A 144179-nucleotide genomic window follows, 5' to 3' on the forward strand; every position below is an offset into this window, starting at 1 on the left:
ATGACACTTATAAATCTATATTTACAGATGGATCCAAGGATGGTGCCACTGTCATTGGATCCAGAACAATATCATCACGATTACCTGATATTCACTACAGAAGCAAACGCCATTTTTGCAGCACTAAGATATATCAGTAAACAATCTAAACATAAACAATTCATACTTTTTTTCAGATTCTCTTTCGTGCCTTCAGGCGATTAACAATATGTCACCAAAACATCCACTTTTAATCCAAATTCTCTTGCTACTGGCCAATATGACATCGTCTTTTGTTGGTTACCAACCCATGTTGGTATCATTGGTAACAAAATGGCTGATGTTGCTGAAAAAGCAGCGCTCAAGACACCTGTGACACCACTTCTAATCCCCTAGACTGATTATAAACCTGTAATTAGATCTCACAGCCGTGATCTGATGCAAAAGAAGTGGGACACCCAAGTAGGTATCAATAAATTACATGAAATTAAACCAAATATTGGTTACACCTACTTGGGCCGTCAGTCCAGATTTGAAGAGGTCATTTTACGACGATGTCGTATTGGCCATTCGAGATATACGCATGAGTTTTTATTAAAAGGTGAGGATCCTCCGTTTTGTATCCCTTGTGATGAAAGAATCACCGTCAAGCTACCCTGCCTGACTGTATTGATTTTTCCAACACAAGGGATAAATAATGTCAGTGTTAAAACAATTAAGGACCTTTTTGATTATGTTAATTCTCGTTTCATATTAGGTGTCTTAAACGAAATCGAACTTGTTCACAAATTTTGATGTGCTTAATGTATTATTTTATAAATTGGTAGAGCGAATTCATAACTTAGATGGTTATGGCTGTTGAAGTAGCGTAAAATTGTTATCCCCCTAATAGGGTATGTAAGTCCCACATCATTCAAAGTATTTTGCCAGAATTTTATAATGCAGTATTTTTGTCATTTCAATATAAGGCTTAACTGGTAAACTATCGCCAGTGACTGAAGGGTTTATATAAATCCTGCCAGGGGCCATGCAGGAAGCAAAGGCACTGTAGGTCCCCATGGTCCCTGGTATGGTGATCTCCCTTTAGTTACTGACGATCTCTAGCCCAATTTTATATTGTGTTGTTAACTTATTTTTTCTGCTTTTAGATGTTCCCAACTAGTTTTAAATCTTATCTGTGTTATCCTAGTTATCACACTGTCTAAATATATGTATATTTAATGTATAACTTTTCTTCACGATATGGCTGAAATATTGCCGATGTGACGTTAAATATTAACTCACACGCTCACTCACCTTGGGAGGGCTGAGTTGAGGCTGTGTTTGTTTAGGCATGCCTTGATTAAAGAGGGCACTATAAATCGATGTTTCATATCTGGCGTTACTACCGGAGGATGTGACTCCGTCCTGAAAATGGTCAGGGACATTCATGATGGCTTGACTAGAACTCACGGTGGCTTTCCTTTTGACTGATTTACTGGCTACCATTTAGAACAGATTCCTTTCAGTTGGGTTGGGCTGACCCTTTCGAGAAATGGGCTGGATTTCCATCTCTGATATATTTATTTGTCAGTCCAATGGGCCAGGGTGATCGACGATCCTGAATTTGAGCTGGTGAACTGTGTACAATACTGAGACCTGTGACACAACTGGATAGACTGGACCCCTTCAGCAAGCCGACATGGTGAGGATGTCATCTATGGGATGACTCCACGACCTGCTAGATATGCATAGCAGATGGGTGTTCCATCTGTCGTCACGCCTGGCTGTGTGAGCCATCATGTTGACTCGGAGCACCCATTCTGCCTCGTTGTTTACCACTTCGTTGAAACCCACGCCAACCCTAGAAACATAATCGGGGCGAACTGGGAATCGAACCCACTGTCATAGGTTTCTGGCGTGCCCAAGGGACGCAACTCTGCACAGCGAATCGCAACGCCTTAGACGACTTGGCAACCCGTGCATTCTAATATTTGGGATAAATGTACCTGGGACAGTGATGAGTGAAGCACGTTGGATACAGTTAGTCAGTGTGGAAACCATTACGTGTGCTTCGGAAATGCAACATGTCCTGCTAATAGAAGTAAACTGATACTAAAACGTAGAAGTGGTTGGCGATATGTCAAATTACATGTGTGAAAACTTATACGTATCTCTTCTATATATGATCTTATAAAGGATTGGTATGTGTGTGTTTGTATAGCAACGGGCAACTATGAAAATCCTTTTGTTATTATGGGGAGTCCAATGGATTGTAACAGGAAAAAATTGTTTGCAGATCTGCGTGTGCCATTGACAGTTTGATGCGCCCCCTACTCACAAATCTAAAGACATATAATGTTTATCTTCTAAGTGACAACTTTGGACACGATATTCCTTCAAATGTGCTTTCCAATCATTCTTTTCATTCTGCTGGTCAAGTGCCAGTGTTCTTACATCAAAGATTTACGTGTTAATGATGTGTGTCTAATGAAACTTAAGTGCTGCGTACGTGTTTCCGATAACAACATCTATCGACGTACATTAAAATTTTAATCAGCTATACACAATCCATTACTCCTTTTCTTAAACTGATAGTGGTGTGGAACGTACTGATTGCCAGTTGTGCAAATACCGTTCAGAAAACATTCACTAAGTTGTTGTTGCTCTCACGGGACTTGTAGCACACTCCGGCTTAATGGTGACTAAGCGAAACATCACTGCCACAGGCTAATTTGCATATCACGTGGCCGGACAAATGCACATGTTCTGAATTCAGAACAGATTGGCCTAATGCAAGCATTTTGGGACGCTTCACATATTGTTTTGCATAATCATATAGATATGCTGCTACAACTGCGGCATTGAGATGCATGACATTTTATCTTTATACATCAAAGTGGCCGTCTCGCTAGCTCTCTCTGACAGCACGTGGAGCCGTACAACCAATGTACACATAGGATAACTACGCAAATTGAAATATACTGAACCGCAAAGGAAACGTCACCATGGATAGATATATGAGAAACTTTATTTGTCCAAACACTGTAAACATACTTTGAGACATATTATAAAGATAATACTTGGCAAAACTGATCATCAAGGTTGAAATAAAAGTGTCAAATATTCTTAAAGTGAAACACAACACTAGTCTTTGAGAAAATGGCATCAGAAGTCAGTATCTCGTGTGTCGCCATGTCCATTGATGACTGCCCTGCAACGTCGATACATAGAATGGATTAGGGGGTTGATGAAGCCCACACTCTTAGGAACGCCTGACGCAGTTCAGCTGCAGTTGTCGTCCCACAGGTGCTCAATGGGATTTAAATCAGTACTGAGGGCAGGCAACTGCATGGTTCTGACGCCATTCAGCTGGAGGAAATCTCTTGTTGCTCTCGTAGTGTGGGCACGGGCGTTATCACCATGCTGTGACACCATTCCCCCTCCCTGGACTGATGTTCTGGAAGACCACAGGGCCGACCCTCTGTGCAAGACCAATACCACGCCGCACCATGATCCTCGGACCACCCCACGCGTCTCTCTCAACAACACAAGTATCCGAATAACGGCCAGAGTCTGGAAGTTAAAACGAAACAAAACCAATTACAAAATCAAATGGGACATAATCAAGAAATCAAACACCAACAACAGAGACTCAGGAATTTGCAATCTATGCACGGAAGAGAAGCTCGAGATTCTCATGCTAACATCTAACAAGCTAAACAAAAGAAGCGAGCTCATTTCCACCTGTCGCCATGGTAAACCCCCAAGCCGAGCAAAACAGAAAGGGTCAAACTAAAAACCATTATGCCTGATGATCGTACGCAATACCATGGGTGCGTGAAACTCTGATATGCGTGGGTTATGTGTTGCGTCATGCGTTGCCCAAACGCGTCAGGGGAATGGAGTTCGAGGCAGAAGTGTAGGCCAAACATCCAAATGAGTTTCACTAAAATATAAAGAGAAGATGTATATTTTCCATTAAACTTTTGAGGTTGTGTTTTTTTCTGCTTCTTCATGCATTCATGGAGAAACTTTCGGGACATGACGTAGAAAACGTTAGTGCATCACAGCTCATATCAGAAAAAGTCCATGCAGGCCCTTCAAACGGATCTACCACTGGTTTTCTCAGCTCGCACATGGTTATATCATCTAACGTGGTCAGTGGATTTCTTATGTAAACAAAAACATAATTAGTGGTGGGTTCTTTATCCCCCTCAGAAGCGCCAATGAAGAGACAGTAAAATGATCCCCTTTTCTTCCTTAGTTATTTTTTGCCTGGAGAGTACAAATATTGTCAATAGTTGAGTAACTTTACTGATAACCAGCGAGCGATTATGATATTACAGTATTAGCATTACATCACTGTTAGATCTTTGATTTACAACACGTTTTAACAATTACCACAATGAATCAATCTGGGAACTGCCTCTATCATTGTTTGGGTCATGCACCCTGCCATGTAATACATGTAATACTCTGTACCTAGGCATCTGAGAATGAGTTGCAGAGAAGCATTGTATTACACAGTTTAGTGAGCATGTAGTTAGTTATGTAGCATCTTGTTGATTTTAAAAATAAATTTTCCATTCCATCTGGACCAGGTTGCGTATTTAGTTTAAGGCTCTTTATGTCATAGAGTTATTCTCCATGGAAAGGTCGGACTATGTCAGAGTTGTTTTGTACATTATCACTGGTATTCAAAAAAGAGGGATACATAATCTATGGATCAGTAGATTATTAAATAGATTATTAAGGCGATCAAGCCACTGACTCCTCCGCCTTCCCCTGCATCTCCAACACCTCCGTCTACCCCTCCATTCCCAATGTCTTCGTCTTCACCTCTACCCCCAACTATTCTGTCTTCTACGTTTCTGGCTCCTCCATCCGGAATCCTCTGTCGTCATCTGTGTCCCCGATTTCTCACAGTATGCACTAAGTTGAAAGGTACGAAGCAAGGGCCATAACTCTGTAAAAAGTGAATTTATCACACCAATGTTCGAACTCATTTGAGATCATCACCAGTTACATCAGTGTGTAAAATTTCATATCTCTGACTTAAAAGTTTTTTTGAGAAAATGTGTCCAATATCATCCTCCCCACTTCATGGTAGGTGATAATAGTGATGGCATAATAATTTAGCAGGAGTGTACATTTAATTATTAACTGATTTTTATCAATTTTAATGGTATATGATATGAATCTTTTCTTAGCTGAGAGAGCAAGGAAGGTTTGGTAATTATTGAAAGTCATTTGGGATCTATTGCTGTAGATATTTTGAGGGATGATGTCCCTGATGTCCCTCCATGTAGCTGTCTGTATGGTCAACTACTACAGACTAGCCTTACATTTAGACATTCAGGTATAATACGGAAGTATGTTATACACACCTAGACATTTAATAAGCACCCTTGGTTTTTGCAACTAAATCTGTACAACAACAATGTATCAATCGTGTCAAGCCTGAGCTATGGTGGAGATTTAAAAGTCTTGTGTAAGATGAGCCTCTTGATGAAAACACAGAAAATTATCCGAATGTTCAATATCTTAATTGCAGTAATAACACAGCTGCGACAGTGCTGTAATTGAGCAAAACCCTCGAAAACTATGAGAAGTTCCATGATCAGGTACGAACAACCATTACTGTCCAAAAATGTTCATCGTCATCTTACAAAGATAATCACAATCCTGAAAATCAGTAGCGGGTGTAACCTCCCTGCACTTGGATGACAGATTTCAGTGAGTCTTCTGGTAGAATCAAGAGGAAAGTGCTGCTGCTCCCGATGCAATGCAGGCTATTAAGCTGCAACATTCTGTGGTGGTGGATTCATTGCCTGCAGCCGTCGTCCAAGAATGCCCCAAATATGTTCCAATTAATCCAAATCAGGACTCATAGCAGACGAAGGAAAAATGTGAAAAAAGTGTCCTTGCAGAAATGCAGTCAAAGCACGAGAACGATGGGGTCTAGCTTTGTTGTCCCTAAACACACATCGAGTGCAAGTGCATGATTGTAAAAATCTGTCACAACAACAGGATTGAGGATGTCCTGGATGCAATGATCGCCACTGAGATCAACAGGTTCAGTGTACAGTCATCAGATATTGCTCCCAACACCATAACAGAGCTTCCACAGGACTGTTGGTACAATGTTCCTTGGGAATTATGCAGTGTTTTGGTGTCTCCAAACCCACATTCGCCGATCTGTGACGTGCAGCAAGAACCTGCTTTCATCAGACCAATGGATATGTCGCCACGTCCTCAGATTCTAATGACGTCGAGCCATACAGCAAGCCAGTCGAAATCTCTTATGATGAGCTGTTGACAAAGGACGTCAGTTGGCCTTTCGTGACTTCAACCCATTTGATGTTAGCTGGTTTCGGACAGTCCGTGTGGACAGATGCCTGTTGTGAAACCATTGTTCTTTCAGAGCTTTACTCGTAGCAAAGGATTGTCGAGTCACACGATGTGCTGGAGCCCTGTTTTCTTGTACAGTCGTCTTTTGGGGTGGCCCTGGTCACGTACGGTCCTTTACTTCACGTGTCTGTTGGTGTTTTCTTACGAGTCTGCTGATGACAGTATGGTCATGGCTATGTTGTCAACGCACATGGTGGCCATACACGCTACTGAACTTGTGTGCAATCAGATTCTCATGCATGGGACTTATGATTTAAACTGTTGATGTTATTACCAAATACCGTAGGTGCTTGGAACAAATTATGGTTACCACCGTTAATTAAATTCCTTCTTTTTAATCCTTCTTTGGACATTAATAATTAAAAACTACCTTCTCTGATACATTTGTCCGTTGTATATCATATATGGGATTACTTTTAAAAATGTGAAGTTTTTAATTTGACTCAGTATAGTTTGAAAGTGGTCACTTCCACAGAGGTCATCGTGGACCGACAACTCAAATTTATTCAGCAGGTTGAAATCGGTAACAGACAAATCCAGGAAAGAGTATGTGCCTGCACCAGGATATAAATATGTTTTTGAAATGTCGTTAAAAAAGCATAGAGTATTGTTGGAATTAAAATCTTAAGGGACCTTGCCTTTACTGCTTGTATGATCACTAAAATACAAAATATACAAAATACCATTATTGACAACATACATAAATAAAACATGATTAATATATGCGGAACTACTATCTACCAAAGTATTGTTGGAAATAAGATCTTCTAGGAGCTTGCCTTTACCGCCAAAGTGGATTATGACTGTTCATATCGCCCATTATAATACAGGGCTTAGGGAGCTGGTCATAGAGAACTTGAAGATCGGTTTGCTGAAGATATGTAGATGGAGGAATGTAAAGAGAGCACAGAGTAAAAACAATGTGCATGGTGATACGAAGAGGGGAGATTCATCTGAAACCTGAATGTTTGTAAGCATATACAAGTGTACATCAATGTACATACTTACCTATCAAAGTATCGTTTACATGTCCATCTTCCTCCGCTGTCTTGTGGTAGAAATATGGTACTTGTTGTTACCCCGCCTGCCGCTCGGCATCAGTCTGAGTGGGGTATTCATGTTAAACTGCGACATGGCATCTCAGTGCACTATAAAACTGGTCCGGACTGGTATAAGCACACATACACGCACACGCACACGCACACGCACACGCACACACGTCCGTCTTAAAAATACATAATAAATAGAAGCGCTAGTAAAATATTATAAATTATATATAGAAAGAGTTTAATCATCACGTTTTGTTTGTTTTTTGTTTAACGCCGCACTCAGCATTATTTCAAGCTATATGACGGCAGTCTGTAAATAATCGAGTCTGGACCAGACAATCCAGTGATTGATATCATGAGCATCAATCAACGCAATTGGGATCGATGACATGCATCAACCAAGTCAGCAAGGCTGACCACCCGATCCCCTTAGTCTCCTTTTACGACAAGCATAGTTGCCTTCTACAGCAAGCATGGGTTGTTGACGACCTATTCTACCCCGGATCTTCACGGTTCAGCAGATACGGCAATTGGGGAGGAGGATGGGAAAGTGTTTGGAACATCTTCCAAGACAAAATGTGACTACCACAATTATATCCGGGTGATTTGTGTTGTTGATTTGGAAAATCAAGACAGCTGTCATAGGCGAGCCTAACTGTACCGTGGAAGTTGATGAGACCAAGCTTGCCCGAAGAAAGTACAACGTAGGCGATTAGTTGAAGGGACCTGTGTGTTTGGAGGGAATTGCCGTGAAAGCAGACAATTCTTTTTGGTTGCTGTCGAAAGTCGAACTCCTCGACCCTCTAACCCTTTATACAATCCCAAAACTCGATAAGAAGGTCATGTACAAATGTTCACATTATTTGTTAGAAAAGACACAAAGAAGCTTTGAAGGAGTTTTAGAGTTGTATATTTGACTTCCCCATTGTCGAAAACATAGGATTCAGTAGCAAAATCATCGAAATCGGTCCAGTGGGTGAAGTTAGGTGTCGTAAAATATGTGTTTTTGGCAGAAATATCGACCACTTTGAAAATTCAGATGGCTAATGGAATGTTTCAAATAAATGGTTCCAGGATGATAAAGCTACAAGTTTTGGCGCTTGTATCCACATTTGAAAGATGGTTACAGTTATCTGCAGGCCTACATCATCTTCTCTTCAGCAGTCTGATCTTCATGATTTGTTTGACCAGCCCCGAAGACCCTGTATCATCAAATGGGCATAACGGTGAAGCGAAAATGGTTGAAGACGTCATTTAAAAAATAATTTGTGCATCTTTTATGATGGATCAGAGGCATATTTATATCCCGCTACTGGAACATATTCTTCGCTTGACCTGTCCAGTTCCAATTATATATAATGACTTCGAATGGTCGCTCCGAGGTGACCTATGTGGAAGTGACCAGTTCCCAACACTACTCTCTGCTATTAACCAGACTGTTGATCCACCTGCGACAAGGATGAAATTTAATAAGGCCATTATTTGGTATTGACAAATTGAAATCTGACATTGTTATATATATATGTCCCTAACCCTAAATAATATTGTTGATGTAACTATTCATAAACCCTCACCTAACACACACATTCGTAAGCCACTGATCTTTCAACTGGCCAATACAAATTCGTCGTCTTTTGTTGGTTGTCTATATTATGTTGGGCATAGGCGGTAACACAATGGCCGATGATGCAGCAAAAGCAGCACTCAACAAATCTGTGACAGCACTTCTCATAAATAAAGTGACAAAACCCTTTCCATATCCAATAGAAATCTGTGCATACAGCAGAGTCGATTGTACGATTCCGACAATATCATGAGCATGTGTTTATGAATCACCATCAAATAGTAACGATACCAGGTGTTCACTAAATAGTAACGATACCAGGTGTTCACAAAAAAAGTGAACGTGACCTGCCCCACCGGTGGCACCCGTCACAAACACAAGGGAAGTAAAATGTTCACCTGAAAAAACATGGGAACATTTGGTACAGTCAGCATTTTTTTCAATCATGCGTCAAATTTGGAAATGTCCCCCGCATGTCTACCATAAAACGTTGAATGTTGTAACCTTGATCAAACAACTTCAGAACAAGAGTCGTATGACGCTCTTTAAAATCTTGGGAGAAAGAGTCATAGTAAGTTTAAACCTGTAATTTTAAATCTGTAACTAAATCCTACATCCGTGATCTGATGCCCAAGAAGTGGGACACCCGAGTAGACAATAACAAATTACATGAAATTAAACCCACTATTGGTTACACCTACTTGGGTTGTCAGTCAATGATGTTATAATGCGATGATGTCGTATTGGCGACATCAGATATACGCACGATTATTTATTGAAAGGTGAGGATCCTCCGTTTTGAATCCCTTGTGATGACAGAATCATGATCAAGCACGTCCTGTTTGTAATGATTTTTTTCCATTACAAGGGAAAGATATCTCAGTGTAAAAATAGTCAAGGTTCTTTTCAGCAATCAGAAGTCAGAAAAAGCAGCACTCAACAAAACTGTGACACTACTTTTGATCCCATTTTTTAACCTGAAATTAGATGTTACATCAAAGATCTAATGCAAAAGAAGTGGGACACCTAAGGAGATATAAATAAATTACATGAAATAAAACCAACTATCGGTTACACCTACTTGGGTTGTCAGTCCAGATTTGAAGAGGTCATTCTAAGACGATGTCGTTTTGGCCTCTCTGCAGCTGCACAAAGAAACTTGGAAAATAGTTGTCCTGTGTGCTATATGGGCTGACCAATGAGATTTGACACCTATGTGAAACACCTGAAACAAACTTACGTGATCAGTTGAAAAATAAACACGAGTTACAAAATCCCGAAACGCTTATATTTTAAAATGTTGGATTGTTACAAAGACACCTGACATCGAACAAGTTTCTTTTTACAGCTGCATATGTATGGAATATTTTGGATATTGACAGATACATTTCTTGAACTTCAGAACGGTACATATAAAAAATAATACGTACTTATTTCACTGTGCAAACACATTTACTTCAATGTTTTGTTTTTATTATGAAACTCCCCTAACGACGTCACCTTTGAAGATCCGGGGTAGAATAGGTCTTCAGCAACCCATGCTTGCTGTTGCTGTGAAAGGCGACTCTGCTTGTCGTAAGACTAACAATAACGACATTTGCAGGACATGTAGAAACGTGGTCCGTCTATCACGTGTCGTTTCCGGAGCAAAACTCGTCAACCATTCAATATTTCTTCATGCAATTTTATTTACACATCAGGCATACACTGAACTGGTGCTCTATTCGGGTTTTTTCCATATTTCCTTCGTTTCCAGGGCAAAAAGTTCAAACTTGAGACGAGGGTAGGGATCGTTTTCAGAGCATAACTCATAAAACGTTTCTCAATTCCTTTATCAGGCAAGTACTGAACTGATGGATCCCACTATTGGGGTGTTGTTGTCTTTGTTGTGCCTCAAAAGGTTGGACAGAGGTTTAAATGAGGGTTTCATTTTGCAGTTTAGACATTCGTCATAATGCCAGTTATTACTGTTTAGTAATATGAGATATATGACATATACATTGTTCTATTTATGCACATATTTAAAAGGGCAGGGGATATTGATGACTTTAGTTTCTTGTTCAGTTTACATCCGATACTCTGTTACTTTAACGTGAATTATTTCTCAACATGTTTAGATTATGGGGACATTGTGTTTAGGCTGTGAGATAGCTCATTTCCTTTTTTTTACCTAAATGTGTTTAGATAGAATACACTAATATGCATTCCGTTTAGGATTTGAATACATTCATATTCATGTTTAGATCTACATATTTCTTTATAGTATTTGTAAAAGATGGATGGACGGTACAACGCATATGTTGACAGTATGTGTAGAAGGTGGACGGTACATCGGATATGTTGACAGTATGTGTAGAAGCTGGACGGTACATCGGATATGTTGGCAGTATGTGTAGAAGGTGGACGGTACATCGGATATGTTGACAGTATGTGTAGAAGGTGGACGGTACATCGGATATGTTGACAGTATGTGTAGAAGCTGGACGGTACATCGGATATGTTGACAGTATGTGTAGAAGGTGGACGGTACATCGGATATGTTGACAGTATGTGTAGAAGGTGGACGGTACATCGGATATGTTGACAGTATGTGTAGAAGGTGGACCATACATCGTATATGCTGACAGTATGTGTAGAAGGTGGACATCGTTTATGTTGACTGGATGTGTAGAAGGTGGACGAAATACTGTGTGTATATATATATAGGTGGGTGGGAGGATCTACGGCCGAGAATATAGTGTACTAGGATCAATAAGGTGTCAACCAGTCGCAGCATGTATCACAAGACGCGAGAGACTATCGACCATTTATCACCGGTGCTGGTGAAAGGGAGACGGGCACACGAGGCATCTCTTGCAGGTTCCGTGTGTAGCGTGGACACCAGACTGTCCTTGTGGAACAAAGGTAAGATCTAATGATACATTATGATATCTTTGTGTATATCTTTTATTCGACAGCCTCATGGTGCCACTTCGGAGGCATTATTTTTTTAATCGAAATTTCGAGTTCTGTCCAGTTACTTCCATTATTTTATCGTTAATTCAGTTTGGGTTTTTTGTAAAATCTCGAAATTTCGATTTTCTTCTCTTTATTTCCATTGTTTTCTCGTTATTTCATTTTTTTTTGTTATTTCAAATTTATTTTTAAAAACTCGAAAATTCGATGTATTTATTTCTCGTTATTTCTATCATATTTTCGAATTTTTTGTGGCTTTTGCAGGGATTACAGGACATGGGTATCACATTGACATTATTTTTATTACGTTTTATTCTATAGTCATTGTCTAAACTACAGGGCATCGTTACAATTGTTTTTACATTTTATTCTTCAGTCATGGTGTAGTCGGAACAATATTCTGTATCCCAGACATTGGAGAAAAAAATAAGACATGAATTCAACTCAAGTCTAGAATAATTTGGCAAGTCTAGGTTAGCTTAGCTCTAACAGTAAGCATTGTTCTGGGCTTGTCGTAAGATGCGGCTAACGGGATCGGGTGGTCAGGCTCGCTCGAAGCATGTCATCGATCCCAATTGCGTGGATCGATGCTCATGAAGTCAATCACTTGATTGTCATATAGCTGGAATATTGCTGAGTGCGGCGTTAAACTTCAAACAAACTAACAGAAATGATTGTGGGTTCGAAACCCGGTTCGCCAAGATCATGTTTCTAGATTTGTCAGCACCATACCCGTGCTCGTTTGTAATAATATTTATATATGTTCGACGTCATGTATTGACCCCAAGTCATCTGGCGGACCGTCTGTTTTGGTGCCAACAGAGGGTTAGATGGGCACGTGCAGGGTGGGGAAATGTACTGTTTACTGACGAGACCCGTTTCCTACTCACACGTGCTAATGGGCGCGAACGTGTCTACAGACGTCGGGGTGAACGTTACGCCCCAAACTGTGTGCGGCAGGTTGTCCCATTTGGCGGCGGGAGTGTCATGGTATGGGCCGGAATTCATCACGGTGGTAGGACGCCAATCGTGCATGTTGCAGGTGCATTGACAGGTGTGCGTTTTAGAGACTTGATCCTACAGCCTTACGTTCTTCCTCACGTCAACGTTCATGGCGGACAGTTCCAGCAGGACAACGCTCGACCGCATATTGCACGTGTTTGTCAGGACTTCTTACAGCACAACAACATCCAGACATTACCTTGACCAGCCCGGTCACCGGATTTGTCCCCGATTGAGCATATGTGGGACGAGCTGGATCGACGCGTTCGCAAAAGGAATCCACCGCCCCAAACACTTCCGGCGCTTCTTGATGCACTTCAGCATGAATGGCAGCACATCCAACAGCGTGTTATTGACAACTTGATTGCATCTATGGGTCGTCGGTGTCAGGCGGTGATTGATGCACGTGGTGGGCACAACCGATACTGACATTTTCTGTACCCCTGTTACATTAACTGTATCGTGTACGTGTGTCTGTATAGGTGACACGATTAATGTTTTGAACATTGTGTACATTGATCTTCAAACAGTGTTTCAATTATGGTTTCTGTGTCCTATTGTGAAACAATCGCATTATATTACATTTTGAAAGTCAGTGTCAAGTTTCTTTTTTTGAAGAGTATATAATGCAGCTTTTAATACATATTCATAAAGAAACCTCCTGAACTTTAAGGTCGTGATTCACAATTGGCACGTGCATATTAAAGCACTGCGAACAGTTTGGAGGTTTGCATGTTTATTGAGAGCATGATACTCACACGCAGTATTTCTTAATACAGCGTGAACAGCACGCTGTGATTGTAGCTACCATTTGCTCATAAAATAAGGCTTACTCAATGCTACAGTTTGCTGAAACGCAACGTCTTCGTGCAGAGGGTATGCTGCAAACAGGAATGGTGCAAACCGAAGTAGCCAGGCATTTTCATGTTCATCGAAACACGATATTATGTCTTTCGAGTTATCTACAGCAGGGCAACACTCATGACTTGCCACAGGCCGGTCGTCCACACCTGACGTCACGCCATCATGACAACCATGTCAAGTTGGTGCCTCTACGGAATTGATACCAAACTGCTTCATTAACAGCTTGGACAATTCCTTGGTTGAGACCAATTGGAGGCATATCCGTACGCAACCAGTTGAGGGAGGACAACATTCGAACCAGACGTCCAGCAACAAACCAAGTTGTGCTTTCACGTCATCGTCCCCGTGGGGACCCGGGGAAGATAAACAAGATTGTGTCCTCAGCACCCCATTGCTGGTCATAAAAGGCGACCAAAATGGGCAACCAGTTTACCGTGGGTTCCGGCCCTGTGTCGGTGGAGGAAGGGAGTCTGGTAGTTGAGGGCACTGGTTCCTGGACCTGTGTTCCTTTGCCCAACACACTGCTTTGACCCTAACGTCACCTAGCCAGGTGGTAGAATGGGCCCGGTTCTTTCAATCGGCTGGTCACGCTAAGCCCTGTGCGTAACAATTCTAATTTTTACATTTGCACATACAAGTATTTTGCTTTTCACAAATGTATTGCTTGGTATGTATTACACAATTGTTGAACCATATATTGCCTACAGTCCTAATTAGTTTGCTTAGAATCATTTGTTAAAAATGCAATAATAAATAAGCAACATGCAGTGTCTATCTTTTTCGATCTAGAACACGCATACGACACTACATAGAAATACGGTTTTTTAAGGTTTACAAGATTTTGGATTACGAGGCCGTTTGCCTCAATTTATATCCGAATTTAAAACTGACAGGCAATTTCAAGTCCGCGTGGGTTCTACGCTGTCTGATCATTTTAATCAGGATCAAGGTGTCCCCACAAGGCAGTATCTTGTCTGTCACATTGTTTAGTATAAAGATAAATAGTTTATCTAACGTTTTAATGATTCGATTGATGGATCGCTCTTTGTGGATGATTTTAATATTTCTTGTTGTGGCAAAAACATGCATACTATTGAAAGGCAACTGCAGCTATGTTAAAATGAAATCCATAAATGGTCTTAAGGAAATGGTTTTAAATTTTCGAAATCTAAAACAAACTGTATATATTTTTCCAGAAAATAAAACCCCACAAAGATAATTTTAGATAACACTCCCATTAAAGTTGTAAAGGAAGCCAAATTCTTAGGTCTAATTTTCGGTCATCATTTGACCTTTCTGCCCCACATTAAATACCAAAAGAATAAATACTTGAAGGCCCAAAATTTATTTAAAAGTTGTCCCCAATTCAAAGTGGGGAGGGGATTAAAAAAAACATCCAACTATATCGAACGCTTATCCGCACTAAACTTGATTATCGCTCCATCATCTATGGTGGGACTCGTAAGAGCAATTTAAAATTACTTGATACCATTCATCATCAAGGTCTGAGACTTTGCCATGGAGCCTTCAGAACTTCTGTTCATAGTTTGAATGTGGAAGCTGACGAGCCTTCCCGTTACACCGTCGCATTAAATTATCTCTACCTTATATCTCTAAATTACGTTCTAAAGACTCCAATCCAGCGTATGACTGTGTTTTAATCCCCTTTATGGTAATCTCTACGAAAATCTCTATAATAAAACATCTTCTTTTATTACACTACTTGGAATAAGACTACAAACAGATATTTCTGCTGCTAAAATAAATCCTTTTAATATAGTCCCCATTCAGCTTTCTTCTTCTCCATCACTGCAGTTAGTACATACAGAATTGGGCCTAACATTAACTACACAAAAGAAATCTGACACAAATCAACTAATTTATCAAGAACAATATAATGAATTACGAAGCACATATGACACTTACAAATCTATATTTACCCATGTATCCAAGGATGGTGACGTTCTTGCCAGCGCCATTGAAATTGTGTAATTGTCTTGCTACTGGCCAATATGACATCGTTTTCTGTTGGTTACCCAGCCATGTAGGTAACACAATGGCCGATGCTGCCGCAAAAGCACCACTCAACAAATCTGTGACACCACTTCAGTGATTACAAGTCCGTTATTGGATAATATATCAGAGGTGGGACACCCAAGTAGGTATCAATAAATTACATGACATTCAACCAAATATTGGTTACACCCTCTTGGGTTGTCAGTCCAGATTTGAAGAAGTCATTTTACGACGATGTTGTATGGGGTATTCTCGTTACACCCATGGGTATTTGTTGAAAGGTGAGGATCCTCCATTTTGTACCCCGTGTGATGAAAGAATCACGGTCAAGCATGTCCTGCTTGACTATGTTGATTTATCCATCACAAGTCATCAACTATTAAGGATCTTTTTAATAGAATAAGTTCTCATTTGTTTTTTATTTTTCAAATATTGAAATAATCGATAAATTTTGAAATGTGCAGATGGTTATATTTTATAATATTGGTAGTGTATAATTTGTAACTTAGATGGTTTGGTAAGTGGTTGTATCCTCAAAGGGGGTTAAAGTAGCGTAAAATTATTTTCCCCCTGAGGGGATATGTAAGACCACATCCTTCGAAGTTCATTTATTCACGCCACAGTTTTAAACATAATATCTGTGTTATTTTATTTGATGGCTAAATTCCGCATCATCGCCAGCGCTGAAGGGATGGTGTAAATCCTGCTGGGGAATCTTGCAGGTAGCAGAAGTATCGTAAGTCCCCATGGTCCCTAGTATGGTGGCCTAACTTTGGTTGCTGCTTATCTTTGGCCCAGTTTTATATTGTATTGTTGAATGATAACGTATTTTTTAAAATATTCTAAACTAGTTTTAAAATAAAAAAATCGATACTCTAGATATTATTTTGTCCATCGTTGACAGCTTTTTATTCAATCTAAATATAATTATTATAACTGTTTCTTCACGATATGGCTGAAATATTGCCGATGTGACGTTACATTTCACTCACTCACTCCACGTCATCGTTGGACACGCCTTGCTTGGTGAAGGCAGCATCTGATGTTCAAAAGATAAGACTGAGACAGATTTCATCTCGACAACTCCGATGGTCATGAGGAGTCTACAGTCGTCCATGAGAAAGTTTTAGTGACGCTTGTGTTACTCAACGTTGTCAATGTGTCGTGGGCGTGTAATGGTATGGGGTGGCATCACAACTGATGGGAGAACACAACTCATCATTGCTAATAGCAATTGGAATGGCGTACGCTACAGGGGCGACATCGTTCGAGATAATGTTTGACTCTTTGTGCAAATGACGTAACGTCACGTTACAGCAAGATAACGTCACGCCGAAGACACGGGTTCGATTCCCAACATGGGTACAATGTGTGAAGCCCATTTCTGGTGTCCCCCGCCGTGATATTGCTGGAATATTTCTAAAGCGGCGTAAAACCTCACTCACTCACTCACTACAGCAAGATAATGCCCGCCCATACGTTGCACGAGTTGTAACAGACCTTTTGAGGCAGCACATCATTGCTGTACCACCATGGCCGGATGTTTCTCCAGACCTCTCCCCCTAAGAACATGTCTGGGATAAGATGGACCGACGCAATACGACAGAACCTTCTTTGAGCCAATCTTTGGTTGAAATTTGGAACATTCCCCAGGCTGTTTTCGATCATCTGCTGTCTCCAATACTACGCTCCTGTCTCACGTGAATCTACGCAAATGTTGGTCACACCCGGTATTGACATTGTTAATGTTTTTGGGGTTTTTTTTACACCACGCTTCTTTTAGGGCGTGTCGCACTGTTTCCTGTAACCTGGTATTGATTTGTCAATTAATTTGTTATGATAAAACACGTCAGGTGTAAGACAATGACATTTACACCACATGACATTTACACCACTTTATACATTGAGTATATCAGGCCACATGTGAATTACTAAGCATGTGATGTTTACATATCTTAGGATCCTTGCCGTAAACATGGATCTCACTAAAGCGTGTGTGTAGGGGTGTGTGTGTGAGGGGGGTGGGGGTGGGGGTGGGGGGGAGTCTGTTTGGGTTTTTTTTAGAACTGGTCCACTGTGATACCTTCCCACAGCTTTTACCATGGAAACCCCACACATCGCTGTATCAGTAAAGTAGCCTTGTCAGTAGCCAGTACAGTTCTAATTGCCCCCAAACACATTCCCTTCCGGTTAATGTTTATGTGCCCACATATATGTTACAGTTTTATTTATTGTACTATTTGCTACATTTTACCATTTGTCATTGCAGAGGAAATTACACAGAATAATATCACCAGAAAAAAGGAAATGGACGAAATTATACTTGCTGTTCTGCCAAGCACACGAGTATGAAACCTCGTGCGACAGGATATCAGTTTGTCAACACAAACTTCTGCTATTGATCACAACTTCCCATTTGCCCAGGAAATCAGTTTGGATGCTGACAACATAAAGCATAAAACATATCACCTTGCTGTAAGCTTTAGTTAACCAAGTTAGTTAGTTACACTGACTTCAGACACACAGTCTTTATAATGTCCATTGGGAACTCATCTGCATTGTCTACAGACACGGCAATAATATCGCAGGGCATACTTGCAGTAGTCAACATATGGGGATTGTTTGGAAACATCCTCATCATCGTCATCATTACCAGGACGGCTGCTCTGAAAGGGTTCTCTGCTATGCTGATGACAAACCAAGCTGCAGCTGATATCCTACAGGAATGTGTGACCTTGGCTTTGATATTAGTTAGTCATTATCAAATGGTTCAGTTGTCAAAGTATCTTAGACTTGCTCTATTTGGTGTCAATGGTGTGGTCTCTCACAGTTTAAGTGCCCTTTCAGCAAACATCTACTTGGCAATATGCAAGAGGCAGTGTAAGAACATGGTCACAAGGAAACGGGTCTATATTTTCCTGGCATGTTCCTGGGCATTAAACATCGCGATCATCAGTCTGTACCAGGCTGCTCCATCATTATATGATATTGACCTTACATCACTTGATAATATGAACATAAATTTAACGTCCTCTAACTTTTGGTTTCTGCTTATCGTAGTTCTCAATATTGTTGTCCTCCCCTTCTGCACAGCGTCTACTTGTTACCTGAGAATTCGCTCTTTCCTGAAATGTCCTACCGTGTCCATCGGTCCTCACAACATGAAGATGATAAAGCTCTCTCAGATGATCCACATCATGACCACCATGTACCTTCTCACCTACGTCGCCACCATCATCGTTATCTCCGTCAACTTTCAGGTGCATGGTTTCAAGGCCGTTTTCTGGACGGTCAGCTCTTGCTATCACATCTTGAAGCTGTTTCTGTACCTCAAGCTATACAAACCGCTCCGGGAGACCGCGAAGAAGATGTGGTGCAAATTCCGTCAGAGCCGAGTAGGTCATACACAGGGGGAACACGGGGTCAATGCCCAAACTGTTGCTGCCGCAATTGCTGACCGTCAAAACGCAATGGGAAGGCCTTGGATGACGACCTTCATGTGAGTTGCTGCCTCTGATTGCTGGTCGGATTACACAGTGGGCGATGAGAGACACTGTTGGTGTGAGAAAAGCACAATGTTCAGCTGGACACATTGACAATCTTAGAATACGTTCTTCGGAAGAATTGTTTCCCATGGTATTAATGATGAACTATGATGATATTTAAATTAAGGCTATGCATAAAGGACACACAATAAGATGAAACATGGGGGGATAAAATACAAAACTGGAAATGGAATAACTGATATCTTTGTATAGAATGGTGGCATATGATGACTCTATCAAGTGTCCACTGGCTTAACAATAAAAACGTATATAAAAAAGAAGAAGAAAAAAAGTGTCCACTGGTATCTTTTATCAACTAAAGCCTGGGTTCTACTGATGTCTGGCATCCATAGGTGTGGTAGGTCTAGTATATACTGGTGCCTCGTATCCACTGGCATTTAGCATCTACTGGCATCTAGTATCGACTTACAGATAGTATTTACTTTTGCTAACCAGATATTGTGCTCGAGAACATGATTATATCATCAGCGAAAAGAAGCAGAAATAATTTAATAGTTTCGGAATGTAGTTGTATTCCATCAGTGAGATTATTGGATTTGATATGCTGATTCATTTATGAAAAAGGAAAATAGAAAGGGACCTAATATACACCCTTGTCGGACACCCATGCTACTTATAAAATTATCCTATATAGCGCTATTGTTCCGAACACATACCGGATAAAACCAAGGTTGTATTTTTTTTTAAACTGGTCGTAACGTATCAAAAAAGAAAATGGCATTATAGAGGGAAACCTGTAGAAGTTGTTCCATTTTGTAAATACTTAGGCGTGTGTTTTACAAGTAGATTAACTTGGTCAAGGAATGCACATAACATTTCATTGCAAGCCAATAAAATATATGTAGGCATATTTAAAAAGGTTTTGGACAATATATCATATGATGTTTACTTTAAAATACATGATGTAAAAATAAGCCCGATTCTATTGTAAGGATGAGATATTTGGGGCCTGGAACATTTGTATGTTATTGAAAAGATACATTTATATGCATGTTAAACGTTTTTGGGTGTAAAATCTAGCACAGAAAACGCAAGGGTATATGGTGAAGGTTTTCAATGTATATCTATAGTTATTTAAAGGTTATTAAATATTTGTTCAATTTATTAAATATGCCATCTTCAAGATACCCTAGAAAATATGATAATATTATGCTTCTCTACGACAGCCATTGGAAACAAAATTGGGCATCAAAAGTCAAAAGCATGTTATACGAATGTGGAAATGGGTATTTTTGGTTACAGCAACATGTAGATAAGCCACAACATTTCTTCATCCGTTTGACACAGACGGTTACAGATTACTATTTGAAAGTGATTTATAAACACATGCTCGCGATACAGTCGGAATCGTTTTAGCACAGATTTGAATATGAGGTGAGGTGAGGTGAAATTGGGTTTAACGTCGCGTGGGTAGTTTATAGCGACGTGCATGCAAGTGTGTGTGCGGCTGCTTGTACTAGTCCGGACTGATGCCGATTTATAGTGCTAGCACACTGAGATACCATGCCGCGGTTTAACATGAATACCCCACTCAGACACAGTATACTGACTTCGAGCCGACCAGTCTTTGTTTTAGCCCCTTAATGTCGAGCGCCAGACAGGGTAACAACAAGTACCATCTTTCAACGTCTTTTGGTATGACGCGACCGGGGATCGAACCCCGGACCTTCTGCTCACCGGGCGGACGCTCTACCACTAGATTTGAATATGCATATGGAAAGAAGTTTGTCGCTTTTATTATGAAAACTGCAGCATATTAAATATTTCATCGTTCGGTCGGTAATGACGCTTGTCTTTCGAAATATACCAACTCAAGTTCGAATCCACTGTCGGCGAAATATTTATAGCTTATGGTGTTTGCTATGATATAACAAGCCAATTGGACTTATACGATAACACACTCATAAGTAATCAGAACCTCACTTACTTTCGGATGTAGTGACCTAAACGGACATAGATTCGATAGATTCATAAATGAAATCCCATGTTGGTTTTTGTTGTTGTTGGTACGTTGTTTAACGCCGCACTCAGCAATATTCCAGCTATATGACGGCGGTCTGTAAATAGCATTCAAGTAAAATGTTAAAGGCACGGGAGTTTGTCTGGGTCAGATGAAGCATTCAAGTAAAATGTTAAAGACACGGGAGTTTGTCTGGGTCAGATGAAGCATTCAAGTAAAATGTTAAAGACACGGGAGTTTGTTTGGGTCAGATGAAGCATTCAAGTAAAATGTTAAAGACACGGGAGTTTGTCTGGGTCAGATGAAGCATTTAAGTAAAATGTTAAAGACACGGGAGTTTGTCTGGGGTTATCCGACTGGTCGTGTCTTCGTGGTTGGAACACCTACATCAATTTACATCTCTTGGAAGGAACCTTATCAACGTTTCGTCAGTCGTGGGGCTGATTAAGTTCACCGTCTTCGTGGTGTACTGGATAGAGAGGGGAAGGTCCGGGGTTCGATCCCCAGCCGCGTCACGCCAAAGTTAAAAGATAGTTCTTATTTTACCCTACCAGGCGCTCGGTATTAAGGGGCTAAAACAAAGACTGGTCGGCTCGAAGTCAGTATATTGTGTCTGAGTAGGGTATTCATGTTAAACTGATGCATGGTATCTCAGTGAACTAGCACTATAAAACCGGCATTAGTCCGGGCTAGTACAAGCAGCAACACACACATGCCCATCTCTATATAAATGCAGTAATCTTGAATGCGACGTTAAAGATACTTTTCTTTCTTTCTTTGTTGTTTAACGCCGCACTCAGCAATATTCCAGCTATATGACGGCGGTCTGTAAATAATCGAGCATGGACCAGACAATCCAGTGATTGATATCATGATCATCGATCCACGCAATTGGGATCGATGACATGCATCAACCAAGTCAGCGAGCCTGACCACACGATCCCGTTAGTCGCCTTTTACGAAAAGCATAGTCGCCTTTTATGTCAAGCATGGGTTGCTGAAGACCTATTCTACCCCGGAATCTTCATAAACCCCATGTCACCTCACCTCACCTCACCTCACCTCACCTCCAATATAATACTGTATGCAATAAGCTTATTGTTGGTGTAAGTGGATATTTATAAGCCAACATCAAATTTAGACTTTAGAATATTACTTTTTGTAAGAATAAGAAAGAAGAAAAAAAGAAGAAAAATTGTTTATTTTTGTCTCACCCATGGTCACAAAATACATAACACCACAAGATAAAACATGGCCACCCATTCAGGGTTATGAGAGACATTTAACATATCAACAATTTATAAATTAAATCACATATTTAAAACATATAAGTATTGGGTCACACGAGCAACCTGCACTACAATATCAGATATTACCCACGATATAATATCTAAATATAACCTGCAATATAATGCTTTAAGACGACCCGCAGTGTAATATTCGGATACCGACCGCTGGAAACAGTGCTTTGTACAAGTAATAAATTGATATTATATTATTATGATATATTTACATCCATACGTCGTCGAAACATCAGGGACACTGTTGCAGCTAGGCAACGTTGTAGTGGACGTTTGGAGGCGTCTGATAATATCTTTCAGAATGTGTTTTCTAACATTGTTTGCCACTAATTATAAGAGCATAATGGAAACAGATAGACTGCCATGTTGTTTGACTGTAGATATTATTTGCGATGTCAACAATTAGCGGACGGACCATGTATACACGATCTCATTACGGCATACCAAGGATATCAGTTTAGTGTTAGAGGAAGTTGGTAGTGAATACATAATAGCATGTAGAGTTCTAATCATTTTCTTCACTGTGGGTAATCCTTTCACGCTGATGAGAGATCACTCAACCAGTTCATACATTCTTTGGTTAGAATCTGTGTTTATCTGAGACTATATTCCTAGCAGCCGGATGAGGTAAAAAGACAACTCAAAATTTGAAAAAAAAACATTTTTGAAATATTCTTTCCGGGTTTGAAATTATGATTATTTTACACAACACGGATCGTTTCCTCAATGTTCCTAATTTTTGTCTTTTATGAAGTAAATTAATTTTAAACACTTTACATGTTGTTACGTTTAATGTGAGAATATTCATGAGTTGTTCCCTCTCTGTTATAAATTAAGAACAGATAAACAAAACATGTACATGTTAGAACAGTTAACTGCTACACACAAAAATTACCCGATAGAGAGCGAATGTGAAATGAATTATCGGATAATATTTAGTCAAAAGATTATTGTCTATGACTTCACTAAAATTATCACCATAACAGAAAATCCTAAAATATTTGGCTTTAACTTAGATTATGGTACCGTTTCTGTCAAAACTATCCATTCCCGTCTCAGGTAAGGATGCAGTGATTTAGATGCACACAAATATCACAGACATGGTCATGGTTCTACTACCTGCTCCCGTGGATACCATTGGGAGGATGATATACACATTACTTCTTTTCATGTAGCAACGGGGGCACAGGTGGCGCAGTCGTCTAAGGCGCCACGATTCGCTGTGCAGAGTTGCGTCCCTTGGACCCGCCAGAAACCTATGATTGTGGGTTCGAATCCCGGTTCGCCCCGATTATGTTTCTAGGTTTGTCAGCACCATATCCGTGCTCGTGGGTTTCACCAAAGAGGTAAACGTCTGAGACCTGCATCACCTCGGGATTTTCTCCCACATTAAGCTGACACTCCGCGATATAACTGGAATACTGTTAAAAGCGGCATTAAACCCAACTCACTCACTCACTCTGCCACCCTCGGAACAATATGTACTCCCACATAAAAGGATATGACTTTGATTATATGGAAGACATATGCTAAGACATCTACAGACACTAACTTTGCTATTGTAAAATCTTTTCATTTGTTCATTGCAAAATCTCTTATTTGTTAAATGTCCTTTGATGGGAATTGGGTTGAAATAAGCTTGGCCTGTTTACAAATCCCATTCTTTTTGGGGGAAATAAATATTGTTTAAATTGCAATGTGAAATTCAAAGTGTCCCTTCCAGCAGGGGACATAGTGAACTTGACAAGTGATGGTGAATATTAATGTGCATATTATAATAGTTTTTCAAACTGTAAATAAAACTGTAATACAAATTATGATCATATTTAATGTGGGTAAATGTCAGTGCGGGCTAATGTCCGCGTAGGGTATGGTCAGCGGTGTGGGGGTGGGTGGATGGGGAAATGTCCTACACTCAATGATGTAGGATACACCAGGAACCAGTCACTGTGTAATGCAAACACGTAACCATGTAATATCGTAAGGAAACTTTAATAACAAAACGATTTAGTCCAGACTAGTTCGCGTTATATCCAGAATGAAACTTCTCATGAAACCTTATGGAATACCTGACAAGCACTAAACATTAATTTGTCATGAGCTTTCCTGAAGTTCCTGAAGGTCATATTGGCCTACACAAGATAGTGTGTGTGTGTGTGTGTGTGCGTGCGTGCGTGCGTGCGTGCGTGCGTGCGTGCGTGCGTGCGTGCGTGCGTGCGTGTGTGTGTGTGTGTATTTGAGTTCACCCTATTTAACAAACTACGTCAAACAAAAATATTACCTTATACGTTAAGTCCTTTAGGTCTTTTGAGGTTTGTAATTTGAACATTGAATATATTCCGGGTTTCTTTTGGAAGCCATTTGAAGCAACGTAAGCGAGTGGGTAGGTGTTGATAGGCACTATTAAACACTTTTGCGGCACTATCGCGGCACTATTGCGGCACTATAAAACACTTTTGCGGCACTATCGCGGCACTATTGCGGCATTATAACACACTTTTGCGGCACTATTGCGGCACTATTAAACACTTTTGCGGCACTATCGCGGCACTATTACACACTTTTGCGGCACTATAAAACACTTTTGCGGCACTATTGCGGCACTATTAAACACTTTTGCGGCACTATCGCGGCACTATCGCGGCACTATTACACACTTTTGCGGCACTATCGCGCCCAAACGCGCCACATTCACGGCACTATCGTGCTACCATCGCACAAATTATTTTGCGCAACTATCGTGAAACTTCGCGCAATATACGTGCCATTCTCGCGGTATTATGGCGCCAATGTTCGAGTCACATTCGCGGTACTTTCACGACACTATCGCCAACGAATCGCGAAACCATTCCGCAATACAGGGGAAGGAAGTTTTGCAATATAGTGTTGTTAAAGTTTGATCACATATCACTGATAATGAATTTTATTGATAATTGATAATTAGTTTTTAATATTCCACATCACATATACACCATTCACAAACATACGTGTGAAGATGCGGGTTGGAATAGGTCTTCAGTAACCCATGCTTGTCACCCGTGAAGATCAGGGTTAGAATAGGTCTTCGGTAACCCATGCTTGTCACCCGTGAAGATGCGGGTTAGAATAGGTCTTCAGTGACCCATGCTTGTCACCCGTGAAGATCAGGGGTAGAACAGGTCTTCGGTAACCCATGCTTGTCACCCGTGAAGATGCGGGTTAGAATAGGTCTTCAGCAACCCATGCTTGTCACCCTGGAAGATCCGATTTAGAATAGGTCTTCAGTACCCATGCTTGTCACCCGTGAAGATGCGGGTTAGAATATGTCTTCAGCAACCCATGCTTGTCACCCGTGAAGATCAGGGTTAGAATAGGTCTTCAGTTACCCATGCTTGTCCCCCGTGAAGATCAGGGTATAAACAGGTCTTCGGTAACCCATGCTTGTGACCCGTGAAGATCAGGGTTAGAATAGGTCTTCAGTAACCCATGCTTATCACCCGTGAAGATCAGGGTATAAACAGGTCTTCGGTAACCCATGCTTGTCACCCGTGAAGATCAGGGTTAGAATAGGTCTTCAGTAACCCATGCTTATCACCCGTGAAGATCAGGGTATAAACAGGTCTTCGGTAACCCATGCTTGTCACCCGTGAAGATCAGGGTTAGAATAGGTCTTCAGTAACCCATGCTTATCACCCGTGAAGATTAGGGTTAGAACAGGTCTTCAGCAACCCATGCTTGCCGTAAAAGGCGACTATGCTTGAAGCGACTAACGGGATCGGAAAAACAGGTTCGCTGAATTGCTTGATGACTATCATCGTATCCCAATTGCCTGGATCGATGCTCATGATAACAATCACATAATTGTCTGAACCAGACTCGACTTTTGACAGACCGCTGTCACATAGCTGGAATATTGCTAAACAAAAAACAAACAAACAACACTATTTGATACCCTTTATTTTTAAAACATTATTTTATTTTTAACCATGATAGTTCAATGTATGTTGCTTTGCTTCTCGAATATTCTTCAACAGTTGTATGGGTTATGCAAAGGACAGGAGGCGTGTGTGTTTATTGATTTATCATAATGTTTACATTTGTTTACGTTGATGGGCTATTATTTGTAACCTTTCTTCTAAAAGACTGCGTGAGTAACCTATTAACTAGACCCCAGGTACCAGTAGAAACATGTGCGTATGTAGATGAGGTAGTGAGATAGCATTGTCATGTGTGTGGACCGCTGTTGAGTCTCACAGACTGAATTACATGAAGCTTTACAATGACATCCGACACTCCAAGGCGGTCATTCACCAGCTATTGAGAGCGACCTAGGAAAGCATCTGCAGTCGGTAATGACACGTCCTGGCTCTCATATACGATGAGCGCGATGCCAACGATGATGAAGACGACGAGACAAATGCCGACTGCATCGCTTGTAAATAATCGACTAGACATACAAGTGATGGACATTGTGGGCAACGACGTTGGGGTACGAGGGCACACTATCAACCAAAACGTCGTCGTCGTCGTCGTCATCATCATCATCATCATCATCATCATCATCATCATCACCTCCATCATCATCACCACTACCATCCCCGTGTTTTCCCGTTCCCAGTACTAGTTATAAACCACAACTGTCAGACATAACGTTGTAAGACTCATATCAGAGTCTACATAACATTTTGTACTCGAAATAAGTATTTCTAAATATAATTTCACAAATTTAAAAAAATAGTACAGACATCAAAAACTGCTAAGGGATAAATGGTATTCCATCATAGTGAGCGAGTTGGGTTTTACGCCGCTTTTAACACTATTCCAAAGCCCGAAGTGATGCAGGTCTCAGACGTTTAACACTTCGGTGAAACCCACGAGCACGGGTATGGTGCTGACAAACCTAGAAACATAATCGGGGCGAACCGGGATTCGAACCCACAATCACAGGTTTCTGGCGTGCCCAAGGGACGCAACTCTGCACAGGGAATCGCGGCGCCTTAGACGACTGGGCCCCCCTTGCCACCCTATATTCCATCATAAATTAAAATCCAAGCCATCATTAGTCACGTATGATGCTCACATTATTATCACATTATTATCGCATTATCATTGAATTGTTTAATAGGCATTACTTAGAAGTTGACGATGTTGGCACAATTTATGGATAACAACTTCTTTAATATTGTAGAGGCGATGTTTCGGTATAGATCCTTATACCGTTGTCAAACTGGAGTCTTTCTTGACAACGGTATAAGGATCTATACGTCGCCTTTACAGTATGAAAGAAGTTGCTATCCATAATTCCTGCCTACTTTCACATTATCAGTAATGCGGGAATTTGTCTGGGTCAGATGAAGCATTCAAGTAAAATGTTAAAGACGGGAGTTTGTCTGGGTCAGATGAAGCATTCAAGTAAAATGTTAAAGACACGGGAGTTTGTCTGGGTCAGATGAAGCATTCAAGTAAAATGTTAAAGACGGGAGTTTGTCTGGGACAGATGAAGCATTCAAGTAAAATGTTAAAGACACGGGAGTTTGTCTGGGTCAGATGAAGCATTCAAGTAAAATGTTAACGGCACGGGAGTTTGTCTGGGTCAGATGAAGCATTCAAGTAAAATGTTAAAGGCACGGGAGTTTGTCTGGGTCAGATGAAGCATTCAAGTAAAATGTTAAAGGCACGGGAGTTTGTGTGGGTCAGATGAAGCATTCAAGTAAAATGTTAAAGACACGGGAGTTTGTGTGGGTCAGATGAAGCATTCAAGTAAAATGTTAAAGACGGGAGTTTGTCTGGGACAGATGAAGCATTCAAGTAAAATGTTAAAGGCACGGGAGTTTGTCTGGGTCAGATGAAGCATTCAAGTAAAATGTTAAAGACACGGGAGTTTGTCTGGGTCAGATGAAGCATTCAAGTAAAATGTAAAAGGCACGGGAGTTTGTCTGGGTCAGATGAAGCATTCAAGTAAAATGTTAAAGACGGGAGTTTGTCTGGGACAGATGAAGCATTCAAGTAAAATGTTAAAGACACGGGAGTTTGTCTGGGACAGATGAAGCATTCAAGTAAAATGTTAAAGACACGGGAGTTTGTCAGGGTCAGATGAAGCATTCAAGTAAAATGTAAAAGGCACGGGAGTTTGTCTGGGGTTATCCGACTGGTCGTGTCTTCGTGGTTGGAACACCTACATCAATTTACATCTCTTGGAAGGAACCTTATCAACGTTTCGTCAGTCGTGGGGCTGATTAAGTTCACCGTCTTCGTGGTGTACTGGATAGAGTCTCTTCTCGGAGAGAGGAAGGTCCGGGGTTCGATCCCAAGCCGCGTCACGCCAAAGTTAAAAGATAGTTCTTATTTTACCCTACCAGGCGCTCGGTATTAAGGGGCTAAAACAAAGACTGGTCGGCTCGAAGTCAGTATATTGTGTCTGAGTAGGGTATTCATGTTAAACTGATGCATGGTATCTCAGTGAACTAGCACTATAAAACCGGCATTAGTCCGGGCTAGTACAAGCAGCAACACACACATGCCCGTCCTATATAAATGCAGTAATCTTGAATGCGACGTTAAAGATACTTTTCTTTCTTTCTTTGTTGTTTAACGCCGCACTCAGCAATATTCCAGCTATATGACGGCGGTCTGTAAATAATCGAGTCTGGACCAGACAATCCAGTGATTGATATCATGATCATCGATCCACGCAATTGGGATCGATGACATGCATCAACCAAGTCAGCGAGCCTGACCACACGATCCCGTTAGTCGCCTTTTACGAAAAGCATAGTCGCCTTTTATGTCAAGCATGGGTTGCTGAAGACCTATTCTACCCCGGAATCTTCATAAACCCCATGTCACCTCACCTCACCTCACCTCCAATATAATACTGTATGCAATAAGCTTATTGTTGGTGTAAGTGGATATTTATAAGCCAACATCAAATTTAGACTTAAGAATATTACTTTTTGTAAGAATAAGAAAGAAGAAAAAAAGAAGAAAAATTGTTTATTTTTGTCTCACCCATGGTCACAAAATACATAACACCACAAGATAAAACATGGCCACCCATTCAGGGTTATGAGAGACATTTAACATATAAACAAATTATAAATTAAATCACATATTTAAAACATATAAGTATTGGGTCACACGAGCAACCTTCACTACAATATCAGATATTACCCACGATATAATATCTAAATATAACCTGCAATATAATGCTTTAAGACGACCCGCAGTGTAATATTCGGATACCGACCGCTGGAAACAGTGCTTTGTACAAGTAATAAATTGATATTATATTATTATGATATATTTACATCCATACGTCGTCGAAACATCAGGGACACTGTTGCAGCTAGGCAACGTTGTAGTGGACGTTTGGAGGCGTCTGATAATATCTTTCAGAATGTGTTTTCTAACATTGTTTGCCACTAATTATAAGAGCATAATGGAAACAGATAGACTGCCATGTTGTTTGACTGTAGATATTATTTGCGATGTCAACAATTAGCGGACGGACCATGTATACACGATCTCATTACGGGATACTAAGGATATCAGTTTAGTGTTAGAGGAAGTTGGTAGTGAATACATAATAGCATGTAGAGTTCTAATCATTTTCTTCACTGTGGGTAATCCTTTCACGCTGATGAGAGATCACTCAACCAGTTCATGCATTCTTTGGTTAGAATCTGTGTTTATCTGAGACTATATTCCTAGCAGCCGGATGAGGTAAAAAGACAACTCAAAATTTGAAAAAAAAACATTTTTGAAATATTCTTTCCGGGTTTGAAATTATGATTATTTTACACAACACGGATCGTTTCCTCAATGTTCCTAATTTTTGGCTATTATGAAGTAAATTAATTTTAAACACTTTACATGTTGTTACGTTTAATGTGAGAATATTCATGAGTTGTTCCCTCTCTGTTATGAATTAAGAACAGATAAACAAAACATGTACATGTTAGAACAGTTAACTGCTACACACAAAAATTACCCGATAGAGAGCGAATGTGAAATGAATTACCGGATAATATTTAGTCAAAAGATTATTGTCTATGACTTCACTAAAATTATCACCATAACAGAAAATCCTAAAATATTTGGCTTTAACTTAGATTATGGTACCGTTTCTGTCAAAACTATCCATTCCCGTCTCAGGTAAGGATGCAGTGATTTAGATGCACACAAATATCACAGACATGGTCATGGTTCTACTACCTGCTCCCGTGGATACCATTGGGAGGATGATATACACATTACTTCTTTTCATGTAGCAACGGGGGCACAGGTGGCGCAGTCGTCTAAGGCGCCACGATTCGCTGTGCAGAGTTGCGTCCCTTGGACCCGCCAGAAACCTATGATTGTGGGTTCGAATCCCGGTTCGCCCCGATTATGTTTCTAGGTTTGTCAGCACCATATCCGTGCTCGTGGGTTTCACCAAAGAGGTAAACGTCTGAGACCTGCATCACCTCGGGATTTTCTCCCACATTAAGCTGACACTCCGCGATATAACTGGAATACTGTTAAAAGCGGCATTAAACCCAACTCACTCACTCACTCTGCAACCTTCGGAACAATATGTACTCCCACATAAAAGGATATGACTTTGATTATATGGAAGACATATGCTAAGACATCTACAGACACTAACTTTGCTATTGTAAAATCTTTTCATTTGTTCATTGCAAAATCTCTTATTTGTTAAATGTCCTTTGATGGGAATTGGGTTGAAATAAGCTTGGCCTGTTTACAAATCCCATTCTTTTTGGGGGAAATAAATATTGTTTAAATTGCAATGTGAAATTCAAAGTGTCCCTTCCAGCAGGGGACATAGTGAACTTGACAAGTGATGGTGAATATTAATGTGCATATTATAATAGTTTTTCAAACTGTAAATAAAACTGTAATACAAATTATGATCATATTTAATGTGGGTAAATGTCAGTGCGGGCTAATGTCCGCGTAGGGTATGGTCAGCGGTGTGGGGGTGGGTGGATGGGGAAATGTCCTACACTCAATGATGTAGGATACACCAGGAACCAGTCACTGTGTAATGCAAACACGTAACCATGTAATATCGTAAGGAAACTTTAATAACAAAACGATTTAGTCCAGACTAGTTCGCGTTATATCCAGAATGAAACTTCTCATGAAACCTTATGGAATACCTGACAAGCACTAAACATTAATTTGTCATGAGCTTTCCTGAAGTTCCTGAAGGTCATATTGGCCTACACAAGATAGTGTGTGTGTGTGTGTGCGTGCGTGCGTGCGTGCGTGCGTGCGTGCGTGCGTGCGTGCGTGCGTGCGTGTGTGTGTGTGTATTTGAGTTCACCCTATTTAACAAACTACGTCAAACAAAAATATTACCTTATACGTTAAGTCCTTTAGGTCTTTTGAGGTTTGTAATTTGAACATTGAATATATTCCGGGTTTCTTTTGGAAGCCATTTGAAGCAACGTAAGCGAGTGGGTAGGTGTTGATAGGCACTATTAAACACTTTTGCGGCACTATCGCGGCACTATTGCGGCACTATAAAACACTTTTGCGGCACTATCGCGGCACTATTGCGGCATTATAACACACTTTTGCGGCACTATTGCGGCACTATTAAACACTTTTGCGGCACTATCGCGGCACTATTACACACTTTTGCGGCACTATAAAACACTTTTGCGGCACTATTGCGGCACTATTAAACACTTTTGCGGCACTATCGCGGCACTATCGCGGCACTATCGCGGCACTATTACACACTTTTGCGGCACTATCGCGCCCAAACGCGCCACATTCACGGCACTATCGTGCTACCATCGCACAAATTATTTTGCGCAACTATCGTGAAACTTCGCGCAATGTACGTGCCATTCTCGCGGTATTATGGCGCCAATGTTCGAGTCACATTCGCGGTACTTTCACGACACTATCGCCAACGAATCGCGAAACCATTCCGCAATACAGGGGAAGGAAGTTTTGCAATATAGTGTTGTTAAAGTTTGATCACATATCACTGATAATGAATTTTATTGATAATTGATAATAAGTTTTTAATATTCCACATCACATATACACCATTCACAAACATACGTGTGAAGATGCGGGTTGGAATAGGTCTTCAGTAACCCATGCTTGTCACCCGTGAAGATCAGGGTTAGAATAGGTCTTCAGTAACCCATGCTTGTCACCCGTGAAGATCAGGGGTAGAACAGGTCTTCGGTAACTCATGCTTGTCACCCGTGAAGATCAGGGTTAGAATAGGTCTTCGGTAACCAATGCTTGTCACCCGTGAAGATGCGGGTTAGAATAGGTCTTCAGTGACCCATGCTTGTCACCCGTGAAGATCAGGGGTAGAACAGGTCTTCGATAACCCATGCTTGTCACCCGTGAAGATGCGGGTTAGAATAGGTCTTCAGCAACCCATGCTTGTCACCCTGGAAGATCCGATTTAGAATAGGTCTTCAGTACCCATGCTTGTCACCCGTGAAGATGCGGGTTAGAATATGTCTTCAGCAACCCATGCTTGTCACCCGTGAAGATCAGGGTTAGAATAGGTCTTCAGTTACCCATGCTTGTCCCCCGTGAAGATCAGGGTATAAACAGGTCTTCGGTAACCCATGCTTGTCACCCGTGAAGATCAGGGTTAGAATAGGTCTTCAGTAACCCATGCTTATCACCCGTGAAGATCAGGGTATAAACAGGTCTTCGGTAACCCATGCTTGTCACCCGTGAAGATCAGGGTTAGAATAGGTCTTCAGTAACCCATGCTTATCACCCGTGAAGATTTGGGTTAGAACAGGTCTTCAGCAACCCATGCTTGCCGTAAAAGGCGACTATGCTTGAAGCGACTAACGGGATCGGAAAAACAGGTTCGCTGAATTGCTTGATGACTATCATCGTATCCCAATTGCCTGGATCGATGCTCATGATAACAATCACATAATTGTCTGAACCAGACTCGACTTTTGACAGACCGCTGTCACATAGCTGGAATATTGCTAAACAAAAAACAAACAAACAACACTATTTGATACCCTTTATTTTTAAAACATTATTTTATTTTTAACCATGATAGTTCAATGTATGTTGCTTTGCTTCTCGAATATTCTTCAACAGTTGTATGGGTTATGCAAAGGACAGGAGGCGTGTGTGTTTATTGATTTATCATAATGTTTACATTTGTTTACGTTGATGGGCTATTATTTGTTACCTTTCTTCTAAAAGACTGCGTGAGTAACCTATTAACTAGACCCCAGGTACCAGTAGAAACATGTGCGTATGTAGATGAGGTAGTGAGATAGCATTGTCATGTGTGTGGACCGCTGTTGAGTCTCACAGACTGAATTACATGAAGCTTTACAATGACATCCGACACTCCAAGGCGGTCATTCACCAGCTATTGAGAGCGACCTAGGAAAGCATCTGCAGTCGGTAATGACACGTCCTGGCTCTCATATACGATGAGCGCGATGCCAACGATGATGAAGACGACGAGACAAATGCCGACTGCATCGCTTGTAAATAATCGACTAGACATACAAGTGATGGACATTGTGGGCAACGACGTTGGGGTACGAGGGCACACTATCAACCAAAACGTCGTCGTCGTCGTCGTCGTCATCATCATCATCATCATCATCATCATCATCATCATCATCACCTCCATCATCATCACCACTACCATCCCCGTGTTTTCCCGTTCCCAGTACTAGTTATAAACCACAACTGTCAGACATAACGTTGTAACACTCATATCAGAGTCTACATAACATTTTGTACTCGAAATAAGTATTTCTAAATATAATTTCACAAATTTAAAAAAATAGTACAGACATCAAAAACTGCTAAGGGATAAATGGTATTCCATCATAGTGAGCGAGTTGGGTTTTACGCCGCTTTTAACACTATTCCAAAGCCCGAAGTGATGCAGGTCTCAGACGTTTACCACTTCGGTGAAACCCACGAGCACGGGTATGGTGCTGACAAACCTAGAAACATAATCGGGGCGAACCGGGATTCGAACCCACAATCACAGGTTTCTGGCGTGCCCAAGGGACGCAACTCTGCACAGGGAATCGCGGCGCCTTAGACGACTGGGCCCCCCTTGCCACCCTATATTCCATCATAAATTAAAATCCAAGCCATCATTAGTCACGTATGATGCTCACATTATTATCACATTATTATCGCATTATCATTGAATTGTTTAATAGGCATTACTTAGAAGTTGACGATGTTGGCACAATTTATGGATAACAACTTCTTTAATATTGTAGAGGCGATGTTTCGGTATAGATCCTTATACCGTTGTCAAACTGGAGTCTTTCTTGACAACGGTATAAGGATCTATACGTCGCCTTTACAGTATGAAAGAAGTTGCTATCCATAATTCCTGCCTACTTTCACATTATCAGTAATGCGGGAATTTGTCTGGGTCAGATGAAGCATTCAAGTAAAATGTTAAAGACGGGAGTTTGTCTGGGTCAGATGAAGCATTCAAGTAAAATGTTAAAGACACGGGAGTTTGTCTGGGTCAGATGAAGCATTCAAGTAAAATGTTAAAGACGGGAGTTTGTCTGGGACAGATGAAGCATTCAAGTAAAATGTTAAAGACACGGGAGTTTGTCTGGGTCAGATGAAGCATTCAAGTAAAATGTTAACGGCACGGGAGTTTGTCTGGGTCAGATGAAGCATTCAAGTAAAATGTTAAAGGCACGGGAGTTTGTGTGGGTCAGATGAAGCATTCAAGTAAAATGTTAAAGACACGGGAGTTTGTGTGGGTCAGATGAAGCATTCAAGTAAAATGTTAAAGACGGGAGTTTGTCTGGGACAGATGAAGCATTCAAGTAAAATGTTAAAGGCGCGGGAGTTTGTCTGGGCCAGATGAAGCGTTCAAGTAAAATGTTAAAGACACGGGAGTTTGTCTGGGTCAGATGAAGCATTCAAGTAAAATGTAAAAGGCACGGGAGTTTGTCTGGGTCAGATGAAGCATTCAAGTAAAATGTTAAAGACGGGAGTTTGTCTGGGACAGATGAAGCATTCAAGTAAAATGTTAAAGACGGGAGTTTGTCTGGGACAGATGAAGCATTCAAGTAAAATGTTGAAGACACGGGAGTTTGTCAGGGTCAGATGAAGCATTCAAGTAAAATGTAAAAGGCACGGGAGTTTGTCTGGGGTTATCCGACTGGTCGTGGCTTCGTGGTTGGAACACCTACATCAATTTACGTCTCTTGGGAGGAACCTTATCAACGTTTCGTCAGTCGTGGGGCTGATTAAGTTCACCGTCTTCGTGGTGTACTGGATAGAGTCTCTTCCCGGAGAGAGGAAGGTCCGGGGTTCGATCCCCAGCCGCGTCACGCCAAAGTTAAAAGATAGTTCTTATTTTACCCTGCCAGGCGCTCGGTATTAAAGGGCTAAAACAAAGACTGGTCGGCTCGAAGTCAGTATATTGTGTCTGAGTAGGGTATTCATGTTAAACTGATGCATGGTATCTCAGTGAACTAGCACTATAAAACCGGCATTAGTCCGGGCTAGTACAAGCAGCAACACACACATGCCCGTCTCTATATAAATGCAGTAATCTTGAATGCGACGTTAAAGATACTTTTCTTTCTTTCTTTGTTGTTTAACGCCGCACTCAGCAATATTCCAGCTTTATGACGGCGGTCTGTAAATAATCGAGTCTGGACCAGACAACCCAGTGATTGACATCATGATCATCGATCCACGCAATTGGGATCGATGACATGCATCAACCAAGTTAGCAAGCCTGACCACCCGATCCCGTTGGTCGCCTCTTACGACAAGCATAGTCGCCTTTTCCGGCAAGCATGGGTTGCTGAAGACCTGTTCTACCCCGGATCTTCACGGGTCCGTGAAATATAACACACATTTCACCTAACTTATCTGCTCCACTCTTTACAGCAGTTAATAGCAATTTAAATCCGACATAATACTCTATTTTAGACCCTGCAAGAAAGACAACATTACGAATTTACAAACTGTAAAATTTGGTTAAAATGTGTATATAAATGAGAACGTCTTTAGGACACTGTACGCAAGTTTTGAGCCGTGGCGTCAGAGATACTGTGCAATGCATACCGCATTTCCCCTTTTAGATGCTTGATTTCCAATAGAAGCTGGCCTCCATCTGAGGTTCTATCCAAACGCTCTAAGGCGGGCTTCTATTAGACGTCGGGTTCATCATTTGATGAAACTGATGATGCCCAAGATGACAGCTTCCTGCCCTTTGTATGATTAGAATTTGGGATTCAGAAGTTGCCACTGTGTCGGCATTAAACAGAATGGACGTCACCTCTAAAAGGCCCCGGGACAACGGCTTATGCGAAATTAATAGAGCTGGGTTTTTTTTCAATTTCTATTTATTGAAATGTTATGCTAAATTATTTCTGGTGCTATTTTTTTTTTATTGAATTGAGTTCTTGAGTACTGAAGTGAGCTTTCATGACACAAATTAAACTAAAACTACAAAAAATATGATTTAATAAAAGTTCTTGAAAGGAGGCTCGATAAATATAATGATTATTCCTAAAACAGGATATTTACCATCCACAAGAGTATATCACTCGATATATTCTTCCAGAACAGTCTGAAATAAGGTGCTTTCAAATGTAAGAGTCTTTTTGCATGGTCATGAATAGTGATACTGATGTATATTGGATGTAAAATCTTCAATAATTTGCAGGTAGCGCATTCTAGCAATCTCCAGTGTACTCACTTACTTAAATTGTGAATTTAACCTGTGCTTTCCGACCAATGCGTATTTCGCGCACGGGCCCGCCAGGCCAATTTGTGATTGGTCGAAAAGGGTTTACGAAAAGGTTATGCAACCTCAGGGTGTGTGTGTGTGTGGGGGGGGGGGGGGGACTTTGGGGGCTGCTTATTTAATTTTTAAGAACAAATTTGGAATTTTGAAATATGCCATGGAGAAGGTGGGGGGTACTAAATGGAGTTTTTGTGAGGTTGTGTGGCTGTGTTTGTATAGGTTTAGAATTTTAGAGTTATTGACAGCTTGTTTTTAGATATGGCCGAGTCGGCCTGTATTGTTTCGATAGATGCTTCACAGGTTTGTAAGTCATTTAGGGGGTTTAGTAGCGTTGCTTGTGTCATTTGATTGTTGCAGTTTAGTGTGGATTGGAGTGTTGTTCTGTGTCGCTGGTACTGTGTGCAATCTAGTATTAAGTGTTCAGGAGTGCCTTTTAAGTTGCAGTGGGGGTATTTACCGGTTTGGTGTTTTGTTAATTTGGTGTACATGGGAGTTCAACTTAGTGTGGCCTGTTTGTAGTTTGATTATTACTCAATTTTTGTCTATTGTTTTGGTTTTATGGTGGATTTCTTTTATTTTTTAGTGGCTTTTGCAGCAAGTCAGGCTGCACGTGGATTTCTGAAAGGCAGAACAGATCCCTTATACCCCGCTTCGAAGCAAAAGCCGCACGTGACATAGCGCAAATTAACCTCAGCTCAATCGAACAGCTGTTTTTGTATCAATTTGAAATTTATTTGAATCAATGTACAGAGTCATATTAAAACATGTCGGTTAGATAAATTCGATGTAGCAGGATCACTCGGGGTACATGGGGTTTTATGCGTCCCTCGTACTCCGAGTGATCCTGCTCCAAGGAATTTGTCTTACCGACACGTTTAATATGACATTGTAAAATATTTCAAATAAATTCCAAATTGATAGAAAACAGCTGCTCTATGTCACGTGACAGGTCCGTTGTGGTGAATGTATAACTTTTCATATGTTATAATGTCAGGATGTTGCCTTGTTCGAAGAATTATGTCAATATCGATATTAATGAATAATATCCCATACATCAGAAGGTTAATATACCTCCATGTCAGAATGATTGGTTCACGTGATCTTGACGAAATACTGTGTACCCTGCCTTTGGGGTAATAAAAAAATCTCAGCTTGGGAATAAATCTCTTATACCCCGCCAGGAGCAAGTAGGCTGTACGTGCATTTCTGAGAGAGAGAATAAATCATTTATACCTCGCTTCAAAGCAAAACGCCGTACGCTTTTCCCGAGCCAATGGATGACTTAATAAGCCAATATTAGCTTGAATAATTACCCCAGACACAAGGAATGGGAACCTTTGTCAGTTTTATCTGCGTGGGGCTACCGCTATTTATACCTGTAATACATTCATTAGCTGAGTATCAAGCAAATGGAGAAAATACACACAGGTGTAGGGTTGACAAGAAGGGAGTAGTAATTGTTGTATTATATGCAATTTATTTGCCTGAAAAATAGCGGTCGCTGCTGTTTTCATTGTTGCCAAAATAATGCATACACATATTTGCTGTATACTAAAGTACATAGTTATTACACATATGACAGATACATTGTTTGATTTGTGCACATAATTATAAGGGCGATGGATATTGATGACTCTATCTTCTTTTTCAGTTTACATCCGATTGTGGATACTCTGCAAAATGTGTTTTAATACAAAACACAAATTTAAACACGTTCCTATTCCGATAATGTTGAATGTTTAGGTTTGAACATTTAAAGGGTTGTGTTCAACAGCTGAAGGTGTTCAGGGTCTAAATGTGTATACCGCCCTCAACATTCAGTGTAGGTAGATTAAGAAAATGGGTGCTTTCTATGTTTTTATTAGCGTTTAATGGGGATACAGAAGTGAGTGAGTGTGTCATTCGTGACCAACTCGTGTTATTCTGGGACAAGCCGAAAAGCGACTCGTGCCCCTCTCATGGCCATTTTTGCGACCGGGTTCCGTCTAAGCGCTAACGGGCATACCTTAAACAATTGTCAACTCGTTGCGTAATGGTTCACATATATTTCCCCATATATTATATATATTTCAGATGCAATTTAAAGCACATCGGGACATGCGGAATTATAAAGTATGATTAACCACATTTAACTGTGTCTTGGGTATATTTTTAGTTGTAAGACATATGTTAAATAAATAAAAAAATTCTGAGGGATTCTTTGACGAAGAACTTGAAATCATACGCGCATTCTGATTGGTTTGTCGTATTTTCGCACATAACATTCATCGATAGGGGGACGAGTCTTCTTGCAGGTTACGGAAAGGGGCGAGTGGTGACGAATGTGAGTGTGTGTGAGGGAGTTATGAACACATAAATTTTAAACCTCAGGGGCTACGAACTTCAATCTCTTCATTTGTAGTCCTTCACGCTACCACCTGTTCTGCGGAGTACCTGTGCCGATGTGCCTGTGAATTCTGATTTGCACACCTAATTTTCAATACATATTATACATCTTATCCATATTTTACTTATTTCCTGAGACCCGTGAAGATCTGGGGTAGAATAAGTCTTCAGCTACCCATGCTTGCCATAAAAGGCGACTGTGCTTGTCGTAAGAGGCGACAAACGGAATCGGGTGGTCAGGCTCGCTGATTGGTTGAAGCATGTCATTGCGTAGATCGATTCACGAGTATTCAGTGCAGGTGTTCGACGACCGTGTCACGTGATGCCAGTTCGGGCCAATGAAAACGATCTTCCGCTGCACGAACTCTACTCGCGCGTACGTTTCAGACGACAATTGAGCTGAACATGATTCAAAGTGATGACACTGAAAACGGAAATAGAAAATAGGTGAAGGAGAATGTCAGAAAACTCGCCATTAGTTTCGCACGTGAGGCAGGTTGGAGGCCGTTAGGCCGACAACCTGCTTCACGTGCGAAACTAATGACGAGTTTGAGGACATTCTCCTACTTAAAACAAAACTCTCTCCAAAACTGTCCACCAAACTAATGTACTCACATAATTATCGTGCGATACTAATGGAGGTCACGTGTATCATCACTTCCTCGATAAAATGATTATGATCGACTCGATGAAACGGAGCAATGCACGTGCTAAACTATTGGAGGACCACATGCATACGAGTCGTGGAAATTTGGTCCGTATGGGAGACAACATGTCGGATTGTGGTGATGAATTGTTCGTGACTCAGAACACATTTTGCAATCAGTCTGATGTGGTTGTGAACTCTCATTTTGAAACATTGCTTTATATGGATAACTTTCAAGAAGATTATTGTCAGAATTTTGAATTAGGCCGGTTATTTTCTGATGAGAACACTGACACTGAACCGTATAATACAAGTCAGGATAACTTTGATGATAATTGCGACACCGAACTATACTTGGCAAGTCAGATGATAGAAGAATCAGGAATTATTGGCACACGGGTGTCTAAGAGACAGTTACATTCCGAAATACTAGATTCGTTAAAAGGTGACAATGAACGTTTTGAGAAAGCCGTACAGGTTACACAGTTGGGAACCAATCTAGACAATGAAAAGCTTCGGTTCGGTACTCCCCTTACTGAAACGGATATGGTGCATTTGTGCGATTCGGCATACTCTGTGAACACTGAACATAAGAGTAGATGGGCTTTGAATATTTTCAAGAATTGGGTTGTTGAGAGGCAAAAACGCAGTAATAATGAAATTCCAATAGCAAATCAAAACATAGTATCGTTAGCTGAAGACGAAAATGATCTGAACAGAACATTGATGTTATATCTGTCGGAGGTTCGAAACCAAAAGCGTGAAGAGTACCGCGGCAACACTCTGTACGAAATTGTGTCTTCTCTTCAGTGTAACTTAAGAAGGAATGGGGTTGTCGTCAATTTCTTTGAGTCATCTTGTTACACCGGTATGCGATCCGTTCTTGATTCAAAGATGAAATTACTAGCTCGAAAAGGGATAGGGGTTGAAAAACGACAAGCGGATGTCATCACTGAACAGCAGGAAGATGTACTTTGGGAAACAGGTATACTTGGAGAAGATACACCACAGAAGCTCTTGGACACCCTCGTCTATTTAATCGGGTTGAACTTTGCTCTTAGGGCAGGAGATGAACACAGATACCTACGCAGTGGTTCAAATTCACAGTTACAGTTGTTGATGTCAAGCAATGGCGTCAAACAATTGAAATATACTGAGGACTTTTCCAAAACGAACAGAGGGGGGCTGAAGCACAGGAAGGTTGAAAGGAAACACGTGACCATCTCTAGTAATGAGGAAAACCCTGGAAGATGCCTCGAAAAGTATATGTCATTAAGGTAAATATAATTCTCTCACAAGTTCACAACTAATATTGTGAAAAGGAAGAGGTAGTTCCTATGCGACGTTTGTGTCTGCGAGTTCTATATGTCTGTCAGTCAGCGAGTTCTACCTGTCTGTGTAACGTAATGTGCACCTGATTAACATATTTTGGATTTACGTTCTAATGTTCTTATGCACTATGTACTTTGTACGGCCAGCTGCATGAATTGATGACAGTTCACTTTGTTTTCAGACCAGTACATGGAAAGTGTGACGCCTTCTATTTGCGCCCGTTACGATACACTGCAGGCAAGGTTTGGTTTGCTGATGCGGCCGTTGGGATTCATCCACTCCGGTCAACTGTCAGCCGTCTCTGTAAGGCCGCTGGGTTCAGCGGATTTTACACAAATCACTCCCTCAGAGCTACAACAGCAACTCGGCTTTACGAGTAGAGCGGAGTAGACGAACAGCTAATTGCCGAGAAGACGGGACATAAATCGATTGCAATTCGAAGTTACAAGGTCTAAACTTTACCTATACGTTTGTGTATTTCCCACAATTTTTAAATGTGGTATATGGCGTTTTCTAATCTGCTTGTAGTTGCAACATTACCGTGGATGTTAGATGACGCGATAATGCATTTTAGCAATCGCCAGACTTCGGATCAACATCCCCGGGGTTCGAATCCCAAATAATATTTCTATATATTCAGTGGTCACACCCACTGTCAGTATACTATATATATCTTGGAGCTGCTATTTTTTGCGTGACAAGCCCCCGTTGTACTACTAAAACTAAGATGACGAGGAAATAAAAGTTGCATTTTGATATAATGCAAAATTAAATGTTTATGTGATATAATCAAGCGAAATAAGCTTTTCTTTTATCAGAGGACGTCCAAGGAAATAGCGGATACAGTAGACTCAATCGTGCAGAGAAAATCAAGACGTCCCAGTGCTTCTGTAACTGGTCCCCCTGTTATTGACGCCGCAATCTTTGATCCGCCAGGCAATCAACCATCGACAAGACCGACGCTTGGCCCATCAAAAGGCGAACAGGCTCCCTACACAAGTGACAGACGCGATTTCACAATGAAACTTGGTGACGGCGCAACATTTTCTGTGAAATTTTGAATTTATGTTCAGCATAAATATTTCTGAAATCATTTGTTTTGTTGTCTTTGTCTTATAATATACGTAGACTGTCATTTTGTCTCTCCCGAAACAAACCTACCACCTGCATGACTGAAAACGCAGGGCTTGTGCGTTACTAATGTACTGTAAATTATTCAACTAATGGAGGTTATCTGTAAATTATCTCAGTAACGGAGGATGTCGTCCACTATTGGAGACCTCCTAAAATGACTAATGTTCATGTAGTTTTGTTTTAAAAGTGGTTACATTAAGACGTTAAGCTTTAATCAATATTTGTATGTCTGTCAAAAATTGGCGAAATCCTTACAATGACCTATTCGTGTCTGTAAACGGGTCGCTTATGTTTCTCTATCACTCGCCATGATGTGTCAGAAAGTGTTTCAACAGTATTCTATTGTCGTAACTGCTTTCGGGCGTCCAGTGCGACCCTGCTACAGTTACTAAATGTATTGCCGTTCCTGGTCCTTGTGGTCAATTAAGCCAGGACATTGCCCTCGCCTTGTCCACCACGGCTCGGCTCCGTCAAGGAGTGATTGGCCTAATGACCCTTACTCCATGTTGTCTCTATCAGCATTCACACACGCATAATAAAGAAACGCAACACCAGTTTATACTCACATAGTTTTACTTACTCTCAGCCCATCTATCACTACAGAACAGGATCAGACTGGCCAGGCTCGTCACTAGCTGGTGGAAACTTAGAACGATCGGGATTCGACTCGATCGACTGCAAACCGCGCTCCCCTCTCCTAATGTTGAGGGTATCATTTTACAGTGTTCGAGCCTGACCTGTCCTTGTCACATGTCTCAATACCTCCATTTGATTCGTTACAAGTTAAGATCTGACCATGAACTCATGTGTGTCGCCATCGGAAAAATACCAAAAGCCTACGTGCCAGATTGCTCATCTCTCTATTGATTTTGTGACTCGCTCCGAAGCTCCAAATGGATTATGCCTTGTAACTCCCCATTTGTTTCATTAACTCATGGATGATAGCCAGAACCCAATCCAATGATAAATGTGAAATGTCCAGAATACACTTGTGATAAATGTGAAATGTCTTTTCTCTATTGATTCCTTTCCAACTACAAGTTCTGTCACGAACTATATCTAATGCAACTCCTCATTGCAGCTATACTGGTTCTATTTATTATCATTAGTTTCTGAGATGCATTTTTAACCTTATAACACTATCCAGCTGATATAGCGAAGCAGTGATTTACCGGGGAACTATCATGGGGTCATTGCCCAAAGCGGCGTAAGACCATACTGACTTACTCACTTGAACATGGGAACGGTGAAGATCCGGGGTAGAATATACCTTCAGCAAACCACAACTGGGATACGATGACATGCATCAACCAAGTCAGCGAGCCTAACCACCCGATCTCGTTGGACGCCTCTTGCGACAAGCACAGTCGCCTATTCAGCAAGCATGGGTTGCTGAAGACCTATGGTACACTCACTCAGACACAGCTTCGAATTAATCATGTTAACGATACACCGATTTACTGTTTAATCCATTTGTTGAGATAAAAGTATCAATATTTCATTTTTAAACATAATAAAATGAACTATTGACATTTTTTTAATTTTAATAATGTTTAATAGCATCACCAATTGCTCAGCGAAGCCCCCTCCGTGCCGAAGCCTGATGACGTGAATACACGTTACCCTTCTAGCAACTTCCCTATTTAAACAGACTGCTAAAGTCAGCATTAAATTATACATGATGTTGATCCTGGGTAGTACCGCGAAGGTTACATAAACATATAATAGTGCCATAATACAGATCGGGTAAATGGGAAACGAAATCAACGCTTACATATAAAGCATACATAAAATCTCAAGATCTGGTTCGCCTAAATGAATTTCGTGCTCTATTTATATCAAAGGTTTATTATTTCGTTTTAACATATCTCTTGTCGTGATTTTCCTCTTCAACTTAATGACGTCTCTCCCCCGGGGCTTACTGAGGGTGCCAACCCTTTTCCCTGCTGAATCCTAAGTCTGAGTCTCGTTGCTCACCGAACCGCCTCCGTGGTCTAGTGGTAGAGCGTCCGCCCGGAGAGCGGAAGGTACGGGGTTCGATCCCCGGCCGCGTCATACCAAAAGACGTTAAAAGATGGTACTTCTTGTTACCCTGTCTGGCGCTCGGCATTAAGTGACTGGTAGGCTCGGAGTCAGTATACTGTGTCTGAGTGGGGTATTCATGTTCAACTGCGGCATGATATCTCAGTGAGCTAGCACTATAGATCGGCATCAGTCCGGACTAGTACAAGCAGCCACACACACGTACATGCACGTCGCTATATAAGTGCAATAATCTTGGAGGCGACGTTAAACCCCATTTCACCTCATTGCTCACCCTGAACAGCGAATACTATTTAACATAAATCTCATAAGCAGTGAGAAAAGGGCGCGGTTTGAAGTTAAATTACTGAACAAAATATGGACAAAATATAATATTATAACGGAAACTTATAAGTAATGTAGAATCTGCGTAACAAGTACGATATTATTTTCGTCCCGCGTACCCTACTACAGAGTCCCGAATACCGTCTTACCAACTTCCGAATCCTGCGTACCAAATGGAGGTTGGCAGCCTCTTTACTGCTTGCGCACAGGCAGCCCCGACGATAAAGCCTCGATACTTGTGCCCGAATTTCACACGTTTTTATACAAATGAGACGTTCAAACCACGCGTCCAGGAGACCCTATCTCACACAGTTACGTGTACATGAGACACTGTCTTAGACAGTCACGTGTACAGGAGACTTTATCTCAGGCAGTCACGTGTAGAGGAGACCCTATATCAGGCAGTGTATAGGAGACCCAATCTCAGGCGGTCAGGCGTACAAGAGACCCTGTCTCAGGCGGTCTTTTTTTTTATTACATACAATTATGGTGTCTGCGTTTTATGTCCGCTGTAAAGATGGGGGCCCAGTCGTCTAAGGCGCCGCGATTTGCTGTGCAGTTTTGCGTCCCTTGGGCATGGCCGAAACCTATGATTGTGGGTTCGAATCCCGGTTCGCCCTGATTACGTTTCTAGGTTTGTCAGCACCATACCCGTGCTCGTGGCTTTCAGCGAAGTGGTAAACGTCTGAGACCTAACTCACTCACTCATAATTTAATGACATTAAATATGAATACATATTTTGAAATGGTGAGGGTTATACTATCTACGGAACAAGTCATATAGTTGAATAAATATTTTGAATTTGTGAGTACTTATCTACTGAAGAAAGACTCACAAACGCCCATCCGGAGATTGCAACATTTATCAATGTTCCATTTTACAGAGAATTTCAGTAATCTTTGCATGCGGACGTAAAATCTCACACACAACCCGTAATTTCCAGTTTACCTGTGCAAAACATCCCAGGATCAGGAAAGTGGATTAGTGGATCTGTAAACAGATCCCTGTAGGAGAGGATTAGTTGATCTGTACAACAGATCCCTGTAGGAGTGGATTAGTTGATCTGTACAACAGATCCCTGCAGGAGAGGATTAGTTGATCTGTACAACAGATCCCTGTAGGAGAGGATTAGTTGATCTGTACAACAGATCCCTGTAGGAGAGGATAAGTTGATCTGTACAACAGATCCCCGTAGGAGAGGATTAGTTGATCTGTACAACAGATCCCTGTAGGAGAGGATTAGTTGATCTGTACAACAGATCCCTGTAGGAGAGGATAAGTTGATCTGTACAACAGATCCCTGTAGGAGAGGATAAGTTGATCTGTACAACAGATCCCTGTAGGAGAGGATTAGTTGATATGTACAACAGATCCCTGTAGGAGAGGATAAGTTGATCTGTACAACAGATCCCTGTAGGAGAGGATAAGTTGATCTGTACAACAGATCCCTGTAGGAGAGGATAAGTTGATCTGTACAACAGATCCCTGTAAGAGAGGATTAGTTGATATGTACAAAAAATCCCTGTAGGAGAGGATTAGTTGATCTGTACAACAGATCCCTGTAGGAGAGGATAAGTTGATCTGTACAACAGATCCCTGTAGGAGTGGATTAGTAGATCTGTACAACAGATCCCTGTAGGAGAGGATTAGTTGATATGTACAACAGATCCCCGTAGGAGAGGATTAGATGATCTGTACAACAGATCCCTGTAGGAGAGGATAGGTTGATCTGTACAACAGATCCCTGTAGTAGAGGATTAGTTGATCTGTACAACAGATCCCTGTAGGAGAGGATTAGTTGATCTGTACAACAGATCCCCGTAGGAGAGGATAAGTTGATCTGTACAACAGATCCCTGTAGGAGAGGATTGGTGGATCTGTACAACAGATCCCTGTAGTAGTGGATTGGTGGATCTGTACAACAGATCCCTGTAGGAGTGGATTAGTTTATCTGTACAACAGATCCCTGTAGGAGAGGATTAGTTGATCTGTACAACAGATCACTGTATAAGAGGATTAGTAGATCTGTACAACAGATCCCTGTAGGAGAGGATATGTTGATCTGCCCAACAGACAAACCTGTGTTATTTATACAATAAACCCCCTGTTGTGTTTCTCCCATGTGTCCTCTTTTGTACTCTGAAAGGTGAGGGGACCTTGAAGAATAAATGTTAATACAAACTATTACAAGATACAAGGTGTTGACGTTTTTATTTGTAAAACACCAAAAAACAAGCCCTATAGTTTGCACGTACCTCACGCAGTTGTTCAACACGCGTGCGTAGTGTCCTTCCTGAGTTTGACACTTTCAAAGAAGGTTGATTAATCACTGTGGACCAAATTATGCTTGTCATACAGTTGTGATTTACATGGTTTCACTAACTGTTTGTGTATGAACTAGCGATGCGGCTTCTGCAACGCCCGGAACGTCTACCGGCTATTGGCATGCTGGAAACTAGCAGAAGTCGGCGTGAAGGGGCCAATACGTTCGTTGTTTCACTGTCTGTGATTAGCAACAACGAACCCAAAATCTAGACGAACGCCGTACAGGGAGTCCAAAGATCAGAGACAAGAGCACAGGATCGATAGACCCGAAACCAGGCTCTACGAAATAGAATAGAGTTTGAGTCAAACGGCGATTCAAATTGGTAACAAGGTTCATCAGGCTACTGGAGTACGAGTTGCGGCTCATACGATTAGAAATTGTCTGCATGCCGCTCATCTCCATCCTCTACGGCCACGTGTTGTGCTACCCCTTAAAAAATTGTAATGGTGCCAACAGACGTTAATGGTGTACAGAGCGTCGAAACTGGGTTAAACGTTGATGGTCTGATGTCATGTTTACAGATGAGTCCCGATTCACTTTACACTAACTTGAGAGACGTGGTCATGTCTGGGGACGTTGAAATGAACGTCAAGCTTATGTCAATCGAAGACGACATGACAGATCTGGAAGTGGATCGGTTATGCCTTGGCGTGGCATCACTATGACAGCGAATCCCACTCCATATCGTGCAAGGAATAATCTCTTGACAGTACTAGCGGGACAATATACTAAGGCGTGTGGGTCAATGTTTTGTCTTTCAGGACGGAAGGCACCTGAGCTAACTGTGCACCAATCGTCTATACTCTTCCAGCAGCACAACATCCATGTAATGCCATGGCCAGCAATGAGCCCAGACATTTTCCCTATTGAAAAGTATGGGACATGGTGGGGAGACGTGTATGTCAACGTCATAGGACCGGACCACGTTGGCTGAGCTTAGCCAGGCGCTGCAAGTGTGGGTAAAAACTTCCTCAAAGCGACATTGGGAAACTCATTCGCAATATGCCTCGTCGTGTTGGACAGATCATGATTGTATTACTCACTACTAATCCGAAAACATCAACTCTGAAATTTCCCATCTCATCCCCATCGTCCTTCAAGAAATCCGGGTAGAATAAATCTTCACCAATCTGTTTGCAGTAAAAGACGACTATGCTTGTTGTAAGAGGCGACTAATGGAATCAGGTGGTCAGGCTCACTGACTTGGTTGATGCATGTCATTGTATCCCAATTGCATGGATAGATGCTCATGATATCAATCACTGAATTGTCTGGTCCAGACTTGATTATTTACTGACTGCCGTCATATAGCTGGAATATTGCTGAGTGCTGCGTTAAACAACAAACAATCAGTCTAGATCGTTTGCAGTCAAAACATCCACTGTCATACTTCACTACCATTTGTAATGTGTTCCCAATTTGTTCATTATTATACACCTATTTCTAGAAACCGCCGTCATATAGCTGGAATATTGTTGAGTGTGGCATTAAACAACAAAAAACAACAACAAAAACTAGAAACCAATATCTCTTGCAATTTTGGAAATTTAAAGTTATTTCTGAGTATCCTCAACTTTGTTGAGGATTATATAAGGCTCCTTGCTTCTCAGAGTACTGTTTAGTTGGACACCTTGTTTCTTGTACTGCATAACCACTTGTTTGCTGAAAATTATCACATTTCACACAAACATAAACATGATAAAAAAAGCACAAACCATGTAAAACAAGAGTTATTATAAATTTGTTTTATTTGTTATGTTTATAATGATTGATCATGCTAGCATTACAATAAAATATGCTCTGAGATAATAATCTAATTTGACCTATGTACAATCTAATCATGATGTAATTACAAATGAATCTGAAATAAGCAATTATGACCAGGATGCATCCTAAAACCCCAGGGATATGTACATCAACACTTAGAACCTTCAGGACACACACCTTACCAGATGAATCACGTGACTCCAGCAAGAAAATGACAATAATTTAAACATGTTCATATTTGCCCATCCAACATCTTTTCATTTGCCACCTCAAAGTTGACATGTACACAAAATTTATATAATTAAAAAACTGTAGTTCTTTAAAATTACAATTGATAATAAAATAATATAGTTCCTGGCCACAAATAATCTGATAAAAAGAGTACAAAACTATCTCTGTTAAAGTTTAAAATGGGCTGCTTAGGTTAATGTTGAGCAAGATTTTTCACCCAACCAAGCAAACTTGTCACCCATAAAATGGTCTGGCCCTAAACATAGAGATGGCACAATAAAAATGCTTGATGGCAACATTCAGAGTATTGCTTGCTCCACCTGTTCATTCAAGCGATTTCTGGCAGCTTGATGAAAACACACCTGGGATTAGAGGATGTTTAATGAAAATGAAATAACAATAGATGACAATGATGACAATGACGACAATGGGGACAATGTGATGACAATATAGGATGACATGCAATTAAAACGCCACTACAGAAGAGTGGACAAACAACAAAACCAACATTCATGCATACAGGCAAGACACTTATACGCTCATCAGAAACCACCGCTATCACCATATGGTCTTATGGACACATTTCTAAATAACGTGCAAGTAGCTTATGTAGTGCACAGCTTAAAAGTGTGGAAGTAAAAGTATGCATAATATACTCAATACAATTCTTTTAAAATCACACAACACAATTAAGGAGATGTCACCAAGGAGTTCAAAAAGTCTGATTTTCAGAATGGTAAAAAAGATTTGAGAAATGAAAAACTAAATTATAAAAATCAGGAATTTCACCACTGTGTTAACATGAAAATGATGGATTCAAATTGAGCTCCTATAAGGCAAACTAACTTAAATTAACTCGGAGCAGAATTACAAATAGTAAGAAAGGAAAATACAAATTCCGTATTTTAAATACGACATTTCAGCTAGGTGTGGTCCAAGCCAAGGCAGACAGAACTATGTCAAACTCTATTGTACATTGTACACAGCAATGAGATCATACAACTTAATCTGGTAATATGCAAGATCCTAAACCGACTGATTGTGTAAAGATAACACTTTCCCGTAATATTAAGACCACGTCAAGTTTTTGATGCAGCAAACTCTATTTTCACAAACCGAAAACATGTGAGAATTTCGGTCAATATGTATGATCACAGAATGAGACCCAAATCCATCTAGGCCTGACACCAAGGCCAAAATGTCCTGATTTCATATAAAAAATAGTACCAGTATAAAAACTTCTCTTTAACTAACGGGATCAGTTCCCCTGATCACGGTCTCGCATGGGGATCTTTTAAAAAATGTAAAACACATGTTCACTATCGGCACAATGTGCTAATGAACTATCAAAATGAGAAGATATGGATGTTGAATCATCGGAGAAATATATACAGTAGGAAAAATAACATTACTTGTAATATACATGATACGTAAGATGAAAACAATATGCATGCAACTCAATGAAAACAGTCGTTTCTGTCATATTGTGTCATATTAATATTGAAATAGATCTGACAAGCAAATTGACTGATGCAATAGAATTTGGGGCATAGCTTTGGATATTGTGTTTCTTCTAATTTTACAATACAATTAAGGAGAGAAAAATGAAAGATTAGATTTGCATCTAATTACTTACAAAACTTGCCTAATTCAGATAATTGCACTCAAATAACAAATTTCCTTTTATGACTTATATTTTATATATACATCTGTCTCGTTTTCTTCAAGCTTGAAATTTATGCATTCAGCCAGGACAATTCAAACTCTAATTTCAAGAACTCTAATGTAAGATATTAACCTCAATTAAATGCTTTCAGGATCTTGGCATAAAAGTGGCATTGCCTTGTAATAAACAGACTCTGAAGCATATTAATGATTGTATTAGAATCAAATACATTAGTGTTACTTCAGATTATCAGTTTACAACCTCAGCCACAAACTGTAAGCTGCCGATCAGCTGACAGCATTTTAATGACAACATTCTCTCTATCAAGCTAAACAAAAATACATGTTTTGGTTGGTTTCACAGCCCATGTGAGAAGAAAATAATATCAATGACAGAGATAATATCTCATCTATTGTAATCTGAACTAAAATAATGCAGTTTCAAGTTCCTTCTATTCATGAAAAAATATGATAATTTTCATAATAAGTTTAGAGAAATTATCACAATAGGCATAAAGAATAGGTATTATTCTCACAACAAAACGAATAACTCTACCAAAGCAGTATAAAACATTGCTCAAGTTCCATTCAAACACTGAATAAAATGAACAGATTGCCATGAAAACCAAACACTATGAGATCCAGTTTTAAGGTAAGCTATCAACACACATTCAAGGACAGTCAAAACTGAAACTGGCCAACAAAGCTAATTAAGTATCTAAAAGTTTGATCCCCATGGCAACAGAATCCAAGTTACCATGACAACTGTGATGTTCTGAATACAATATCCAACTGACCCTTAGCAGACTTGGGTAAAGAGCACAACAATATTTTATTCTATTTACAAATACAAATACAAAAAAACAACATATTCTATGTGGTGAAATATGTGTAGAATATTGGTTGAGATTAAATGGAAGTGAAATGACTTAATTCTTGATGAATCAATCATGAGTCTTAAAAAGTGCAAGTCTTGAAAGAAAACTTTACAATGTCACACACACAAAAGACATTTTGATTTCAAAGGATTCTCTGACATTGAGAGAACAAAGAATGTGCAATCATAGAACCACACTATCAGATATCACACTACCCCTGTTCAATATTCAGTGAAAACAGAGCGGATTTATGGCATCCTCACCCACCTGCTGCATCACAATTACCAGAACACAGAGCATAATGGCAATATGACATCTTTGGTAAAACTGGGGACATGAGCAAAGAACATCCGAAGGGACTGACAATTTGATATTCTGGTTGGCTGGAACTGCACTGAAAAAATATATTGTCCCCCAAAAAGCATGAAAAAAATATTTATGCTTCAAACTAATGCACAAAAAATACGCTGTTGCAAGAGGCTTATTTTTAGGCTAACTGTTTTAACTGAAAGAACATCTGTTATCTAGTCTTCATACAACCCTCCTTGAAGTCATTTTATTTTACATGAAATTATAGCATGCACGCTTGATATCATAGAAAATAATGGTCCTTTTTAGTCATGTCTTGAGCTGTCACTCTGGCCTTAAATATTTTGAAGTTCCCATCCATGTTTCAATAAGTTTGAAATATTCAACAAGACTAACCCATTCTTCTGACGATTTTGATTCATGCGCAATTTAAGGGCAGGCATCAAATCTTTGGGACAGTCGGTAAAGTGTTAAAATCTGTAGTGTCTCAGTAGGTCCTTTAAATCTGAAGTGTCTCAGCAAATCTGTGGTGCCTCAGTAGGTCTGTTAAATCTGTAGTGTCACAGTAAATCTGTGAAATCTGTCGTGTCTCAGTAGGTCCTTAAAATCTTTAGTGTCTCAGTAGGTCTGTGAAATCTGTAGTGTCTCCGTAGGTCTGTTAATCTCCAGGGTCATGTCCCTTGTCTGCCAGGTCAATTTACCAATAAGAAAGACAGCTCCAAAAGGACCCAACAGATCCTTGTCCTGAACAGTTCTTTTTCCACTTGTCAACAAAAAATATATTGTGGTGCAGATTTTCTCATTTTGAACTGGCTAATATTTTGGGGTATTTATGATAATGTTAGCAAGACAGGTTAAGGGTCAGGACAAATACTTTCCTAAGACATTTAAAACTCTTGGCAAACACACCAAAGCCTAAAATCAGAACCACATAATCTTTGGTATTCCATTAACCTTGATAAATGTCTTCACAAATCCAATCTTAGCCTTTTCGACTTTATATCCTCAGAACAAATAATCAATTTGTTGTGTGAAACATGTACGTTATAGACAATAGACTGGCAATAATAGTCAATTTGTGATGAAAAACAAGCAACTGTAGCCGAGTGATTTTATCATGTTTCCCTTTTAACAAATGTTCCCTGATAACAAATTAGTTACGAGTACTTGAATACAATTCACAGAGCCAGATACAAAAACAGGTGGAATCAGTGTATGAGGATATAAGGTCACAACCTCCGTGGACAACTGAATATTGTCACAGGAGGGGAAATGCTTAAATTCCAAGAAAACATAGTTTAGTCAGGATCACGCCGTGTGTTTCTCCTCCACTGGTCAAAAAATCATTTCCCGTCTTTTGGCAAATCCCATGGGAAAGTTACAGCCGTTGTGTCTAGTTGAGGAAAGTGATGTTTCATTTTCTCGACTTCAGTAAACTTGTCACACATGTAGTTCTGTAACGTTCAAGGTGACATGTTCATTTGGGTAACCACATTCGAAGAGTCAGTCTCCAGTAACTGTAGTATTGTAGACACTCCACGAAGACACTGTCACTACTCACTAGATCCTAGATCCCGATGGACAGAATGTTCCAGTAATGGTAAACTGTATGTGTGGACATTCCCAATCCAACGAAAAACACACAAACAAAATCATTACATGCATCATTGCCGTTTCCACAAACATCGATTGAGGAAACAAACTCTTTTTCTCTCTTTTTAGCTCATTTTTTTCAATTTTTAAGTAACAGAAACCATACATAGCACTGATAGATGTCCATGCACATCATGTGTGGTAACGTATCTCAATATACATGATATCTCTTTACAAGTGATATTGTTTATATGGCAATGAACATGACATCTGATAACGCTCATATCACCATGTGGGACATCGACACATTCCTTATCAGACTTGAGGCATCGAAACATCAGCATAATCTGTCATGGTGTCCGCCAGGGCCACCGGTTTCCGACTACGAGGTTTGGTGTCGAATTGCAAGTCTGCGTAGTTCAGAGCATCCTCATTTTTCTGTTGTAAAAGGAAACAAATAAATGTGATGTTAAAACATTTTTTTAGAACTTACTTGGCGCATCATTATAAAACACATGCACAAATCGTGCCTCAGTGATCCATAGCTTAAATTTGTATGAACTTGCAAAATTAATAGAAACAAATATCCAAAGTAACAAATATGATTGAACTGACATCCCGTATTCAACGTAATAAGCGCCCAGGGCTCTCTCAAAATTAGAAATAGGGGGGCGCTTATAAGAATTTATTTTGAGTTGAAAAATAGTAAATTTTGTGGTTTATGCTAACAGCCTGAAATGTTTACATACGACAGATATATTTTTCAAGAATTTAATTGCCCATAATTAAGGGTGATATAACACACGAGTGCGTATTATACACGAATAAATAAGTCTTGTGTACATTGATCAATCGGAAGGGGTGCTGATTGGCATTGTTCACTAGCCAATATATTAGCAATTATTAGAGCGGGGCGCTTATTACGTTGAATACGGTAATGAACCTACAGGCCCGACACGAGATCCACCTACCACGGGCGTTTATTTCTAACACTGGGGGGGAGCCTTGGTCAACTGGTACCTTCAGAGGTCGTTTACAGTAACTTATTCTTTGGCAAACATAATCATATCACAAAACAGAGAATTGGTGAAGGAAATGAAACGTGAAGTATATTTATGTTTGTGAAGTAGTTTTATTCAACTTCAAAGTGAGGATCGAAGGGCAAGGTCAAACGTGTTGTACCGGCATCCTGGGGCTACAGGGGTCAACCGGCTACAGGGGTCGACAGGCATTCCAACAACATTGTGTCTTAACTCACAACGTTGATCTGGATCACTCGAGCAAACCATGGCTAACCAAGACCTACACTTTCAGGCAGTGTCCTATTCCCTCTTTGTTTAATTTCCTTCATGCCTTGTCACATTCTAAGTGAGACAGTAGGTGTATCAAGTTAACTCCATCTAATCTCGTTTACTTACATTATTGTAGTGGTTGAATTTCTTGTTGTCGTTCGTCACCAGGTCCGGTTTTGTGCTGTATATCGACATATTCTGATTGCTGTAAGGAGATATATTACACAAATGAGACACTGAAACACAAAACCTGGGTACAAGTATTACATTTCTTGATATTCAAAAAAAAAAGGATGATCATTTAATTCAAATATTTTGGCTTCATTTCCAGAATATCTAAAACTGACAATCCTTGTCCCCACTGTGCACTCAGAGTGAGTGAGTGAGTTGGGTTTAACGCTGCTTTTAACAGTATTCAAGTAATATCGCGGCGTGTCACATTAATGTGGGAGGAAAGCTCGAAGTGATGCAGGTTTCAGACGTTTACCACTTCGGTGAAACCCATGAGCACGGGTATGGTGCTGACAAACCTAGAAACATAATCGGGGCGAACTGGGATTTGAACCCACAATCATAGGTTTCTGGCGTGCCAAAGGGACGCAACTCTGCACAGCGAATCACGGCGCCTTAGACGACTGGGCCACTTGTGCCCCCCTGTGCACTCAGATAAGGAGCTGACTAAGCTAGCCAATTTTATAAATTTTATTGCTGCTTTAACGCTAGACTGTTCACACATGTACATGTTAAAAGCCGTTGAATACCTATTTTTAAAAAAAATTAATTTCACTTAATTGTGTCCGGTTTACTTGCATGATATTCCAGGAATAAAGGGAGATAACTCCTGAAAATTATCTCCCTTTCACTGTGTCTATTAAAGCTCCTTCCCAGCGCAGCACACCTTCGTTACACTCTCAGTAACTTCGCTGCCACCAGTTTGGGCGCGGCCATTACAAGAATCTTGAAATTTGGCCTCTATCCCCAAATGTGGCAACGTTTATACTTTTGTTTATGTCTTTTGGAATGCCATCATATTTCATTTTGAAAAGGTTTACGACTGACCATGTCTTCCAGATGAATGTATTTTGTTGTTTGTATAATCAGATTGGTTCGAGATTGCAGACTAACGGAAAATCAACCAACGTCTCCCTTACATTTTTATTATATCAATTACATGATAGTTTTAATGAAATAGAAATTCAAATTGACAAACAAAGAAAGTAATTTATCAGTGGTAAGTGTATTCGGCGTCATGACAGTCGTCACTTGTTTGTAAACATAACGGTCATTCGGTTGCGAGTTCAACTCCAAGCATGGTTGGGGCTACCTATCACAGTGGGAAGTTTTGACTGGTGGCAGCGGTAGTAAAGAGAGCTTCGCGAACGGGCTATCGCTGTGAGGAGCTTGGTGTCTATTTTGATACTATGGTTATTTATTATACCAAAAATAAAACTTATTAAGATAAACGCTCTTTCATTGAAATGTTATCTTCATCAAAATCTTATCTTCATCAAAATAAAGTCAGATACTTTTCATTACATATTTGTATTTTTTGAAATCATATATCTGGTTGGTTTGTTGCTTTATTGTTTAACGCTGCACTCGGCAATACTCCAGCTATATGACGGCTGTCTGTTAATAATCAAACCTGGACCAGACAATCCAGTGATTAATATCATGCGCATCGATCCACGCAATTGGGATGGATGATATGCATCAACCAAGTCAGCGAGCCTGACCACCCGATCCCGTTGGTCGCCTCTTACGACAAGCATAGTCACCTTTTACGGCAAGCATGGGTTGCTGAAGACCTATTCTACCCCAGAATCTTCACGGGTCCCATGTATCTGGAGTATAATTATACAGTTCTACTTACTTGTATGGCTTTTCAGATGGCTCTGGAAATGAGATAAAAAGAGAATTGAGGCAGGAAAAATACAATTTGGAAACAGTCATCTATTGTACATCATTTCAAACATAAGCTTGCAGGATTAGCATGACTATCTGACACTGTAAATATTGTAATACTGTTTTGTTTTTGTATGGTGTTAAATGCAGCACTCAGCAATATTCCAGCTATATGACAGCAGCTTGTAAATAATCAAGTCTGAACCAGACAATCCAGTGATTGACATCATGAGCATCCATCCACTCAATTGAGATACACTGACGAGCCATCAACCAAGTCACGAGCCTGACCATCTGATCCCTTTTACAACAAACATGACAGGCTGAAGACTACCCCAGTTCTTCACAGGATATTGTAATACTGACGCCATGTCCCCAGTGCAAGAAATAGTAATCGGGAGAAAACTGACTTAAATGTGTCACACACAGACCTTCAGGGGGACTCTTTGCCTTTCTTCGTCTGTAGAAGCAGACGCCAGCGATGATGCCCAAAATAAGCACCAGCCCGACGACGACACACACGACGATGATGATGGTAGTGTTGTCTCCGTCGTCTGAAACACAACATAGATATGTAGAATACAACTATCAATGTCTACATAGTATTAATGTTGCATAGTTTACATGCTAAGGAAGGATATGTCAAAACAAACGTCTGTGTGAAGTAATAAATAACAGGTCAATTCAACTTGCAACTTATGTACTAGATAAGGAATAAGGTCATGCACATTACTTTTTAAATGTTGTAGAAAATGACAGTTTTCAGTCGAATAAACAGGCAATCCTCATTTAGTTGAGCTTTGTGGCCCAATCACAACGATGCAGTATTTAACAGAAATATGTCCCAATGTACATTGATTTCAACATTCATGCCATGAAAGGACATACATGTAATTATCACTCCCTATGTCTGAACATGTCTACAAAGTTGGACTCGATGTTTCTACTAATTGGGTGAGTTGTGATGTACATTTGCACTTGTGTAGGGTGAAGATGTCAGAAGGGGTTAGGGGTCATACGGGGTGGAGTTGGGTTAAGTTGGATTGAGTAAGATGAGTGGGTTCGTGTTAAGCGAGGACTGGTTGTGTTAAGTGGGATAGGGCTTGGTTAAGTGGGTGGGGTTGTGTTAAGTGGGATAGGGCTTGGTTAAGTGGGTGGGGTTGGGTTAAATGGGAAAGGGTTGAGTTAAGTGGAATAGGGTTGAGTTAAGTGGGATAGGGTTTGATAAAGTGGTATGGGGTTTGATAAAGTGGGACAGGGTTGAGTTAAGTGGGACAGGGTTGAGTTAAGTGGGACAGGGTTTAGTTAAGTGGGATGGGGTTGGATAAAGTGGTCCGGGGTTGAGTTAAGTGGGACAGGGTTGAGTTAAGTGGAATGGGGTTGAGTTAAGTGGGATAGGGTTTGATAAAGTGGTATGGGGTTGGATAAAGTGGGACAGGGTTGAGTTAAGTGGGACAGGGTTGAGTAAAGTGGGACAGGGTTTAGTTAAGTGGGATGGGGTTGGATAAAGTGGTCCGGGGTTGGGTTAAGTGGGACGGGGTTGGATAAAGTGGGACAGGGTTGAGTTAAGTGGGACAGGGTTTAGTTAAGTGGGATGGGGTTGGATAAAGTGGTCCAGGGTTGAGTTAAGTGGGATAGGGTTTGATAAAGTGGGACGGGGTTGAGTTAAGTGGGACAGGGTTAAGTTAAGTGGGATGGGGTTGGATAAAGTGGTCCGGGGTTGAGTTAAGTGGGACGGGGTTGGATAAAGTGGGACAGGGTTGAGTTAAGTGGGAAAGGGTTGGATAAAGTGGGACTGGGTTGAGTTAAGTGGGTGGGGTGGGGTTAATTGCAGATGGGTAAAGAAAATCTGAGGGGGTCAAGAAAGGGGTGGGGATTGTCATAGTAAAGTGCACCTATGTGGGATTACCAGTAAAATGCTGTCAGGTGGTTGTTAAGGAAGTCAGGTGTAATTTGGTGGGGTCGGATTCAACTGTGAGGATTGCCTTTTTCTACACAAGGACAATGCTAATTATGCAAACAAATCTCCATGCCAACATGCATGACAGAACAGTCACTGTAACACAGTTAACATCACAGCAACTGACATCCAACAATATCTCAACCCATGCAACAAGTTGTCACACTTGTCAGTTCGGACATAGTGCAGGCTGCAGATGTTCCCCTAGGGGAAAGCATGGGCTCACCACACAGTGTTGACCATATTGAGGGTGATATATGGCTACCTCTAGTTGTCTAGTTGAAATTAACAGTGGATGAGTTGAAACATACCAACGGAGTCTATCACTGATAAAAAAGATATTGTTCTCTGATCTAGTCTTATTGGATGTGTGTGTAATGTCTTGAATCAAATCACTGAAGGAATATTTAATGGCTGTTTCCTCCTCATCAATCACAGAGGTACAGTCACAGCACATCACTTGACAGATGAGTGAGTGAGTGAGTTGGGTATAACGCCGCTTTTAACAGTATTCCAGTTATATCAAGGCAGGTCAGCTTAATGTGGGAGGAAAGCCTGAAGTGATGCAGGTCTCAGACGTTTACCACTTCGGTGAAACCAACGAGCACGGGTATGGTGCTGACAAACCTAGAAACATAATCGGGGCGAACCGGGATTCGAACCCACAATCATAGGTTTCTGGCGTGTCCAAGAGATGCAACTCTGCACAGCAATATGCAGCGCCTTAGAAGACTGGGCCACCCGTGCCCCCACATGACAGATGATATCACATGATAAAGGTATAGTCAAAGTAAATCACATGACATGTCATGGCAGAGGTACAGTCACTGCATATCACATGAGACATGACATAAAAAACACGACAGACACGTGACTGAAACATGACGACAGTTAACAGCTGAACATACCTGTTGGTCCGGGCTTAACAGCATCTGTCTTTCCAGAAGGAGGGCTTTGTGTACTCGTAGAGGGTGTGGTGGAAGGGGTGGTTGTTGTTGCAACTGCAGATGTTGGTAAGGAGTGAGAGAGAGACAGAGAGGAATACATGCATTAGTTCAGTCACAGTTAGATGATCATGCTCGTGCAAAGATGTAAACGTCATTCCAAAAATAACTCCTGACCTCTTTGTCTTACCAGTACCCGTACCTTAGCCATCTTGCTATTTGTACTTCAAAGCCCTGAATCTAACATAGGGTGGCTGGTTCAATCTAGCATGCGCTTGTAAATACAGAACTGGGATTATCTGCTTCAGCCAACAAGAAACTAATTTCAAAATATAAAATGTTCATGTCATGACATCAGGACATCAAGCTCTGGTAGCTCTGGGTCCAGACTATTACTATTGCCCTAAAAAAAGGAGACATCTTACACATAATCATCAAGGATGAATAGGCAGATATGAAAATCAAGACCTCTACAATTCTGTGGAAGCAATTTCTTTCACATGCTGAGATGTTCCACTTTCTCCACCAAAGACATAATTGTCTGTGGAGATTGTAGAAATATCAACTAATCTAGGATAACCAGGGCCCCGTTCCACAAAGCGATCTTAGCGCTAAGTCGGTCGTAACTCCCATTCTTTAACACTGACTTAGGACAGTCGTAGCACTAAGATCGCTTTGTGGAACGGGTCCCTGGATTATGTTCGCCTTCATATATGTCCCTTGAGTATTTGTACAAGAACTGATATGAGCAAAGATATAGAAAACAATAAGCTGTACTCACCAACATTGATGTTGAGAGATCTTGATGCATTGTACGTCACACCACCGACAACATTGGTGGCCATACATGTGTATGTTCCTGAATCTTCTATCTGAAGATTAGAAAGTGTCCATTCTTCGCCCGGCGTGGTGGAATTATCGTCTCCTTCTTTGTGCCAGGAGAAGGTTGCTGGTGGGTTGGTATCAGCATTACACTTCAGGGTGACGGTGTCGCCAACGGTGTGTGTGCCACCTGCAGGGTTGGAGCTGACATCGGGGTCACTATCGGTGAATGTATCTGCAAATATTAGCATCAGTGAGTATGGTTTTTCGCTGCTTTTATTCAGTATTCCAACCCTATTCTTGCAGGGGACACAGAAACTGTTTCCAAAATTGTACACAAGTGTGGAATCAAACCAAAACTTTAACAATGAGGCTTCCACACAATGTCAACTGCCCCTAATTTATGGGAGGAAACTTTGCTACGCTGATAAATACCACGACCCAACATTCATATCTACCACTGCCAGGCTAATAACTACCACTACCCAACATTCATATCTACCACTGCCAGGCTAATAACTACCACGACCCAACATTCATATCTACCACTGCCAGGCTAATAACTACCACGACCCAACATTCATATCTACCACTGCCAGGCTAATAACTACCATGACCCAACATTCATATCTACCACTACCAGGCTGATAAATACCATGACCCAACATTCATATCTACCACTGCCAGGCTAATAACTACCACAACCCAACATTCATATCTACCACTGCCAGGCTAATAACTACCACTACCCAACATTCATATCTACCACTGCCAGGCTAATAACTACCATGACCCAACATTCATATCTACCACTGCCAGGCTAATAACTACCACTACCCAACATTCATATCTACCACTGCCAGGCTAATAACTACCACTACCCAACTTTCATATCTACCACTGCCAGGCTAATAACTACCATGACCCAACATTCATATCTACCACTGCCAGGCTAATAACTACCACTACCCAACATTCATATCTACCACTGCCAGGCTAATAACTACCATGACCCAACATTCATATCTACCACTGCCAGGCTAATAACTACCATGACCCAACATTCATATCTACCACTGCCAGGCTAATATCTACCATGACCCAACATTCATATCTACCACTGCCAGGCTAATAACTACCACGACCCAACATTCATATCTACCACTGCCAGGCTAATAACTACCACGACCCAACATTCATATCTACCACTGCCAGGCTAATAACTACCACGACCCAACATTCATATCTACCACTGCCAGGCTAATAACTACCACGACCCAACATTCATATCTACCACTGCCAGGCTAATAACTACCACGACCCAACATTCATATCTACCACTGCCAGGCTAATAACTACCACGACCCAACATTCATATCTACCACTGCCAGGCTAATAACTACCACGACCCAACATTCATATCTACCACTGCTAGGCTAATAACTACCACAACCCAACACTTATATCTACCATTGCTAGGCTTATAACTACCACGACCCAACATTCATATCTACCATTGCCAGGCTAATAACTACCACAACCCAACATTTATATCTACCATTGCTAGGCTTATAACTACCACGACCCAACATTCATATCTACCATTGCTAGGCTAATAATTATCACGACCCAACATTCATATCAACCAATGCTAGGCTTATAACTACCACGACCCAACATTCATATCTACCACTGCCAGGCTAATAACTACCACGACCCAACATTCATATCTACCACTGCCAGGCTTATAACTACCACGACCCAACATTCATATCTACCATTGCTAGGCTAATAATTATCACGACCCAACATTCATATCAACCACTGCTAGGCTTATAACTACCACAACCCAACATTTATATCTACCATTGCTAGGCTTATAACTACCACGACCCAACATTCATATCTACCACTGCCAGGCTAATAACTACCACGACCCAACATTCATATCTACCACTGCCAGGCTTATAACTACCACGACCCAACATTCATATCTATCATTGCTAGGCTAATAATTATCACGACCCAACATTCATATCAACCACTGCTAGGCTTATAACTACCACAACCCAACATTTATATCTACCATTGCTAGGCTTATAACTACCACGACCCAACATTCATATCTACCACTGCCAGGCTAATAACTACCACGACCCAACATTCATATCTACCACTGCCAGGCTTATAACTACCACGACCCAACATTCATATCTTCCACTGCCAGGCTTATAACTACCACGACCCAACATTCATATCTACCACTGCCAGGCTAATAACTACCACGACCCAACATTCATATCTACCACTGCCAGGCTAATAACTACCACAACCCAACATTCATATCTACCACTGCCAGGCTAATAACTACCACAACCCAACATTCATATCTACCATTGCTAGGCTAATAACTACCACAACCCAACATTTATATCTACCATTGCTAGGCTAATAACTACCACGACCCAACATTTATATCTACCATTGCTAGGCTAATAACTACCACAACCCAACATTTATATCTACCATTGCTAGGCTAATCACTACCACAACCCAAAATGTATATACCTAACACTGCCAGGCTTATACCTACCACAGTCCAAGATTTATATCTACCATTCCTAGGCTAATAAATACCACAACCCAACATGTATATCTACCACTGCCCAACAATCATAACGATGTATAAGTCATACATGTATACGACTGCCAATGTTGAAAACTACCACTGCCAACCCTTTTCCCTCTTTTTAAGTGACTGCCAAATGATAGCAATGTCTGCTGAACCAATTGAATGATCATCATTGATTACCAGTTATTGGTAAAATTAACGGGCCTTCCCTCTGTCATGGTTAAAATCAAGACATGGTACATATTCCACATCACATCAAACATATTGTGTCTACTTTGTCATCCGTCAACTTCTACGTAATGCCTATCAAACAATTCATCAAACATGTTATCCACCTCTGAAATTCATGCCAGTGATTTTGCTTGAGACAAATTACATTAGGACTTTTTCATAGACATTCAACTTTTGCTTGGACATTCTTCTATATCATTCCAGAATTTGAAATTCTTTTTATTAAGGGCATACTGGATGACAACAAACCAATGTCCAGAAAATTAACTAATCTGAAACCCTGCATACTTACAGAAAACTGTGATCTTGTCAGTTTGTCTACATGTAGAGTTGCATGTTTCAAATCCTGTAGGTTTTGTGAGCAAAGTGTGGTTTGCTGCACACCGGATGGTCATTCCATTGTCTTGTCTGCTGACATTCAGTTTCAGCTGACTTATTCGATCAGAGGTGCAGGTTCCTGGACTTGAATAGGCAGGGTTTAGTATGGCTAGACTAGTTATGTCCTCTGGCGTGTTACCACGGTACCTGAACCACAAGAAGTCTCCTGCAGGTTTTCCAACAGATCCCTGACACTGGAAATGAACCTGCTCTCCGTCTGTGTAGCCATCAGCGTGGGCAGGAGTCAGTGTTATGGTTGGTGTCAAGGGTTGTGCTGCAAGGGAACATACACACACACATTACATCACTTAAGAAATATGAAATAGGCAACTCCAACATGACCAACCGCATCTTAATTTCTACATGTGGAGTTAAAAACAAATTCTTCAGACTGTGTCTTTGTCGTAGTTTGTTTGTTTCTTACAGACATAACATGTTAAAAACATAAAACGTTTTTTGAACATCCCAGTGAATTCTGTTACTTAAATGTCCTGGATCTCCCGTTATAATTTGTCCTGAACTGTATAACTCAAGTTTCAATATGTAAATGATAAAACTCACTTACCTTGCAATAGAAGATTCATATCAGCTGTCTGTGTAGCAGCCGTGGTCCCTGCGGTTTGATAACTAACAGTACAGCGGTAGGCTGCCTCATCCTCACATTCTACACTATCAAAACGCACACTTGTGGAACCATCAGACATGATGAGTGTTGTTCGAAGTTTAAAATCCTCTGCAACACTTGCACCATAGAGTGCTGAGTTGACATCTGGTCTAAAAACAGCGATGTCCGTATAAGATGGATCTGTTGTTCTTTTTCTACTCATTGTTATTGAAAAAAGTACTTCTCCCGGTGCCAGTACATATTCACACTTGACAGCGACTGGGTTGGGTCCTTTAATTCCTGTCTCATCTCTTGCTGTCACCGTTATTCCATAAACACGAGAAACACCTGCGATGAAAACATATGCCAATTCATCATACATGTTACATAGTGCTGAAATGTTTTTGCATTTATTCCGTTGTTTGTGTTGAAAATCATTGACTAAAATCAGCTTAAAATGATGCTGTGATTTTGCTAGAAACAAATGCCATCAGAACATTTTCCCCTCTCAGACATTCTGCTGTATCAAAAGCAAAATTTAAAAAAAAAGCTTGAGGGCATCATACCGGTATGCTGCAAATTAAGCTTAAGCCAAACTAAAATTCGGAGATGCCAAAGGATATGTGGGGCAACTGGACAAAAGGCCTTTGGCTCATACAGATAAAATGCACTTCTATCTTACTGAACATGCTGAATCGTACACCATTGAACTGACGAAACACTGACACACAACAGCAATTTATCCTCATCAACATTGACAGCTAAATAGGTTCACAGTTCAGTCTAGTTAACCAACTTGATACCAACAACAACAAAAATAATGGACATTTGTAATACGTCATCCATCCATGAATGTATGCTCAAAGAGCTTTTGACCAACATGAGCATGATATTGATAAATGTTGAACATCAAGCTTAGCATGCTTTCATGCTTATTACTCAAATAAAACATTAATACACATTTCTTTACGCCACAACCCTTAAAACACATTTCCAGTACTTTATATATAATGACATAGCCGGTTTGAAGATGAAAGGGGAGACAACTCCATCCAGTCCCTCCTTCACCTGATGCTTCGCCCTAACAGCAAACAGATAGCTTCAAATCTGCTCTCTGTCACAAATTATCTGCACTGAGTAAATATGCTTCGCTCAGGTCACAAAGACAGGCTCCCCGTTCTCTGCCAAGAGGGAAAAACATTGAAACGTATCCTTTGAAGTTGCCTGCTGCTTGTGCCCATCCTAAAAGTTTCCTTAACCTGACCAAGACAGGCCTCCAGCACGTTCAGAGAGGCCCTTTACTTATAATGAACCTTGCTTGTTGGAAGCTGAGTTTCAGATGGCCATCGGTCAACGGTAGACCAATAAAATTCAAATTTGACAGATAGATGTCGAAGTGGTCAGACTTTTAACCAAGAGAAATGAGAAGCCAGGCATCACATGCTTCATAATTTCATAATTAAACAGTAAATAGTAAGGATTAGTCTTACTTACAGTATCAATGCAATAAAACAATGCACAGCCATCAAAATTTGTAATTGAAATGTGTCTTTGCATCATACTTTCTGTATCATAGGGAAACACTGTCAGGAGCTATAGTGACATAGTCAAGCACTTTTCTTATCGCAACGTTTTATTGGCCAGATGGCATATATTCATCCAATCATGAACGGCATTCCATTGATTTGTTGTTATGGTCGATCCACTATTTCTGTTGATTTGACTATTTGACTTATTACATGTCTTTGATCCAAGTCATTGACCTATATATAGCTTTTCGTGTCAAATCCCTGGGAAGAAAGTGTGTGTTAAATCGGTGTTAACAGAAAAATTGGTTTTAAAGAAAAATAATGCAGATCTCAAACATAAGAAATTCATAGATTACACACGATTTCATTTTTTTACATGTTACAATATCTGATGACAATGAGATTCCAGACACAACTTTCATTTTAAATTGTGTAAAAAAATTCTCTAATTCTTCAAATTCCCAAGACATTTATTATATAACATACAGTCTAACACTGTTGGGTCCAAGGTAAATACTTCGAGTTATCTGAGGTTTGACACAACCAAAGGAAGGAACGAAGAAGGAATATGCAGTGACCAAGCTATAACTTCGAGACAAGCAAACGTTCAACACATCAACAACTGTTTGACTGTATGTGTTTACATCAATACCTGTCAATAATGATATTCTTCACATCACCAGACCACATTGACTAAATATGGAGGGTCAAAGTTCAAATAAACTATCATCACATGGTCCACACGAAAGATCAATATTCATATTTGGACAGAAAGTGTCCTGAAGCCGGACAACAGGTGGACATGACCGATGGGATAGGAGCCACGTATTTACCCAGGTCGCTGACAGCGTGTGACATTAGTGATCGGCACCTGTGAGAACCCCACAGGGCTATCAAGGGAGCCTGATAACAATAGATAGTCCCCACAAGGGCTATATTACATTTATAGCAGGCAGTTAATCTGCTAACCTGGCCACGGACAAAGACCCTGTGGGAATGTTTATTTACTTAACTTGGGTACTGAAACATTTAAGTATGTTTCAAGAGTACATACTGAGGGCAAAGAGAAATAAACCTTCTTCAACTTCACAGTGGTTTTAATTAGGTTTGTTAGGATTCATCCAAGTACCATGCATCACAATAGTTTGTGCGGTTGTGTAGAGAAAGTAAGCAAGTGTGTTTACTTACTCTATTCATCACCATATTTCTTAAATTACTCAAACTTGTCACCATTGTTATTAATCAATCATTATAAATAAATCAGCGTTCCTTTTTACCGGTAATTACCAGTTTTTTACCGATAAAATTAGGCTTGGACCGATAATTCATATGACTGCTAGTCCCTGTGGACCGGCAAATATAGTACCTTATAAATCTTTGTTGTTGAACAAGGCATCGGTGATATTCATATAAGTACATTTTTTGTTACCATCATTTGAAGCGACTTCCTCTCGAAATGTATAAAAAAGAGAGAAAATTGTGACTGAAGTTTGCGTGAATGACGTATAGATCTAACAAAGTAACTTCCGAGATGACATCTTTGCAATGAACATGATGTTGAAAGAATTAAAACCTAATCATTTTCATGCGTTTTTTTATTTGTTGAAAGTTGGTACTGGCAAAAATTAGGGGGGACTGCATATTTTTAGAGTTACCAGTCCACAATGTCTGGCAGATTCAAAAGCTCAGGGGAACACTGTATATATATGTAAAGAATAGGAAAACTTAAACATGTAAGAATAAAATCATATGTTAATATGTGACAAATATTTTCATGAAAAGATACCAGAATCAAACTCTGACCAAGAACATGTTGAACAAATACTTTATCCACTTTGCTGGAAGCCTATCATCCCCATTGGACATTTCTGTACCTGTTACCATGGTTACAGTTCTTACTGAAAATATTGACACTATACTACAACCTGTGTAAGAACACTGATCCTACTCTCCATCACAATCTATGTACATATCAAATGAACATGCAGGCCTTAGTCTATCAACTGAAGATCTTCTTTCCCAAATCCACTTCACATACATAATGGGACAACAATATCGCTTATCAACCCAAGAGAAATGATAGTCTTGCTTCGTAGGTCTCCAGCCAATATATCTCCCCATTTCATCTAAACTGACTTAAAAATTTATGACACATCCCCTAAAGAGCATGTCAAATCAATCAAGATCAATACAGATAAGGTCCATTAAATGATTTTTCTTTGTCAGTCCTTTGCAATTATCAAACACACTTACATGGCTTAGACATAAATGTTCAGTGCGGAATAAACCCATGTTTTTACTTCACTTCCTTTTGAGAGCAAGTCATGTTGCAGCATTGTTCAACCATGTGTAGCAGCAATTTGTCATTGTACAAGCTGAAGTGCCACGCCCACAAAATCCTGCAATGTCATACACTGTACAGGCACCTCAGTAAAGAGGTATTACCTTGTCCGTCCTTAAATTGCTGCATTCAAGCCTTCAGGATAAATCAATGCCTGGGTATTTGTATTGTTATCATGGTTATGTTGTATAGCTTCTGTTAGTGTATTGTGAGTGAGCGCAACAGTTTGCCTGATTTTATATTTTGTTATGTTATGCAGATTTTGCCAAAATCATTCAAGTCTCATGACCTGAATTTGTCACGGCGTAATTTTCAATAGATCTGTGTGTAAATAATAATGGGCTGTTATTAGCTGGGCTTACTACAGAATGTTACTGTAGGGTTTTACCTTAAGTTACAAAATGGAAGTTGTAAATTTCAAAGGTCACTTTACAGGAAATATGAGGGTCCTGTAAATTAATCAAATGTTGTAGTGCACTGTACTGTAAGATTTGATAATAACTATAATTTAGGATCTTCATATTTCTTGTAAAGAATTTCATACTATGAACGTCATTGTCTGTCCCTGAGCAAGACACAATATTCCTTTTTCTGAGTCCATTCTAAACCTTTCTGCACATTTCTGCGTCGCGTAAAACCTTGTTACTTATAGTAACATCTAGTCCCTGAAATCAACTTTTTTACAGATAAAACAGTTATTAAAATATAGTCATAAAATATAATAACAATGACCCTGGAGAAATTTTTCCTGACACTGCAGTAATCTAAACTTGCCAAAATATTATAGATGTGATTGGGCTGTATTGAATATATTTGTTTCAAGGGCTGTGTGACGGATACCTGTTACTGTAATCGGGATTCAGACGAGTGGTAAACATGAGAAAGTCGCAGACAGTGACTTTATGTGAAAAATATGAATTTGCTCATGCGTTTTTGCATCTTTTTATACCACAATAATAATTTTACACAAAAAATAACGGATGCATCTACACTAAACAATTCTTCGCTATTGCCCTCCATTCAGCATGATGACACGCAATCAACAGCAAGTCATCTCTGACGACCATCCTCGGCTGCTGGGGACCAACCAAGCACCTTCCCAGGGCGTGACACCTTCGTTACACACCCAGTAACATCGCTGCCACCAGTGTGGGCGCAGCCATTACAAGAATCTTTAAATTTGCCCTCTAAACCCAAATGTAGTCACGTTCATACTTTTATTTATGTCTTTGGGAATGACATCATAGTCCATTTTGAAACGGTTTACGACTGACCATGTTTCCCAGATGAATTTACTTGTTTGTTGTTGTTTGTATAATCAGATTGGTTCGAGATTGCAGACTAACGGAAAATCAGCCAACTTCTCCTTTACATTCTTACTATAACAATTACATGATAATGAAATAGAAATTCAAATTGACAAACAAAGAAAGTAATTTAGCAGGGGTAACGGTCTATCGGCTGCGAGTACAACTCCAAGCATGGTTATGGTCATCTATCACTGTGGGGAGTTTTGACTGGTGGCAGCGATAGTATAGAGAGCTCCTCGAACGGGCTATCGCTGTGAGGAGCTTGGGGACCAACTTGTACCCAGACACCCTGCAGGTCCTTGCTAGATAGTGTCAGGAAAAGTATCAGTTTGACCTGCCGGACAGCCAGGAAGTACGATACTGAACAGCTGATATGATCTTGTCACCCCTGCTTCACGGATGCTAAGACTTCTGAGTTGCAGACAGATTGTAACAACCGTATCTCAAGTCAACATATCACAATTACAAATCATGATAGATGTTCTGCAGAACATCCTCATGGCAGCAGCACCTCAGAAGCCTCAATGAAGTACACTCTAGGAGTACACGAATCAGAATTTCTTTCTACATATAAGTACACAAGGATTGCAATGCCATCTGAGACTATTTACACCCTACTTCCATCTTCCAATGTACAAAGTATTTTTGGTGAAACGACAGTGTTATTGAGTTGGGTTTTACGCCGCTTTTAACAGTATTCCAGTTATATTGCTGCGTGTCAGCTTAATGTGGGAGGAAAGCCCGAAGTGATGCAGGTCTCAGACGTTTCACCACTTCAGTGAAAGCCACAATACGGGCATGGTGCTGACAAACCTAGAAACATAATCGGGGCGAACCGGGATTCGAACCCACAATCATAGGTTTTTGACGTGCCCAAGGGACGCAACTCTGCACAGCGAATCGCGGCGCCTTAGATGACTGGGCCACCCATGCCCCCGGGTGAAACGATAAATCAGTGCACCAGTGCATCATAAACTATGTATGTGATGATAAGATACACAATACTTCTTTTTCTGTATCGATACAAGACGATAAACTTGAAATATATTACCCACTATTCGTTTAATGACCCCTGGCGTTTTTGCCAGATATATTGGAACTGGCGTTCATGTTCATTACTAAAAACAACCACAAAGAACATGTGTCTACTGCTAGCTTTTCCTTTTGCAATGTTTTGAGCCTGCTCTGAAATATTTATTTTCAAGAAGTTTCATGTGATTTGACTTACATATGCGTATCACGATACATATCGTATCATGACTTATGTGTCATGATACATAATGTATTGCGATATTGCTGTATCGTTTGTCCATGCTATTATGCATACTGTGGTCTGGTGTTGCCTGCCTTGATATTGCTGGAATATTTCCAAAACCGGCATTCAACCATACTGACTCAATCTGGGTGCCAAAAAGGGTGTATTGTCTACATGGTCTAGTGTATAAACACATACCGGTATATGTCTTCTGAGGCGGTTTTCTTTTGCTAGGATCAAAACCTCCAAATCAAAGTGGTAAACATGGCAAAAAGATGAAGCTAAATTGTTTCAGAAAGCAGGCATTTGATTGGCTCCAAAACCCACATATCCCACTTTAGCTCAGGGTTCACCAGTCCACTGTGACCTCAGACATTTAACATTGATGGCAGTTCCCATTTGACTCCTATTGAAATAGTTCTATCAAGGATCACAAAGGGCCATTAAAGCACAAATCAGACAAAAATAAGTTACATTTGAATGGTTGAAAAGTGCTCTGCATTAACATGACAATCAGCTGATAATCTGAACATTGCAGTTTGGAGAGTCAAGTGCTCATTTAGAAAATGCATGACAAAAACGTTTTTTTACTGATTTCATCATTTTCACTGATATATGATGATTGTGTGTACACCCATGAGCCACACCACAGCAGCTTGTAAATATACCTGCTTGAACCTGGTACGCCAGGGCAGAATGTTAAAGACAAAGGGCAGTATGATTTCCTTCTTCTTTGCCCTGAAAACAACGGACATACTAGGTTTGTTTGTTTAATATGTAATGTCTCACTCAGCAATATCCCAGCTATATGAGAGCAGTCTGTAAAAAATCAAGTCTGAACCAGACAATTCAGTGACTGACATCATAAGCATGATAAGCATCGATCTACGCAACTGGAATACGATGACATGCATCAACTAAGTCCACCCAAGCAAAGTCCCCTTCATCATGGCAAGCATGGGATACTGAAGACCTATTCTTCCCCGGATCTTCACGGGTAACATACATGAATGTTTCAGGCAGGTACTTTCAGTATGGCATTAGAAGTTGTTTTCAATATGTTGCTGAATAAATGCCATGAAGATTCTGTGTCAGAATTGGTCTTCAACAACCATTGTACGAGGTGACTAAGAGGATCGGATGGTCAGAGTCGCTGACTCGATTGATGCATGTCATCTTATCCAGTTTCGTAGATCAATGCTAATGGTGTCAATCACTGGACTGTCTGGCTGAGACTCGATTATTTCAAGATTGCCATCCTATAGCTGGAATATTACTGAGTGTGGCAACATGTTAAACAACCAACCAACAAACAAGGAAGCCCAAACAAACCAGGTTGGTTGTTGGTTGGTTAGTTGCTTAACGCCGCACTCAGCAATATTCCAGCTATATGGCGGCAGTCTGTAAATAATCGAGTCTGGACCAGACAATCCAGTGATTAATATCATGAGCATCAATCCACGCAATTGGGATCGATGAAATTACATAAAAAAAGTCAGCGAGCCTGACCACACGATCCCGTTAGTCGCCTTTTACGACAAACATAGTCGCCTTTTACGGCAAGCATGGGTTGCTGAAGACCTATTCTACCACGGAATCTTCACGGGTCGAAACAAACCAGGTAATATATAACAACAAATGCCATTCCTTGAATATCTGAACTAGAACTCAATGGACTTGGATATACGTACATTAGTTTTTAAGTCAGTGACAATTTGTGTTCAACCCTCAGTAAAAACATACTTCCTGACCCTGAAGATGAACGCACCATCAACTAGGAAAACAATACCAGCAGTGCATACTTCTACAAGTCCTGGGCACAATACACATCAGTGTACCACAACAAATCTCCCTCAACCCTACAATAGGAATGTACAACACGTCAATCGCAAATTGACGTCAATTTTGAAATTAATGACCAGTTAGTCATGTTTGATAACATCCACAGCATGTGTGCTTGAGTTGACAAACGAAACAGGTCACTGACTCCTTTATTCGGATAACGATGGGGTATGTCGGTGATGAGATCATCCCACTGTTCATCCAGAACAGACAGCACACTGGACGGTCTTATGCTCAACCTTCCAATGCTTATGTCAGTCCTTAAAATGAACTGATACAGGACTTTCTGACACTTTAACAATTGTACCAAAGCTTGAGCCAGCTTGTCTTGTGAACTTCTGATCGGTTTAGTCACAGGTGTTTGGGTTGGTTTTGGTTGTTGTTTTACGCAGCACTCAGCAATATTCCAGCTATATGACGGCGGTCTGTAAATAATCGAGTCTGGACCAGACAATCCAGTGATTGATATCATGAGCATCGATCAACGCAATTGGAATATGATGCATTCATCAACCAAGTCAGCGAGCCTGACCACCTGATCTGGGTATGTCGGTGATGAGATCATCCCACTGTACATCCAGAACAGACAGCACACTGGACGGTCTTATGCTCAACCTTCCAATGCTTATGTCAGTCCTTAAAATGAACTGATACAGGACTTTCTGACACTTTAACAATTGTACCAAAGCTTGAGCCAGCTTGTCTTGTGAACTTCTGATCGGTTTAGTCACAGGTGTTTGGGTTGGTTTTGGTTGTTGTTTTACGCCGCACTCAGCAATATTCCAGCTATATGACGGCTGTCTGTAAATAATCGAGTCTGGACCAGACAATCCAGTGATTAACAACATGAACATCGATCCATGCAATTGGGATCGATGACATGCATCAACCAAGTCAGTGAGCCTGAGCACCCAATCAGAAATTGGCACTTGTCCTGTTGTCCTCACCAAACTGCCCAATAGTAAAGGTATCCCAAGGACAAGTAGAAGTTGGCCCATTTTTTTAAAGGTTTTGCTATATGATATTATCATAAGGACTAGTGGGCAAAAACTGTTAGTTTCTAACCTGGCGATCCTGTTAGTCACCTCTTACGACCGGCATAGTTGCCTTTTACGGCAAGCATGGGTTGCTGAAGACCTATTCTACCCCAGATCTTCACAGGTCTTGGTGTTTGGTGGCAGAAGGGGGCACTACTGTGTCTATATGTTTTTTAATATTTGTCCAAGTGCTGAGAAAGATAGCGGTTCTCTATTCATTTTGCTTGTTCAGTGAATTCGTCTGAATCTTGAGGCAGTTGGATATCTGATAATATCCGCTACGTCGTTTTACAGCTTTCCCACCTACAACTGCTATGAAGATCCTCATACTTTTTTATAGCGCAGAATGTGGAGAAAAACTAACATGTTGACCAAGCTTAACTTATCAGGGACTTTCTCAAAAGTTGTCAGCTGAGTTATTTTTCCCATATTTGATCAGAATGTGGTGTATGGAGCAATGGGCCTGTGTCCAGCGAGGGAGCAGAGTGAGGATGGTGGCAGTTAGTGTGTGATTGCCACCTGTAATTGCTCCCAACACACACATCCCCCATTCCATATTGACTGTCACACAGACAGGTATTCCTCGTCAGATCTGGCCACCAGCCCGCTTGTCATGCCATACACACACAGTGTCAACATCTCACCACAAACACAGTCAGTTCAACATTGTGTCCAACCTAGTGAAAACATTCAATTCTTTTTTTCCCTTATTCATTCTCGTGTTGTGAGTGAGTGAGTTGGTGGTTACTTGGTAGATCTGTAAACATGGTAAACATGGTAAAGGAAGTTTGTTTTTTAAATGTTTGAATATAGAAGAATAATTGAATATATTCCCTTAGCAGTATTAATCATTGTTTAACGTTTATTCGAAAAACCACTGTTGACCAATCAGAATGCAAGAATCTAACATGCCATGGCAGAATATTGCTTTGAGCCGTATTTCAGTTATATCATGCTTACGAAAAACATAAGTTGCTGGTGATAATATTAGAAGTTTACCATTCCGGGGTAGAATAGGTCCTCAGCAACCCATGCTTGCCGTAAAAGGCGACTAACGGGATCGGTTGGTCAGGCTCGCTGACTTGGTTGATATCATGTCATCGATCCCAATTGCGTGGATCGATGCTCATGATATCGATCACTGGATTGTCTGGTCAAGACTCGAATATTTTACAGACCGCCGTCATATAGCTGGAATATTGCTGAGTGCGGCGTTAAACAACAAACAAAACCAAAACAAAATCAGAAGTTTACCAGTTTAGTCATTGTTGATAAGGGCTGACTAAAGAGACTGATAATCGGAATTATCATTGATGGGAAGAAATATTATATTATGAAATTGTTGTCAGTGAAAACAACTTATAAGCCATTGTGATGAAACAAAGTTAAGATTTACCATGTTTACTGAAACAGACTCGTAATTGTCAATGTCAATTGTCAAAGACGGAAAGCAACTGTTTTGGTTATATCTCAAGTGTCCACGAAGAAATCTATGCATAAATGTGTCACTGCAAACCAGTGGCCTCAATAACTGACCTCTGAACAGGTCAAACAACACAAACTGTTACATATTCAAAATCTCTAGTTCACGTCAATCATGATTTCATACAGTGAGCTGAGTATGGTTTTATGTGGCTTTTAGCAATATTCCAGCAATGGCAGGAGACACCAGAAAATGCGATCCATGCCTGCCGTAAAATGTGACTATGCTTGGCGTAAGAGGTGACTAGCGGGATCGGATGGTCAGACTCGCTGACTTGGTTGATGATGTTATCGTATCCCAATTGCGTGGATCGATGCTCATGATATCAATCACTTGATTGGCTGGACCAGACTCGATTATTTACAGACCGCAATCATATAGCTGGAATATTGTGGAATAGAGTGTGGCACGCAATGTTAAACAACAAACAAACAAACCAAGAAATGAGCTTCACACATTGTACATGATGTACCCATGTGGGGAATTGAAACCAGGTCTTTAGTTGTGAAGAGCTGACACTTTAACCACGAGGCTACACGGGTGCCCCTGATTTCATAGACATGAAATGCTCTGCATATGGTAAGTCCAATATTACCACTGATAACAGGATGACTTTCACAATTGTTCATACTACTTATCATGCTGATATTCCTGGGTGTTAGAAGAAGGAAGTTTTCCGGCACAACAAGCATGTTCAGTGTATAATTTGATTAATTAAGCATCATAATTTGAGAACAAAAGGGAACTGAAATCAATCTCCTCAGATTACGACCAACGAATAATAATCACATCCTCTTCCTGCCCTGTCTACTTCCCTGTATCTTGTTTGTTTTATGCCAGAATCACCGCCTCCGTGGTCTAGTGGTAGAGCGTCCGTCCGGAGAGCGGAAGGTCTGGGGTTCGATCCCCAGCCACGTCATGGGTACTTGTTGTTACCCTGTTTGGCGCTCGGCAATTAAGGGGTTAAAATAAGGACTGGTCAGCTTGTATCTGAGTGGGCTATTCATGTTAAACTGCGGCATGGTATCTCAGTGAGCTAGCAGTATAAATCAGCATCAGTCCAGACTAGTATACAAGCAGCCACACAAACATGCATGCATGTCACTATGTAAGTGCAATAATCTTGGCCACGACGTTAAACCCCATTTTACCTCACCTCATCATGCTCAATGTGTCTTAAAATATATGATAGCGGCCTGTAAATAATTGAGTCTGGCTGTTTGGTTGTTTTTTTGTTGCTGCTTAAGGCTGTCAAGCTATATGACGATGATCTGCAAATAATCAAGTCTTGACCAAAGGATCCAGTGATTGACATGAGCATCGATCTATGCAATTGGGATACGAAAATATGCATCCACCCAAACAGCGAGAGTTACCATCCGGACAATCCCATTGGTCGCCTCTTACGACAAGCATGGGTTGCTTCAGACCAAGTCTTACTAATAAGAGGTTCAACCAGAGAAACCAGTGACTGATACTATGAGCAACGAGCCACTGTGCCAGGGTATATGATATAAACCAAGTCACCAGTGTTTTAAATAAAAGAAATGCCAAGCAGCCATCAAGACCTACAGACTGTAGAACCAGCTGGCCCTGATTAAACTCTTTTAGGCCCTCTTTTAAACTGCAGCTTACAGTGACAAATAAATTGACAAGTAAATTTACTGCATGCCATAAGAACTAGGGCTTGGACGATACACCAACTGTGCAATCCGATACGTATCACGATACATTGTTCGCGATCCGATACGTATCACGCAACTTGAAAGTGCTCTTATCTGTGGTGTGTAAGCCATCTTTTTCATAGACAGGATAGTCAAATACCTGGCACACTGACGATTTACAGCTGGCAGTGTCAAGTATGATGCAACGGATGAAAATATTTACTTGTTCACTACTAATTAGTGCATGGTGTAACACCCATTAAAGCAAAAATTTAAGGTATGAATCGATATTTTGTACTCAGTGTGAGAGTAAGATCGATTCTTGTATCGGAAAGTAAAATATCGAGACCCCACGATGCATCGGTGTTTCGTCCCACCACTGATAAGAACCCATACACGTTTGAAACTACAAGCACGACACAAAATCTCCCTGTCACGGGCCCATGGACAAGCGGTTTTTTCAAACACTGCAAGTGCCCGAGTCTCACCACTGTTCCACTACAATTCTTATCTCGAATCACCCCCGGGAACTTCCCTCTGTAGCAAACATTAATTATGTCACAAATCCACATCAATGTGGATAATCACAATCCTTACCTGATGCCTCGTTAACCCCTTAAACATGTTAACCCTTAATTGTCCAGTTGGGTGCATTCTGGGACCACCTGGCTTAACGTGTTTAATGCCCATAAGAGAAAATAATCCACATCACACACTCAGTGAGGTCTTTATGTTGTATAATCATGAATGACAAATACACAGAAGTCCTCTTGCTTACATAACTGACAGTAATTCATCAATAACCACGGTGATGGCTACCAAACACTGAAATTACTCAAAGTGAAGAATTAGTGAGTGAGTGAGTTGGGTTCAACGCCGCTTTTAACAGTATTCCAGTTATATCACTGCGTGTCAGCTTAATGTGTTAGGAAAGCCCCAAGTGTTGCAGGTCTAAGACGTTTACCACTTCAGTGAAATCCACGAGCACAGGTATGGTATGGTATATATAATGTTTTAAATAAGATAACTTGTTCCTGGGACTTAATGTCGGTCTTCCCATCAAGGGGACATAAAATATATTGGTGCATAGTGCCGTACCACAAGAACAGGAAGTACAGTGTCATCTGAAGTCTGCAGAGCATGTAGTGAGTGAATGAGGTTTTACGCCGCTTTGAGCAATATTCCAGCAATATCACGGCTTTAACTCCTAGGCTACCCGACCACCCCTTAAGTAAAGTTGAAGGGGATATAATATAAGATTTGGGTTCACTTGTACAAAGTTCTTGTTGTGGTGGTGTGTGAAAGTTACCATGGTTACATGTCGTAATCACTTTGTGCCAGGAACTCTGTCACCAGTTTCTGTGGAGGCTTTTTAAAATTATGAACATTATAAAAAACAACTTTGTGCTTTTTGCCCAAATATTCTAACTCATTCAATCTCTAAATAATTTCAAACCAAAAGCAAACAATTGCGCCAATGGCAGGATCATGATCAACATTGACGCCATCAGGGTCCAGTTCAGTAATTTGACAATTTCTTAACAGTTTCCAATTTCAATGAACTATGGTTTCTCTGAAGCTTTATTTATTCCTGCTAAATCAATACCCCTTTCAACAAACCGACAGCGCTGCAAGGGCCCTCTGGTATTTAACTTTCCCTCTCGGTTCCACAGAAATTAACATTTCCAATCTCCGATAAAATCCCTTGTATTTATTTTGAAATAAGATTATTGCGCAGCAAAACCTCAGCCAAGCTCTAACTCCTCAAAACAAAGACATCAAGGAAGAGAGGAAATATTGACATAATTTACTTGATCAACTGAGCTAATGAAGACATTCCCCCTGACTCTTCGTGAAGCGATGTCCTTAACACCTAAACAAGCGTAACAATGGGACGAGGGGGTCGCACGAAGATAGGGTTTCAAAGAAACAAGACATTCTCCCAGCGCATTTGTGTGTAACCTATTGCTGTACTCTGCTATCTAAACTTGCAAATGTCAGGTAGGCAAGTAACTGCTTCCACTTTGTGCCGGCACTCCTCACAGAAACCAGATGGGGACCTAACTGAGCCAGCCCTCTGTTCGCCTTTGTACCTTAAGTAGGCAGACTGATTCACTTTCTACAATGGTCTTATAACCCGGAATATATTATACTGGGAAGGGAATTAATATTTGGTTTATGGTTCTGGCTGGGTTTGAATCGAATAATGGAAATCAATCTCATAACATTTCTTGCAACAGTACAGAATATATACAATCTGCGCGGTTTTGTAGCTTCGAGAAAGAACAAGAGGAATACAGAGGGTTGCATTTTAGGGGTCTTGTGTGTCGCCAGTGTTAGGTGCGGTTCAAGCAGGGGCATAAATCGTCACTACCTCGCTAGGTTGAGTGAGTTTATTCATACAAAAGGATACCAGTATACAATGAAATAAATAAATATATTGAAAAAATGTTGACTTGCATGAACAGAAGCAGACATCAATGGTTGTTTCAGTCTAACATGTCTAATGCTAGTCATGATTTATGTGAAACAACTAGATATTAGGATAAAACAACTAGATATTAGGATAAAACAACTAGATATTAGGATAAAACAACTACTAGATATTAGGATAAAACAAATAGATTTTAGGATAAAACAACTAGATATTAGGATAAAACAACTACTAGATATTAGGATAAAACAAATAGATTTTAGGATAAAACAACTAGATTTTAGGATAAAACAACTAGATATTAGGATAAAACAACTAGATATTAGGATAAAACAACTGGTCCCCTTAGATTGTGACTGGTCATGGAGTAACAGACTGGTGTCTCTATATACCCTGATGTACAAGAGTCAGTGGTTATTATGGTTATCAGCTAAAGGCCCATTGTACTCACTCAGATTACTAAACATGGTTTGATTGTACAGCTAGGAGAGGAAATATCTGAATCTAGAGTCCATAAACATGATAAAGCATGATTTGGGGGATGACAATACTCTAACTTCCACCCATACTCATGATACTGTATCTAATCTAAATCTGTAATGACATTGTAATCAACAACTGAGCAATTTGTAAGTCAACATGTAATTATCTACAAATTTTTCCTCTATCTTGCATTTTGGGCAGGAGGCTTTACTGAATGAATGTCTGTCCATCCATAGTTCTAAATAAAATCGAATGAAAAGTTGACTTAGGACTCAACTCCTAGCCACAAATTGTTTTATTATCATTACATTTTATTCATGTTTGGATGTTTGGCCTGATCAAAATGTCACATTGAAGAAATGCTTGGCCAAAATATATCTAAATCATCAGTAGCAGGTGAGGGGAAATGCGGTTTAATGTTGCGTCCAAGATTATTGCACTTATACAGCGTCGTGCATGGTTGTGTGTGTGTTTGTGTGGCTACTTGTACTAGACTGGACTAATGCCAATTTTATAGTGCAAGCTCACTGAGATACCATGCCGCAGTTTAACATGAATACCACACTAAGACACACTATACACCGAGACCTTGTTTTAAGCCCCTAATCGTTGAGCCCAAGGCAGGGTACCAACAAGTACCATCGTTTAACGTCTTTTGGTATGACGCCGCTGGGGATTGAACCCACAACCTTCCGCTCTCCGGTTGGACGCACAAGACCACGTCTCATCAGTAGTAAGGATGGTCAGTTTATAGACGATGTTAAAAAAAACAAGGAATAGTGCAGAAAACGTGTGGGGGCTTACTGTCTCAATAATTAGTTTATGTATGATCATGATGATAACACAGTAAACACTGAGACAATATTGATCTTTACAGATTGTGGCATCTGTTGCCATGGTGGTGGAAATAGCAAACGTGTGCAATGAAACATATCCACTTGCAAATTACAGGAATAATACATGAGTGTACACAGGAATATATTCAGGGAACAGAATTAGAACAGGATTAATAGAAAATAGGACACAATCAAAGTACAGAATGGAACAAGTGTGATATATACTACTCAAAGATGTTAAAGAACACTCGATTCTTTCATATTACAATAGTTAATCTGTCATGACATGACCCCCCTCTAGTCATTTTCTCAACCACTACAGTCTACCCACACACCCACAGTCAGTGTCCCCACCCACCTAACGTCAGTGTCCCCACCCACCTAACATCAGTGTCCCCACACACCCACAGTCAGTGTCCCCACCCACCTAACATCAGTGTCCCCACACACCCACAGTCAGTGTCCCCACCCACCTAACATCAGTGTCCCCACACACCCACAGTCAGTGTCCCCACCCACCCAATGTCAGTGGCCCCACCCACCCAATGTCAGTGTCCCAACCCACCCAATGTCAGTGTCCCCACCCACCTAACGTCAGTTTCCCGACCCACCTAATGTCAGTGTACTCACCCATAAACAGACAGTATACCCCACCCACCCACAGTCAGTGTCCCTGCCCATCCAAAGTCAGTGTCCCCATCCAGTCACTGTCCCCACCCATAAACAGACAGTATACCCCACCCATCAAAAGTCAGTGTCCCCACCCACAGTCACTATCCCCACTCACAAACAGACAGTATACCCCACCCATCAAAAGTCAGTGTCCCCACCCACAGTCACTATCCCCACTCACAAACAGACAGTATACCCCACCCATCCACCTACAGTCAGTGTCCCCACCCACAGTCAGTGTCCCCACCCACAAACAGACAGTATACCCCACCCATCCACCTACAGTCAGTGTCCCCATCCACCCGCAGTCAGTGTCCCCTCCCACTCACACTCAGTGTCCCCACCCACTCACACTCAGTGTCCCCACCCACAAACAGTCAGTGTCCCCACCCATAAACAATGCCCCCCACCCACAGTCAGTCTCCCCATCCACCCACAGTCAGTGTCCCCTCCTAAAAACAGTCAGTGTCCCCACCCACTCACACTCAGTGTCCCCACCAACAAACAGTCAGTGTCCCCACCCATAAACAATGCCCCCCACCCACAGTCAGTCTCCCCATCCACCCACAGTCAGTGTCCCCACCCATAAACAATGCCCCCCACCCACAAACAGTCAGTGTCCCCACCCATAAACAATGCCCCCCACCCACAGTCAGTCTCCCCACCCCACCTATTACACCCATGTGGAGAACATCAACAACAACAAAACCCCTGCTTTTCCCTTCCAACAAGCAATAATTGTCTGAATCAAGTTGCCAATGAAATCTACAAGTCATGACAACCACTACCTACACTGAACCTAAGGTCTCACATTGCAGCGGGCCATCAGCCAGATATCTACACCTAGTATTACATTACACACCTTCCCAACCCACCAGTGTACAAACACAAGGCCGGGCAAACTGCATCTCTGTTTCCATGATTTCCAGAACAGCATAATTAACACAAATACAAGCTTAGTTTTGTGGTTTGGTTTGTTGTTTAACGCCGCACTCAGCAGTATTCCAGCTATATGACGGTGGTCTGTAAATAATCAAGTCAGGACCAGACAATTCAGTGATTAACATCATGAGCATCCATCCACACAATTGGGATCGATGAGATGCATCAACAAAGTCAGCGAACCTGACCACCCCATCACGTTAGTCGCCTCTTACGACTAGCATAGTCGCCTTTTGTGGCAAGCATGGGTTGCTGAAGACCTATTCTACCCCGGATCTTCACGGGTCTACAAGCTTTTAAAGATATCAGACCATAAGCTAGGGCTTCAATGAATACAAAACCCATGACAGAAATAACACCATGATAAATGTTCGTATCACTCTGACCCACATTACAGTGCCATTCTGATAAACTACATAACATGACCTTGTTCGAATTGGGTATCCGACATCTACGTCAGTGCCTAATTAATCGAGGTACTGTTTCATACTGCATACTATTGTCTCTCTTTATTCAACAGAATAGCAAAAGGCCTAAAGTAAATGCCATGGAATCGCTTGCAATTTATATATATTCAACTTGGGCTGCAGGCAACTATGCCTCTTGTAACATGTGTAAGAGGCGCTTAACGGGATCAGGTAGACTAACATTTAGTCTCTGAAATCTTATTTTACACAATATCCTTCTTGACTCTAAAAATAAAAAAAAAATCCTTATGCTGATTTCAATAGAGCTAGCTTGAGCTGGCTAGACTTGCTTTTGTATGCATTTCTAGATTTATTTTTTTTCATAAAATAAATATATTCCACGGTCATGGTGCAGGACTAGGGATCGGGTAGTCACTTGGTTGATGCATGTCATCAGTCCCAATTGTGTGGATGAATGTTCATGATGTCAATCACTGGATTGTCTGGTCCAGACTCCATTATTTACAGACCGCTGTCATATAGCTGTAATATTGCCGAGTGCAGCGTTAAACAACAAACCAACTTGGGCTGCATTTATTAACACCAGTCATGCCAGTATCTGACAATCTTAAACATGATTATTTTTTGGCTCAAATAAATGCACCATGTTGATTACAAGCCAGACCATGTTAAGTGATCACCAGAATGCATGTTTCCTCAACCTTCACTGAACAACATGCAGACACTGGAACATCACTGAGTCTCATGTGACATCAGATCTGTCAGGAACTGGCCAGGATTGGCTGTAAGATGGGGTTACTTTTTGTTGAGCAACAACTTGACACGCAAAGAAGCATTGCAAGTTAAATTCAATTCAAACAGCAGCCTTATCTGATTTCATTATGCAGGCCTGTCAGTCTGACAGTCTCCTGTGTTATTGTGCTCCAAACACCCATGGCACCAGGAGGACAGAATGATGAATTAACAACTAATAAAAATTTAAAATGAAAATCTGACACTCTAGTGAGGTAGTTCAAGCAGAATTCTGTTGTACAAACTTGATGCAGATCCCAGCGAAGTAACGAAATTATTAAAACCAGCCACAGTCATGATAAACTAGTCCCAATGATTATGTTCAGTTCAAGATAATCAGGCAAATCCTGCTGCTTCTTTTAATGAGCCTCCAGGAAATACCAGCCAAGACTGGGTCTTAAGGACTTCCTGTTCCGTTGAGACACTCGCCAGAAAGTCTCATCTATGTTAAAGGTACCTTCACTCAGGGCGGTAAAAATCAGTGTTCTCGTTTACCAGTAATTAGGCTTGGACCGGTAATTTATGTGACTGTCAGTCCCTGACTGTAGTGACTTTGTGTCTCAATATTAAAAAAGGAGAAAATTGTGACTGAAGTTTGTGTGAATGTACTGAATGACATATAGATCTAATTAAGTTACTTGAGAGATGACTTCTTATAAATCTTAACATGCTTAAGCATCAATGATATTCATATAAGTATATTTTTCAAACCAAGTCAGATTGTCTGTTACCATCAGAGTTTACCCTTGTCTAGTTTTAGTGCAAGGAAATAACATTTCGCTTTGCTTCAAGGTTAAATATCCATATGTAGCGACTTTGTATCGAAATTTAAAAAAGACAAGAGAATTGTTAGAAAATGATGCGTAGATCTAATTAAGTTACTTCAGAGATGACGTCACTGCACTAAACATGATGTTGAAAGAATTAAAACAGGAAATATTCACATGTTTTATTTGTTGAATGTAGAGACTGACAAAAAATTTGTGGGGACTGGTAATTTTTCGAGTTGCCAGTCCACCAGGACTGGCAGTTTCAAAAGCCAGCGGAAACATTGAAAAATATTATCCATTATATACTGTTATATGTGTCGACACATTTTGTAAGCATGGTTAGGAGAGGGCTGAGAAAAGTGTGTCATTTATCTTGCTTATAACAACCCAGGGTTAGAAAGGCAATTTTATTTTCACTGGCACTCCAAAAACATTTGCTACAATTCACATAAAAGTGGAAGTCAACATGGAAATGTCATTTTTGTCATTTTTTAATTCTATGTGCCCTCTAAATCTCTAGCTCTACAATGGTGCAGTGTGACATCATGGACAAGATGACCCACGAATTTCCTGTTCTATTTTCAACACTGTAAGATGTCTCTTGGCAAGCTGCATTACTAAAGTACATAAGATCAGTTACTGAATCCTATATATGATGGGACCACTGTCACCATGTGAGTCAGAGGTATATGAGGTGAGGTGAAATGGGGTTTAACCTTGCGTCCAAGATTATTGCACTTATATAGCGACGTGCATGCACATGTATGTGTGTGGTTGTGCTAGTCTGGACTGATGCCGATTTATAGTGCTAGCACACTGAGATACCATGCCACAGTTTAACATGAATACCCCACTCAGACACAGTATACTGACTCCGAGCCGACCAGTCCTTGTTTCAGCCCCTTAATGCCGAGCGCCAGACAGGGTAACAACAGGTACTATCTTTTAACGTCTTTTGGTATGACGCGGCTTGGGATCGAACCCCGGACCTTCCGCTCTCCGGGCGGACGCTCTACCATTAGACCACGGAGGCGGTCCAGAGGTGTATGAACATAGTCACCAACAACGCTCATTGTCTTGGCCTAAGTGATATACAGACTGTGAGCCCCATCAGAGCAATAAATCACAGCCAGGCTTATCTCCTGTCCCAAGCCAGCATGCAGTTTCAATTAGCCATGTCTGTAAGACCTGCCTTGGGCCTCACAGCTCTCCCACACCACAGCACAGAAACAGACCGTGAAATGGTTCGTTGCAAACTACCAAGGATATACTTGTCTACATGTGTAATCCAGATTAACAATGTTTCCTCAAAGAATCAGTCTGTCAAAAAAGCAGTTCATGATTTTGAAAGATTATTTCCAAAGCCAACACATTTTTTAGGATTATTTTTAAACACAGATATATGTTTATGAATAGTTATTGTTTCTGTATGTGGAACACTTTCAGAATGTCAAGGTGTTATTCAAATATGGAGAGTGCTGCATACACTAAATGTTTCTTTTCAAACTAAGTGAACTGAGATACCATCTCTAGAACCAAGGCTACAGTAACACTCTTGAAGTTCCATGAACCAACTCATGTCGATTGCTGATGCTAAATTTAACTGAAAAAATATCCCAAGTAACAAGAATAATAACATGGAAAATATCAACAGCCAGTGTTTCAAAGAGCTAGCGTAAAAAAGATGGACAACTGGAGTATTGAGTTTTCTTAGTTTAACGACTGCCAACGTGACAATAACTCAATATACTACTGCTAGACATATTGGTGTCCTATAGTGTGTTGAATGAGTTTCGAGAATGTAACAGATCATCTTATCTTCCAATCACATACTATGATCTGGCTCAACAACCTGTTTCTGTAGAACACAAAGAGACAATGCCCTGACAAGTATTCTTTGCTGTTTAACGCAGCACTCAGCAATATTCCAGCTATATGACGGCGGTCTGTCAATAATCACATCAGGACCAGACAATCCAGTGGTTGACATCATAAACCTAATTAACTCATGAAAATGTAAATTGGCAATATATTGCAATATGTATCGCAATACAGGTTAAATATGGCAAAATATTGCACTACAAAATCCAGGTCAATACACGGCCCTAGTCGAGCTGGTAGGTTATAGAATTATATCAAAGAGTCTTCCTGTTCTATTGTGTGTATAAATATATTTTGATACCTAGATGTTCTTAATTTAGTTTTCTTTCTCTTTCAAGATGAATATGAAGACAAAAAATAAGACCAGCATAAGAAATTGGCACTAGTCCTATAGTCCTTGCCAAACTGCCCAGTAGTTATCATGGTTATGGTATCATACAGCATGTACAGACTAGTAGAAATTTGCCATTTTTAAGGGGTTGCCATATGATATCATCATGAGGACTAGCGGACTAAAACTGTTAGTTTCTACCGCTGAAGACTAGGCATGTGAGTGAGGCAGCCAAGTGTGTAGGGTGGGGGAGCCAAGTGTGTGGGGTGGGGGAGCCAAGTGTGTGGGGTGGGGGAGCCAAATGTGTGGGGTGGGGCAGCCAAATGTGTGGGGTGGGGGAGCCAAGTGTGTGGGGTGGGGGAACCAAATGTGTGGGGTGGGGCAGCCAAATGTGTGGGGTGGGGCAGCCAAATGTGTGGGGTGGGGGAGCCAAGTGTGTGGGGTGGGGGAGCCAAATGTGTGGGGTGGGGCAGCCAAATGTGTGGGGTGGGGGAGCCAAGTGTGTGGGGTGGGGGAACCAAATGTGTAGGGTGGGGGAGCCAAGTGTGTGGGGTGGGGGAGCCAAATGTGTGGGGTGAGGGAGCCAAATGTGTGGGGTGGAGGAGCCAAATGTGTAGGGTGGGGGAGCCAAGTGTGTGGGGTGGGGGAGCCAAATGTGTGGGGTGGGGGAGCCAAATGTGTGGGGTGGAGGAGCCAAATGTGTGGGGTGGGGAAGCCAAGTGAATGCGGTGGGGGAAAGGGGACGATGACTACAACAGTAGCTCCAGTAAGTGATTTGTAAATATTGTGCCTACAGGCTTACAGTGGCTGGTAAGATATAGCCCCTTTTTTATCACCTGGAAAGTGTCCGGGCACCTTACCTGTCTGAGAATGGCTTAGATTTCCCCTGTGATGTTTGCGAGTCAACACACGAGACAGGTTCAATCACACCTACCCTGGCCAGTCTTTGTACATCTGGTTACAGGGCGAGGCAATCACAAGTTTCTAATGGTGGAAATTAACAAGTACGACATGTCTGTGGCCTAACACATACACTGGCTGTTGTAACAATGGATTACATAGTCTACTACAAGTATTTCCCTCAATCACATGCTTCAGGGGAGGATTTACTTTATTCAACTCCCAAGCTGCAGTGTGCCAACTGGCAAACAATTGATAAAGGCAAAACTTTTTTCCCCCAAAGAAATGGTTTTTTTTGGTGTCATAAGTTTGAAATTAATTCTTTACCTGGCTTATTCACATTACTGTGTTTATTTCCCAGAAACATTATGTAATTCAGGGAGCTATTGAGGCGATTCAAAAGTCAACTCACCATATTTTATACATTAGCCCTATGCAGACAAGTCTTCTAGACACCAGAGAATAAAGAAAAATTGAACCCAACTCAAGTGAAGACTGATTTGGCTAGATTGCTTCAGCTCCACAAAATAAGCTTACTTCGGGGCTCTATTTGGATTTTAACATTTATTTTGTAGATATGTTTTCTAAAGTAAATTAGCTTTATTCCTGGGACTAAATATTAGTCTACACAATGCAAATTGAATTTTTCTTTTACACTAGCATGATGATGATGACTTAACCGTGTTGAATGAAGCCTCAAGCAAACACAACCTTTCAAAATGCATTCCTGTCAGGGAAATATGGCTCTTAAAAGCAGAAACGACTGTATACAGTTCAAAGTGCTGTCAAACTACATTTTCATTTCTTCAATCAAACATATTTACACATGTTCCACTTCATTTTACACCCTGTTTTACGAGACATTCCCCTTTGACTTTAATTGCTGATTTGAAATGTGACACTCTTATCAGCCCAGCGAACCCCTCCCCAAGGATTTTACACCCATAAGTTTCACTTAGGAGCTTCAGTTTTAATCCCTGAGGCCCCCGAAGTTAATGACTAATAAAATTCTCTAATCCTTCCCATGAACTCCGTGCTCCTGCCACAGACTGGGTACAAATGCAGTTTGATTTATGAGGAGGCCTAAGTCCACTGTCAACTCTGCTATTTAGCCTAGAATTGTTTCAAAGTCTGAGACCATAGCAGGTTGCAGGGACATGCCTGGTTTATGACTGAACGCCTACAGCATGCCTCGCTGTGGGCCAGAAGGATCAAAACGGACTCAACTTGTAAGATGTTGCTAAATACCTAAAATAGATCAAACTGTTACCGATGGCTTTTTGAAATGAAAAACTGTTGTAGATCTAAGTGTTGTTGGAGTATCCCAAACATTTAGATAATGTGAGACTGACATAAATTTTGAATGTAGAGTGTCATGTTTCTGAAAATTTAATACCTAATGAAGGCATGGATTGTTTCTGCTAAAGAAAAACTGCATGATGGAATGTATGTTTAATATTATATCTTCCACAATTAAGAATATTTTCCATAAGTTGAAAATTGAGGCTATTTCAGTGAAACTCAAGATTTCTAATCTATCTAGAATCTACCTCTTTTTAATAAAATAGCCATTGAGATTTTTTTTGTTTTTTTTAAATATATGCCTAAATATTTAAAAACGAAAAATAAATCACGTTTTTTCTCCTAAAAGTTATGTTTCATAACCAACCACTGTTGTTATTATAGATAATTTGAATGAATTAACATCATCTATTTATATCGTGTCCTCAAAGAAATGTCCATTACTAGGGAAACATAACAAAAACAGAATCCCGAAAACCAGGAAGAATAGCTTATCGATGCGATTGTGAAAAGACAAATAGTTAATAAATGATACATTCTGCTTGAATCATCGGAAATCCTGAAATGACCACTCCCATAGTGAATCAGCTTGTGTCGACATTCAGATAACACACCTCGTCATTTCACCTTACAGGTAATAACATGAATAACAAATCCACTTCCCATATAACAAGTGTGGCTATGCTTACATACATAGGTAGTACGGTTATATATAAATTGACTAGGCATATAGTATAATACACCAACACACCTGATTTAGGGTGCAGCTATGACGGTAGCAGACATATCTTTTGAAGTTGACAGCCCGTGTGTGACCCAGCTTGCGGGTCAAATTGCCTTCACAGACAAACCAGTGCAGTCAAACAAATATTCAAAGAAAGCATCTAAAATATTCTCGGTAAATTGCATCATATGCACACGCTATTACACAGCCAGCAAGAACTTTGTAAAACTCTTTCAAAACTACCTAATCATAGCACGACTCTGTCCCACTTAGCTATTGTTGGGCGTCCCATGTAGATATTCAAATCACAAACACTGAGAGCACGGCAACCTGTTTTACCGAGTCGCCAAACGTCACATTACTTACCTATTATAAGAAGGAAAATTGTAAATAATCCAGCTGAACGATATGGTATCCGTTCCATAACTGTCGAAGGTTTTGCTTGTAATTTCCACACACAAACGACACACAGATGCGGTCCACTCCAAAGCTCCGATTGTAAAACAAGCTCTGTGGCTTCACGTATCCGCCATGAGTCATTTACTCCCAGAATGCTTTGCGGTGACCTACTTTCTTCTCAGCCCACCTGTAATCAACAACCGACCGACAATGTATAACTGGTAGAACATTGAATGTGGAACATATAGTCAACACCGCATCCACATAGGCAGTATAGCACCATACACGACTTATCTGATTATCGTTTGTTTCCAACGACTTGTTTTTTCAAACCCAAAAAGTAAATACCTGTTCTTTGTTTTGGACAGAAACAGTTTACGCGTCACTTGCGTTAGAAAAGGCCCCGTGTTATAGCAGAAAATCCAGTTGTAAAACATTCACGGTTGACACTACATGCCGTCTGATGTTTTGCTGTTAGTGTCAAAATATTGACTGACACGTTTGGGGAACTTACAATGAATGCTAAATATTTCATTGGTGACGCTTTCGATTTTTAATTTGCTTCTGTGAACCTTTATGCTTTGTGTTTATCGTACTCGAAAATCTGCCAGTCATGTTGATTCAGACGGTCATTATGTAACGACATACGCTATTATCATGTGTTTTTGTTTGTTCTTTCGTGTTATCAAAGGTAGGTCCATGAAATGCACAATGCAATAACATATATAATGGTTATGAACATCAATACTATTAGCGATTTTTTAAATATATTTATGGGTCTTATAAGCTATATAGAGTTACTTAAAATATTTTAAAAAATTCTCACAAAGGAAATATATTTTAATCGGTACATTTGAAGTTTGAAATAGGATTAATTATATAGGATTTGGGGTTATATTATTGTCGACAACTGTCCATTGTTAGACAAGGAAACAACAGTGAAACACGATTAATAACCTCGGCTAATCTCATCGCAGAATCAGTTCACATTACATCTCGAACTCTATATATTGATGCGCCATTAATGTCCTTGACAGTTAATTAATATCGGGGATATTATATACCGCGCTGTATAGTTTTTTTTAAAGACGTTTTGTTGGCCCAGACCACGGCGTTTAGTTATGTGTGATAGTGTCACCAGCAACCAGTGATCGAGTGTATGTTGTCAGATGTATTACGATAATTTGGGAGTCATCTATACCGGTTAATAAAACCAGTGATTGATAGCATGAACAATGATCCACCCACGCCGTTCCGAATGTATGCAGCACTCTCAAAGCAGCACGTTGTATTTGAATTGTTTGCATTGATCCCATTAATCACGAATGCATTAGTGTATATATATATATAAAATAATGTTTGTTTGTTGTTTAACGCCACACTCAGCAATAGTCCAGCTATATATATATAACCAGAATGTTACGTGATTAGAATCGGCTAGTATAGAGTCGTCAAATCCCACGATGGGTGAATATACACTAGTGTACCGTTTGCCTATCATGCAAGCATGTAATTAATGACGTCACCCTTAAAATTGTATAGTTAGTAACAACGAAGCGACAATATATCGATTAACTTAGTTACATGCATAATGTATACTCACTTTACACATATTGTATCGCGGTACAAAATTCAATGAACTGATCGCTATTCATATATAGTTCTTTAACCGTCAGAGACCCGCGAAGATCCGGGGTACAACATAATCGAGTCTGGACCAGACAATCCAGTGATTGACACCATGAGCATCGATCCACGCAATTGGGATCGATGACATGCTTCAACCCAGTCAGCGATCCTGACCACCCGATCCCGTTAGTCGCCTTTTACGACAAGCATAGTCGCCTTTTAGGGCAAGCATAGGTTGCTGAAGACCTATTCTACCCCGGATCTTCACGGGTATACAAAGTAACAACAATACCATCCCGACACGAGGGCACACAGTCTACATCGCATCCTCATCACAATTCTCATTGAAGTCGGATCTTGTCCACCATTGGGTAGCAGACAAACAGACATTCAGACAGACTGACTGACTGACGGACGGATATTACAGTTACACCCCAATTCATTTTTCTGCATGTTTTTTTCCCTGTGACATTCTTTCATAATAACACTGTTACATAATATATAAAAAACATGCATGGGCTAATACGCACGGACTTAAGAAAGGCTCTTAAAATATCTTCTGGCAACCGGGCACCTATTCTGACCCAGAATTCCTTCGAGTTCCAAGTCGAAGTCTTCAAACTCTACCGATATGTTCAATATATCTGTCAGTCTCTAATCAATCAGTCTGTTCATCTGTTTTGACACATATATGCCACGTACATCGTCAATGACCATGCTCTTTTAAAGATGTATCCTACTTGATTTATAATTGTATCTGATACATTTATTTATTCGATAACACTTTGATTCATATAAATACCAGGTACAGCAATAGAGTAACCTGTTATTCCCTGTGTGACATGGACCAATCCCTATGGAGTTAAGAAAGGCTCTTTAAAAAAACTTCTGGCAACCGGGTACCTATTCTGACCCAGAATTCCTTCGAATTCCAAGCCGGTAGTCGACGTTTTCAAAGTATACCGATATGTTCAATATATCTGTCAGACTCTAATCAATCAGTCTGTGCATATGTCTTGACACATATATGCCACGTACATCGTCAATGACCATGCTCTTTTAAAGATGTGCTCTACTTGATTTAAAATTGTATCTGATACATTTATTTGTTCGATAACACTTTGATTCATATAAGTACCAGGTACAGTAATAGAGTAACCTGTTATTCCCTGTGTGATAATTAACCTCTGTCGTTAATAAACTTCGTGATCAATCCAACAGCCGTGGTAATTAACCGCTATATCGTTTTACAGTGTAAACGAGTACTGTGAAAGGGCCCACGAATAAACCCGGAACAGACCGCCGCGAGCTCTATACCACCAGTTCACACCACGTGGTGCTGAAAATGTAAATACACGATTGACACGCGATGCTAATTTCACAGTCAAACTTGTCAATATACAAGGTAATGTTGTTTTAGAGACGCCGCGGGTATGAGAATGTATATCGCTTATGTATACAACTGTTCTATTGCCGGTTTGAATGAAATGTGCACGCGATATACAACTTGCACGTATGACTTGCAACACTGTACTGTACGTGGTGAGTGGTGTATATAGACTGTTATCGACGTGGCCAGGGGTGTATATATGTATACCTGTCTGTGTTTAGGGGAGATAAACACAAGTAGGACATGTTAATCATAGAGCGCAGTCTGCCCTTTCTAAGATCCTCTGGTCAAATGCTGTATCAGATGGCAAGGCGTGGGTAGCGCTCTGATCAAAATGTTTCTCGTTTGCTGAGATAATTTTGGAAGTAATTTGTTCAGAAAATACAGGAAAAACAAATGAGTCTCAGGCATTATCTACAGGAATAATTGATGGATGTTTTGAAAAAAGTATGTTGTGAAAGTATACTTTGCTAGGCTTCTAATATCAGAGAGAAAAAAATGTATGTGACTGCAAAAATATACTCGCGTATATGACCAATATTTTTCCCAATGACCTGGATGAGAGTGATTTGTTGATGTAGATAGTTGTTCACGCACGCCATCGACAACGAGTGGGTGAGTGAGTGAATCTGGTTTTACGCCGCGTTTAGCACTATTCCGCAATATCACAGCAGAGAACACCAGAAACGGGCTTTGCACATTGTACCCATTTGGGGAATGGAACCCAGTTTTTCGGCGCGAGGTGCCAGATGCTTTAACCACTGTTAACCACTTTTTTATTGTAGCTTTTATGATGATCTTAGGTTTGAACTTGTTAATCTTTTAGATTTTTTAATCATCTGATAATAATTTTACTGTGTTAACTGATAAGACTTACTGTGTTAACTGACGTCATGTCAAGCTCTGACGCCTCGTTAATCAAACTTTCAGTATCAACTATTAATGAAATGTTTAACAGGAGACAGCGTTTTACATAATATATGTCTTAGTCTATTGATATCTGTATATTTTAATAAATTTTAATCAATTTTATTTTTCTATTAGGTAAGAAATTACTAGTGTATATCTGTTTTAAATAGTGTCTCATAAGCCTAGCTAGGCTGGATGGTATGATAAATTAAATATGATGTATTCTTATTGTTTCATGCCATGTGACACTTTAATAAACTATGTCTGTCTGCCTATATACAACCCGCGACACCATCTGTTGATAAACACATGCTGTAATGAACAAGGCAATACACATATCCAGTTTCATTTCTATGCCCGCAACTGAAACAACTGTGGTGAATTGCACGTGTCCACACAGCAAGCCTGGGCAGCATGTCAGAGAGCATCCTCGGTATTCAGGGCAGTATATCCTCCACGTTCTTAGGGCGACGAGGCAGAGGACCACTTGTCCCGGTATCGGCTGGTGACGGCTGTTTCTTAACACAATTTGTCCATATATCCTCCTTATTTCAGTGTCTTTTTGTCATCGGACTTTTCTCGGTGTTTTACACTTAAATGGACATATGGATCAAATAACGCATGTTTCTTACGAGAAAACATTTCATGTGAAAAGAGACTGCCTCCGTGGTCTAGTGGTAGAGCGTCCGCCCGGAGAGGGGAAGGTCCGGGGTTCGATCCCCGGCCGCGTCATACCAAAAGACGTTAAAAGATGTTACTTGTTGTTACCCTGTCTGGCGCTCGGCATTAAGGGGCTAAAACAAGGACTGGTTGGCTCGGAGTCAGTATACTGTGTCTGAGTGGGGTATTCATGTTAAACTGCGGCATGGTATCTCAGTGAGCTAGTACTATAAATCGGCATCAGTCCGGACTAGTACAAGCAGCCACAGAAACACACACACGTACATGAGTGCAATAATCTTGGATGCGACGTTAAACCCCATTTCACCTCACCTCATATGAAAAGATGGATGTCTTTTTTTGTTTTACGGAACGCAAGCATGAACCGTTATACAACCTCGCAATTCATTTTATACTGAGAGTCTGGATCCGCTGGTCCCGGGTTCTATTCCATGATACACCCCGAGGATGAAGGGGTGGTTTGTGTTCTTGAGTTTCACCGGAGAGGTCAGACGGGGCGCTAATATATCTATCATTAAAATACTTTTCAAATACCAAACATCAACGCCAGAGAATAACAAGTCTCGATCATCTAATGAAAGAGATTCCAACTGGGTATAAAATGCAAACTAATGATGAAATCTATATGAAACGATCACTGAAAATCATCACCATGAAGATCCGGGGTAGAATAGATCTTCAGCAACCCATGCTTGGCGTAAGAGGCGACTAATGTTATCATGAGAGGCGACTAACGGGATCGGGTCAGGCTCGTTGACTTGGTTGATGCATGTCACTGTATCCCTATCGCATGGATCTATGCTCATGATGTCAAACACTGGATGTTTGGGTACAGACTCGAGTATTTACAGACCGCCATTATATTGCTGGAATATTGCTGAGTGCGGCGTCAAGGTGAAGTTGGGTTTAACGCCGCGTCCAAGATTATTGCACTTATATAGCGACGTGCATGCACGTGTGTGTGGCTGCTTGTACTAGTCCGGACTGATGCCGATTTACAGTGCTAGCTCAATAGCTCGCTAGATACCATGCCGCAGTTTAACATGAATACCCCACTCAGACACAGTATACTGACTCGGAGCCGACCAGTCCTTGTTTTAGCCCCTTAATGCCGAGCGCCAGACAGGGTAACAACAAGTACCATCTTTTAACGTCTGTTGGTATGACGCGGCCGGGGATCGAACTCCGGACCTTCCGCTCTCCGGGCGGACGCTCTATCACAAGACCACGGAGGCGGTCGAGTGCGGTGTTAAACAACAAACAAATCAAATTGAAAATCAGTAATGACACCGGGTGCTCGCGAAAAAGGGCAAGCATTGCCTGCTCTAACGGAAGCACCCAGTACTAACACGATTTGCATAAAAGCTATCCGGGGTAGAATAGGTCTTCAGCAACCCATGCTTGCCGTAAATAGCGACAATGCTTGTCGTTCGAGGCGACTAACGGGATCGGGTGGTCAGGCTCGTTGACTTGGTTGATGCATGTCACTGTATCCCAATTGCGTGGATCGATGCTCATGATGCCAATCACTTGTTTGTCTGGCTTAGACTTGAATATCTACAGCCCGCCGTCATATAGCTTAAATATTGCTGAGTGAGGCATTAAATATAAAACAAACAAAAGTGTTTTAAAAGCAGCGTTAAACTCAACTTTATTTCATGATTCATAAACCTAGTATGTATTTTTGTGTGTAATTATTGGTTGTTTGGATTGGGAGGTCCATTGTGAATGGTACAGTTAGTAATGGTTTGTCTATGGAAATATGAAACGGGTACCATCAACATAACAAGTGGGAGAAATATTCTCTCAAAGTAGAAATATAAGGATTTACAGTTTTCGTCTTGTAGACTATTCCTATCTCATAATCCCTTCTCAAGTACGCGTGTTTATGATACTATAAATCCCCGAAATTGACACGCATTGTTATGTCCACAGCATGATGCCACACGTTTACACAGAACTCACCTGTCATTTTGTACAAGTGAAATATACACAATACTTACTGCACGTGGAGCTCGTGCGGTGGGAGTGTTATCGACAAGCCAACACTTCTTGTGCACGGACAATGTGGATTGTTTGACATGGTGTCTTTGCCATTCGCACCGAGTGTCATTTGTCACATCGTATATATCACAAACGGCACGGTTACATAGCTTTTGTGTGCGATATAATGTAAGATTGTGTATGCGCGAATACATGGCGATACAACCCACTCAAGGCTGTTTGTTCATAAACTTTGAAATCAATATACTAAGCCATTATAAACATCTTAACAGTGTTTCTCCACATCAGTGTAAATACCACTTCAAGAATTGTATTAGTCCTTGATTATGGCACAGAACCCGTGAAGATCAGGGGTAGAATAGGACCTCGCCAACCCATGCTTCCCGTAAAAGGCGACTATGCTTGTCGTAAGAGGCGACTAACGGGATCGGGTGGTCAACGGCTCGCTGACTGAGTTGATGCATGTCATCGTATTTACATTGCGTGGATCGATCCTCATGGTGTCAATCGCTGGATTGTCTGGTCCAGACTCGATTACTTCCAGTCCGCCGTCATATAGCTGGAATATTGCTGAGTTCGGCGTAAAACAACAAACAAAGAAAACGATTATGGCACCGATGGAAAGATAGACACTAACCATGAAAGGCGTGGGTTTTGCGCCATATTTAGTAATATTTCGTGCAATATCCTGACATGTGACATAAACCCAAGTTGGAATTCGACCCGGGGCCTCTGCATGATCAACGAACACTTACACCATCCAGCTGCCAGTTAAAGTCAGTTAACTCTCTTGCCTCGGGAAGATGCACAAAGCGATGTTAGTGCTATCATTGTCGTCAGTCTTGTAGTCTGTCATACAGACCCAGAAACAAATATATCCAATACAGCAAATTCAAGTCTATAATATTTGGAAAGTCTAGATTTCTGCAGGAATGAAGGAACCGTCTGGTCTCCTTTATATTATATTATATACATAAGTTAACGACTGTTGAAAAATATGTTCATTTCAGAGGCCAGATGTTAGTCTATAAGTATGTGTTAAATTGGATTTGACCAAGTATTTACAAACGTTGTCAAAACGTTACTTGGCTGTTATTTCACCCGCGAATAGCCGTTTCTTGTTTGTTTCCATTTTAGGCACCATGAAACGTGCGTGTATACATTACTTTGGCCGGCACGGTTAATCTAATTATTCCAGTTTCCGCAATCGAATACCAGTGAATATTCGCCTGAAGACAACGCATATGTTGTTATGCACGACGAACCATCTGCATATACTAAATGCCAGTGGTGTCAAATTCAAGTATGTTTCAACCTGGTCACTCCCAGTGTTACGTGACAGTTGAGGTGTGGTTGCTGGATCTTATTTTCCCTGTTCTCTGTCAGTGTTCTAGTATGTCACTGCTGGGGCTACGAGTCACAGTTTAGAAACGTCAAACATTGTCTCCAAGTGTGTGTGTGTTTGCTGTTTAACGCCGCACTCAGATATATACCAGTTATATGACGGCGGGCTGTAAATAATTGAGTCTGGACCAGACAACCCAGTGATTGACATCATGAGCATCGATCCACGATTGGGACACGATGACATGCATCAACTAAGTCAGCGAGCCTGACCCCCCGATCCCGTTAGTCGCCTCTTCCGACAAGTTAAGTTACCTCTTACAGCATGCATGGGTTGCCACATGAAGACCTATCGTAACCCGGATGTTTACGGGTCTGTCTCCAATTGCTACACTGGGTACTGTGTATTTAATCAAATGCGAACTCTGAATAAGGTTCCATATCGAAAACGGTGTGCGGAAAATAAGCGGCCCTACAAAACGACTTCCGGTTTTTGAAACCCCAAGCTTACCGATTAAACAAAGTATTCGTATTTTAAACAACGTAATTTAGGAAAAAATCATTACCAAAAAATATGCATTTTAGCCAATTGCAGATTTAGAAGGGCGTTTCAAACCTAGAGTGCGCACTTGGAGGCTTTTCTTACTAGCCGATCCGTAGCCCCAGATTATTCTATTTAATAGAAAAAACAAACTGTTATTACTTCATAGACGGATGAGGGTCTAAATCACTTATGCTAAGCCGAGAAGCTGAATTCAGAGCATGCAAACACCGAGCTCGTGCATTTGATAACAGTTACTTAAACGTCACTGTAGAAATAAAACATCAGATCTTTTTATTCTTGGTTACAGTTGTTGCACACAGAAGTTATAGTAAAGAAATATATGGATGAGATGTGGATGCGTAACCATCAAAGCAGATTATACATGTGATTGTGAAGGAAATAATGTCGGTTCTGTTTGAGTTTTGTATTAGTGAGTGAGTATGGATTTACGCCGCTTTTAGCAATATTCCAGCAATATCACGGCGGGGGACACCAGAAATGGGCTTCACACATTGTACCCATGTCGGGAATCGAACCTGGGTCTTCGGCGTGACGAGCGAACGCTTTAACCGCTAGGCTACCCGACCGACCCTGAGTTTTCTATTAACAACAGGGAGCCTCTGTGTTTGTCTCTGTGTGACATTGTATATGCGTTGGTTGGTTTCTTGCTATACGCCGAACTCAGCAATATTCCAGCTATATGACAGGGGTCTGGACATAATCGAGTCTGGACCAGACAATCCAGTGATTGATATCATGAGCATCGACCCACGCAATTGGGATCGATGACATGCATCAACCAAGTCAGCGAGCCTGACCACCCGATTCCGTTAGTCGCCTCTTACGACAAACATAGTCACCTTTTACGGCAAGCCTGGGTTGCTGAAGACCTAATCTACCCCGGATCTTCACGGGTCGGCATCCTTTATGCGCACATGGCTATTCGTTAATGATGATTGGTATTGCTGTATCAGTTTTGTAAACGTTATCATGGGTATACATTATGCCATTGTTTCCAAATATCAAATGTGAAAAGCCAGACAGATAATTAGAAAATCTACAAATATAACCGTTTGTATCACCAGCCATGAATAAATACATAGTATTACAGCGAAAACGCTGTGCCCATTTGCCCACTCCGAGGCTTCTGCGCTCTGATGAAGGTTTGTTTGTATGTTGTTTTACGCCGCACTCAGCAATATTCCAGCTATATGACGGCGGGCTGTAAATAATCGAGTCGGGACCAGACAACCCAGTGATTGACATCATGAGCATCGATCTACGCAATTGGGATACGATGACATGCATCAACCAAGTCAGCGAGCCTGACCACCCAATCCCGTTAGTCGCCTCTTACGACAAGCATAGTCGCCTTTTACTGCAAGCATGGGTTGCTGAAGACCTATATTCTACCCCGGATCTTCACTTATTTTGAGTGGTATACATGAATGCGTATTTTTCTCGTTTCTTTCTGAAGCTTTGTTAAACAAACGTAACGTGAAGACGTGTAATGTACAACTAAATTTCGAACCAGCGTCTCAAAAAATATCCGGACCCGGATCTTCGCGGGCTCCTTTGAAGGTACAATGGAACCCCATAGACCGGACCCCGTTAATCCGAAAGCCCCGCTTTACAGACAGTGACAGCTCGTGCTGATTTTAGAACACAATGACGTGAGCGGTCCCTGATGGTAAAGCGGACACCGCCGTTATACAGCTGGAATATTGCTGAGTGCGGCGTTAAACAACAAACAAATATACATTAGAACAGAACGACAGTAAGGAGAGTCGACTCGACCGTGTGTACAGGTTAATTAATTTTAAGAAGGTATATTTTTCAATCGAAATAATTATGTGAAATATTCGGCAGGGACGTGAAGCAGCCCTCACTCCCGGAAGTCTATTATACAACTCAACACACAACGTGAACTTCACATCTCCGAGCTAAACTATGCGAAACATGCAAACTGTCAATCAATAGCGCCAGGTCAGTGTAGGTGAAACTCACACCTGTCAATCAAACGCAAACTCTTTGCATTTTTTAAATTAAAAATTCAAACCCTGTCAGGATCGTGCGTGATACGAATTCTTGAATCTCGACAGCTTCATGTAAATTTCAAGGAGCATTGTCCACGTGTAAATCACGTGACCTGCGTATGAGTTAAACGGGGGCTTGTAGATCTTTTTGTATATACACATATATATATGACCTATCGCAGACTCGCGCAAGTCTCTAAGGCAATAATTATTAGTTTAAATCATAATTCATAAATTTTATCAATAATAAGACCAAGTCCCTATTAAAGACTGGCGTATTAGTATTGTCCCCTATATCTAGACTTGCCTATTACCATTCTGGACAGCCTTGGGGCAAGGCTAGGCCTATCACTGCTACTGTGGAACATCGCCTTTATATCTGATGTACCGAAGTACCAACCACTTTGAAGCCTCAGATCTATTAACAGGCTGCAATTATTTGCTCCAACTTTCAAATAAAAATGCACCGTTAATCACTAAACGTGCATTAGGGAATTCTTTCTCTCAATTATAGTAAAATTACACAGTGTTTTGGGGGCATGATTGTTCATATTAATCATCTTTAAAAAATCGCAGAAAGATTTATTGTCAAACTACGGTTATAACGAACACAAGGGGACTACTCTTTTTAGTTCGTTAAAACCGCAGTTCGTTATAAGCATATATACAGGATAACTACAGCAAATAGTCGGGACTAAAAAGTAAGTTCGGTATATCCGTCAGTACGTTATAAGCATGTTCGTTATAACCGGAGTTTACTGTACTACAAAAGGAGAGTACCATGACACCGCTTGTGACCATATGTCTTGCTGCTCTTGTTTGAGTTACACGCCCTTGTCACGAGATATGCGGGCATTTCGTAGTAAACATGTTCCCATGATCGTATTTTTCCGTATTCATCTTCACAATAAATATTTCATAAACGTCTATTACATTTAGCGGTTTCGAGCGGTTTTATCCAAACTGAAGTGATATAGAGTTACCCTTTCATCATCTGAAACAGAACGCTATTCAAATGTCTACCCACGAGTAGCTGGTGATTTGGGTCGTGGCACGGAATACACCGCTGTGGAATCATACTTTTCAATTTGACCTTTCAAAGCAATTTGATATTTAATCTAACATCTAAATTCGTTTCGTTAACTTCAACAAATCTACTGCTGTTTTCTGTAGAGTGTAAGTGAAGGTCACGTTTAAAGGCTCCGACTTCGCCGACGCTGACAGCTCGCTCTGTGCTGCAGGCGTTAAACAATGCCCGACCTCGAGGTCTGGCGATCTCCAGACACGCTGTGATGCCCCAGATACGATCTTCAGAAACAATGGTGGGGGAAATTTGCACATTTATTATCAAGAGAGATGCTGAACGAGCGACAGACATTTCTTTGAAGTGGTAGGCCTGTTTCCTGTACTGTATTTACACTATAGGTAGGGTGTGTTGGGTTCCGAAGTACAGCCGTACATTGGTTTCGTCAACTATTTCTTACTTAAGTTAATGTAGGTGTTTCAAGTTAGATTCTGCATAAATTTCATGGTTAGTGTGTGTTTATTTGACATGGATTTTGACAAATGTATTTGGAATTAAACAGACATGTACAGACGTGACCAATGTGATCTTAAGAGTTGAGAATTTCTGTCAAAAAATGATTAGCATAATAATTAGGACAGCCCGAGTCCGAGCAAAAAGGCACTCAGTTGACACGCGTTCACATTCAGCGTTAACATTCAACAACACCTGCATACTCATATGCAATCTCGGACTTGTACGTGCCGATATACTGTAAACCCGAGTTAACCCTTGACCTTATAATTACGACTCCTTACACGGTTGTGTGGCTATACTCTCCACATGTCTGCCTCCTTTATCCGAACCCTCACGGACACCGTCTACCATATGGCAACACTACTCCTTTCTTTTATTGCAACCGTTTAAATCTTTTTACTTCATTTTCCAATACAAAGACGAGGGGAAACCCATTTCGGTTTGTCATAAGTCGCTTTAAGCGATAATCGCATGGTCGGTCGATAATTGAGTGCCATTCAAGATAAAACTATTAAACCCTAATGACTCAACAGAATAGGATATTGTTTTTTGGCAGATATTCTTTCCCTTTTGTTCGAGTTTGGTTGCCATGGGAACACGACATTTTGTTTGATGTCTTAATCCTTTGTTTCGGCGCAGGCGTATCGCGCGCAGTGTGGAGAACGTATAAGAGAACTCTAAAGAAGGAAGCAGACAAGGAAACGTTTTTTGTTTACGAATTAACACATCCTTGATGCAGTTACCTTGCAAGCAGGATGAAGAAATGTTAATTTAGATTCAAACAATGCAACGGGACATGCTTCGCTAGCAAACGTGAACAGTCATCGAATATTTCCTTGCTGTCAACACTTCTGGGTTACCTCGCGCTACTTTGAAAGAAGGACATAGTATTTAGTGTATTTAGTTAAAAACGTCTATAACATAAAGAAAGTGGGAAAACAACTGCTGGTCGAAATAAAGTAAACTCTTGAAAATGGATTTGAGAAAAAAGGATAAAAACCTTGTTGGATGTCGACACGGGGCCTCGGCGTGGTCAGCGCACACTTACACCACTAAGCTACCATTGCAATATACACTATTGTCCCTTTCCACAAAGCAATGTTAGTGCTACCATTGTAGTGAGTCTGTTAGTCTCTCATACAGACCCGGAACCAAATCTATCCAATACAGCCCCTGCAAGTCTATAATATCTGGCAAGTCTAGATTTCTGCAGTACCAGGAATGAAGAAAGCATCTGGGCTCCTTTATATTATATTTTATACATAAGTTAACAACTGTTGAAAAATTGTTCATTTGAAAGGCTTAGCCTATAAGTATGTGTTAAATTGGATTTGGCCAAGAAAGTGAAAACGTTAAAAAAAGATTATAGGCTGAAAACAGTCGCCGAAACACAGCAATCTGAAGGTCCATTGCGCCACTGTGATACCCGTACTTCACCATCGAATAACCATTTCTTGTTTGTTTTACTTTTAGCCACCGAAAAATATACTTTTTTTGCCTGGCAGTTTACTTGAGTGAAATGTGCATGTGATGATAAGAATTGACATCTCAAATCGATTCGGGGGCACCGTAGGCCCAGTCGTCTAGGGCGCCGCGATTCGCTGTTCAGAGTTGCGTCCCTTGGGCACGTCAGAAACCTATGATTGAATCCCGGTTCGCCCCGATTATGTTTCTAGGTTTGTCAGCACCATACCCGTGCTCGTGGGTTTCACCGAAGTGGTAAACGTCTGAGACCTGCATCACTTCGGGCTTTCCTCCCACATTAAGCTGACACGCTGCGATATAACTGGAGCACTGTTAAAAGCGGCGTTTAAACCAACTCACTCACTCACTCAAATCGATTTAGTTTCAGAAGGAAGCTATTGACAAAGGTCCTGAAGTGTCGATACATTTTAAATCACGAGTTAGCCCTCCTACCGATATATATTGTATTTATAATATTATGTTCCAAATTTTATTTTAAATTAGCCACCGATAACTTACTGCAGACGAATATCAACTCGCGCCATTCTGGGAAGTATTAGTAAAAAAAAAATTAAGTTGACTCGAGAAGATCCGGGGTAGAATAGGTCTTCAGCAACCCATGCTTGCCGTAAACGGCGCCTATGTTTGTCGTAAGAGGCGACTAACGGGATCGGGTGGTCAGGCTCGCTGACTTGGTTGATGCATGTCATCGATCCCAATTGCGTGGATCGATGCTCATGATGTCAATCACTGGATTGTCTGGTCCAGACTCGATTATTTACAGACCGCCGCCATATAGCTGGAATATTTCTGAGTGCGGCGTTAAACAAAACAAACCAACCAACCTTAATTCGGTCATATATTGAAACGGTTCATACAGTCAACATTATCGCTCGCATGTTGCGCCAGATGTTGCAATGCTTGCTTTGTCACTGGTCTATTGCGGTCATGATTGACAGGTGCTTGGCATTATTGATGTACGATATCTACCAACGTACACACAATGACAAGTGTAGTGCTCAATACGTTATCTACATCCATACCGTCTTAAAGCTTCAGTCAGTGTGTCAAGCTCCGGCGCAAGGTCACGGCGTACACACCCATTCTTCAAGGTCATTTAACTTATGTCGTAAAACACGCATGAAAGTACCTGACCGGTATATACACACAAAGCCAAAATATACTGTCATGGTTGTATTGCATTCAAAACACAACTAATTTGAACGTTCTTCAGTACCATGCACCATTCGACGTGAAATATACTTGATCAATCTGCCAATAGAGGGCGCTAGTACATTTTACCCCATTCGTCACCACTCGCCCCTTTCCGTGAACTGCAAGAAGACTCGTCCCCCTGTCGATGAATGATTTGTGCGAAAATACGACAAACCAATCAGAATGCGCGTATGATTTCGAGTTCTTTGTCAAATAATCCCTCAGAAATAATGTTTGATTTTACATATGTATTGTATCTAAAAATATACCCAAGACACAGTTAAATGTGTTCAATCATACTGTATATTTCCGCACTTCCTGATGTACTTTAAATTGCATCTGAAATATATATAATATATGGGGAAATATATGTGAATCATTACGCAACGAGTTGACAATTGTTTTATGTATGCCCGTTTGCGCTAAGACGGAACCCAGTCGCAAAAATGGCCACGAGAGGGGCAGAGTCACGAATGATTTTGTCCATACAGGACGGAAATAGCCGAAAGTGAGATTGGTTCTTCATCTGATGAAAAGCGATGCTCATTGAAATAAAACGCCTGACTCAATATGAACCATGGATTAAAAGCCATGTCTTAAAGATTGACCTGCTGTGATTATCTGGACGTGAGGGAGGGAATTGGGTTAACTGACGCCTTGAACAGTATTTCAAGTATAAACTGCCGAGCAAAAAACGTGTACACCCATGTTTCATGGTGGCTAAACATGACAAACAAGAAATGCGTATTTGATGTAGATGTATTTCATACCAGTCGTTCAGATGATTTGGACCTTAAGTTTGCAGTGTCGGGGACCGTATTCGACCAAGTAAATATGGTATAACCTTTGTAAATTATTGGTCAAATGCAATTTTCAAGTGTATACTTTCTTTTGCCCGGCAGTATATTATGGCATGTCGGCTTAATTTAGGCGAAAGCCGAAAGTACCCTTAAATCCCCAAACCTTTATCACCCCGGTGAGGGGTGGTCGGGTAGCCTAGTGGTTAAAGCGTTCGCTCGTCACGCCGAAGACCCAATTTGGGTTCCCAACATGGGTGCAATGTGTGACGCCCATTTCTGGTGTCCCCCGCCGTGATATTGCTGGAATATTGCTAAAAGCGGCGTAAAACCAAACTCACTCACTCTCTCACCCCGGTGAAACCCTCGAACAGGGCATGGTGCTGACAAACAGAGAATCAAAATTTGAGTCTTGAATTCGAATCTCCGAGCATTGGATTCTGGAACGACTAAGGGGCATAACTGCTCAGCGAATTGCGGCGCCTTATACAGACGCGTTAGGCAGTAGAAAAGTGTGTGAAATATTGTTTAACGCCACCTCTCTAGATCCATCTGTACTCGAGTACGCGAACATATGTTTTTTTAAATATTTAAAACCCATTGAACGCTTAAACAATATTAACATCGTTGAAAAATAATATTTGTGGAGAAAGCAATGCTTTGAACAAAAACGTGTAATTATTATTCTACCATCAAACACGCAATACTTTCACATTGGCACAAAGAGATAAAAAACAACATTTTCATTTAATTACCAAAATGTGTGAATTAGGAGCCGTATGATTTCCCATGTCTTCCAGACAGTCATCTGGGGCCGCACGTGGCGCTATTGTTTGAAATGTACAAAGACGAAGAAGCCTGTCAAACGTTAGTCAAAACATCGATCGATTTCAGTAAGGGGAATTCCCGTTACTCACGAGACATTGCCTCAGACGGCCGAACACGCCACACCACGCCCTAATTACGCATTCATTTTTAATCATTGATCCCCACGTGACTAGACGGAAGTAAATGATTCATGCTTCAATCACGGTGGTGATAAAGTCACTCTTGTCTCTCTTCTTCCGGGTGTGACGTCATTGATGTTGACCAGTGAAGGAGGTTTATTGTTACTTTCAATGATAAAGTTTAAATTTAGGAATTATTGTAAGAGGGACTTTGTAATTTTCCTGATTTATATCGTAGGTCAACGTGACCCATATCACTCTGACATATTCGTATCATGTGGTCGTGACTATCTATCTGTTGGTCAAATGACAGTCAGCATTATCCTCAGTTCAGCGAGAAGTTATTTTTCCAACTCAAGCCGTTGATTCAAACTGAACGTATTTCACGCTAAACAGCGTCATATTTTTCAACCCGTTTGTGTCGAAACACGTTAATTATAGATTGATAATCAAATTGTCATCAATTAAACAAAGAGTGTATGTTTTTTTTCAAAAGAATACGTTGAAAGTCCCACTAAAGCATAAGCACACTTTCCTTATTTTTCATATATCCGAAACATTTCTGAATCATTTGGTGAAATCTACACTTTAAAGACGCGTTCCATATTGTCTTGCTCATAAAGCGACGTGCATACAAGTATGTGGTATGTGTGTGTGTGTGTGTGTGTGTGTGTGTGTGTGTGTGTGTCCGTATGTGTATGTATGTGAGGTCTGTGTCTCTGTTAGTGTATGTGTGTGCATGTCTCTATGTGTCTACATGTATGTGTGTGTGTGTGTGTGTGTTAGTGTTAGTGTGTGTGTGTGTGTGTGTGTGTGTGTGCAAGTGTTTGTATCTGTGTGTGTGTCTTTATGTGAGTATGTATGTGTGTTATGTGTCTCTGTAAGTGTATATGTGTGTGCATGTGTGTGTGGTGTGTATGTGTGTGTATTTATGTGTATGTGTGTGCATGTGTCTGTAAGAGTATGTGTGTGTGTGTCTTTATGTGTATGTATGTGTGCATGTGTGCATGTGTCTGTAAGAGTATGTGTGTGTGTCTTTATGTGTATGTATGTGTGCATGTGTGCATGTGTCTGTAAGAGTATGTGTGTGTGTCTTTATGTGTATGTATGTGTGCATGTGTGCATGTGTCTGTAAGAGTATGTGTGTGTGTGTCTTTATGTGTATGTATGTGTGCATGTGTGGTCTGTCCCTCTGTAAGTGTATGTATGTGGGTGTATGTTTCTGTATTTTTGTGTGTGGTGTGTATGTGTATTATGTGTGTGTGCATGTGTCTGTATGTGTATGTATGTGAGTGTGCCTATCTGTGTGTGTCTGTATGTGTGTGCGTGTTTGTGTGTGTGTGTCTGTATGTGTATGTGCGTGTGTGTGTCCGACAGAGGCTACCACGGTTGGTCGTCACCTCCATAATGTTGATCACTTAAAACATATGAGCATATGTTGAGTGGGGTAGATCAGCCCACCCATCAGACTAGATTTCATCTGTGATAAACCATACTTAACCCAGATGGTATTACCACCTCGTCAGCATCGGTAAGTTACCTTCAGTAGCTCGCTGTAAACAAATACGTAGCTCCACCCATGAACGCCATTCAGACACAATTTACTTTGTATTTACCGCTTCAGTCACTAATCGGTAGTTAATTGAATATTTTCTTTGTATGATTGATAAATAGAAGTATGTTATGAATAATAAATTACCATCCCTTTATTTCCAACAAATGATTAATGAATAGCTTCAGCTGATTGAATGGTTTAGCAGATCGTGCTCTGAAGAATATTATCATATTAATGATGCAACGTGTATCATGTTCAAAGTAGTATAAATATTAATATTCACGTTCTAAAATAGAGTACACTACAGTCTCTCATACAGAGGGCGTATTCAACTGTGAATAACTGTTAATGTGTTATGAGGTGAGGTGAAATGGGCTTTAACGTTGTTCATTTTGTTTCACTTGTCAGGTAACGTCCATTCACGTTTGTGTGTGTATGTATGTGTCTGTATGTCTGTGTGTCTGTATGTATGTCTGTGTGTGTGTCTGTATGTGTGTATGTATGTATGTATGTATCTATATGTCTGTATGTGTGTCTGTATGTTTGTGTCTGTATGTGTGTGTCTGAATGTGTGAGTCTGTGTGTCCGTATATGTGTCTGTATGTATGTCTGTATTTTGTGTCTGTATGTGTGTCTGTATGTGTATGTGTGTCTGTTTGTGTATGTATGTCAGGGTGTGTATGTGTGTGTCTGTATATGTGTGTCTGTATGTGTGAGTCTGTGTGTCTGTGTGTGTATGTGTGTCTGTATGTATATTTTTGTGTGTGTATGTGTGTATTTGTGTGTCTGTATGTGCATGTATGTCTGTATATTTGTGTCTGTATTTGTGTGTCTGTATGTGCGTGTATGTCTGTATATTTGTGTCTGTATGTTTGTGTATGTATGTGTGAGTCTGTGTGTCTGTATGTGTGTATGTATGTGTGTGTGTCTGTATGTGTGTGTATGTCTGTATGTGTGTGTCAGTATGTCTGTGTCCGTATGTGTGTGTATGTATGTGTGAGCCTGTGTATCTGTATGTGTGTGTGTCTGTATGTGTGTCTGTATTTGTGTGTCTGTATGTGTGAGTGTGTGTCTGTATGTGTATGTGTGTCTGTATTTGTGTGTCTGTATGTGTGAGTCTGTGTGTCTGTTTGTGTGTCTGTATGTATGTCTGTATTTTGTGTCTGTATGTGTGTGTCTGTATGTGTATGTGTGTCTGTTTGTGTATGTATGTCAGGGTGTGTATGTGTGTGTCTGTATATGTGTGTGTGTATGTGTGAGTCTGTGTGTGTATGTGTCTATGTGTGTGTGTGTGTGTGTGTGTGTGTGTGTGTGTGTGTGTGTGTGTGTGTGTGTGTGTGTGTGTGTGCGTGCGTGCGCGTGTGTGTGTGTCAGGGTGTGTATATGTGTGTCTGTGTTTGTTTGTGTGTGCATGTATGTGTCGGGGATGGGGAGGGGGTCACTAAGAGATGACCATGAGATATCATTTACACATATTTAGGGCGGGGCATGGAAAATTTATATTTTACAATAAAATGTAAAGGTATTTTTTTTTGTCCTTTCAGGCAAAAAGGGTACAAGGACATGGCGAGGTTCATCCCAAAATTTGACAAGCATTAGGGGGGTCATTATTCTTTTTCTCTTTTGTGCATTAAAGACCTCTGACCCACCCCACCCCTGTAATAAATGGCCTGTCCCTTAAGTCACGTAGAATCAGTTTCTTGTGCCTGAATATATGAATGAAGACTGTCTTAGGTCATTCACCGAATACGACATTTTCGCTGACTAAGCTGATAACATGACCCGCTTACGATATCTCTAAAAGGGGTACCTGTTAGTCACGTGACCAGTCACCTATTCAAACAGCCGCTCCCTTCCTGCTTGTTACATGACCCCCACTGAATGAATGTTTAATGACAGTTGAACCCACAAGCGGATGCTGCATAGATGGCCGGAAGTGTAGCCCCTATAATGTCGTGAAAAGTCAACGCTTAATATCAATGTGACCAAACGGTGTGGATTACAATCGGATCCCCTCGGGCGCAACCGGAGGAAACATCCTGTTGAATTGGAGAGACAGCAGCTTAGCTTGGATTAATGTGTGTGTAATAAGCGCAGAATATATACCGAATTTCAAAATAAAAGGAAATGGGTCTATAGTTGAAAGGACACAGGCGTCTGCCTGGAGAGCGGTGGGTTGATGGTTCGATCCCCGGCCGCGTCATATCAAAATACATTAACAGATGGTACTTGTTGTTACCCTGTCTGGTGCTCGGCAATAAGTGGCTACAAGAAGGAACGGTTGGCTTGGTGTCAGTATACTGTGGTATGGTCGTATATCCATGTTCAACTGTGACAGAAGGCTGGCACCGTACAAGCAGACGCACTCACGCACGCACGCACGCACACACGCACGCACGCACGCACGCACGCACGCACGCACACACACACACACACACACACGTGCATATATGTCGCTATGTAAGTGTAATGATCTTGAACGCGGCGTTGACTCACCCAGATAAAAAATCATTATCGGACTCGATCGGATAAGAACGTTACACATGGAGGGAGTCAGAGTTTTGTTTGTCTGGACCAGGCAATCCAGTGATTGATATCATGAGTATCGGTCCACAAAATTGGGATACGATGACATGCATCTACCAAGTCAGCGAGCCTGACAACCCCGTCCCGTTAGTCGCCTCTTACGACAAGCATAGTCACCTTTTACGGCAAGCATGGGTTGCTGAAGACCTATTCTACCCCGGATCTTCACGGGTATTTCAACAAATGAATTACATGTTAAAAACCTACTGGATATATAAAAACGAGCATAGAAATCACCCGCCCTAACCGATGTCTCATAATTATAACATGTATCTAAGTTTCTGCTGTAAATCCATAAATACTCAAACCCAGGATTGCGCAAAGTTGTACGACATCTGATACCAGGTGTAAATATAGATCACCCGCAATCAATCAACGCGCTCATTACTCAACGATTAGTTGTGACGTCATTGATGTGGTGTCTCCTAGCAACGCACGGATTATTCCCGCAAGCTGTCTATGTTTGGCGGAGTAAACCGCTTACCTGTCAAAGACCGTTCCTGTATTGGGCGGGAAAAGCGTGCACGGCGTGTGGATGTTGAATGAGTGTGCAATCGATGACGACGTTGTTTGTTTATATAAGGAAATCATCTATTGTAGATTTCATTTGGCCTACAGTCGTAAAAGCCTCGTTAAAGCGATATCAGATTCATCGTTTGTTCTTGCCGGGGAGACTGTATGAGCCTTGCAAATGAGTTTATTGATTTGCTCCGAGGACCGGTTAATAATTTAACATTTTGCTTTTGACATTTTGTTGTATAATATTTAGATGTATTATTTGTATGTCGCTGGGGATAAGTAAATAAAGTAACAGCTGAATCCGTTTAGTCCAGCGGTAAAATTGTCTGCCATGGATTTTACCAAGTCTATTAAACCAGTTTAGAAACTCAGAAAAGACACTACTGGTGCATTTGCAAGGTGTATATCTGCGTTGCCTTGAAACACTGATAGTGGGTTCGAATCTGATTCCCCTGATCATAAGAGTTGAGGTGACATTGGGTTATATTAATTTCGGCTCAATACTGTTGGTTGTTTGTTTGTCGTTTAACGCCGAACTCAGCAATATTCCAGCTACATGACGGCGGTCTGTAAAAAATCGAGTCTGGACCAGACAATCCAGTGTTTGATATCATGAGCATCGATCCAAGGCAATTGGGATACGATGACATGCATCAACCAAGTCAGCGAGCCTGATCACCCGATCCCGTTAGTCGCCTCTTACGACAAGCATAGTCATCTTTTACGGCAAGCATGGGTTGCTGAAGACCTTTTCTACCTCGGATCTTCACGGCTCTTCAGGACTATTGCACTTATATAGCGACGTGTGCGTGTGCGTGTGCGTGTGCGTGTGCGTGTGTGTGTCTGCTTGGACTAGTCTGGAATAATGCCGTTATATAGTGCTAGCCCGCTGAGATATCATGCCGGAGTTTAACAAGGGTATCCCTATCAGACACAATAGGCTGACTCCGAGCCGACCAGGCCTTGTTTTACCCCTTTAATGTCGAGCGACAGGCAGGGTAACAACAAGTACCACCTTTAAGGTATTTTGGTATACAGCGGCCAGGGGTCGAACCACCGACTCTCTGCTCCCCGGTCAGAGGTTCTACCCACTACATCACGGAGGCAGTCTGATTGAATCCCGTGTCTCTTTGGTAGTTCGCCCATAAAGTCGGCCTACCGTGATTTAACTGAAGTAACGGTAATAGCATACTTCATGCTATAGGGATCTGTTCCGTTTTGTCCAAGCTGTTTTTTCAAAACCTTTCCAGACTGGGATACAGCTATGCCACACGATCCACATTTAGTCTCGCGTCGTACACGAGACACTGGAGAATCCTCAGTAGCTGGTTAGGTCAGTAGCGATGGTTTAAAATCGGATCGAATAGGCGGATTTTCCCCTTTAATTTTGTTATTTTCATATTACACATTCATTAGAACTCTGTTCAGTCTTATCAATATTTAGCTCAATAAAATTCACATATTTAGCTTTAAAATATCACTTTCATTGTGATCTAACACTCATCAGAAACAAGCGCTACTTTGTGCCCAAACGGTTTAAGTGAGTGAGTGAGTTGGGTTTAACGCCGCTTTTAACAGTATTCCAGTCATATGACGGCGTGTCAGCTTAATGTGGGAGGAAATCACGAAGTGATGCAGGTCTCAGACGTTTACCACTTCGGTGAAACCCACGAGCACGGGTATGGTGCTGACAAACCTAGAAACATAACCGGGGCTCCCCCTCCCCCCCCCCCCCCCCCCCCCCCCCAACGGTTTAAGAATAGCAAGGGAAAGCGAAATTGTCCTCCCGAGAAAAAAGAACTCTCTTAATTATAACCTGCGTGCAAAAGAAAATAAACACTTAAAAATTGGATTGACCCCAAAATTATAGCCTGAAAACAGTCGCTGAAACTATGCAAACTTTAGGTACAAAACACAACTATGATACCCGTTTCAAATACATCACCATCGAGTGACCAGATCTTGTTCGTTACATTTTTAGCTACCACAAAAAATGTGTATATTTTCTTTTGCCCGTCGGTTTAGTCTTATACCAGACGGGGATGACGATGAGTCGTGAGATTTGCAGCCTCCGTAGGCACGACGTTACATAGCTACGTCGACGAGCAACTGCTGCTGTATTTTATATTTCAGGGCGACGCATCCTGCTGCTTGTATGGATAAGATAACAGCTTCCTCTCCTCTGTTTACATAACTGCGTCACTTAACCCATCTGGGAGGGTAGGGGACAGCCATCATGAACAGCTGATACGGGTAGATTCCTGCTGGAGGACGGATCGAATGGGACAGTGAGGTCGCCGTCTTCCTTACGTATATTTACACGTACCACTCTAGACTCGCCAGTGTTGGTGGAGGGATACGGTTGCAATCATGGCAATGGTCAGAGGTTAACGTCATACTGAGGAGGGAAACGTCACAGTGGTGAGAAGCAACGTCATAATGGTGAAAAGTAACGTCATATTGTGTGGAGTAACGTCACAACGGTGAGGGTAACGTCACAATGGTGAAAAATAACGTCAAAAGGGTGAAAGGTAACGTCATATTGTGAGGAGTAACGTCACAATGGTGAGGGTAACGTCACAATGGTGAGGAGTAACGTCACACTGGTGAGGAGAAAAAGTCACAATTGTGGGCAGTATCATCACAATAGTGAAGAGTAACGTCACAATACTGAGTAGTAACGTCATAATGCCTAAGGGTAACGTCACAATGCACAGAGGATACAACGTGTATCGGTATGAGTTGACTGTGACGTCGAAATGCCAAGGTGAATGCCAAGGTGAACGTACGCCAGTTTGTGAGATGTTGTGTCACAGAATTAAGGCTACCGATGTTTAATAATCCCCTAGCTATCGTTATCACTTTAATATAGAACGTTGCTGGCAGGGATTCAAGACAAGGTTTTGATATCCTCCAGCTGGGGTGAATGGAAGAAGCAACAGAGTGGTTCTTGCACTGGTTTAAAGATCATCACACAACAGCTGGCTGTGATATATGCAGCGGAGACTGATGCTGAAGGCGAACGAGATGTCGGAAGAAGTGTGTCGGCATGTCGGGCGTGGTCGTTCTGGGATCAGACGCTTTGGACGTGGAAGCTCTCAGGGCGGGGTGGAGGGTGGGGGTGGGGGGGGGGGGGGGGGGGGGGTGATGGGTGTGGGGGGGGGGGGGGGGTGGGGGTGTACTATTGTGAGGGGAGGTTGTGTTCTAGTTCTAACTGGTCTAGCATCACCACGTTCGCCTGTTTGATAACGTAGCCTGGAAAAAGCAAACGGTTTCACAAAACGGAAATTGACATTAATAACAACGATTCATGCGAGTGAATGTTGTTTTACCCAACAGTAAAGAAATGTACCACGTTGGCTGTAAATAATCCAGTTTTGAAAATGTAAACGGTGAGGTAAAATGGAATTTAACGTCTCGTTCAAGATTTTTTCAATAAAGCGGCGTGGATGCAAGCGCGCGTGCATGCGTGCGGGTGTGTGTATGATAGCGTGTGTGCGTGTACAGACACCAGGCAGGGTAACAAGAACTACCACCTTATACCACCGTCTTTGGTATGACGCGGCCGGGATCGAACCACTGACCTTCTGGTCTCCGGGCAGACGCTCTTTCCAACAGAATACAGGGCAAACGGGTTTGACCAACCAGTGGTTGACATCATGAGCATCAAATCCTGCTTTCGGCGTACAGGGACTCAAAATCAGCACACTGACACCACCCGATTGTAATCTGGCCGGGTCGTACAATGAAGACAGGGTTGACTTCCGGATTTGAACTTTTGTTCCACCAATGCCACGTTTCACCAGTACCTTTATCAAACAAGCAGCCTATTCCCAATGGTTTTAAAAAGGTGCTAGCACCTGTACCGAAACGTCGGACTGATGGAAGTTGAAGTCATACAGACATTGTGTTCTGGTAGCCGAGAGCCGCGATGACGTCTTACAGTCAGGACAGGGTCATATCCTAACTGGCCGCCTCCGTGGTCTAGTGGTAGAGCGTCCGCCCGAGAGCGGAAGGTCCGGGGTTCGATCCCCGGCCGCGTCACACCAAAAGACGTTAAAAGATGGTACTTGTTGTTACCCTGTCTGGCGCTCGGCATAAAGGGGCTAAAACTGGTCGGCTCGGAGTCAGTATACTGTGTCTGAGTGGGCTATTCATGTTGAAATGCAGCATGGTATCTCAGTGAGCTAGCACTATAAATCGGCATCAGTCCTCACCTCACCTCATATGCTGACTGTGGGACCCCATACAAAAAAACCCCATAATTATGTTTTCCTAATTTGTCAGGACTTTACACATAAATACGTCAGTACTTCAGCTGTCCCGTGGGACATCCCTCTTGCTTCGTATTTCATCACCACCCCATCATCCCCCCCCCCCCCCCCCCCCCCCCAGCTATTCCTGAGTGAAACCGGTGGTAATATAACACCTCTGTCCTCCATCTAACGTTTATCATGGTGTTGAATGATTTACTGCTGCTGTAACATAGTGTAGAATGGCTTCAGACAAGTTGAGGGTAGAATCACGTGTGTTTTATTCGTAATTTCACGTAGTGTAGAATGGCTTTAGACAAGTTGAGGGTAGAATCACGTGTGTTTTATTCGTAATTTCAGTCCGGAGTAAGGATTCATAGTTGTGGGGTCAATGTGGTAAACTAAATTAAACTGTGTTGGGCAAAAGAAATTCTGTAAAGAATCAAGAGTTTATCAACTACAACATTATTCAACCAGTGTCTTCAAGTATAGGAAAATGTCTGGGTTTTTACTGTGTCTATTATGAAATATTTAGCGTTGAAAGACTATATCCTCTGCACTTCCAAAAACGGTTCAAACGTAGTTTCCGACCACAATGCATTAGTGACCATTCCCTTTTGGAGTGAGTGAGTGATTTTGGTTTTACGCCGCTTTTTGCAATATTCCAGCAATATCACGGCGGGGTACACCAGAAATGGATTTCACACATTGTACCCATGCCGGGAATCGAACCCGCGTCTTCGGCGTAACGAGCGAACGCTTTTCACCACTAGGCTACCCGACAGCTACCCGACAGGACTTTATGGCCATATGAAGTTGTAAGAAAACATAAATATTCGGTGATTTTTAACCGTCTATCAGTAAACCCATATACTTCAAGTGAGTGAGTTTGGTTTAACGCCGCCTTTCACATTATTCCAGTTATATCGCGGCGTGTCAGCTTAATGTGGGAGGAAATCACGAAGTGATGCAGGTTTCAGACGTTTACCACTTCTGTGAAACCCACGAGCACGGGTATGGTGCTGACAAACCTAGAAACATAATCGAGGCGAACCGGGATTCGAACCCGCAATCAAAGATTTTTGGCGTTCCCAAGGGACGCCACTCTGCACAGCGATTCGAGGCGCCTTAGACAACTGGGCCACCCGTGACCCCTGTTTATTCTAGTAACGTCGATAATTATGGGTATGGTGCTGACAAACCTAGAAACATAATCGGTGCGTTATACTTCAAGACCAATGTCGAAAACCACTTATAGTATAGTGTCTGTGGAAAGAGCAGAACCAAAGTTCCAAACACATTTTAGAGATCCTCAGGGTATAACCTCTCTGACTGCATACTATTAACTAGTAATCTGACCTATTTCAAGGCATTCATCTGGGTACTTGAGAGTCGACCCTAAAAATTTCAAACCTATTTGTTGTAGCCCATTAATATGTACGACGAAAAACAAACAAACAAACAAACAAACAAAAGACTCGAGAGCATGTTTATTGAAACAATCATCCCTATTCCACACCCATCCCCTCTTCAGCTCTGGGCTGAATTAAAAGACTTATGCTTTTATATAAAATATTTTTATTCACCGTCATACATTACTTTATTTCGTCTGTGGGGCCTTCTCCGATCCGGTATCCCCACAGGGAACGTACTATAGCCGTACTGATATATGTTAGGTAACATCAACATACCTCTCCTTCCGACCCGTGAATATTTGGGGTAGAATAGGTCTTCAGTAACCCATGCTTGCCGTAAAAGGCCACTATGCTTGTCGTAAAAGGCGACTAACGGGATCGGGTGGTCAGGCTCGCTGACTTGGTTGATGCATGCCATCGTATCCCAAATGCGTAGAACGATGCTCATGATGTCAATCACCGGATTGCCTGGTCCAGACTCGATTACTTACAGACCGCCGTCACATAGCTGGAATATTGCTGAGTGCGGCGTAAACAACAAACAAACCTCCCCTAACCCAAGCGCCGCCCCCCCCCCCCCCCCCCCCTTGTACTTATCCTATATCCTGTAGGGGGATATTGACCTCAAGACATTCTGCCTGACACGCGTTTCGCATCACTCACCAGTATTTTCAGAGTAGCACCACAGGCGGAAATGCAAGTTTGGTTGGAGACCATTTACTTGACGGCATCATAAATCGCGTGACCTCTCGTCCTTTACGAGACTTTGTTTACACAATCGATTCACGACCACACGTTGCCAGGTAATTAATTTTACCTGAGGAAACAGACTTGTATAAAGTGGGGCTTCAATCCATTAAACTGTTACCAGCGTCGTCTGTGTGTGGACAGTCGTGTGTGACACTGCAGATGGCGGCAATCAAAGGTCACGTGACCTGTGTGGTGCGGGTCAACTATGTTGCTGTCTGAATTAATCGCCGATACTGAATAAATGTAATTAATGTAAATAATTAATTAATTCATATAATCAGTCCATTCCATTACTGCTATTAGATTTCACAGTGTATGATATTAAATCTTTATTATCACAATCACCATCATAATTATCGACGTAACTAGAATAAACAGGGGGCACGGATGGCCCAGTCGTCTAAGGCGCCGCGATTCGCTGTGCAGAGTTGCGTCCCTTGGGAACGCCAAAAACCTTTGATTGTGGGTTCGAATCCCGGTTCGCCTCGATTGTGTTTCTAGGTTTGTCAGCACCATACCCGTGCTCGTGGATTTCACCGAAGTGGTAAACGTCTGAGACCTGCATCACTTAGGGCTTTCCTCCCACATTAAGCTGACATAACTGTAATACTGTTAAAAGTGGCGTTAAACCCAACTCACTCACTAAAATAAACACAGGTCTTGTGGATAGAGCGTCTGCCCGGAGAGCGGAAGGTCGTTGGTTTGATTTTCAGCATGTCATCAGTCCCAATTGCGTAGATCGATGGTCATGATGTGAATCACTGGATTGTAGGGTCCAGACTCGATTATTTACAGACAACCGTTACATAGCTGGAATATTGCTGAGTGCGGCGTTAAACAACAAACAAACATTCACTGTCCCAGCAATATTGCAGCTATATTCCGGCAGCCTGTACCTGATCCCGTTAGTCGCCTCTTACGACAAGCATAGTCACCTTTTACGGCAAGCATGTGTCTTTGAAAACCTATTCTCACCAGGATCCGATCATTTGTCAATTCATAAACATACACACTACAAAAACGGCAGGAACATCAATATTGGATCGTTGGGGAATTGTCTGGTGTATTGATAGGGTATTGATTTTATGCATTGTCGGAAGAGGGCCTAGGAATGATCAACAATTAGCAGAGCTCTTTCCCCTAGGATCTCATTGTTGGGGAAGAGCTTGAGGAAGGCCGTATTCTTATCATGTAATTGTGACACGGGAGTCAATACCTATTTATGAATGCTCGTTAAACGTGTCATGAATTACTAATACAATCAGATTGCTTTGTAATGCAACGATTGTCTACCTGCTACTCTGTTCAGGTGGAGAGGGACTGGATTGAACTAGATCAGACCGCTACCGTGGCCTAGTGGTAGAGTGTCCGCCCGGAAAGCGGGAGATAGCTGGTTGGATTCCCTGGGCGTGTCAAACCAAAAGACGTTATATGGTTATATATATATATATATATATACTTGTTTCCCTGCCCGACGCTCGGGATTACGGGCATCAAACAAGGACTGGTCGTAGAGGGGTATCCATGTTGAACTGGTGCATGGTGACTCAGTGGGCTAGCACGAGTGAGTGAGTGAATAAGATTTTACGCCGCTTTTAGCATTATTCCAGCAATATCACGGCGGGGGACACCAGAAATGGGCTTCATACATTGTACCCATGTCGGGAATAGAACCCGGGTCTTCGGCGTGACGAGCAAACGCTTTAACCACTCGGCTACCCGACCGCCCCGGGCTAGCTCGAAACAAAAGTGGCATCAGATCAGACGAGTGCGAACAGCTACATACACCCCTATGTTTCGCCCATAACACAGTATTTTTCAAAATATCCAGCATGCAACGAATGATGTATTTTTATTTATACAACCTTGAAATTATTTTGTTCAACATCCCGGCGACCCCTAGACTAACATTTAGTCCCAGAAATTATCTTCATCTACAAAATATCAAATAAAACTCAAATGAAGCCCAGAACATTGCTTAATTTTCCGTAACAGGTGACTATGCTTGTCGTAAGAGGCGACTAACGGGATCGGGTGGTCAGGCTCGCTGCCTTGGTTGATGCATGTCCTCGATCCCAATTGCGTGGATCAATGCTCATGATATCAATCACTGGATTGTCTGGTCCAGACTCGTTTGGATACACACCGCCGTCATATGGCTTGAATATTGCTGAGTGCGGCGTTAAACAACAAACCAACAAACAAACCAACTGGCTTCTGGTGTTGGGATGTATGTGTGTGGTCTGGTGTTTCCTTTGTGAGGAAGAAAAATTGCAAAGATGGAAGATAATTATATTACATCCGTCAGACATTATGTCTTATTTCCGGTCTGTGTAAAGAATGTTTTGCTTACTTTGTACATGTATAAACATTTCCTTACGCCGTTTAAAGACATACATGTATGGCTCCGGGTACCTTAAGTATAGAAGACACATATTTATCCATTGTACGAACAGTTGGCCGAGATGAAACGCCAGGGTTTGTTTGTTTGTTGTTTAACGCCACATTCAGCAATAGTCCAGCTGCATGATGGCCTGTTATAATTGAGACGTGATAAAATTTCGGAACCGAAAGAAAATTTCTTTAATGCGTTTCGTATGTATTAAATTACCCGATGACCGCTAACCTCAAATGGACTTGTGGAATCTTGACACAATCTCGCTAAATTCTCGTTTCGCGTGATTTGAAAACACATTTGCAACATAACGACTCTCTGATGCTGTCACAGACAGAGCGCATGCGTGACTTCTATAGCGGAGACATGGATTGCCAGCAATAACTGATATACTGCGCATGACTAGTTTCTTTAATGCCAGAAATGTGGAAACTCCGACAAATATCCAACAAGAATTCATTCCAGAGTTCAGTTGCAACTGTTATGTCTTCGACTGTGACGTCAGAAATTCCTGGTTTGTCGTTGGACCATCCGTTCGCTCAGCACGGGAGGGAATTCTTTCGAGTGAAGAACAATATTTTGAATTCGCACGCGAAAGTCGTAAACCCTATAATAAATATAATGAAGGAACGCGGTATGTGTCATGAACGTCAAGCGCGTTATTTACTGTACAAGTTTGAATGATGGACACGTTCTCTGGTGGAGGTCAGTGGTTTACGCCCTAACGCGTATACGGTTTAGAAACGGCACCCAGTAACATAAGTTGATCGTAATAGGCGACAAAATGGATCGGGTGCTCAGGCGGGACATCGTACCCCTACATCGTAGATAGTTACGCATGATATCAATCACTGGATTGTCTGATTCAGTCTGTTGTATTTACAGGCATCCATTACATAGCTGACATTTTGTTGAGCGCCGCATTAATTGAGAAACAGTAAAATTGCGTGGGTCGATGCTCATGATATCAATCACTGGATTGTCTAGTCCAGACTCGATTATTTACAGACCGCCGCCATATATAGCTGGAATAACAACAAACCAACTTCATTTAAGCCTGAAGGCTGAAGAAATCTCGACTTGACAAAGTATTTTTGACTTGCATGGGATTTTCGGATATTTTTTTCAGGGTCTGTGTAAGTATGTAATATACATTGCACCGGGAAACCCTTTACCAAACCGAGTTTAAAAGACAGAGTGTTCCTTGCGGCATTTACGGTAAGGGAGCGAGGCTTGATAGCTCAGCTGATAATAATTGAAACTCTGAAATCTTGTTGACATCTTAGGAGCTGCACTCCGAGTCAAGTTTTTAATGACAACAAGTGTTTTCTATCAGGCATTGTTCCTGCTAGTCGGTTGCCATGGAAACGCTTTGTTGCGGGGCCTTCCCTGGGGCGTGTCAAGGGGTCAAGGGTCGCCCGGGGGGTGAGGTTAAACCTGCAGGGGGTTGTGTTGTAGACGTCGTCATCTGTGAAAAGATGAAGTGCATTCCAACATTTGGAGTGCAGACAATTGTAATGTTTCGGGAGTAGCGTGTCTATAGAATTATTTTGACACGGGCTGTTATTAACTAAGTCTTTGATATGGCGGGATGATGAATTCTGATAACGTTTTATGAATGGTTATTATTTTTGTAAATACATTAATTTGTATTGTTATTCATCTCAGTTTGGATGGAACAATCTCAAAGCATAATTGAAAAATATCACTGTTATTGAGAATTGCCGATGGCCTATAATTCACTGATAAACTATCAGTCATTTGACGTTCCATTCTAGTTGTCATACAGTCCCTGGAACACATTATTAAAACAAACAAACAAAAAACAACAAAAAACACCGCACCCCATCCCGACCCCTTCCGTAATGCAAAAGCCCTCAATGAAGCAAGTCTCCCATCTCACGGGGCTCCTTTTCAATTTAAATGGAGTTATTTGTTTCTATATAAATTAAATATTCTCAGTGAATAAGGTTCGTATGGATCCTATCCAGAAGCAGCGGATCGGAAGAAGAAGACTTTAGAACACGAACACCCACAAGGTAGACTTGCGCAAGTCTCTCAGGAAATGATTATTGGTTTAAATCATAAGTCCCAGATTATACACATATTACGAACAGGTTGTCCCTATAAATGAGAATTACTATACATATATAGCCTTGCTCCAAGTCTGTACTGAATGATAAGTCCATGGATGTATAGTAATTAAATCCTTATAACAGGCAAGTCTAGGTAAGAGGGTAGTCTAAGGTCGCTAGTAAAAGGGGACAGCCTTTTCTTCTTATCATTATCTAGGAATTATACTTTAAACTAATAATCATTGCCTAAGAGAAATGGACAAGTCTACATTCAGTCCAGACTTGAAGCAGGGCTAAGGGCAGGGTACAAAACAGACATTAACATGAACCGTTATACAGAAACATAATGGTATATAATGCATGGGTCATAAACGTTTGATATAAAATGTAACAGAAATATTGCTGAGGCCAAGATAGGATATGCAGATTTCCGTTGCGTTAACATTTTGAAAATGACAGAGGATATAATTTTTGAAAAAGGAGCTGGTGATTTTAGAAGTGATATTCAATGCATATCTATAGCAGGAGATGATATCAGTTCCGGTCCGGTCATTGTAAAGAGGGCATCTCAATAGAAAATGTTCTTCGTCCTCTATTTCGATACGTTCACAGTGGTTGGTTGGTTTGTTATATGACGGCGGTCTGTAAATAATCGAGTCCGGACCAGACAATCCAGTGATTGACATCATGAACATCAATCCACGCAATTGGGATCGATGACATGTATCAACCAAGTCAGCGAGCCTGACCACCCAATCCCGTTAACCGCCTTTTACGACAAGCATAGTCGCCTTTTACGGCAAGCATGGATTGCTGAAGACCTATTCTACCCCGAATCTTCACGGGTCGCATAATGCAATGTATTAAACCAGTAGCATTATGGACAATAATGATTTTACTGTATACAAGTTTCGGTGTACTTGATATCCTCCTGGTTAAATTACACTTAAGTAGATCGATGCTCATGATGTCAACCACTGGATTGTCAGGTCCAGACTTTATCGTTTTCAAATTTCTGTCATATTGCTGGGATATTGAACAAAACAAACAAATATTTTTTGCAAAACCATCTCCAATAGTGTGGACGAAGACTGTCATTTAGACCCATTCAAATAAATACAGGTAAGTGTACAAACACGTTCTTCATACAGGTGAGAAACAAGTATTTTTGTTATTTTGGCCTAAACAAACTCCACCAGTTTATAACATGTATGTAGTGATGTTAACACGCCCATGTAACCACACCCTATCGACTTGTCTGGACAATGACAAAACGTGACGGTAAATATTAGTCTGGCATACAGACCCTGAAACAAATACATCCAATACAGCCCATGCACATCTATAATGTTTGGCAAGTCTAGATGACTGCAGTATCTGAAAACGAGGAAAGTCTCTGTTTGTTTTTTTATTATAGTTAATAATTATAATTTAACAACTGAGACTGCACGTAAGTCTAGATATATATATGTTTGGTTGGTTGGTTGGTTTGTTGTTTAACGCCGCACTCAGCAATATTCCAGCTATATGATGGGGTCTGTATATAATCGAGTCTGGGCCAGACAACCCAGTGATTAATATCATGAGCATCGATCCACGCAATTGGGATCGATGACATGCATCAACCAAGTCAGCGAGCCTGACCACCCAATCCCGTTAGTCGCATTTTACGAGAAGCATAGTCACCTTTTACGGCAAGCATGGTTTGCTGAAGACCTATTCTACCCCGGAATCTTCACGGGTCATATATATAAGTAAACATTACGGAAAGAAAACCAAGACTATTATTGGGGTTTTACTCCGGATATTGACTATTAACGGCTGTATTTATCTTTAAAAAAAGTAACGTCCTCGTTCAGTAAATGTTCAAACAAGCGAAACTGTTCTTCGGTTTCCGTCCAGATATTTCCTGAAACCTGATGAATAAGGAAAAATCACAGCTACGTTAAGAAAAAAGAAAAATGGAATAAAGAACATAAATCATACCGTGTCAAGCCACCGCTTTAAACTTCACCCTTTTCCGTATTTATCTCACTTCCTTCTCCGTTGTAAGTAGGACTAACTACGACATATTCAAAATTTATGTTATAACAAAACACCCGCCGTGCCGCCCGTCCTGGATTATTAAACAGACACTCAGATTTATTAGCGTCTCACCATAAAAATACAGTGATAAAAATACGTATTTAAAACATTAATGGGCGCCCGTTTATGGTGATGAGAGACTATTAAATACATAAAAATATATACATTACAATATACATGGAAAATTTACACAACATTGGGTTATTACAGTAGGTTTTATGATAAAACAAAACAATTATAATAAAACCGCCATGGAATAGATTTGGCTTGGTTTGTTATTTTACGCCGCACTCAGCAGTATACCAGCTATATGACGGCGGTCTGTAAATAATCGAGTCTGGACCGGACAATCCAGTGATTGATATCATGAGCATCGATCCACGCAATTGGGATCGATGACATGCTTCAACCAAGTCAACGAGACTGACCATCCGATCATGTTAGTCGCTTTATACGGCAAGAATTGGTTGCTGAAGACCTATTCTATCCCGGATCTTCACGTGGAATAGAAGCAGTTTTCTCCTTTCGAGTAAAACATCGCAGGTTTTGCCAGTAATACGCCACAGTTTTGGGTGTGACATGGACTAACACATATAGTCTATGGCTATCTTTTGTGACACAAAACATTTCTCTCCTCTAAAATTAAAACAATGTTTTTCCTGATGCTGATTATATGAAATAGACCTGGTTATCATAGAACTGGCTAGATTTTCATATAAATCTATAATGGTTTTGGTTCATTAAATACGTATAGTCAGGTGCAGGACGACGCAAGACACAATGAACGATGCTTTCTGAACATCACACAACAGCATCGTAAGAGGCGACTAACGGGATCGAGTGGTCAGGCTCGCTGACTTGGTTGAGGCATGTCATCGTATCCCAATTGCATAGATCGATGCCTATAACGTCAATCACAGCATTGACTGGTCCAGACTCGAATATTTTCAGACCGCCGTCATATAGCTGGGATATTGCTGAGTGCGGCGTTAAACAAGAAACAAACATTAAAAACAAACATTAAAAACAGCACATGTGTCTGGCGTTTGGCACAGCGCTCATCTTGTGTAAAGTGCTGATGAAGCGAGAAGGACGTCCGTTTCCTGTATAACTTTCAACCAACTGTTCTACGCCTGCATGAATCGCTTGTTGTTACAAACTCCGTACAGACAAACAAGAGTAGACACGAGCTCTGGCGCAAACCCACAACATGTTTTGTAAAGAAACTTACACACTATCCAATTAGTCTACATGAAAGTAATTTGATAAGGTTTTTTTCTGCTCCATATGTTTTGGCCCCCGTAGCTAAAATGCCTGTAAATTTAAACTAATCTACCCATATGGCCGCGAGCCCTTCACCGGGGAGCTCGCAGTGTATGTTTGAACTCCGTGCACCATTTATTTACGCGTGGTAGGGGTCGGTATATTTTGATAAGGAAGCGGCGTGGGTCAGATTCTTGCTCGTACCCTTCTGTTTATTTGTCCTCTGTAAATCGGACCTTGGAAAATCAGAATGAGGCTGTTTGAGAAGTAATTTCAACCCCCTTGGCATACGCGGAGGACTCTCTTTAGATCTTCCATTAACGTTCCTAGTGTCGTTTGTTTATTAAACATTTAATATAAGAGGACGTTAATATCTTAGAAGATAAATACGGCAAAGACCGTTAATTGTCAATATCCGGACTGAACAATCAACAAAGGTTTTGGTCTTGTTTCCGCAGTGTTTTCGTATATACAGACCGTCACGTTTTGGCATTGTTCAGACAAGTAGTTTGGGTAGCGTCACATGTACCCGTGAAGATTTAGGGGTAGAATTGGTCTTCAGTAGCCCATGCTTGTCGTAAGAGGCGACTAACGGGATCGGGTGGTCAGGCTCGCTGACTTGGTTGATGCATGTCATCATATCCCAATTGGTTGCATCAATGCTTATGCTGTCAATCACTGGCTTGTCTGGTCCAGACTCGATTATTTCAAGGCCGCCGCCACATAGCTGGAATGGAAGTCTGGCGTTAAACAACCAAATCACATATACGTTTTAGCATCACCACCTACATGTAAAAACTGGGTCAACTTGTTCAGGCCACAATAAATAAATAATTGATTCTCTGTTTAAAAAATCGGTAAACTGGTCGATTTTTAAATTGCAAACTATTTTATAAATTGTACCAAATAAAAAAAAATGAAACATTTTACTGATTTGCGAACACGATTCATTTTACATGGCACGTCGATACGGCGGGCAAACACAACATCAAACTGTGCAACTTTGCAATGGATAGTTACTGTCAAATTGAGGAACCTGATACGACTTTGACGAGTAAGAAAATCATCCTTTTAGGTTCGTCGGTGATGAGAAACAGGAGTTGTTTTCTGGCCTTCCCTGAAACAGCGTAAGGGGTGGTCGGGTAGCCCAGTGGTTAAAGCATTCGCTCGTCACGCCGAAGACCCGGGTTCCATTCCCGACAGGGGTACAATGTGTGAAGCCCATTTCTGGTGTCCTACGCCGTGATATGGCTGCAACATTGCTAAAAGCGGCGTAAAACCATACTTTCTCACTCACTCACTGAGACATTGTACTATATATGAGTATGGTCTTTTTGTCATGTTTGAAACTTCCTGCACGTTCATGGAAGGATGTAATACTAAGCACATACAATGTCTCTGAAAACGTATTTTTATCTGAGTTCTATCTGAAAATGCAAAACAATTTTAACATGTGACGTTTATATATATGGCTGTACGAGGATGTCGGTAGTCCTGCACCATGACCGTGGAATATATTTATTTTATGAAAAAATAATAATCTAGAAATGCATACAAAAGCAAGTCTAGCCAGCTCAAGCTAGCTCTATTCCAGCAGAAATCAACATAGGGAATTTTATTTTTATTTTTAGAGTCAAGAAGGATATTGTGTAATATAAGATTTCAGAGACTAAATGTTAGTCTAGGATGTCCGTGTAAATATGTTTAAAATAGACTCGCCGAGCGTGATCTTCTTAAATGTAGATGTTAAGAATCAGGCATCAGGTACAGCGTAGATCCGGGGTAGAATAGGTCGTCAGCAACCCATGCTTGGCGACTAACGGGATCGAGTGGTCAGGCTCGCTGACTTGGCTGATACATGTCGTATACCAATTGCATAGATCGATGCTCATGATGCCAATCACTGGATTGTCTGGTCTAGCCTCGATTATTTACAGACCGCTGGAATATTGCTGAGTGCAGCGTTAAACAACAAGAAGAAACAGAAAGCAAAGGTTTTGTCCGATGAGGTATCGTCACTTTGTCACCTTATAATCATTTAATTCGTGCATTTTATGCAAAATAGATTTGCCTTTAATAGAACAGAGAATGTGTGACAGAATCGGAATGCAGAAACTTAAGGTGTTGTGATCTGTTGTTTTCGGAAATTTCCAATCAAACTATCCGCTTCCAGAATACTTAATTCTGAATGGAATTAAATCTGTATATACCGCAACTTATGTGGTTTTTACACAAACAAATATCATTAAAGTTAATAACCTGCATCTGTTTCAACATTTCAGAAATTTGTGATCCGCTCCTCGGCTTCGAACAAGAACTCAAAGCGACAATATTGTATTCTGTTTTTAAATTCTTGCTTTAATCATATCTCGATCATTTCCGGAATATTCTGGGAAGCTGGTATTTAGCGCACGTTATAAAATGTGCGTCTCCTGTTTTTGAATCGCAGTGGGGAAACAGGCAACTTGATAGGCACAGCTGTGGGCGCGTGCTTCTGACAACAAACGTCCGTGCTGCACGTGCAAAATTGACAAGACGTCGCTCGAAGGAGAATGTGACACCACAAGGTGACGGGTTATTTCGCTATGCGCGTTGGCGCGAAGACTGAACCAAGATCTTTTGTCCATCAAGTGGACAAATTCCACCCAATCTCATTAAAATCAGATCTTGGTTCTCACTACCGCTAAACAAAGATCTGAGGTCATCCCATTACGGGTCACGTCAGACCGACCTTGCGCGAACTTTGACCGACCAATGGAATGACCAATCAGAAGGCAACTTTCTCGTGCTTTACGGCACTAATTTCAAATTGGCGACTACGCTTTCGAAACATATTTTGACAAATTATCGATTACAAATTTGAAACCTAAACAAAAGAACATTCTGGAATGGCTAAAAGATAGTCTAGATTGTATGGATTCAGTCGTTAAACCCGTAACTGTCGTTCGGAGTTAAAGTTTTCGAGGTTAGAAATTACATTCCGACTGTCACTTTCATAATCTGGTAAGCGATGCTCTGATTGGTCGGATGAAAGGTCGTTCTGACATGACCCCTAAATGGGATGTCCTCAGATCTTTTGTTTACTGGTAGCGAGAACTAAGATCTGATTTTAATGAGATTGAATTCCACCTTGTTCGTCAAGGGTTGAAACTGTACTTTTATAGTCATTTAACGCCCTTGCCTCGGGAGGATGGTACACTAGTCAATGAAATAAAGTTATATATAAGGTTAAATGTAATAACGAGTATTCAGGAACCTCATAATTACAGGAGCTGCCTCAAGTGGACGTAAAACGGGGTTAAAAGCCGCGCTTAAGATGACTGCACTTTTATAGCGACGTGCATGCGTGTATGTGTATATGCGGGTAGCCTAGTGGTTAAAGCGTTCGCTCGTCACGCCGGGTCGATTCCCCACATGGGTACAATATGTGAAGCCCATTGCTGGTGCCCCCCGCCGTGATATTGCTTGAATATTGCTAAGAGCGGCGTAAAACCATACTCACTCACTCATGCTTGCCTCGGGGAGATGTTTTTTATTTATATAAGCTGTGGAGCTGCAAGAAATTAGGGCACTCGGGATGTCCCGGAATGACACGAGCGGTCAGGAATGAGCATCGTCCCTGCAACATTCGGACAGAAACGATTACGAAGTATTGAAAAAGGAGACTGAATACCGCCTAGCTTGAATGACTAGTTCATTAAATGAGATTCTAACGTGCTGCAATTTAGCATTTCAAAGGGGAATCGCTACATAAATGAAGACAAGTCTTCAAATGTTGTAAGGGCACGGTCTGAATAATTCAGTGTTTTGGCTTTAAAGCATGTCAGCTGAAACATCACACCCGGGTGCAGGAACTGCGCAGTAACGTGACAAGTCGTGGTATGAATATTGCACAAGGTTACAGAAGCACGGATTTAAATTGAAAGCTGAAACGAAAAAACAACATCTCTTCACATAACGACAAATGATTTGAATATTCACTTTATCTTTATGCCGTTTATTATTTAAAAATTGCAAGATGAGACATGCACTGAATATGACATTTAAAATGATATATACAAAAAATATCTTATTGATGAAATATGTCTGTGAATTCAAGTTGTTAATAGTTTAACGACTGTAAAGTATGTTTGATTTAACACCATTAATGTCAACTACTTAGCATGACGTCACAGCTTGCAAGTAAACACAACGATCCTTTTCTCCGCGAGCTCATGAATAGATTACCACGCTGCATAAGAGCAGTTCACAAACAGACGGTGCGGTGGGGCAGTCAATTGGATAAAGCGTTCGCTCGTCACGCCGAAGACCCGGGTTCGATTCCCAAACATGTGTACAGTGTGTGAAGCCCATTTCATGGTGTCCCAACGCCGTTGCTGGAATATTGCTAAAAGCGGCCTAAAACAATACTCACTCACTAACAAACAGACTGGGAGCTGTCTCTCTGTGTGATGCGACATCTTTTTGTACAGGCAGAGTCTGATATAAGGATGTAATTATCTTGGGAATGCGATATTGTTGAACAGTCAAAGCCCTTGCTCAGCACGGAGTCCACTTGTTAGGACCCGTGAAGATCCGGGGTAGAATAGGTCTTCAGCAAAGATGTGTTTCAATCATGATCAACGAGCCAATCCCCTTCCACTGATGGAGCCAGGGATAAGAGAGACCAATGAAACTGCTTCATCAGTTTCATGTTTAGATTTATGCATAAAGATTCATAATAACAAACATCTAGAAAAAAAATCCACAAGACTGCATGGCAAGAGGGATGACATCAAGATTCCAAAAGTCAACTTTCCCGGTACTGGGTATGGCAAATAATATTTCCAGCAGCTCAAAACTTGGTGGCTGCATTTCCCGATTTGTTTAGGTACATTCGAGCATGCTCTTCGAAGATTTTAAAGTCAAGCTACCTCTGTTCCGCAAGACAACATAAGGAAAATGTTTGGGGTTTTTTTCAGTTTAAGAGGAGAGAAATGTATGTTATCATCCAGAACTGGCTCCCACGGGAGATATCGTTTAGGTGAGATCAAGCGATATCTACATAGTAGATATCGCTGCAATGAAATTGCATCACAATGCTTTGCAAACCATTATGACGTCATTGGTTACCATGATGTCACAATCAAATGACATCACTAATGCCTCAGCTACTGAAACTGTTAGCAGTACTTTTTACACTTAAGACACTGCTTATTACTGTGCACAAACTGAAAAAGTTGGAAGAATGATGTTGGATGATAAATAAAATCTCACGCTCGTGTCTTTTGACATCAAATATATCAACACTCGTTGTTAAAAGTGGTAACACTTTTTCCACTTTTATCAACGAGTGTTGATATATTTCCTATCAAAAGACACTCGGGTGAGATTCTCTATGTGTAATATAAGATATTATTGAAGTGTGGTCTTCTTCTGTTGCTAAATGCTAACATGCAAGTTGTGACGAGTCAAGCAGATGGCAGCTGTGTCAGTCGAACTTTGAAACTCTTTTGAACAAAACATACTTTGGTATGGGTGATGTTTAACCTTTCTTCGTTATAAGAGAGCCTCGGCTTTGAGGCTAATCCTACACGTTAGCATGCCACGTGTCATACATTCCTCCAACTAATAACACACGAACGGGAAGACCTGGAAACGCGAGGTAGTCGTGAGGAAACCTATAGCACCAGCGTTTTGTAGCTACATGGTAATTAGTCTTGCTTTAACACCGTGACCCGCACGAGCCCAACAAAAGAAGATGAGAATGGTGATTTTGTGACTCACGCGAGTCGCATCACGCGTGCTCAAAGAAATTATATTTTTACATGGGGATTGAAATTGCTTGCGTGATGAGTGTCGGTTTTCTCAATAATGACATGCTTGTGTTTTAAGTGATTTTCTGTTTATTTGTTGAAGATCACATGTCCGGTCTCTCTGCTGGACGGGGGGTAGATGGGTTGGGGTGGTGGCGTGTTTCGTTAGGACGACTCATTTGTAACATGAGACGCTGTTCCTTTGTTGACCTCTTGGAAGAATATTTTTTACGTTTTTGACAGAGCAATGCGACTGCGTTGTTTCCTGCACCACATGAGTTGCGTCCCTTGGGTGCAGGATCCGATAATTCGACACTTCTATATTTCCTACTTCGTTTTATAGCTTGTGCTATGTGGTTTAGTCCATCCTATATTATCGGCTTCGTTTTGAAGGCAGCAAGTGCTATAAGGTTTAGCCCATCCTATTCTTTCGGCTATGTTTTACAGGCAGCGAGTGCTACAAGGTTTAGCCCATCCTATATTTTCGGCTTTGTTTTGAAGGCAGCGAGTGCTACAAGGTTTAGCCCATCCTATATTTTCGGCTATGTTTTACAGGCAGCGAGTGCTACAAGGTTTAGCCCATCCTATATTTTCGGCTATGTTTTACAGGCAGCGAGTGCTACAAGGTTTAGCCCATCCTATATTTTCGGCTTTGTTTTGAAGGCAGCGAGTGCTACAAGGTTTAGCCCATCCTATATTTTCGGCTATGTTTTACAGGCAGCGAGTGCTACAAGGTTTAGCCCATCCTATATTTTCGGCTATGTTTTACAGGCAGCGAGTGCTATAAGGTTTTGTCCATCCCATATTTTCGGCTTCGTTTTAAAGGCAGCGAGTGCTGTAAGGTTTTGTCCATCCGATATTTTCGGCTTCGTTTTAAAGGCAGCGAGTGCTATAAGGTTTTGTCCATCCCATATTTTCGGCTTCGTTTTAAAGGCAGCGAGTGCTGTAAGGTTTTGTCCATCCGATATTTTCGGCTATGTTTTAAAGGCAGCGAGTGCTATAAGGTTTTGTCCATCCGATATTTTCGGCTTCGTTTTAAAGGCAGCGAGTGCTATAAGGTTTTGTCCATCCGATATTTTCGGCTATGTTTTAAAGGCAGCGAGTGCTATAAGGTTTTGTCCATCCGATATTTTCGGCTTCGTTTTAAAGGCAGCGAGTGCTATGTGGTTGAGTCCACCCTATTTTTGCGGCGTCTCTACATGGTCACGTGTCCAAATCCGGGACTTTCTTGTGGGTATCACCATACGTTTGTTGTTTAACGCCGCGCTCAGAAATATTCCAACTATATGACAGGGGTCTGTAAAAAATCAAGTCTGGACCAGACAGTCCAGTGACTGATATCATGAGCATCGATCCACGCAATTGGGATACGATGACATGGATGAACCAAGTCAGCGGGCCTGACCACCCGATCCTGTTACAAGCATCGTCGCCTGTTACGGCAGCATGGGTTGCTGAAGACCTTTTCTACAACGGATCTTCACGGGTCCAGTCTGTTATAAAATAGAACATGAAAATAAGTATCTATATGGTTTGTGCACAGTCTGCGACTAACATGGGTTGCTGATGACCTATTCTAACCCGGATGTTCACGGGTCTATCATCATATATCTCCGTGCTGCGTTACTTTCAAGCTTTGTGGAGTCATTGGTCGTGGATTCCTTGATTCAAACCCTCGAGCAATGACTCCATAATGATGGAATCAGCCCAGGTTTGACTGTATACAGTAATCACAAAACCCATGCTTGTGGGTTTCACCAAAGTGGTAAAGGTCTGAGACGTGCATCACTTCGGCTTTCCTCCGACATTGAGCTGAGGTGAGGTGAAATTGGGCTTAACGTCGCGTCCATGATTATTGCACTTTTATAGCGACGTGCATGTAGTGTGTGTGTGTGTGTGGCTGCTTGTACTAGTCCGGACTGATGCCGATTAATAGTGCTAGCCCACTGAGATACCATGCCTCAGTTTAACATAAATACCCCACTCAGACACAGTATACTGACTCCGAGCTGACCAGTCCTTGTTTTAGCCCCTTAATGTCGAGCGCCAGACAGGGTAACAACAAGTACCATCTTTTAACGTCTTTTGGTATGACGCGGCTGGTGATCGAACCCCGGACCATCGAACCTCTACCATGAGACCACGAAGGCGGTTCGACATTGAGCTGACGCGCCGTGATATAACTGCAATACTGTCTAAAGCAGCGTTAAACCCAATTCACACACTCACTACGGATATCATGTCATAGCATTTAACTGTCAAGGGAAAAGATGTAATGGATGGGGTTTATTCTTAAAGTAATTGATACTGTAACAACAAATCTGAGTGAAAGACCAGAGTAGACGGAAATTAATCAGCGAACGAGAGGAGGTATCAGTGAACGAGAGTATGAATCAGTGAACGAGAGCATGAATCAGTGGAAGAGAGCATGAATCAGTGAACGAGAGCATGAATCAGTGAACGAAAGCATAGATCAGTGAACGAGAGCATGAATCAGTGAACGAGAGTATGAATCAGTGAACGAGAGTATGAATCAGTGAACGAGAGCATGAATCAGTGAACGAGAGCATGAATCAGTGGACGAGAGCATGAATCAGTGAACGAGAGCATGAATCAGTGAACGAGAGCATGAATCAGTGGACGAGAGCATGAATCAGTGAACGAGAGCATGTATCAGTGAACGAGAGCATGAATCAGTGAACGAGAGCATGTATCAGTGAACGAGAGCATGAATCAGTGGACGAGAGCATGAATCAGTGAACGAGAGTATGAATCAGTGAACGAGAGTATGAATCAATGAACGAGAGTATGAATCATTGATCACGATAAAACATAATGAAAGAGAGAATCAATAAAGGAAAGAACGAATCAGCGAACGAAAGAATGAATCAAGTACCTCGAAAAGTGTGGAGTGAGTGAGTGAGTTGGGTTTTACGCCGCTTTTAACAGTATTCCAGTTATATCGCGGCGTCGAAAAGTGTGGAAGGAAATGGACGAGAAGGAATGCATGACTGAACTAGAGTCAAGTAAATGAAATTGAGATTTCTATTTTTTAAGTTCCATCATACACGGCAGTCGCGTGTCTGCATTACAACCAATAAAGGACCGATGTATTTGATATGACTGGTTGGATGGAGTATTTGTTTATTTATTTGTTTGTTGCTTAACGCCGCACTCAGCAATATTCCAGCTATATGACGGCGGTATGTCAATAATCGAGTCTGGACCAGACAACCCAGTGATTAATATCATGAACATCGATCCACGCAATTGGGATACGATGACATGCATCAACCAAATCAACGAGCATGACCACCCGATCCCGTTAGTCGCCTTTTACGACAAGCATAGTCGCCTTTTACGACAAGCATACTGGCATTTTACAGCAAGCATGGGTTGCTGAAGACCTATTCTACCCCGGATCTTCACGGGTCTGTGGTGGATGAAGCATGCGGGAGGGGGGTGAAACCTGGGATTACTACCCCTGACCGGCACCCGGGGTATACTGTACAAACAATGGCTCTCCATCACCTCGGGTACTGCTTCTGTTCTCACTCTGGAACCTTTGTAAAACCCAATTTCATCAACCCGGCTCGCTATATATGGAAGCTGAAAAAGGCAAACACCAGACGAAAAGTCTCATTCAATACGAAACAAAAACATGTCAATGTACATACCACCTTGCATAAAGGACGAGGGTTTAACCTACAGCCTTCATACAAACACTCCTATCACAAATGGTTTAGTCGGCGGTATTGACGTGTCTGCTTGAGCGGCACAATTAATCCTCTTCCTGGTTTGAAAACATTTGAGGGCAAACATTGACCCCCTTCAGAAACTAGACGTGGGGGAGAAGGTGTGGAGGGCGAGGGGTGGTTTGTACGTGACCGCTGACAATGGCGATCTTGACCGGCCAGACATACATGACCTGTGCCAAGGGGTCCACCAGGGTCAACTCAAAAGCGCAGTTCTGACACCCGAGTCTGTCGGGAAGAGAGCGTTTCATGTTTACAGAACGCGGGAGAGTGAGTAAGGGAAGTGGAGTTGTAATAGCTGCAAGGGTGGTGATGGTGGTGGTGGTGGTGTGTGTGTTTATTTAACGCCACACTCAGCAACATTCCAGCTATATGACTGCGGTCTGGAAATATTCGAGTCTGGACCAGACAAGCCAGTGATTGACAGCATAAGCATTGATGCAAGCAATTGGGATATGATGACATGCATCAACCAAGTCAGCGAGCCTGACCACCCGATCCCGTTAGTCGCCTCTCATGATAAGCATGGATTGCTGCCGTAAAAGGCGACTATGATTGTCGTAAAAGGCGACTATGATTGTCGTAAAAGGCGACTATGATTGTCGTAAAAGGCGACTATGATTGTCGTAAGGGGCGACTAACGGGACCCTGTACAGAATAATGCGTACAAACTGAACCTGAACAAGAAGATGAAGCTATTGTCTGATGGTCATACGGGAAGTTAGAGGTACATCGATTCCCAGGAGGACTCGTGACGGGAACTGACGCCCCGTCCATTAAGCATGTACAAAAGGTTATCACAGCGTATAATTATCTTGTTTAAAGGGCAGTCTAGGTCAGTGCTGCAAAGATTATCTCTAAAAAAGTGCATATGTGATAGCCAGTGTTGAAATCAACTAGTATATATCGCAGCTGGGATATTAGAAAACTTTTCAGTTAAAGTTGTAGTGAAATTCATGTAACATCGTAAAATGATAGATCATTCTATATTCATATTTCTGTATTAGCACGTATCTTGGGGATGCATGCACACTGGCTGGAACAGGAACAATATCCCAAATATGAGTGAGTGAGTGAGTTGGGTTTAACGCCGCTTTTAACAGTATTCCAGTTATATCACGGCAGGTCAGCTTAATGTGGGAGGAAAGCCCGAAGTGATGCAGGTCTCAGACGTTTACCACTTCGGTGAAACCCACGAGCACGGGTATGGTGCTGACAAACCTAGAAACATAATTGGGGAGAACCGGGATTCCAACCCACAATCATAGGTTTCTGGCGTGCCCAAGGGACGCAACTATGCACAGAGAATCGCGGCGCCTTAGACGACTGGGCCACCCGTGCCCCCTTCCCAAATATGAAGTAAACTCTAAGAACACAGCCGTGCTACAAAACTACAGACTAGGTCAATATCAAGTTATTCACCAAAGAAGACCGCCTCCGTTGTCTTATAGTAGAGCGTCCGCCCGGAGAGCGGAAGGTCCGGGGTTCGATCCCCGACCGCGTCATACCAAACCACGTTAAAAGATGGTACTTGTTGTTACCCTGTCTGGCGCTCGGCATTAAGGGGCTAAAACAAGGACTGATCGGCTCGGAGTCAGTATACTGTGTCTGAGTAGGGTATTCATGTTAAACTGCGGCATGGTATCTCAGTGAGCTAGCACTATAAATCGGCATCAGTCCGGACTAGTACAAGCAGCCACACACATACATACACGTGCATGCACGTCGCTATATAAGTGCAACAATCTTGGACGCGACGTTAAACCCCATTTCACCTCACCCCACCTCCACCCAAGAAACAGCCAGTAATCAGTGTCCCCACCCTCCATTCATCCAACAAACAACACAGACTTCACTGTACCCACCGTAATGTACAATGTGTGAAACCCGTTTCTCGAGTCCCCCGCCGTGATATTGCGTATGTGTGTGCGTGCGTGTGAGGACAAGAAGAAGCCGGATACGTTGTTAAATATAATATAGAAGTTTTTATCCAGAATAAAAAAAATAAAAAATGTCACATATTCATATCTCCACGATCCGTGAAGGGCGACTATGCTTGTCGTAAGAGGCGACTAACGGGATCGGGTGGTCAGGCTCGCTGACTTGGTTGATGCCTGTCATCGTATCCCAATTGCGTGGATCGATGCTCATGATATCAATCACTGGATTGTCTGGTCCAAACTCGATTATTTACAGACCGCCGTCATATAGCTGGAATATTGCTGAGTGCGGCGTTAAACAACAAACAAACAAACAAACATATCTTCACAGAAAATTCAAAGACAGACAGCACGAATGGAGCAACACTCGTTTTATCAGTACATTACATTAATCAAACGTGAAGCCATGATAATCGCTGCCCCACACCTCTGTGGATCAAAATACTTCAAACATATCCCAGTCTATAATTTCCATTAATCAGCGAAAGGGTCACATGCCTGGATCTAATTTACGGAGCAATTCTCGCTAAATTGAGTTGACCGATGTGGCCATAAACATCACGTGACATGGTGGGGATGTTTGATAGCAGTACTTAGTTCACCTGGCTTATTTACGAACCATGTATTTACTAATCAGGTTGATTATAAACCATGTCTGTTTTCAATTTGCTGGATCCGTAGGTTAATCGTGGTCATTCATGGGTCAGACGGTTGATGAAAGCGGGGCGTGGGGTGGTGTGTGTCTGTATGTGTGTGTGTGTGTGTGTGGGGGGGGGGGGGGGGGGGGGGGGGGGGGGGGGGGTGGGTGGGGGGGGGGATGGTTGGTGATGGTGGGGTGATACTTATCCAATAATACAAGCAAGCGGTTTTAATGACTGGCCCCGAACATGTATACCGTTACTGCGACATCTGAATGGGTGGAAGGTTATAGTAATTTTGGTTAGCATACCATAGATGTGTTATCCACAGATGAATTTTAAGTATCTATTACCCTCGTGGCTTTTGGAATTCTCATTATAAAACGGGACAGTTTAAATCTAGGAACTCACGTTTTGGAAATTAACGCATATCCAACATATTTTATTTTTCTAATATTTGAACAAAGCGGAATGTATTATATCGGTATGAATGAGTGAATATGGTTTTACGCCGCTTTTAGCAATATTCCAGCAATATCACGGCGGGGGACACCAGAAATGGGCTGCACACATTGTACCCATGTCGGGAATCGAACCCAGATCTCCAGCGTGACGAGCGAACGCTTTAACCACTGGGCTACCCGACCGTCCCTATCGGTATGAGATAAACGCACTAATAGACAAAACCACTTACTTATCAAGACGGTAATAATATAGACTAGCTTTAATAATTATTCAGTTTATGTTATATTTTCGATATTACAGTTACTTTTAGCCAAGTCCCAATGCGAGTCTGTATCAGGAATAAATCGTTAATAACAATTGTGACATTTTCCAAGCTTTACCATATTTCTTGTCAAATTTGATTTCTGCCATCACTATGACACTTGATCCCACTCCTGTGTGTCTAAGTTGCGTCAGTTACTTCACAAACATGACGCAACGTGTTTAATATTATTGCACCTACTTAACGACGTGTGTGTGTGTGTGTGCGTGCGTGCGTGTGTGTGTATGTGTGTGTGTGTGTGTGTGTGTGTGTGTGTGAGGGGGTGGGTGGAGTAGGTTGTTTCCATAGGTTGACACATTAGTCCAACTCCGAGCCAAAGAGTCCTTTGTTTTGTCTCCTCAAAAACGAGGACCAGGCAGGGTAACAACAAGTACCATCTTTTAACGTCTTTTGGTATGAGGCGGCCGGGGATCGAACCCCCGATCTTCCGCTAGAGCTGATGTTCTACCACTAGACCACGGAGGCGGACACAAACGCTACCTCCCCGCACTGCAACATCGCCTCCCCACCCCAGTATTATCCATCAATCTTGTGGGGTCAGATCTTGACTGTTTGACCGCTAGTGACCTGTCCACCCTCGCCGCTAATTACAGATGAAGGTGATGGATAGATGGGTGGTAAGTGGAGAGTGATTGATATGTTTTGCTGCATCACATTACCATCACACAAACATGTTGACGCGGGTCTGTTTGTGAACCCTTAACGCGACAGCAGCATATTTAAAATACCTGAGAGAGGCACTGACCTTGTCCTCTGAGAGTCGGGGGCACGGGTGGCCCAGTCGTCTAAGGCGCCGCGATTCGCTGTACAGAGTTGCGTCCTTTGGGCACGCAAGACACCTATGATTGTGGGTTCGAATCCCGGTTCGCCCCGATTATGTTTCTAGGTTTGTCAGCACCATACCCGTGCTCGTGGGTTTCACCAAAGTGTAAACGTCTGAGACCTGCATCACTTCGGGCTTTCCTCCAACATTAAGCTGACATGCCGCGATATAACTGGAATACTGTTAAAAGTGGCGTTAAACCCAACTCACTCACTCACTCTTCTGAGAGTAGAGTGGATAGTGGATAGAGATGCATTGTTGAATGTTCAGTTCTTTACAAGAATGTTTTAGTGGTACATTTGTTCTATTGGACTGCCTTAAATATAACTGAACGGCGAAGGAAACTTTGCGCCAGATTGAAGTGACTAATTAATAAACTAAAAAATTTGAGGTAGTGTATAAAAAAGTTTGAGGTAAAGCATATTTAATAAACCAACAATTGCACAAAGTATTGAACAACTCAATGCATTTATACACGGAAAGTGGTCACAGACACAACATATATCACTTTAATACCGAATGTGGCAACCCCGTGCCTCAATACATGCAAAGATTCTGCGTTGGACGGAAAACGTCAAACTTCTGATGAGGTCACGTGCCAAGCGGTTCCATTCATCTTGTAGAGCTTGTATCAACTCTTGGATGTTGGCGGGAGGGTGTGGTCGGACTCTAACTCGCCTGTCCAAAACGTCCCAGAGGTGTTCTATGGGTGATAAGTCAGGAGAACATGCCGGCCGCGGTAAGACGTTGACGTTGTTGTTGGCAAGGACGTCCACTGCTATACGAGCTGTGTGGGGCCTGGCGTTGTCGTGATGGTACAGAACACCTGGGGGTTGTTGCTGGAGGTTGGGCAGCACTACTTGACGGAGGATGTCATCACTATAGCGTTGCGCATTGAGATTTCCATTGAAGACGACGAGTGGCGTTGTCTGGTCCCTACAAATTCCACCCCACACCATAACGCCACCTCCACCGTAGAAATGACTTCTTGAACGCAACAAGCAGCTGTCCGTTCACCTCTGCGTATGTAAACACGCTGTCTGCCATCACCCCTAAACAAACAGAACCTGCTTTCGTCCGTAAAGACCACGCGTTGCCATCCCCGACGCTGCCACCGTCGCACTGTATAAGCCCTTCGTATTCGTCTGCGTCGATGTTCAGCAGTCAACATCTGTCCTCTGAACGGTCGGTAGCCCTGACACCTGCTGCCCGAAGTCTTCTGGTCACTATGAGTGCTCACCGTCGACCCAAAGCATTCACTGCCGATGACGTCACTGTGAGGAAGCTGTTGCGGAGGTGCAACGTTCGCAGATACTGGTTTTTCTGTGGCGTAGTGACCCGTGGTCTCCCTGTCCTGGATCTGTCCGATGTCCTTCCAGTCTGTCTGAAACGCTGCAACAAGTTTCCAACGGCACCGCGGGTACAGCCAAAGGTTCTTGCAACGTGGGTGTTCATGGCCCCCATCTGGACCATCCCAAGTGTTTGCTCGCGTTGTTCTGATGTTAGTCTTGGCATTTCAAATGTGTTTTCTTACAATGTTGATGTTTGACATTGCTACTGTGCCCCTGTGGTACATGCATTTCTACCAGCAATCACATGATTTTACATTTTTCGCATTTTCTCAAAAACACGCGAGCATTGCCGGTAAAAATCACCGGTACAACAACGATGCGTTTGGGCGATGTGTTTGTGCCCGTTTGGGTTTGAACCAGTACAACTAGTTTAAACTAATAAAAACATTATCCTCAAATGTGCAAAGTTTCTTTTGCAGTTCAGTTTAGCTTCATTATCTGTAACAACGTGACCCGCATTGCCAAACAGCAACAGCTGTTTGGTTGGTTGGTTGTTTAACGCCGCACACAGCAATATTACAGCTATATGGCGGTGGTCTGTAAATAATTGATCCTGGACCAGACAATGCAGTGATTAATATCATGAGCATCGATCTACGTCATTGGGATCGATGACACGCTTCAACCAAGTCAGCGAGCCTGACCATCCGATCCCGTTAGTCGCCTCTTACGACAAGCATAGTCGCCTTTTACAGCAAGCATCTATCTGTTGCTGAAGACCAATTCTACCCCGGATCTTCACGGGTCGAATAGCAATACGTTTACATGAACAGGCATATAATAAACAATATGTTTTTACAGTTACATGCTGGTGACTAAACAAAACAAAGTACACTCCGTGATACAATGATATGCATATATTTGAACATGTACAATTCGGGTGAGTGAGTGAGTGAGTGAGTGAGTGAGTGAGTTTGTTGTTTACAAACGTAAATAATCGAGCCTGGACAAGACAATCCAGTGATTGACATCATGAGCATCGACCCAATTGGGATCGATGACAAGCATCAACCCAGTCAGCGAGCCTGACCACCCGATCCCGTTAGTCGCCTCGTACAACAAGCCTAGTCGCCCTTAACGTCAAGAATGCGTTGCTGAAGACCTGTTCTACCCCGGATCTCCACGGGTCACAATTCAGGTGATCGTTTATGCCAATTCTATATGTCTCATATATAGAGAGCGTATATTGACGCGGGACTATTTGTAAACTCTTAACGCGAGCAGTATCCTCAGTCTAAACTGACCATCAAAAGCAAAAGAAGTATAAACCCATGATTGATGCTGACTAAGAATTAACAAACACGAAATGTTAATTAAATGGTGATATATATCTTACGGGTATCATAGTTGTGTTTTGGACCTTAAGTTTGCAGTGTTTTCTGCGACTTCTTTGAGCCCAGTAACGTGTTGGTTGTATTTGTTATTCTTTGGTCAAATGCAACTTTCAAATGTATACAATTACTTTCTTTTGCCCGGCAGACTAAATGCCTGACTCTCGTGACTAAACGCTTCGCTATTTACAATGAGTCTCCTTATAACACCATAAACCAGCTATTGGCACGACTATGTTACATTGTGGAACTGAAACCTAAATAATAAAACGTGAGTGATTTATTCCCCTTCACCTTCTGGCTCCGCCTGCAACACAATACCACCAACGTAATGCGACACACTTCCACAGCCCCCTATCTATATAGCCACTTCAGGTCGAGCAGTCCATGCCTAATTGTTTAGGCCAAAGCAAGTTAATCACATGTTCATCAGTGGTCAGGCTCGCTGACTCGCGACACACTGCCACACCCCCCTGTCTATATAGCCACTTCAGGTCGAGCAGTCCATGCCTAATTGTTTAGGCCAAAGCAAGTTAATCACATGTTCATCAGTGGTCAGGCTCGCTGACATGGTTGATGCATGTTACCGTATCCCAATGGCGTGGATCGATGCTCATGATGTCAACCACTGGATTGGCTGGTCCAGACTCGATTATATACAGACCGCCGTCATATAGCTGGAATATTGCTGAGTGTTGCATTAAAAAACAAACCAAACCAAAAACATGTTCTTCAGATTTATTGTTGTAACAGTGAATGAATGTTGTTTTCGCAGGAATCAGCATTATTCCAGCTTTTTTACGACGGCTGTTAAAACAGAGTTTGGACTAGGCAAACCAGTGATTGATAGCCTGAACAACGATCCATGCAGGTCACGATGAGTCAGACTCCCCAATACAGACACCCCAGTGTACGTCTTCAATTTTTTTAATCTTTACTCGGTATTTATTTATCAAGTTGTAATTTAAAATACAATGTATGTGTGTCGTTTATCTGCAAACATCGTATGTCGTAATTGGCACTGCTATGACGTTCATTTACCTCTTGTATAAAGTGACACCGCGTTTTGAACCTCTCTATGACAGAAGCCATATTGAAAAATGACACAATGAAAATGTTATACCAGCCCAACTACCACATTGAAAGGTGTCTCGAACAAAACTGTTATGTAGCATTTTTGTTTTTTTTCAGAAACAAGCATGGGTTGCTGAAGACCAATTCTAAACCGAAGCTCCATCGGGGGACAAAGGGGTTGACAACGTTCGAGAAAATGAACTCCCGTTACTCAGCACGACAACTAACAATAACCGTTACCTGTATGTTGAGTCGTCCTCAATTCTTTAATTCTCATTCCGCACCTTAACGTCGCAAAAGCCAAGACTGTCTTTTTCAGTGGTGCTGTATCGGATTGTCATTATGGCAACCACTTCAACGGATTAAATTGAAACTTCATTTATCCAAAATAACTAATTGTTTTAAAATGTTTCCAAAGTGAAGCCGAATTTGGATCTCTATCTTATATATTCAGCAAACACTCGGCGTAATCATAGGCCCCCTATAACCATAGACCCCCTCCGTGCAGAACCCCGTCGCGGTCCATAAATGTTAATTCACACCTCCTTATTTCGCCGGGTCTTACGTATGTACATGGTTGTTTGTTTGTTTGTTTGTTGTTTAACGCCGCTCTCAACAATATTCCAGCTATATGACGACGGTCAGTACAAAATCGAGTCTGGACCAGACAATCTAGTGATATGACATCATGAGCATCGCAACTGGGATACGATGACATGCATCAACCAAGTTAGGGCGCCTGACCACACGATCCCGTTAGTCGCCTCTTACGGCAAGCATTTGTTGCTGAGGACCTAGTCTCACTCGGATCGTCATGGATAGGATCTTGTCGTAGCTAAGGGAGGTAACCGGGGGATATCAACACAAGTGGAATTATTTTGGACTACTTAAGAAAAATGAACGTTATCGTAGATTAAAAGGTTTCATATATTTCCAAGCAGATTAAAATGTCTTGGGTACGAAGTCACACCAGGGTGGCCGGAAGAAGTTACCATCAATTGCTTCTCACACTAAACAAAGTCCTGATCACTTATTTCGCACAATGCAACCTCCTGTAACTATATATCTATCAGGGACGTGACACTGAACACACGACACCCATGGGCTGGTATATGTTCTTGATG

General features: G+C 41.4%; 1 protein-coding gene across 2 annotated transcripts; it reads right to left on the reverse strand.

The window, feature by feature from the left end:
- Positions 1–49328: 49328 nt before the first annotated feature.
- On the reverse strand, positions 49329–90632 carry LOC124117990 (cell adhesion molecule 2-like). Of its 2 annotated transcripts, XM_046480026.2 has the most exons (10): positions 90513–90632; positions 90132–90351; positions 64771–65157; positions 64120–64479; positions 60924–61199; positions 60107–60199; positions 57670–57792; positions 57207–57228; positions 55460–55538; positions 49329–54479 (listed from the first exon to the last, which is right to left on the reverse strand). In XM_046480026.2, the coding sequence occupies exons 2-10, from the start codon at positions 90187–90189 to the stop codon at positions 54357–54359; spliced, it is 1521 nt and encodes a 506-aa protein (XP_046335982.2). In that variant the 5' UTR covers positions 90190–90351; positions 90513–90632; the 3' UTR covers positions 49329–54356. The 2 variants fall into 2 exon arrangements, with proteins under 2 accessions (XP_046335982.2, XP_046335981.2); XM_046480025.2 differs by having other exon boundaries at positions 90132–90623.
- Between the last annotated feature and the right edge of the window lie 53547 nt (positions 90633–144179).

Source organism: Haliotis rufescens, unplaced genomic scaffold (genome assembly GCF_023055435.1).
Source record: "Haliotis rufescens isolate VD_foot unplaced genomic scaffold, xgHalRufe1.0.p SCAF_18, whole genome shotgun sequence".
Lineage (NCBI taxonomy): Eukaryota > Metazoa > Mollusca > Gastropoda > Lepetellida > Haliotidae > Haliotis > Haliotis rufescens.

What these genes read in the sequence shown, in the direction of transcription:
- LOC124117990 (XM_046480026.2), bottom strand. Translation starts at nt 90,189, where the DNA reads ATGGAACGGATACCATATCGTTCAGCTGGATTATTTACAATTTTCCTT. An exon ending in TGTTAAGCCCGGACCAACAG is followed by an intron (nt 57,793 to 60,106) that starts GTATGTTCAGCT and finishes GTTGTGTTTCAG; the next exon opens with ACGACGGAGACAACACTACC. An exon ending in CCATCTGAAAAGCCATACAA is followed by an intron (nt 55,539 to 57,206) that starts GTAAGTAGAACT and finishes ATCTCCTTACAG; the next exon opens with CAATCAGAATATGTCGATAT.